We start from the raw sequence: 138995 nt of genomic DNA on the forward strand, positions 1-138995 counted from the left end.
CCGGAGTCCACCCAAACCCATGTCCATCAAGTCGGTAATGCCATCCAACCATCTCATCCTCTGTCGTCCCCTTCTCCTCCTGCCCATAATCTTTCCCAGCATCAGGGTCCTTTCAAATGAGTCAGCTCTTCGCATCAGGTGGCCAAAGTATCGGAGTTTCAGCTTCAACATCAGTCCTTCCAATGAACACCCAGGACTGATCTCCTTTAGGATGGATTGGTTGGATCTCCTTGCAGTCCAAGGGACTCAAAAGATTTAACAAGAAGGGCTTCCCTGGTGGCTTCGATGGTAAAGAATCTACCTGCAATGCGGGAGACGCAGGTTCCATCTCTGGGTCAGGAAGATCCCCTGGAGAAGGGAATAGCAACCCACTCCAGTGTTCATGCCTGGAGAATTCCATGGACAGAGGAGCCTAGCGAGCTATAGTCCAAGGGATCGCAAAAGTTGGACATCACTGAGCAACTAACACACACAAAAGGTTTAACAAACAAACAAACAAAACCTGCATTTTATAACATGAAGGGCGCTAGAAGGGCTATTCCGAACTTAAGCAGCAGCTGCACCCTGGAGGCACCTCTCCTGTGGTCAGAGCTCCCCCAGGAGACGTTCTGAACTCTCCAAACCCATCACATGTATCTGAGCATCAAGGTTTCAGCACGAGGCTGGGACCGTAATGCTCGGAGCACTGCACAGGTTACACACAAGTGAAACGAAACTGTAAATACTCAAACAACGTTCTTACCTGTTTTCTTTCCACAAGTGCATTTGTTAGCTGATGGCAAAGCCCAGCAACTAGACACAATAACAAAATATTGAAGATGTAAGTGAGTACAGGGCAGAACACATCCACGGAGAAGAAAAGGCGCTGCCCTTACAGGTGTCTGTCGCATAGCGGATGTGCTCCCCGTTGCAGGTGCTGATGAAGAGCTGAACCTGGGAGAACAGCGTCTCAAAGTCGGGAACGCTGGGCATGGAAAACTTCACAAACCTACAACACAGAGAAGAACCAACTGGTCCTGGTTGGGGCCTTGTGGCAGGAAATATGGAAGCCCATCCTGCCTCCAATGCTCTGTGAAGTTAAAGGAGTCATGACACTTTTAAAAATTAAGAACCAGAATCTATGAGATTCTGCTGGCCTGGTTCTTTGCATAATCAAGACATAGAACATAAACACAAATAAAGACTAAGAAAAATAAGCTTAAAGCACAACTTTTACCCAGAGCAAAAAGGCAAGAAATAAAAGACATCCAAAAGAGAGTAACTTTCAAAAAAAGAAAATTCTGTTAAATTAGGTCAAATATCAGGCCACTTAATACTCAAAGTAACTAAACTTAAACTTGTAGCCCCAAAATTTTTAAAATACTTTCCTTTTGCACTTTAATGTGTTCAGTACTGTTTACTCACTTAGAAACCCTGAGCAGAACAGATTGAAGGGGGACAGGGAGGAAGCTACGGGCTGGCTGGAGGCCATGGCAGTGGCTCACAGTCATGGTGCTGCCCCAGACCCAGGGGAGAAGGACTAGCTGTGGGGCAGGACCAGAGAAGTGGACTGGTCGGAAGAGGGACAACTAAGATGACCCATCCCAAGTCACCTGGCAGATGGTGCCACCAGGTGCCACCATAAACACTGAAAGGGAGTCGGAGAAAGGTTTCTGGGGAGAAATTATGTAAGCCACCACCACTTACATACCGCTTACAAGAAAACTTCAAATTCTTCTTTTTAAAAAAGAAAAAACGGAATGGTTTAAACTCATTTCAAGAAAAATGAAACAGGTGTTATCACCTAACAACAATTTCCCCATCTTTCAACTCGTACTTTCATTTATACAGTATCACAATGCCACCTGACATCAGCAATTACACTTCCCAATGATCAAAATCTGTCCAAACAATCTCATTTGGGCTTCACAATAGGTCAGTAAGGCACTGGGCCTTCCACTTTATAAACGAAAATACACAGCTCAGGGCCCCACACCTCGTAATCAGCAGAACACAGATACAAACCCAGGGAACCTGGTAACCAGGTCAGGGTTCTTCCCAGGTTTCCTCTAACTGACATACAACGTCAAACATCTTACAGCTTCAGAAAGCTTTCACATACATCATCTCACTTGACACACACATCAGCATAAACTGAAGTGGGTACAAATTGTGCTACTTGTTCTTTTAATGGGAAAGCACAGCCAGCAGAAATCTTTATCCGCCAGCCACAGCTGGCAGAAGTTTCCGCAGCGGAGGCCCTGTTCCGAGTGTGCGCCATCTAAAGCAGTGGCTACTGAGTCCTCAAGATGCTGCATGTACGACAGGGGAGCTAAACCCTGAATGTCACTTATTTGTAAAGATTTACACTCAGACACACGACAGCCACTGACCACCATCCTGCGAGCGAAGGCTAGACCTCGGGCTCTGACAGCACCTTCCTCCTGACGCACCCCTGTCTCAGGAGCGCCAGCTCAAGTGAAGCCAGACCCTCATTTCAGGTCAATTTGTTCTCAGTTCATCTACATTATTTCAACTTCCACAACAACCATAAAATCCCAATCTATGACACTAAAACATCAAGAGAAAAAAAAAAAATCAACCGTCAAGTACATAGAGTCACAAGAGTTCAAAAGGCCAACTGGAATAACGTCTGTTTAACTTGGTCTTAAACCAGCTTAAACTTGTCTGCAGGGTGCTCTGGATTACTTGGAACTTCACTCAGCTTGGCCTCCTGCCCCGTCCTGCCACTCTTTCCTCTTTTCAATTCAGAAAATGGGGAGAATCCCATGGATCACACGAATAAAAGTATTCAGATAAACACAAACTACAGTGCCACAACTGAGATCACCATTCATTTTTTAAAACATTTCAAAATTTGTATAAACATTAAGAATTTAAAAGAATAATAAAGCAGAACAAAAAATACAAGCAATGATTAGCTGCAATGAGGTAAAGGTAACTGCTACAACGTGACTTTAGTTGTGCCAAAGAGCTCACTGTCGTTTACAGGGCTTACTTCCTACACCAAACAAAGCCAGAGAGGGCAGTGCTGAGGCTGAGCGAGCACAAAGCCGTGAAGGAAGACGCCCTTACAAGACAGCGAGGACGCCCAAGGAGTGCTCCTGGACGTCCAGGGCCCCGAGCACGGTATCCAGATGGGATAAGTTCTTCGCCAGAAGCTCCCCACTCTTGTTGATCAGTTCACAAAGCTGAGTCATTTGCCCTGGAAAACAAGAATGACACTACCATTCAGAACAGCATTCACCAGACCAAAAGATGTCATACCTCAGACCTGCCAGTGCCTAAAGGTGATTTCTTCCAACTCCTTCATTTCAGATGAGGACCCAGAAGGGCCAGAAACACCAAATGATTTTGCCTTTGGTCTCAGTGCTAAGTCTCCCACTTTCCTCTGGCCACTGAAGGTTTCGCACTCCCACTTCCAGTGCCCCAACCCAGCAGAGTGCACATTACCATCAGCACCAACTCATCTCCTTTCTGTATCCAAAATGTCACCAGCTATGACTTCATCTCACTCCTCAGCCTCTCAGTCCACTCCTTCCTCTCCTCTCTGCCTTCATTCCCACGTCCGTCACTTTCAGTCTGCATGCCATCATCTTCTGAGCAGCAACCCCCTTCCTTCTCTACCCCAGCCCTCACTCCACACCAGCACCCGTCTGTGCTGGAGGCGTGAGGCACATCAGTCAGAGGCAGGGCAAGTGACCTGCCCCTCTCTGCTGGGCAGCCTGCTCCTACAGCAGCAGCCTGCACAAAACATGTGTGTGAAGCTTCCAGGCCAAGCGATCCTGTCTGATGCTCACCAGCACGGCCCCGGCTCTGTTTTGTAAGTAAGAAAATTGAACCTGGGAAATGAGTTGTTTGGTTAGTCACCAAGTGACTGAGACAGGTGCATGTGTGTTCAGCAGCTAAAGTCAGTCATGTCCAACTCTCTGCAGCCCGCCAGGCTCCTCTGTCCATGGGATTCTCCAGGCAAGAACACTGGAGTGGGTTGCCATTTTCTCCTCCATGGGATCTTCCTGACCCAGGGATCGAAGGGGATCTCCCGCATTGGCAGGCAGATTTCTTACCACTCAGCCACCTGGGAAGCCCAACTGAGACAGGACTTTAACCCAAACCTTCTAACCTCACGTCACCTCGGGAAACTAGAGTCTGTGGCACAAACAAATGAGGGAGTGCCTTCCTCACTCCCAGAGACTGCCAGCCTCACCCCTGACCCTAACTCCTACCAGTTAAGAGAAACGAGGCAGAACCGTTGCGCTGCGCAGCGCCGGGAACCGAAGCAACCTCGGGGCAGCCTGGCGGGCAGCACCTGGGTCCTTACACCGGGAGACGCGATTCCCGAGAGAAGGGTGTCTGGGCAAGGTCACGCGGCTCCTGCAACCTTAATGGTTCCTCCCGCTCACTCCTGACAAGCCCGCGCAGTCCGGACGTTTCTATTTCACAGATGAACCAACAGGGTGAGGAAAGGGGCCTCACAACAGCGGCCAATTACTTTAATTCTGGGCCCAGGGCACGACACTCAGGCGATGAGAGGAACCAACCAAAGGCATGAAAATTAGGGGCAAATTCACAGCGGCCACAACTCCGCCCCCCCAAGAGGGAGCCGGGAGCCAGGGCCCTCGGGGGTCGAGCGCGGCCAGCCGCGAGGGGCCCGGCCGCGCGGCCAGGTCGGGAAGGGCCTCCGGGAGGTGAGACGGACCGAGCTCCGACGGCGGGGGGCGGAGGCCGGGGCCTGGGCGAAGGGGTCGTCCATCTCGCGCGCTCCTCAGCCCCAGCCCAAGCTCCAAGACCCCCGCCGCAGCCCGGACGCAGGCTCGCGGCCCGCGCCCATCGCCTCACCTTGGGCGGAGAGCTGGCGGACGCTGTTGACGAACTGCTCCAGGGCGGACGCCATGTTCCCGGTGGCCGGGCGGCGGAGGCGGCGCGCGCGGGACGAGGGCCGGCGACCCACCGGAGGCCCGCAGGGCGGTGACGTCACTTCCGCCGCTCAAGCGCCGCGAGATCTACCTACCTGGACCCGGCTACTGTTTCCATGGAACCGGTTCTGCTGCTGCCCGCGCCGGAAAGCAGGTTTTTTTCCCTTCCGTCTTCATTCTGTGCACACGTGAAGTCGCTCCCTGGATTTAAAGGGGATGGTGGGCAAAGGAAGGAACTGAACGCCTAGCTGTTGTTCAGTCGCTTTGTCGTGTCCGACTCATTGCGACCCTATTGACTGTGTAGCCCGCCAGGCTCCTCTGTCCCTGGGATTTCCCAGGCAAGAATATTGGAGTGGGTAGCCATTTCCTTCTCCAGGGGATCTTCCCCACTCAGGGAACCCGCCTGTCTTAATCGCAATCTCTTCCCTGAGGCTCTTCCAGCCAGGTAGTAGTTGTCCAGACAGGAAGGCAACCTGCCTTCAAATCCCTTTTCTAGCACTTAGTAGCTCCACGACTTTCGGCAAGTTCCTTGTCCGCTGCCTTGTTTCCCCATATGTAAAATGCTCACGATAAACTACGTAAAACACTTATGGCTGGAGAGGGGTGATGTGAGATGGGGCTGCAAGATAAACAGGGGCCATGTCAAGTAAGCCGTGTTAAAGCTACTGGATTTTTCCTTGAGAAGATTGGGGAGCAATGGAGAGTTTCATGCAGGCGAGTGGCATGATCAGACTTGCACTTGGAAAAGACTGGCTTCACATGGATAACCTCAGAGAATCATTTAAGAAGCTATTACAGTAGTGAGTTGACATGAAATATAATAGTAATAATTGTATGTTGGTATAGCGGTAGAAATAAATGGATGTATTTGTATATATGAATGTATAGATGATGACATGTATGGATGAATGACTTTAACGCTTATACTGTAGGACAGAGATGTCCCTGTGTGCTGTATGGCCACATTTGGTCCTCAAACAGAGAACAGATATTTTGAATTATAGGATACATTTCCATGGATATACATGGATTTTAATAAAAGCCAGAAGTTTTGAGAGAAGTTAAGCACTACAAGAATTCAAAATAGCCACAGCTACTGTGTGCTGCAGTCCATGGGGTTGCAAAGGGTCGCACATGACTGAGCGACTGAACTGAACTGGACTAGTCATACTTCAATTTTTTTTTTTTTTTTTGCCTATTTACTGGGATCTGTTCTCAAAGTGTGCTCCCCAGCCAAGAGCAGCAGCAGCACCTGGGAACTTTTTTTTTTTAAAGATTTATTTGGCTGTGTCAGGTCTTTCTTATGTCATGTGGGATCTTTCCTTGTGGCCCACAGACTCTGGGGCTTCCCAGGTGGTGCTAGTGGTAAAGAACCTGCTTGCCAGTCCAGGAGACCTAAAAGACGCAGGTTCAATCCCTAGGTCAGGAAGATCTGCTGGAGGAGAGCCCAGCAACCCACTCCAGTATTCTTGCCTGGAGAATCCCATGGACAGAGGAACCTGGTGGGATACAGTCCATAGGGTGGCATAGGCCCAGACACAACTAAAGCGACTAAGCAGGCATGCATGCACAGACTCTCTGGTTGTGGCACATGGGCTCTGGAGCCCTGGACTCAGTAGTTTTGGTGCTTGGGCTTAGTTGCTCTGTGGCACATGGAATCTTAGTTCCCTGACCAGGGTTCCATCTCTTGTCTCCTGCATTGCATGGTGATTCTTAACCACTGTACTACCAGCTAAGTCCCACCCGGGAACTTTTTGGATTCCACTTTAGATTTACTACATCAGAAACTCTGAGGGTGGTGCCCTGCCGTCTGAGTTTAACAAGTCCTATAGGTAACCTTGATGCACACTGAAGTCTGAGAAGTCCTGGATGTGGCAAAGAGGAGCCAAAAATAAAATCAGTCATTTCAGTACTGCTAAGAGACATCCCACCCTTCTTTCTTCCTCTCAAGAGTGAAAATGACTGAAAGAGACATGGTTACAGGGATAACCTTGAATATATTTTCCCTTTTTCTTTAAAAGCTAGTCATGTATAAAACCCAGCAATTATATAAGACACACCTTATAACAAACAGCCACAGAAGTGAGTGGAGATGCCACATTCAATCATCTGTTTTCTCATTAAAAAAAAAATTATTATTTACTTTTGGTTGTGCTGGGTCTTTGTTGCTGCAGGAGGGCTTTCTCCACTTGCGGCGAAGTGGGGCCACCCTTTGTCTTGGTACTCAAGCTTCTCATTGCAGGGGCTTCTCTTGTTGCAGAACTTGGGCTCTAGAGCACAGGCGCAGTAGTTGGGGTCCATGGGCTTAACTGTTCGGCGGCCTGTGAGATCTTCCTGGACCAGGGGTGGAACCTGTGTCGCCTGCACTGGCAAGCAGATTCCTATCCACTGGACCACCAGGGAAGCTCTGTTTTTCATTCTTTGAAAACACACTTACTTGGTCTCTAATTTGTGTCCAACCCTGTGCCAGATGTAGGGACGGGGCTGCATATATTTGTGACCTAAACAGAAAGTTCTTGCTAACATGAAGTTCTGGTTGAAGAGTGAGACACTAAGCAAGCAAATAAAATACTTTCAGAGAGTTAGCACATGTTATGAAGTAAAATACAGTGATGGGGTAGAGGAAGGTTAGGAAATGCTTCCAAGTTCAGATGGGTGAGAAAGAGCTGGGGGACTTCCCTGGTGGTCTAGCAGGTAAGAATTTGCCTTGCAATGCAGGGGGCACTGGTTTGATCCCTGATTGGGGAACTAAGGTCCCACATGACCCGGCGCAACTAAAACTGAGCATGGCAACTACTAAGCCGGAAGCTCCGGAGCTGGTATGCCACAACGAAAGATCCCACAAGATGCAACTAGGATTCCAGGGTACCACAACTAAGACCCGAGGCAGTCATACAAGTACAATAAATAAAAAAGAGATCTTGGGCAGAGAGTTTCAGAGAGAGGAATAAATGTATGCCAAAGTCTTAAGACCCAGATAAGTTTGGTGTTTCTGGAATAGAGAAAATGCTAGTGTGACTGGAATGTTAATGAGAAGGATCCTGATGTGTCTGTTGAATAGTTCTTGGCTATCACAATAGTTGGAGAAGGTGATGGCACCCCCCTCCAGTACTCTTGCCTGGAAAATCCCATGGACGGAGGAGCCTGGTAGACTGCAGTCCATGGGGTCACAAAGAGTCAGACACGACTGAGCGACTTCCCTTTCACTTTTCACTTTCATGCATTGGAGAAGGAAATGGCAACCCACTCCAGTGTTCTTGCCTGGAGAATCCCAGGGACTGGGGAGCCTGGTGGGCTGCTGTCTATGGGGTCACACAGAATTCGACACGACTGAAGTGACTTAGCAGCAGCAGCAGCAGCAGCATAACAATAGTAACTGTCTCTTTTTCAACCAGAGTGACAATAAAAGATTTTAAATCCCTCCTCCCCAAACCCACTTATAACAGGGTACATGACAATATTCATTTATGGATTCATTTGAAAGTCGCCAGTTTTATTAAGGCTTTGTGATAGCTAAGCAGGGGGCGCATCACTCTATTCTGGTTCCCTCCCTTAAATTCTTCTGCCTGTGTCTTGGCTTATTTGCTTCCTGTCCATCTCCCCGTCTAAGATGTAAGTTCCAGGATGGCAGGACCTCGTCCATATGCTCCACTGAGAGGTGCTCTAGGGGCTCAGTAAATGTCTCTGAGACACAGGCCTGCTCCATCCTCGCTGTGGCAGTTGGAGGAGGGAGCCCAGGCTCAGAGTCCCAGGAGAAGGTGCCTGTGGAGATCCGGGGACTGCGGACGCCCCGGGGACAGCCCAGCGCCCCGGACTATGCTCCAGGCCACGCCCCTCAGGCCCGCCTCGGTCGGCGCGGGTCCCTTTAAGGGCGGCGAAACCGCAGCCTCGCTCTGGGGCCGGAGCTTGCGCGCTCTTGCCCCCCACGCCCCGCGCCCCGCGCCCGTACCCCGCGCGCCCCCGGCGCCGCGCGCGCTCTGTGCGCTCCCCGCACCCCACGCGCTCGGCACCCGGCCCCGAGCCCGCAGTGTCTTCTCCCGCCGTCATGGCCCCGGTGCCCGCTGCGAGCGCCCGCCTGGGGCGATGATCCGGCTGCGCTGCTGGTGCTCGCGGAGGCCCCGCGGCGCGGCGGGGCCGGCAGGGCGGCGCTGGGCGTCGGGTGGGCCTGCTGGCCGCGCCCTGCGGGTGCTGGTGGACATGGACGGCGTGCTGGCCGACTTCGAGGGCGGCTTCCTCAGGAAGTTCCGCGCGCGCTTCCCCGACCAGCCCTTCATCGCGCTGGAGGACCGGCGCGGCTTCTGGGTATCGGAGCAGTACGGCCGTCTGCAGCCCGGGCTGAGCGTGAGCATCCCCGCCCCAGGCGCGCGTGGCCCTGGGGCTCGCCTCCCGTAGCACCGAGTCCTGGGGGGCCACGCTGTTGGCTGTCATCGAGGGCTTCTCAAAATTCAGGAGTACATAAAGCGTAATATACCCAACTCCATCTTCAACTGACCTTAATTTTGGATGTACTTGGCCTCAAGTCACATTCCTGTTTTCTCCTCCTCGTGGATTTGATGAGCACCTTTAGCATCCATTCTTTTCGCCCTTTTACAGCAAAGCGTGGCTCCCAGTAGAATTAGGCCCAGAGAGATTGTGAGCCTTTCTGGACATCACAGCACACAGGGAGTCAGTGTCACGGTGGGTTTGGATCTACTCCTTGGCTTATCCACTGGCCCTGCTGGCCCCTCTGAGCACCTGGGCTCTGACAGGCCGCCTCCCGCAGTGCTCTACTCTCTGAGTCCATAGTGTATGGAGAGGGGATACCAGGCTCGCTCCCAGACAGATGGCTTGGCTTGTACGTTTAAACTGCTTGGTGAAAGGAGCCAGATTTTGGCCTGGACCAACCTAGAGGCCCAGTGTTTTCTCCTGTCCCTCAGCGGGCCTTCTGAGGTGGCTGCCAGGGGAGCTGATAGGATTTGAGAGCCTGTTCTGTAACCCAGCTAGCCTGCATCCCCTCCTCTACGAGGCAGGCTTGATTTTCTCCCTTGTGAAAGGGGCAGCCAGGATCCAACAGTCCGTCTGTGTCCCAAGGTCATCCGGTCCTGTCCTCTGTCCTCCCCCAACAAGTGCCAGCTCTGTGACTCACGAACGGCATCTTGACAGAATTCTGGTTTGTGGAGGGGCCAGTGTTCCAAAGGAAATCAAGTGCCCCTTCTGTTCACAAACACCAAGCCTGGGGTCCGGACTCCTCCCAGTCCTGATACCCAGTTAAAAACACCCTAGTAATTTTGCAGGCTCTGACGTCCTCTTGCACCCTGTGTGTGTTCATTCACAGAGGGTGCTCAGCAGCGCAGTCTCAGTACCTCTTTCCTCCCAGGACCGCGTTACCATGTGGAAGGGAAGCCCACCCTCAGCTCTCAGGCGAGTGGCTCTGCCAGTCCCTTGTACCCATGTGCAGACTCTGGCTCTGCGGGGATGATTTGCTGGTTTCCAAGGCCTGGGAGCAGAGCTCCAGGGGCACCAAGGAGGGCTATTGCAAGAGCTTGCTGTGCATTTCAGCTCCTGGGAACCTTGCAGGCAATGGGGCTTTGATAGAGGCACATGTGACTTATCTCCAGCACCGCTCACAGAAGGGCCTCCCTGGGTCTCCTGTGGCACAACTGGTCCAGTGTCTGCCTGAAGCACCCAGTCAGGCACCCAGCTTATGCATGGAAGCATCCATGGTTTACAAAACATGGGTCTGTCTGTATTTCCTTTGATCTTCACATACCGAGGGGTAAGCAGGGCAGAGGAAGGCATAGCTCATTGTAACTGACTTAGAATCTTACACTGTTGGACAATTGAACTGATCCCAGAGAGAAGAAATGCCTTGACCAGGGTTTCAGGGCAGGTTGGGGGTAGGGAGGGAAGCTGGGCGTTGGTCACAGGTGAAGTGGTTAGCCCAGGTCACACTGCCAGGGCCAGCACTTCTGACTCCTCCTCGAGCCTGCTTTCCACCAGTCACAGAGAGTGGCTTTGGAAACAGCCTGTGAAGCCCAGCTGCTTCATTTGTATCCTGGGGATGGCAGTTCTTACCCCTTGAGGGATGTGAGAGTCAGACATAGTGTATGTTAGCGGTAAGCACTGGTTTGCTTAAATCCTTTGAGTTAGCCTCCAACCTGTGTGACCTCCGTGTGCTCATTGTGGGGGAAGCACTTGTTCTGGGACGGGGCGCTTCTGACCTGAGGGGGATCTGTTTCTCGCTTCTCAGAGGCTGGGGTTTGTCGCTTTCCCCTTGGCCTGGCCCTGGAAGGAAGTGACATACTGCAGACTTGAATGTGGCCAGCAGCATAAAGTGGGCACTCCTCGCCAGATGGTTGGAAGCCACCATTTTGCTATGTGACATTAAGTTGGTCTTGTCCCTATTCTGAGCCTTGGTTTTCTCACATGTGAAATGAGGGTCTGCATTTGGGACTTTTAAACTTTAAAACAGCAGAATACTTTAAAAAAAAAAAACTGTTTATTGGCATCGTAACACATAGCACAGATAAGGAGCTGCTTTCGTGGTGTTGAGCAGCCATGCCCACCTTCTGCCCATGCCCCTATTCCATGGGGCTTGGAAGGGCCTGAGCTCCTCCAGCTACTGAACGTGAGTGAGGGCTTCAGCATCGAGGCAGGACCTGGCCCACCCTTGCAGCCTCCAAGGTGCTCTGGCCCTTAGAATCAGGCAAGGGCATGGTTCCTGAAGCCCAGCCTTCCTGCCCTCTGACTCCCACGGGGCCTCCAGCAAAGCCAGCTTCTGAACCCTGTAGCTGACTCCTGCTGGATCCTTGTGGAAGCTGGGCCCCTTCTGGAGAGGGGCTGGAGTACACGCCCACTCCACCAACCCGCCTTCAGGAAGACTACCCTCAGGTGTGGGGCTCAGGGTGCTGAGGACCCCAGGCGTCACCTGCTTTTTTTCCCTCCTCTTCTCAGGAGAAAGCCATCAGCATCTGGGAGTCTGAGAACTTCTTCTTTGACCTCGAACCTCTCCCTGGGGCTGTGGAAGCCGTGAAACAGATGGCCAACCTGGAGAGGTAAGTCTGCCCCGGCCCAGGGTCCACGCCCCGTCCTGCATGCCCTCTGCCTGTCTTCCTCCTGCTTGCCCTGCACCCTGCGTGGGCTGGCTTGGTAAATCCTCCAGGGCCTCTCTGCAGGCTAAGATGCTTCCATCTAGTAACTTGGGAGAATGTGGAATCTAGTTTGATGCGCTTTGCTGGGTGTCCTGGGTTCATTTATTCAACAAATCCCTGAGAACCAACTGTTAGACTCGTTCCCTGCCACCCTGGAGCTTATAGTCCAGCCAGGGAGCAGGCGGTGCACAGAACATCACTCAGGAAGTCTGTGATAACACAGGGCCACATGTGTGAAGGGGTGTAATGGGGACCTGGGAGAGATGGGGAGGAGGTGGCAGCAGGAGGAGGAGGAGACATCCGCCTAACCCTGTGAGCTGAAGCCCCCCTGCATCCGGAACCAGTGCCCACTGCAATCCAGTAACACAGTGCTCCTCCTCTGAGAGCTTAAAAAACAGTCGTCTTACTGAGATGTAATTCATGTAGCCCACATCCAGGTGGTTTTCAGTGGAGTCACAGAGGTGTTCACCCATCACCATCATCAGCTTCACAGCCTATCCGCTACCCATCCCCTGCAGAGAAACCCTGGACCATCCACAGTCGCTGCCCTCCCCCCACCGCCCATGGCAACCGCAATAGGCCTCCTGTCCCTGGATTTGCCTCTTCTGGACGTTTCATACACATTTCTTATGGTATCTGGCCTTCTGTGGCCGCTTCTTTCACTCAGCATGTTTCCAGGTTTATCTGTGTCCCAGGGTGAATCAGCATTTCATCTCCTTTCACTGCCAAGTGACTGTCAGTCTTGTGGCCCACCGTGTTCTGTCCATCTGCTCATTAACTAGTAGACCTTGGGGTGTTTCTTCTTTTTAAATAAGGAGACTAACACTGCTGTGAACATTCACCTACAGGTCTTTGTGGTTGCTTGTTTTTGTTTCTCTTAGGTGTGTACCCAGGAGTGGAACTGCCGGGTCATGGGCTGAATCCAAACTGTTTTCAGCTGCACGTTTTATGTTCCCAGTAGTAACATCGGAGGGATCCAGCTCCTCCTCCCAACCCTGGCTGTGAAGTGAAGTTGCTCAGTCGTGTCCGACTCTTTGTGACCCCATGGACTGTAGCCTACCAGGCTCCTCTGTCCATGGGATTTTCCAGGCAATAGTCCTGGAGTGGATTGCCATTTCCTTCTCCAGGGGATCTTCCTAACCCGGGGATCTTCCCAACCCAGGGATCGAACCCGGGTCTCCCACATTGTAGATAGACGCTTTACCATCTGAGCCACCAGGGAGAGCCTGGCTCTAGTCTTTTATTATTTTTTTAAATATGTATTTGTTTTTTATTTGGCTGCACCCGGTCTTAGTTGCAGCATGCAGGGATCTAGTTCCCTGACCAGGGATCAAACCTTAGGCCCCCTGCATTGGGAGGGTGGAGTCTTACCCACTGGACCACCAGGGAAGTCTCTTTTAAAAAAAAATATTTATTTTATTTAGCTGTGGTCTTCTTTATTCCAGCCGTCCTGGTGGGTGTGATGTGGTGTCTCATTGTGGTTTTAATCTGCATTTCTCTGAAGACAAATGCTATGCAGCTTCTTTTGGTGTGCCTATCAGCTGTCTCTCTTTTAGGATAAATGTTTATTCAGATCCTTGGCTAACTTTTTTTCCATTGGGTTATTTGTCATTTTTGTTATTGGTAATTCTTAAGAGCTCTTTATTTATTCTGGGTAACAAATCCCGTGTGAGATATATGACTTGCAAATACAGTTTCTTATTCTATGATTGTTGTTTTACTTTCTTGCTGGTGGCCTTTGGAACCCAAAGTTTTTATTTTGATGTAGTTAAATTTATCTGTTATATTCTTTTGCTGTTTGTGTTTTTGGTGCCATCTCTAAGGATCCTTTGCCTAGCCCAAGGTCACAAAGATTTGCTCCTGTGTTTTCTTCTAAGAGTGGTATAGGTTTAGCTCTTTTGTTCAGTTTGTTTGATTCATTTTGAGTTAATTTTTTTCATGTGGTGTGAGGTCCTACTTCCTTCTTTTTCGTGTGGGAAATCCAGTTGTCCCAGAGCCATTTGTTGAAAAGACCCTTCTTTTCCTCCATGGAATGGTCTTGGCTTCCTTGTCAAAAGTCAATTGCCCATAAATGTTAGGATTTCTTTCTAGGCTTGCATAACTTTTATTGGTCACAGTTTTGCTTGAATTTAGTAGTCACAATGACAAATCAAATATTTGGTGTGATTTGGCCTTGGTTCTGCCATGTAACCGGAGAAGGCAATGGCACCCCACTCCATTATTCTTGCCTGGAAAATCCATGGATGGAGGAGCCTGGTAGGCTGCAGTCCTTGGGGTCGCAAAGAGTGAGACATGACTGAGCAACTTCCCTTTCACTTTTCACTTTCATGCATTGGAGAAGGAAATGGCAACCCACTCCAGTGTTCTTGCCTGGAGAATCCCAGGGACGGGGGAGCCTGGTGGGCTGCTGTCTGTGGGGTCACACAGAGTCGGACACGACTGAAGGGATTTAGCAGCAGCAGTGCCATGTAACTGGCCTTCCCAGGTGGTGTTGGTGGTAAAGAACACACCTGCCAGTTCAGGAGGCATAAGAGGCATGGGTTCAACCCCTGGGTTGAGAAGATTCCCTGGAGGAGGGGACGGCATCCCACTCCAGTTATATTCCCTGGAGAATCCCAGGGACAGAGGAACCTGGCAGGCTAGAGTCCATAGGGTCACACAGAGTCGGACATGACTGAAGCAACTCAGCACGTATGCAGATACCATGTAACTGCCTTTGAACTTCATCAGCTTTCAAGGTTCTAACGTGATAAATAGACATCAGGCCCTCTGAGCAGTATATTCTATTCTAGTCTATGATTTGAACTTGATTTATACTGGAATGATGTGATACAACTTCTTCCACCTGTAGCAAAAGCCCAAGAGAGGCAGAGAACGTGTAAAAAGCTTTTGCACCAAAGCCTTTTTTTTTTTTTTTCCAGCTGTTTTGGGTCTTGGTTGTATCGTGCGGGATCTCTGGTCGCAGTACATGGACTCTCTAGTTGTGGTGTGCAGACTTAGTTGCTCTGCAGCATATGGGATCTTTGTTCCCCAATCAGGGATCAAACATGTGTCCCCTGCATTGCACGGCAGATTCTTAAGCACTGGACCCCCAGGGGAGTTCCATATAAAGCTTTTAAAAGCTCTGTTCTTGCCTGGACCACACTCACCAGCTGTAGTCTGGGGAGCTGGGTTGCATGATGGTTAAGGCTCAGTGTGAACCAGAGTGAGCCTACTTCTCCAGAATCAGACCCATAGCACATTTCTAAACTCTGTGACTCCATCTCTTCACCTGTAAAATGCACACAGTGTAAGCGTTAGCTGCCACTGTTACTTCTCGGCAGGATTTAATAGGTGAGCAGCAAGAAGAGTGTCCTTTGGCCAAAGCAGCATGGGGAATGTCCATGAGAGGTTTCTTTTCATGGTGGGGTGGGTTCCCAGAACTTGTTAGTTTGCAGACATGTTTGAGGAGTCTTTAGGGGGCGGCAGAGGAGGCATGTGGGTTTTGGAGCTTTTTCTCAGCTGCTCTGTTTTGCAGACATTCCAGCCTGCGACATACGTTGGCCCTTTACTTCCACTCTGGATCTTAGCTGGGTAGACAATTCTGATGGTCAGTCTGTCCCCAAAGATTGCACGGAGAGAGGGGTCGAGTCATAACCAAGTGGATAGCCTTGTGTCTAATGCTTTGTGTTGGAGGTTGCCCAGGAGGGGCTCGTTCAGTTACAGATGCTTCTCCAAGAAGGCAGCATCTGACCCCAGACCTGCAGGGTCAAAATGAATAGTGAAGTGCAGAGTGGGCAGGGGTACAGGCTCCAGGAGAGCAAGGGTTTTGCTGACTTGGTAACAAAGGAGACCAAGGTTTCAACGAGTGTGGAGCAGGAAGGATATGGTGCACGTGGTTGAAGAGAGAAGGGTGTCATCTCACTTAGGTTTTAAAACCACGGGCTCGGGCGCTGAGTTTGGCATTTCTCCAAAGAAGAGCTCCAGATGGCAACTAAGCATGTGAAGTTTGCCTCCGCGTTATTGTCCTTAGGGAAATGAGTCACAATCACAGTGGGAAGCCCACGGAACGACTATGACAAGAAAGACGAGTATAGACAAGGATGGAGGGAGCTTGAAGTCCTTGTCACCGATGGTGGGATCGAAACAGATGCAGCTGCTGCCTCAGCAGCCATGTCCCCTGGGCGTGGAGCCTGCTGTAACCCAGCAGTCGCACCGAGAGAAATCGAGGTGCGGATCCACCAGGCCCTGAGCACGGGTTTCCCCAACAGCTTGATGCCTGGGGGGAGCAGCTGCGCCCTCCATCCTGGCAGCATGTGCATCACCGCGACGTTACTGGGCGAGAAAGAGGCCTGAAGTTCCAGTGCCCTTGAAAACACGACCCCAAAGGACAAGACCACACGCTGTGGGGTTCCGTTAACATGAAATGTCCGGAACAGGCAACTCCACGGAGACACAGCAGGAGAGATCCAGGGCCGCAGTCTGACTGAGGCCTCTCAGGACCGCTTTGCAGAGAGAAGTAGCTGGGACCCAGTGTCCCACGGGTGCGGCCCCGAGGGGCAGGGGACCCGCTGGCACTGTTGGTGGGTGCTGGGTCTGGGGTTGTGGGAGGCACTGGTGCAGCACAAACCTCAGGGGTCCCTGAGGGCCCAGGAGGACCAGCCCTTGACCCAGAGTCTGGCTTGCAGGTTTCTTGGCTCTGCACCAAGCAGGGCCCTGATGTCCCTGATAACTGGTTCTGTCCTGTAAAGCCTCCCTGGCTGGATGCTGCTCACCTTCCCCAGTAGTTCCTATCACGTCTAGGTGGTGGCTCCTCACCTCTGCGTGTCTGGCTGCCTGTGGGCTGCCGTGTGGGCTCCACGCTGGTGTCCCACGTGGTGGCTGGGGCCATGGCAGGGGGTGGGGGCAGGTGCGGGCCCAGGCAGGGGGTTGTGGGCACACAGCCTCACCAGCCCGCTCTCTCCCCAGCACTGACGTCTTCATTTGCACGAGCCCCATCAAGATGTACAAGTACTGTCCCTTCGAGAAGGTGAGACACCTGCAGTGGGCCCTCTGCTCACCTTGCTTGCATCCTGGGGAAGGGCTAGGGGTCTGGGCCGGGGCCTCCTCCCAAACGTTAAAAAAAAGAAGGAAGGAAATTCTGGCAACTATAGATGTTTCTCTGACTTTTCTTGATTTTTCAAAATCTCTCTGATTAGCCATTACTTTAGCAATAAAAAAGTAAATACATTTGTCATTCAGGAAACAGTTACCAGGCCCCTGCTACAACACTGGGCTTAAAAATGCCTCTCTCTGCTCTTGGGAGCTGAGTACAGTGTGGCAGGAAAAGAGACAGGTGTCCCAGGATCTGTGGGCCAGCAGGGAGGAAGCCCAGAAGCCCAGGCTGGCTCCCTGGGGAAGGGAGAAACTGGGAGGACCAGTTGTGAGTGGTGGGACAGCTGAGCAAAGGCCAAGAGACCTGGGGGAGGTTCAGGGGAAGAAGCAGGAAGGGGAGGGAGAGGCTGAAAGGCAGGGCCTTTACAGAACCAGTGGTTTGGGCTTCAAGCAACAGGCACCCCAAGGCCTCTGAAGGGTTTTTAAACAAAGCCAGGCCTGGAGTGTCTCAGTCCTGGATGGTCCAGATGTCAGCTTGTCACAGACCCAGCTTGGCAAGGAGACAGCCTTACAAAGTGGTTTTGTGAACCTAACAGCACCCAGTTATTCTGGGATGTTCGTGTTACTTTGTGACCGTGGATGGGGCTTTAAGAGAAGTGGGTCGTTTGTGCGGGTTCCCCATCTGCTGGGGAAGGTCACTTGGAGCAGGGTGTTGGGGGAGCCCCCAGACACTCCTGTATCCCTGGCTCTGGCACCACACACCCACTCCTGCTGCAGGTCCAGTTCTCATGTGGCCTCCAGACCAAAGCTCAGGTAGGGCTGGAAGGCAGGCTGGTCAGGGCTTCTGGAAGGGATGATGCACCTAAGGGTTGCATCCGGTTTCCTTGAGCTGGAGCCTTGCAGGGTGCATGGGGGACCTGAGCTGGGTTGGGGTGTTTAGTCAGAGCTGCGGTACTGCCACTTCGTAGCTGTGGACCGGGATGGCCCTGTGGCCCCCTGCACGTGGGTAGTCTCCCTGGCAGTGCCCTGGCCTCATGGCCCCCTGCCTTGGCCCACTCTCGTTCCAGTATGCCTGGGTGGAGAAGCACTTTGGCCCTGACTTCCTGGAGCAGATGGTGCTGACCAGAGACAAGACCGTGGTCTCCGCTGACCTCCTCATAGACGACCGGGTGGACATCACAGGCAAGTGGCCTGAAGTAGGGAGGTGCATGGGGGCCCCAACCCGAGTGCCCATCCCCCAGCCCCACAGTCACCAGATCTATGTGAGGCGTCCTGTCCAGCCCTGAACCTTGAGCTGAGCCTCCTCCCTTGCAGGGAGACAAGCTTCTTCCCCACATGCACCCCCAGGGAGTCAGGGAGAGTGGTCCGACCCAGGGGTAATGCACTGGGGCAGCCTTGATTGAGTCACCATATACCTTGAAGCCTTGCCTTCCTGTCAAATGAGGGCCAGACTCTGGCTGCCAAACATTTCTTTTTAGCAACAGAATCCTTTCTTTTTTCCTGAAAAGTAATTTGGACTGAATCTAATATGTAAACCAGGAAAGCAAAACCTAATTTCTGTAGTTGAAGGTGGTTTGGAGCTGTATTTTTCCCTTTTGCTTATGGGTGTCCCTCTCCCCTCAAAATAAACAAACCTTGAATTTGCTTATCAAGGCAAGGATAAATGATTGGTTCACCAAACTGAAAAGCTAGGGTGGGAGGGCTTCAGTTCAGTTCACTTCAATCCAGTAGCTCAGTAGTGTCCAACTCTTTGTGACCCCATGGCTTCCCTGTCCATCACCAACTCCCAGAGCTTGCTCAAACTCATGTCCATCAAGTCAGTGATGCCATCCAACCACTTCATCCTCTATCGTCCCTGTCTCCTCCTGCCCTCAATCTTTCCCAGCATCGGGGTCTTTTCCAATGAGTCAGTTCTTCACATCAGGTGACCAACATATTGGAGTTTCACCTTCGGCATCAGTCCTTCCAATAAACACTCGGGACAGATTTCCTTTAGGATTGACTGGTTGGATCTCCTTGCAGTCCATGGGACTCTCAAGAGTCTTCTCCAACACCACAGTTCAAAAGCATCAATTCTTTGGTGCTCAACTTTCTTTATGGTTCAACTCTCACATCCATACATGACTCCTGGAAAAACCATAGCTTTGACTAGGCTGACCTTTGTTGGTAAAGTAATGTCTCTGCTTTTTAATATGCGTCTAGGTTTGTCATAGCTTTTCTTCAAGGGGCAAGCATCTTTTAATTTCATGGCCTCAGCCACCATCTGCAGTGATTTTGGAACCCAAGAAAATAGTCTGTCACTGTTTCCATTGTTTCCCCATCCATTTGCCATTAAGTGATGGGACTGGATGCCATAATCTTTGTTTTCTGAATGTTGAGTTTTAAGCCAGCTTTTTCACTCTCCTCTTTCACTTTTATCAAGAGACTCTTTAGTTCCTCTTTGATTTCTGCCATAAGGGTGCTATCATCTGCAAATTTGAGGTTATTGATATTTCTCCCAGCAATCTTGATTCCAACTTATGCTTCATCCAGCATGGCATTTCACATGAGGTACTCTGCATATAAGTTAAATAAGCAGGGTGACAGTATATAGCCTTGACATACTCCTTTCTCAATTTGGAAGCAGTCCGTTGTTCCATGTCCAGTTCTAACTGTTGGTTCTTGACCTGCATACAGATTTCTCAGGAGGCAGGTAAGACAACCTGGTATTCTCATCTCTTTAAGAATTTTCCATAGTTTGTTGTGATCCACACAGTCAAATGTTTTAGCATAGTCAATGAAGCAGAAGTAGATGTTTTTCTGGAATTTTCTTGCTTTTTCTGTGATCAAAGGGATGTTGGCAATTTGATCTCTGGTTCCTTGCCTTTTGTAAATCTAGCTTGAACATCTGGAAGTTGACAGTTCCATGTACTGTTGAAGCCTGGCTTGGAGAATTTTAAGCATTGTTTTGCTAACGTGTGAGATGAATGCAATTGTGTGGTAGTTTGAACATTCTTTGGGATTGGAATGAAAACAGACTTTTTCTAGTCCTGTGACCATTGCTGAGTTTTCCAAATTTGCTGGCATATTGAGTGAAGCACTTTCACAGCATCATCTTTTAGGATTTGAAATGGCTTAGCTGGAATTTCATCACCTCCACTAGCTTTGTAGTGATGCTTCCTAAGGCCCACTTGGCTTTGCATTCCAGGATGTCTGGCTCTAGGTGAGTGATCACACCATCGTGGTTATCTGGGTCATTAAGATGTTTTTTATATAGTTCTTCTGTGTATTCTTGCCACCTCTTGGTATCTTCTGCTTCTGTCCTTTATTGTGCCCATCTTTGCATGAAATGTTCCCTTGGTATCTCACATTTTTTTGAAGAGATCTCTAGTCTTTCCCATTCTATTGTTTTCCTCTATTTCTTGGCATTGATCACTTAGGAAGACTTTCTTATCTCTCCTTGCTATTCTTTGAAACTCTGCATTCAGATGGATATATCTTTCCTTTTCTCCTTTACCTTTTGCTTCTCTTCTTTTCTCAGCTATTTGTAAGGCCTCCTCAGACAAGCATTTTGCCTTTTTACATTTCTTCTTCTTGGGACGGCTTCAGGTGTGGCTGAATCTAGGAGCTCAGACAACATCCATCAGATTCGGTTTCTTTATCTCCTGGTTCTGCCTGCATGCTCTGGCAGATGCTCCCCTCCTGGTGGTCGTCAGCAGTTCCGGGGTTAAATCCTATTCTCTCGGACACCTCAGCGGGAAAATTTGAAACATTCCTTCCTTGATTACTTTTGGAACTGGCTGGGGAAACATCCTCATCTCTACCCCCATCAGCATCCAGAGAGTGGAATCCACACGAGGGACTTGAAGCTTGAGGGACTTGCGGGGCCCACGGTCAACAGCTGGTGACAAAGCTGGCCTGGGCATGGGGGCAAGATGGCTGGGCATGGGGGCAGGTCAGGCGGACATCTCGAGGGTCAGCCTCCAATGAGCACCTGTGATGGGGTGCAGAGCTGCAAAGGGGTCCTCATCCAGTGGGCTGGTGTGACCCTCCTGGGGCTCCTGCCACGGGGCCTGAGGTGCTATTCTCTCCCCTAGGGGCCGAGCCGAATCCCAGCTGGGAGCACGTCCTGTTCACAGCCTGTCACAACCGTCACACGCAGCTGCAGCCCCCCAGCCGCAGGCTGCACTCGTGGGCAGATGACTGGAGGGCGATTCTGGACAGCAAGCGGCCCCACTGAGCTGGGCTGAGTCCCAGCCCTGTACGTGCCTGGCCGGGCCCTCCACGGACCTCAGTGCAGGGCGGGCCCAGGGGCCTGGACAGGACACCAGGCGCCCAGGCTGACCTCAGGCCTCTGGTCTGGGAGGAGCTGGGGCATTGTTCGGTGGGGCAGTCCTCCCCTCCCTCAGGGAAGCCCCCTCCCTGCCGGCAGCTACCTGGTCTGAGGACGATGCAGGAGCAGATGGTCGAGCGGCCCCTCTGAACCTCAGCCCCTGCCGCCTGCCTGACACCCAGTGGAGTCTACCCCAGGGACCCGCCTGGATCCAGCAACACGGTGCGAGTTCCAGGTCATGCTGGCTCCGTGCAGGGGACCTCACAGCCCGGCCTCTGACCGGCTGAAGGGCTCGGCCCCCACTCCAACCGGGGGGTTTGCAAGCTTGGGTGTTCGCTGGAGGTGTGAACAATAAATGCTGTTCTTAGTCCCCACCCCAAGGTCCTCTGCGTCTGGTCCCTGGGTGTCCAGCTGGGAGCTAAGAGGTGAGAGGCGAGTGGGAGGCACAGCTTGGCAGGTTTGCCTCGCCATGGGCTGCATGGGGTCAGGGATGACAGGCCCTGATCTGGTGGAGGTAGCCATGCTGGCAGCTGTGATATCCCCGAGTGGAAAGCAGCCCCCTAAGCAGCCACCCCTGCCTGTGCTTTCTCCTCCACTTCTGCTGTCTTCCCCACAGCTCTCCTCCAGGAACCCCCTGCTTGCCCCTCGGGCTCCGGGCCTAAGTTGGCCAGGAGGAAGGATAGGAAAGCAGCAGGTGGGTCCTGACCAGGAGGGTACTGGGGCTCCATCACGTGATCTCAAAATGCCTCAGCTCCATGGAGAGTGGAGACTGACCCCTTGAAAACATTGTAGATATTCTGGGCTCAAGGTGTAGAGCCCCTGGGAGGAGCAGAAGCTCCAGGTTTGGGCAGAAAGACTCAGGGTGTTTCTCCACTTTCTGGGTCAGTTTCCCCAGTTGGGACCCACCCCAGTGTCACCGCATCCAGGACACTGATGTGCCCTTTATGTGGCCTCATAACGCCTCCCCCGGCTTGCAACACTTTACATGGGGTTGGGGGCGCGTAGGAGGCATATCAGAGGTCAACAGAGGATGAGATGGTTGGATGGCATCACTGACTCAATGGACATGAGTTTGGGCAAACTCTGGGAGATAGAGAGGGACAGGGAAGCCTGGCATGCTACAGTCCATGAGGTCATGAGGAATTGGACATGACTGAGTGACCGAACCACAGCAGATAGTCAAAAATGAACATGAACCCCCATGGCTGAGTTTTAGTGTGTTTATACCTTTGGTCTTGCCCACAACCAGCCCAGGAGTCCAGGGCTCAGAGAGTTTCCAGGTGAGCCCAGACCACCCAGCAAGCAGGGCTGGGGCGAGCTCAGCCCCCCAGAGGCCACAGAGGAGAGGCCGTGGGAGGGGCCGGGAAGTGGGAGCCAGGAGGGTAGGGCCTGGTTTGCCACCAACTTGCTGGGCCCTGGGCCAAACCACATGTCTCTGAGCCTCTTCCAGGGTTGGTCAGCCCACATGAGAAAGGGTTGCAGAAAACGGACATTTATTCCACAGTGTTGCTTCTCGGTGGAGGAAATGGACTTGCTTAGTGACGCGAGGTTGGGGGAGGTGCGGTGACAAGAGCCCTTGTGGCCAGATTCCTGGCATCCAGAACGGGGCTCGGAAGGCTCTGACAGGAACCCGGGCACTGGTCCTGACTTGGCCACCTGGTGGCAGCACTGCCTATTGAAATGGATGCAGGTGTGTGCATGCGCGCGTGTGTGCCTGTGGTGATGGGGTGCCTGTGATTACTGGGGGCACAGGCAACCTTGGGGAAGGACAAGAAGGAAGGACTCCTAAGCCCACTTCTGGGCTCCTGGAGCAGCAGCTCCCACCCGTCCCCCTGGCCACTGTGGACAAGCTTGGACCTTGGTGTCCACTGAGCTGAGGACAGTGTCCAGCCTGCCTGGCCAGCAGGAATCCTGTCTCAGCCACAAGCCTCAAACACCCATCATGCTTACGACCTCCGAGTGGCTGAGATATCACTCTGCTTCTGCATCAGGCATGTGTGCAGGTCCCGGGCACCTTGGCCTGTGCCTGAGCCCCCCCAGACGCCCTGCACCCCCAGATGCCCCACACACCCCCGACTCCCAGCACCCCCAGACGCCCCTCACCCCCCAGTGCCCTGTGCCCCCCCAGTTCCTGGGGTGTATCACTCCTGTGTCTCATGTCCATTTTCCATTTAGAGGGTTTTCTGCACACAGTCACCCCCTGACCCTGTGGGGAATCAGGTCGCTGTCTCCCCAGCACTGTGCCCGAGGGAACGAGGGGCCCCAGCAGCTACATTTGTAGGCTTTTGTCCAGAGCTGCCCTGTCCCAGGGGCTGAGCCTCAGAGGGGAGGGGGCAGGCCTGCCGGCTTACACAGCTGCTTGCCTCAAAAGACTGGGCCATGCTGGGACAAATGATAGAAATGCTGAAGGATAGAAATTTGTAGAAATGGGAACCAATCACCTCCCCAGCCAACACCTTGGCCTTGGCAATTTTGGTGAAATTAAAAAAAAAAAAAATCATTGATTTGATTGTGCATTGCTGGCTTGGACCCACAGGTTGGGGCCTAAAGAGGCTGGAAGTGATAAAGGTTCTTATTGTGAGAGACGTGGGGCCAAAGGGTCGCTGCTGGTGAGGCTGCCTCCCTACCCGACCCTCCTTCGCAAAGGATAGCTCGCAGGTGGTGTCCTCCGGTGCGGGAGCTGCAGTTCACACATATGGACACCGGATGGCGCCAGAGAACCAGCGCTGGCAGCTCTCACCTCTCAGGCCGGTGGGAGCCAGGCACTCAGATCCGACCTGCCTGGATCCAACGTCCTGGTTCTGAAAACTGTGGGCAAGGCCTAGGCCATGCACAGAGGGGACCCCGGCTGCTGATGGCTGAGTGGACGGTACCTGAAAGCAGAGGGCTTGGAGTGGTTTGGACCCAAGGGACAGACCAGAAGGTAGACTGAAGTCCAGGTGGGTCCAGCTGGGACACCTTAAGTGTCCCTCTCTGTTCTCCTGGAGGCCTCTGCGGTAGCAGCCTCACCTCCTGGCTCCCCTCATTTACAGGCTCCATACGAACCAGAGGTGCAAACAGGAGCCCTCAGATGTGTTTACAGGTGGACATATTCTTTCCAGGGTGAGGCACCCAGGGGTCTGGCCCAGGGACCAAGTGGGGGGCATGACTGCTCTGATTGGAGCTGAGGGTTCTTCCCTGCCCCCATGACCCAGGAGTCCTGGACCCTGGTGGCATCAGAGGCCCTGACCTCAGACTTAAACAAGGGCTGCCTGGCCTTGGCTCTGTCCTCAGACCTCCTCAGCACTGACTGCCTGAACTCAGACCCTGGAGGGTGAGAGTACCCGCTAAGCGAGTGGAAAGAGTTGGGAGCAGGGGGAGGGCTGGGCACAAACCAAGCTGTCCATCCTAACCACCAGGTTGAGTAGGATAATCATTTTAATGTTGTGAAATCGGAAGGTGAGAATGCAGAGCCCAAGCTCGGTCCAAATGCCAAAGGCTGTGCCCTTCCCACCACCCACAACTGCTGCTTGGGCCGGGATGGGAGAAAGGAGCCCCAGGTGCGGATGACTCGCACTGAAGTCATGACTCCACCCCCCGCCGGGGTCCCAGGCCCCAGCCTTGCAGGACAACTTTCCCCTCCAGGAGGTAAACCTGAGCCTGGGGGGAACACCTTAAATGTGGGCAGCAGTGGGGCCTGAGGGAAGGAGGGAGCCTGGGGGGAATTTGGGGCTCGAAGGGCCCAGCTCCTCACAGGACACCTGTTTAGGGCACTTCAGTGGGAGCCACCAGGTGAGCTGAGCCCTCTTCCTCCTCACCCCCAACCCCCCCACACATCTGGGCCAAGCAGAGAAGACAGGCATCTGTGTTTGGGGGGTTGAGTGTGGAGCCAGGCTGAAGGGATGGGCAGGGCCCCAGGGTGGTGGGGAGCCCCCAGCCCAGCACATTGGGCATTGTTTAGGGGTGACTCTGCTCTTGCACATGTGGGAGGGCTGTGTGGCTGGGGTGAACCTCAGGTACCAACAGTCGTCAGATACCTGAACAAGGGAACGATACCAAAGGAACGGGGTTAATATGATGAAAACAAGAACTTGGAGCAGGAATACTCAACAGCCTTAGGCAGAGAGCCTTAGCCTCACACTGTGCCCTCAAAAAGGCCAACTAGAGTGTTTGGAAAATTAAATCTGGTCATCAAAGAAACTTGATAAATGGGCTGGATGGGTTAGTGGACGCAGCTGAAGAGCAAGTAGATGCGTTGGATGATTAAGCCGAGGACTCGCAGCATGAAAGGACGAGGGACGAAGGTGTAGATGCAGAAGACAGAGTTCATTTTTTGGTCCAAAAGGAGACAAAGACGCAGGAGGGAACTTCCCAAAGCTGAGAATGTCCCGGAACTCAGATTGAAAGAGGCCACAAGGGCCAGGCAGGATGAGTCTGCCACTGGACAGGGGTTGATGTTTTATTAGAGCCTAAATATTTCCAAACAGAAAGCAGACAACTTGCAGGAGAATGTAACAAATACCAGAAACAAGAAAAAAAGGTAGTAATTATCTCCACGTCCTGAGGGAAAATAATTGCACACTCAGAGTTCTTTACCCAGCTGAATGTAACACTAAAAACACTTCCTGTTGACATGGGAGGTCTCAGATCATATGGCATCAAAAACAATTCCTTTTCGAGAATACTACTAATTGATATTCTCTGGCAAGAAGAAAAACTAATCCAGAAATGGAATATAAGAAACAATGATGAGTCAAGAATGATAAAAATTTGCTAAGTCTAAGAATGTGTTGGCTGCTTAAGGATTAGTAACAATTTGGTACTCAAAGTAAAGATGTTATAAAAAAAGGAGGTAGTTTATGGGACAGAGGAAAGCATGCCAAAGCTGTTGGCGAGGTGCAGATTCAGCATGAGTACAGTACTGGTACCGGAAGGTTAAGTATGTGAGTGAAAGTGTTAAGGGAAATCTCCATAAAATAGAGTGTATAACATAAACTATTAGAAGGAAACACTGAAATGGGAAAAATGAAATCAACAATACTAGGAGTGCGTAAAAAACAAAGCACAGGAAATAGAAAACAAAAGTGACACCAGGAATAAGATCAAATATTTCAGCAATTGCAATAAATGTGTATGTGTGTTGTGTACGCTCAGTTGTGTCTGACTCTATGCGACCCCATGGACTGGAGCCTGCCAGGCTCCTCTGTCCATGGAATTTTCCAGGCAAGAATACTGGAGTGGGGTGCTATTTGCTTCTCCGGGGGATCTTCCCAACCCAGGGGTCAAACCCACGTTTCATTATGTCTCCTGCATGCAGGTGGATTCTTTACCAATGGATTAAATATGCCTATTCAGGAAAAAACTCCAGAGATAAGAAACAAAATCCTGTCTTCAAGAAACACGTATAAATGATAACGACCCAGAACAGTTTCACAGCAGAAGGGAAAATACATTCTTTAAAAAGTCCTGACCAAAGGAAATAGATGAGTGCACATCAGAATCAGACAAAACAGAAACCAAAGGAAGAATACTTTAAAAGGGACGAAGTTGGACTCATTCATTCAAGGCTGCAAGAAGCAATCTGCCAGCAAAATAAAGGTTATGGAATGTCGTTCCCCTAACAGCATAGTTTCAACATGTTTAAAATAAAAACTCACAGAACTATAAAGAGAAATGGTCGGTTTCAGTTAGGGATAGGTTTTACTACTTTTCCCTCCAAAACTGACAGGTCAGAGAGGCACGACTGGGAATATACATACACAAGCAGTCCAAAGAGACATTGCATTGTTTTCAAATGTACGTGGATGGACTGATCATAAAGACAAAACGTTGGCAAAGGAAGGATGAAGCTGTGGACCCCTGTTATTATAAGGTCACATGACAAAAACCTCTGGCGAAAACCTCAGTAACCAAGCCTCAGAGCAACTGTTGCCATGAGCCTCCAGACCTAAACCGGCCAGTTCCCTGACCCCATATTAGGTAAAATACCCACTCTATTACCCACCCTATCACTTCAGTTCATTCAGTCGTGTCCAACTCTTTGCGACCCCATGGACTGCAGCACACCAGGCTTCCCTGTCCGTCACCAACTCCCGGAGCTTGCTCAAACTCATGTCCATAGAGTCAGTGATGTCATCCAACTGTCTCATCCTCTGCCTTCCCCTTCTCTTCCTGCCTTCAGTCTTTCCCAGCTTCAGGGACTTTTCCAATGAGTCAGTTCTTCACATCAGGTGGACAAAGTATTGGACCTTCAGCTTCAACTTCAGTCCTTCCAATGAATATTCAGGACTGATTTCCTTTAGGATTGACTGGTTGGATCTCCTTGCAGTCCAAGGGACCCACCCTATAGCCCTTTAATAATCACCTAATGCCACCCTTCCAGCAGGAATTTACTCTGTCTTGAGGCTATAAAAATTGGCTGCTAGCCTGCGGAAGGGTTTGGCTCTTCCTTAAGCCGGCCGGCTGTTCTAACAGTGCCTCCCACCTGGTCTTCCAGGTGGCTCAGTGGTAAAGAATCTGCCTGCTGATAGTAGACACAGGTTCGATCCCTGGGTCAGGAAGACCCCCTGGAGAAGCGAATGGCAATCCATGACAGTGTTCTTGCCTGGAGAATGCCTAATGGGCTACAGCGCATGGAGTTGCAGTGAGTCGGACACAACTGAGCGTACACACACACAACCCACGCTCTCATTCTGGAAATTCCTTTCTAGCCCAAGTGTGGACGGCAGCAGGAGCTAGTTATTCTGGAGACAATAAACCATCTCCTTAGTAAAGGGAGAGAAACCTGTGGCTGAGCTCAGCAGACCGGTCAGATCGCATCCTCTTGTGCAGAAACCATAGCCAGGGCAGTGGGACCAGTAAGAGGGGACAGAGGGAGGAGGGAGGCGGCATCAGGGTGGGGAGGGAGCAGGGCTTGCCTGTGAGTCCAGATTTGCCAACCTCTGCCAAGCAGCCCCCTGAGCTTTCCGTGAGCCACTCCCGACACCCACTTTTCGGATGGGAAGCCTGAGCTGCACACAGGTCTAGGGGATCACAGCAGGGCCAGGGTCAGGATCTGGACCCATCAGCGGCCCACACAGCCAGGAATTGCGAACCCCCAGGGGGAGAATAAACCATCGTGAAAGCTGCTCTGACGCTGCTCCGGTCCCTCTGGGGAGAGAGCTGGCCGTCTCAGCTGACCCTCTAAGAAGTTTGTGACCTAGAAAACTTTAAGAACCCCTGACTCACACATTGGGATGCTTCCCAGAACTGGAAACGAGGGACTCCAAGAGCCAGGCATGGGGGTGGATGGGGATGGGCAAAGACTCCCCTGGGGCCAAGAGGCCCTGGATTGACTTCCCGGGCCCTTCTGGCACACCCACAGTTCAGGACAGGACATTCAGAGCGAAAAGACGGACTCTCTGGAATCCTGTCTCTAGTCTAACACTGTCGTTTCACAAGTAAGTCCTGAGTTACCTGTGGTCCTTCCGCCGGTAGGCGGCTGCCCTCACCTAGGGGGTCCAGCCTCTTCTATGTGACTCCGGGTGGAAGATGGAGCTTGGTCCCCGCAAGGAGCCTCTAAGGCAACAGAGCGACCAGAAGCCGTCAGCCGGGGGCCAGATGATGTGGTTTGGGTTGTATTTCGTTTTTTCAGTTGTGTATGGGTTAATTGCTGAGTTGTGTCTGACTCTGCGACCCTATGGCCTGTAGCCCGCCAGGCTCCTCTCTCCATGGAAGAATAATGGAATGGGTTGCCAGGCCCTCCTCCAGGGGATCTACCCCAGCTAGGGATGGAAAGTGGGACTCCTTATGGCTCCTACATTGGAGTGGGTTCTTTACCACTAGTGCCACCAGGGAAGCCTGGATACCCAGGGCAGGAGGGCTGAAAGAAGAAGGCCTGGGTGGCTGCGAGTGTAGACAGGGTCGGGAGCGGGTGGGGCAGGAGACAGGAGAGCACAGACGGCCTCCACCTGCCCCAACCTCAGCTTGTTGCTGTCCTCGGACCGCTAGCCCAAGGTCCTGCTATGACAGTGACCCCCGCACCCAGCTCCCCTGGGTGACTGTACACGTCTCCTGGGTAAGTGGCCGCCTTCCTCAGCCTCATCAGTGCCCGGTGCTGGTCCGGGTTAGTGCCTGGGGAAATCTGCCAGGAGGATAAATAGGTGTTCAGGTCAAGCAACCAAGCTGTCAAGGATTAGGTAAGGCTGAAGGATCTGTGTTCCTGCTTTAACCCCGAACTCCTGGGAGGGGTAGAGCAGTCCCCCTAGGGGATGCCTTCCAGATGGCAAGGGGTGTACTTTCAGGAGCCAAACACCGACAATAAGAAAATAGGTCTTCCAGGCTCTCCTGAGAGGTGAAGCAACTTCTTGAAAACTTGGAAGGCTTCCTGGAGGAAGCAAGCTTACTCAGCTTGAAACCCAAAAACCAACTGTATTTCCTTTCCATCAGGGGCTCCCCTGCCCTGGCTCCCAGGCCACAGGAAGCAGAAACGGGCAGCCAGCCCAGCTTGGGGACACTGCTTAATTCATCAGGTTTCACTGCTTTCCTGAGCACTGTGCCCTCCAGCTGAATACTCAGGCTGACTCCCAGCTTAGCTGCGTCTGCGTCTGTGCAGCTCTATTTTTACAGCCTTGGGGATGGCTGACGAAAACATTTTAAAAGACACACACAAAAATTAAAAATGTAAAAGCCGGGTGCCAGCTGTTTTGTTCAGAAAGCAGGATAACACCTGCATTCTGTCTCACTGAACAGCACCCTATGCTTTGCCCCCAGCCCCACCCAAGGGCCCAGCCCACTTCACCCCTCACCCCTTTGTGTCCCCGCCAAGCCCCTTCCCACCTGTGCCTTGGTTTCTGCTTTATGAAAAAGAGATGTTTGGGTGAGTGGATTCCCATTCCTCTTGGGTGAATCAGGAACTATTTTCTGCAGGGGTGGAGGGAGGCAGGGTCGAGACCCGGGTTCCAGACCTGCAACCACTGATCCTGCTCCCTCGCCGTGGCCCAGACAGCCCATGCCTCCCTCCGCGGGGCCAACACCAGACACTCTGGGTGACTGGCACTTCTGAGTATCCTTTCCAGGTCAGGGGACTTTCCTACGGGGAAGACGGAAATGTGCTTCCCTGAGCCCCTGGCGGCCAGGCTCCTGCGCCTGATCTGAGTTCGGCTAGACACACAACCCACAGGACGTGCTGCGGGAGCAGTGGCCATGGCCACCAGGGTCCAGAGGGACCAGTGCTTATGTCCACTGTGAGCCTTCATGTCTTTTTTGTTTTGTTTCTTCATTTCCAAAATGAGGTTAACAGTGTTTATCCCTCTAGCTTCAGCATCCACCCCATCCACTGTTGTAGTCCTGGACATGGACCCTTCCCGGAACTCTGGCTTCTGTGGGAGGATCCGTCAGAGAGCAAGCGTGGGAGGAAGCAGCTGGGGGTCTCTTCCTGGCCCCCTCCTCTCCTCAAGCCGTGAGTCTCACCGAGGGGCAGCCCTGGGGGCTCTGAGAGGCAGTGTAATAGCGAATGTCCTTGGAGCCCAGGAGAGCACTGTGCATCCTGGCTGCAGAGGATGAAACCAGAGCCCTGCGACGATGCCCTTGGCGCGCCCTCGGCCTGCCTTGCTTTCACTCCTGCTGTTTTCCTCTGGCATCACACTGTCATCTTGTTTCTCAAGTGAGACTCTTCTTGTCCGCTTCTGCCAACAGAGTGGGTCTGCAACGCACAGGATGTCCTCAGCTGTCTCCCCAGCACACAGCCAGCGAGAGCACTGGATGAGTTCATGGTCCCTAATGGGCCCTAGCACTGCCAGGCTCCAGGAAGAGAGGCAGAGTGCCTACAGGCCTCCTTGTGCAGTCATTCAGGTCGCACACTGCAAGACTTGCCCGGCCGGTGGAACAGGGGGAGCTGAGATCAGCCTGAGTGTTCCTACCAAGCTGCACTTGGGAGAAAGAGGTGTCTTTTCACAGGGGCTGCATGAATGTGTCTCTACCCCAAAGCCTGGTTTTTATTTATTTAAGCAGAAGACTCCATCCTCCCGCCTGTGTTCCGCCTCCCAGCCCCGGGCACCTCCCTTTTCATTATGTCCTCTTTGCCTTCCAGGAAGCCAGCAGCTCCCCCATGGAGTGTTGTGGCCTGAGAGAGGCCTGCAGGGATCAGCGGGGATCTGAGCTCAGAGACGCTGACCTTCCAGAAAAAGGCGGGGTCAGGCCACTGGGAGCAAGTGGTCAGGCCTGGAGAAACCAGTCATGGACGGCTGCAAGAATAATGACCCTGGCCACAAAGTGGACTCAGAGTGGCCTGAGAGGCAATTAGCACAGACCCCTCCCCCACAGCCCATTAAACTTAGGGCGGCTTAAACCGAACCCCATCCTAAAGAACTCTATTTAGAGTCTACTTAATATAAATTGTTCTATAAAGAGGAAAAACTCCCAAGAATCCAGGCAAGAGAGCAGCTCCAGGTGGGAGCTGTTAACGAATGGGCTGGAGAGGCAGCCTGAGGGTCACTGAGCTGCTGGGCAGGTGGAGCCCAGAGGTGTCAGGCCCAGCTTAGCCCACTCTGGCTCGCTCTGTCCCAGGGCCCCCGCAGCCCCCAGTCTCTTTAATGTCTGGAACCCAGAGGGGCTACATGTTGGGGGAAGTGCCTCTCCACCTCTGCCCAGGGCCATCAGACCTGGGCAGGACTGGACCCTGCAGTGTGAGGCCCTGGTTGTGTCCCAGCACTAGGGGCATTGCACTCGGCTCTCCCCCTTCCCAAGGAGGAGAAAGTCCTGCAGACAGGGCTCCCTCTGGGCAGCACCCAAGTGTCTCCCTTCTGGCTGCATGCAGAAAGTCCAGCTGGGACTCCAGGCAGCTGGTGGGGAGTGGGGCCCCGTGTGGGAAACGGTGAAGGTCCCACCTCCATGTGTAGCTGGGCTGAGACCACTGGTGCCCAAGGCCTCGAGTGCTCAGCCTCCCCTTCCTGGGGCAGGTGGGGCCCGTCTCAGACCCCAGAGCAGCAGTTGTCAGGAGGGGCCCCTGGAGCAGCAGCCGCAGCGTCACCTGGGAAGATGTCAGGAATGCTCAGGCTTCCCTGATGGCTCAGCTGGTAAAGAATCCACCTGCAATGTGGGAGAGACCTGGGTTCGATCCCTGGGTTGGGAAGAGCCCCTGGAGAAGGGAAAGGCTACCCACTCCAGTATTCTGGCCTGGAGAATTCCATGGGCTGTATAGTCTATGGGGTCGCAAAGAGTCAGACTCGACGGAGTGACTGTCACTTTTCTTTTCAAGCTTAGCCGCAGACCCTGGAACCAGAAACTCTGGCGGTGGACCTAGCCCTCCAGGGGTTTCTGGTGAGCTCTCACATTTGAGGTTCCTGCCCTAGTGGGAGTAGAATTATTGCTGCTATCCATGCTTTTCAAACTTGAACCTGACCGGGACTCACCTGTGGAGCCACTGAAACGTAGCTGCTGATGCAGCCCAGGGAGGCCCAAGACTACATTTCCAGCGAGGCCCTGATGCCGCTGGCCACTGACCTGCACTGAGCAGTGAGGGTGCAGGCACGTTGATCAGGTGCTTGCTGTTCGCCAGGCTCTGTGCCAAGACCGTGACCAGATCGTCTCACTTCACCTCCTGGAAATGCTGAGAGACAGATATTATTATTAGCATTTCTGCTTTGTGACAGCTTTATAAATAAATAGTTCACAAACCATACAATTCACCCATTTAAAGTGTGCAGATCAACAGCTTTTGGTCCATTCATCGAGTTGCACAGCCATCAGCATGATCAATTTTAGAACATGTCCACCACCCTCAAAGGGAACCAGCTCCTCTTCACCACCCCTCTTCTGGCCCCTGTCTGGAAGCACACTTACCTGTTCTGGACACTCCACGTAGATGGGATTGCACACGTGTGGCCTGCGGTGACTGGCTTCTTCATGAGCATAGTCCAGTCTCATCCACTTTGCAGCATGGTGTGTGCTTCACTCCTTCTGTGGCTGAGTAATGTCCCATTGTTGCATGGACCATGTTTTATTTGCCCATCACCTGCTGATGGACACGTGTGTGGCTTCCATCTCTTGGATATTGTGACTAGCACTGCACTGAACACCCGTGAGCAAGTGCTTCCATTTTACAGATGAGGACACTGAGGCTGAGGGCCAGGCAACCTGGGTGAGGTCACTGCCCCATCCAGAGTGCCCTCCGCTTCCTGGCCACCCATCCCAGAGGCCAGCAGAGCTTGTTTCTGGAGGAGGAGCAGGGCCTTGAGGTCCTGGGTCTTAATCTTCACTCAGCTCCTCCCTGGGGAACCTTGGGCTCTCACTTAAGTCTGAGCCTTGGGAGACAGAAGATAAGTCTGTTAAGAGCTGTGTATCTGGGAAGGAAGCAGAGAAAGTGTTCTCGGTGTGGACGGTAGATGAGGTCTCAGCAAGTGTCTGCCAGACAGAGTGCCCAGATCAGGGGTCAGAGGGGCCAAGGGCACTGGCTGGGGCCCTTGTTGTCAGAGGATGTGGTGTGGGGAGTGGGGAGGGCAGGACGCTTCGGGCAGTGCACAACCCATACAGCTGTCCATGGTGGCCCTGGGGGTGGGCGGCTCTTGGGGACACAGACTAAGATCAGCTCTGGTGTGACTGTGGGGCTGGGGGCATTGTGGAAAGGCCCAGAGACTGGCAGTGGCTCCTCGCCGTAGTTACGGGTGCCAGGCAAAACCACAGTCAACATTCCTGCCTCTGAGGGTGGGGCCCACATGCTCAGCCCATAGGGCCACCGAGACTGGGGAGCCTCTGGTCTGTGCCCTGGGCTGGGACCTGACACGGTGGAGGAGACCAAAGTCAGGAGCAAGCCCCGTCCTTGATGCACCAACACGGAACACGTGGGCTTTTTTTAATTGGAGGATAATTGCTTTACAATGTTGTGTTGCTTTCTGCTGTGCTACAGCGTGAATCAGCCGTGAGGATATGTGTGTTCCCTCCCTCTTGAACCTCCCTCCCACCTCCTACCCCATCCCACCCCTCTAGGTTGTCACAGAGCACCAAGTTGAGCTCCCTGACACACCGGCTTGAGAGCCACTGACGACCAGGTCTAGCTGGTCTGCCCACCTTTGACGATATATCTGAAGCAGCTGGGGAAGTGGCCCAAGTTGCCAGAATAGGAACAGACCGTTAAACCGAGGTTCTAAAAATATGCCTGGAAAAATGGACTTCCTGTGTCCACACACAGCATCAGGTGTACAGGGCGACCTAGGGGTTGTCTGCAGCCCCCCACCTGCTCTGCCTGCCGCTGAGTGGCTGCTAAGAGTCTTCGTCAGCACACCCACCACTGCCTCCTCCCACTCTCTGTGCCCAGAGGGCAATGTGCCTGCTGCTGCCTCTCAGTTACCATCACACACTCCAGTGTAGGGGGAGGTGGGTGGGCAGAGGAGAAGGTCAGCCAGCACGCTGACTGTGGGGAGAAGCCACCTGCTCCACGGGCAGGGAAGTTAAAGGACCCCCAGAGCCAGGAGGGGTGAGGGCAGGTGCCATCCCCACTCACCCCCGCAGTCCAGGCTCTGCCCCTGCCCTGCCCCCTGCCTGCTCAGACGACCACCCTCCACCACCATGCTCCGGCTGCCTGTGGGTCAGACCAGCAGGAGAAAGGAGCATGGGGGCCCCTTGTAAGACAAGGGTCTGACGGCTCTTTCTGGGCTCCAGGGTCTGCCCCTCTCCTTGCCCTGCAACCTTGGGGTGGTGACAGCCTCCACTCTGCCAGCCCTGGGCGCTGGTTTCCTCCGACAGGGCTCAGACCACATCGTACCCCGCCCCACCAATTACCTGCTGCGCATGAGCTCCATCTCCTGCCGGACCCCGACCATGGTCCCAGATGAGTGTGGGGCTTTAAGGCCAGCTACCCGAGGAGAGTAGCCACCTCCGGGTGGCTGGGCTCTGTCAGGCCAGCCCACATCAGGCCCAGGGTCTTCCAGAGGGCATGACCCCAGATGAGACCACAACTCAGGTTGGGGCTGCAGAGTGTCTGGCATGGCCTGTGCCTGGGACTGACTCTCTTGATGACCTGGGCAGTGGGCACCATCCTCCTCATTTTATAGACAAAGGGGCTGAGGGTCCAGGAGGTGTGAACTGGCTCAGGCCTGAGCACCCAACGGGCTCAGAGCCCATCTCCCTCTCCTAGCCCTGAACACCCTGGCTGTCGCCCCAGATGTTGCCCCTGGGAGACCCAGGGTGACAGGGAGCCCCTAGCACACGTCCATGGATGGTGTGGGTTTTACAGCCTCAGTCTCCTGTCCAGAAAAGGGGCAGAGCCCCTCCTGGGGTTGTGGCGAAGCTGAAATGGGTCATGACAGACACGGATGTGGCAGCCTTCAAAGGACTCTTCCCATCCTCCCACCTGCTTCCTGCTCCTGCTTGTGTTAAGGACCCCCGAGGCTAAGGAGAAGAGCCTGGTAACCACTGTGTCCAAGTCACTCAGAGATGCTGGAAGGTGCAACACTGGAGGCCAGACGGCTGTGGCTGGGTCACCCCTCTACCTGTGTGACAGCTGAGGCAGCAGGACTGGGGTGTTTGTTATGTTCTGGACATTACTCCAGCATGGTGGAGGGTATAGATTAGGAACCAGGAGTCCTGGGTTCTGGAAAGACAAAACAAGGCAATGCAGGAGAAGGGCGGGGGGCCCCTGAAGACACTAGATGCCCGTCTGGCCCTCCCCCAACTGAGGTTCTCCCAGGAAGACGCTCCCGTGGCTCCCGGGAATCAGATGGGAGGCAGGGTGTCCCCTCTTGGGTCTTCAAGGGATGGCCCGCTTCCCAGTGACCTTGGACAATGCTGTCCCCTCTCTGGCCAGCTTCCTGCCCCTTCCAGGGGCGTGACTGGGTGGAGACTGGATGGTGTACACCCTCCCCTCTCGGGACTGCCTCTTCACACAGAATTTTCCAGGGAACCTCACAGGCAGGAGGGAAGTGGAGGGGCTGCTGGAGGCGCAGACAGGTGGAAGGAGCCACAGCTGAGGCAATGTCCCTAGCCCCTTCCGGACTGGGCTGGTGGGGAGCACCTGCCCGTCCCAGTGATGTAACTCTGGCCGTGTCAGGAGAGGTTTCACGTCCAGCTGGCTCAGAGCTCACCTCATCCCACGCTTGTCTGCTGATCTTTGGCGTCCATCCGCAGGGACGTGTTGTGCTGACATAGGGGGCTGGAGGAAGGATGATGGAGCTCAGGCGTTGTTGCCAAACGCATCTTGGGGAAGCCGAGAAGCAAGACATGCAGACCTGAGTCCACTCCCCACAGTGGAGGGCCATTACTGAGACCTGCCGGGCTTGGGTTCTGGTGGAAAATGCCCAAGTGCGGGACACACCCACCTGCCCTCCCCCACCCATCTCTGCAGGCGTGAAGGGAAGTAACCATGCTAAGGAAACTAGGATCCTCTGGGGACCGGAGGGCCTGTGTGCAGAGGGCACGGAGTTGAGTAATTCAGACACACTGTCAAGGAAGTGCAGGGACACTGACTCAGCTCCACCCCGACCCCCTGCCAGACTTTGTGCAAATCCACTTGCCAAGACTCAGTCTCCTCGTCTGTAAAATGGGCTCGTTCACCTGACTCACAGGGTCCAGCGAGGCTAAAGAGTTGTCTGTGCATCTCCAGGTGCACGTCTGCCACGTGAAGAGTGTACGCAGGTCTCCTGGGGGTCATTCCACTACCAGGGCTGAGCAAGCCTTGGGTTCCCCATCCGTGCCCTGGGAGGCAGGCTTCCTGACCCCAGCGTGAGCCCGTCAGAGTTTCTGGGACCAAGAATATGTGACTGAACCTGGCAAAGGGGACTTTGCAGGTGTGACCAAGGTGAGGACCTTGAGACAGGGTGAGTAGCCCGGCAATCCAGGTGGGCCCAGTGCTGTCACAAAGGCCCTGTAAGAGAGGCAGGAGGGTCAGGGTGGCCGGAGAGGTGAGGACAGAAGCAGAGGTCAGAGGGCTGTGAGGATGAAGGAGGGGCCAAGAGTCAAGGAATGCTGGGAAAAGGCAGGAAACAGATCCCCACCCTGCCCACCCAGGGCTGCGGCGGGCTCTGGCAAGAGCACAGATCTGCCCTCGTGTTGGGCTCTGATCTCCAGAACTGAGTGGAGACGCTTTTGCTGTCTTAAGCCAGTTAAGCACCAGGTTCACTGAGCCCCGTGTGTATTTGTTCTGCCCCATCTTGGTGGCCTTGGCTGCACATCTCCTCCGTCTTTTCCGACCTGGAAAGCCTCCTCAGTCTTTCCTTCTCTCCCATGAACTTTACTTTTCAAAGAGCGCTCGCCAGGTGTTTTGTGAAACGTTTCTCAACTTGGGCTTGTCTGATGCTTTCTAAACATTGGAGGGGGCTGTGTATTATCGGAAAAATGGCAAAAAACGTCAGGAGGCACACGGCACTTCATGCCATTGCTGGGGATCCCAACCTTGTCCACGAGTGACCCTGGTGTCCTCCAGGTCTCGCTATAATTATTGTTTTTTCCTCTGTAACTAATGAATGTTTGGGGAGAAATAACTTGCGACCATGCAGATCTTGCTTCTCTTAAACATTCTCCTGCTGATTGTAGCGTACATGGTGGCCCTCGCCTGCAGCAGCAAAGTCTGCTGTTCTTCTGTGACCTGCTGACTCCCTCATGCCTCCACGTTTCTTTTTCTTTATTTTATTTTCTTTATTTGTTTTCTTTATTTTGGGCTGTGCTGGGTCTTTCTTGCTGCATGGACTTTTCTCTAGTTGTGGCAAGAGGGGGCTACTCTCTATTTGTGTTGCTTGGGCTTCTCATTTCTGTGGCTGCTCTTGTTGCAGAGCACAGGCTCTAGGGCTCACAGGCTTTGGTAGTTGCAGGACATGGGCTCAGTAGTTGCAGAATGTGAGCTCAGTAGTTGTGGCTCCTGGGCTCAGAAGTTGTGGCGCACGGACTTACTTGCTCCATAGCATGTGGGATCTTCCTGGACCAGGGATTGAACCCATGGCTCCGGCGTTGGCAAGTGGATTCTTTACCACTGAGCCCCCAGGGAAGCCCCAAATCCAGTACTACTCTTCATCTTGATTTGTTCCTCAAATCTCAAAAAGCCAGTGTGGCTGAAGCCTCTGTGTTGATGTCTGTTTGCAAGAAGGTCGACCAATCAAGCCCCGGTCTGTCCGTCCACTCATTGGTCCATTCATTGGCTCACTCATTCAGCCATCCGTTCATTCGACAAAAATCACTGGGCCCCTGCCCTGTGCCAGCACTGCTGGAGGCCCAGCAGCAAAGGAAACAGGGGAGATTGGGGCCTGTTCTAATGAGGGCTGGGAGAGTGAGGGCTTGCATTTATTCCAGGCAGCTGCTGAGGGTCTAGGGTTGTTTTGTTTTGTTTTTGAAACCAAAGTAGGCTAAGTGAGTCTTCCACACAAAAACTCTCCATGGGGGCCATGGTTCAGGATAATTGAGGGCAATCTTTATTTAAAGCAAGATGACTCCTCATCTGTTTACATGACCCCATAACACATTTCTGTCTTCGTCCCTTTCAGCAGAAGCAGTATTGCTAGAACCCTGGCCTTCAGAGTCACCTCGCTGGGCAACTTTCAGGCTAGGGTCCTCGGATCCCCTGGGTTCTGGGGTGCCATAGGGGCAGAGGTCCAAGAGCCAGAGGCTCTCAGCCTCACTTCTGCACCAGAGCGACCCCTCTGCTACCCATTTTAAGAACTGGGCTTCCAGCCAGAGTTTTATTGGAAGAACTGTTTCTGGTGCTAAAAACCAGAGTCAGATGCACCTTGTCTTCCTTTCTGAGGAACGGAAGTGGCGTGGCTAAGAATCCAGACCCGGTGGATGCCAGCCCTGCACCTTGTGACTTCAGGGTCCTCTGTACCTCAGTTCCATCATCTGTAAAATGGGTGACAGGGGCAACTGCCACTTCAGTGGGGCTTTCGTGAGGATCGGATTGCAAATTTCATGACCGGCAGGAGCACACTCCTGATTTAAATTTCTAAGTTAAAAAAGGGACAAGGGACCAATCTTCTTAAAAACACTGAAATACTACAAAAGGACCCAAACATATCTAGAAAACTCCCAGCCTCATTTCCAAGAGGAACTACAGTTAACACAGTTTAGTGTATGTTCTTCCAGACTGTGTTCTATGCCCTTGCAAACGTACACAGTCAAGCTTAGAAATGCTTTGTACAAGTGTGGAATTTCACTGTACTTCCTGTCTTGCAATTTGCCACCCACAAGGAACGAGTTTCCTCGCCAGGAACTCTGCAGATTTCCCAGAGAAGGTGGCCTTTGAGCAAAGGTGACGCTCACAGAGTAGGGGTGCCACCTATCTGGGGGAATGACATTCCAGGAAGGGGAATAGTAAGTGCGAAGGCCCTGAGGCAGCAAGGCAGCGAGCCTGGCTTGTTCTAGAAAAGAGCCAAGGGGCCAATGTGAATTGCCACAAAGCCCTTAGAAAGGTGCGTCATCAGATGAGGAAACTGGCCCCAAGAAGGGACCCAGAGTGCCCCGAGGCTTGTGTGGCAGCTCGAATGTGACGGGCAGCTAGTTCCTCTTCCTCCTGCCCTGTCCAGTGAGAATCAGGGCCACATGGTTGCTGGGCTGCAGACATGCTGGAGCTTGAGGGCAGAGGTGTGGTCCAGGTTGCAGTTCCTGCCCCAGAGCCTCGGTCTCCTAGAAACTCTGGGCTCCCGCTCTTCCCATCGCTCAGCCTGACGTGGCTGAAGCACGACAAACATTTCTGAGGGCAAGCATGAAGCAAGCTCCTGCACTCCTGGGGCTGCGGGAAGCATGGGGGTCTCACAGTCCCTTATGCAGAGACCTGCACCCCCTCCCGTCTTGGTGGGGCCAGGAGTGCCCCGCGTGGGATGTGTACAAGCCTGTTAAACTAGTTGGGCTGCACGGGGGTTACCTGGGCAGAAGGGGTGGAGGCCTGAGGATGGGGTTGGGACTCGTCTCAGATCTGTTCTCGCAGAGTTGGACACGGACAGGGGGTGTCCTTTTGTCGCCAGCACCCCTATACAGACATTACCCCTCTCCCGGGGGCACCACCCTCTGACCTCTGACTCTGCAGGTCTGGATGTTCTGGTTCTCTCTCCATTCTCTTCCCCAGACCCAAGCAGTAGAGAGGCACAGTCTTCTTCCTACCCCAGTGGCTGCTGTGGGCGCTGTCCCCATGTGGGGCTGCTGTGAACACAGCTGCTGGGCCCTGGTGCCTGGTTGGGCACGTCCTCCAGAGCCTGAGTCCCACTTTGTTTCTGCGAGTGGTGGCACCAGGCCCAGGAAGGGTTCTCTCAGGTGCACAGTCAGGAAGCACAGGCCTCCCCATCCACATGGCCCCATGAGCTCGCCTCCCAGAGGCACTGGGGCATTGGGCTGGGCTGCAGACCCGGGCCCAGAGGTCTGACTTCCGCAGCTCTGCTCAGGAGGTGCGGGGCTCCTGCTCCCTCCCTCATCTCTCTGGAGGTCAGCTTTGGCCAGTTGCCCCCTCACCCGCATCTCCACCTCTCAGATTCCACGTGTCCAAAGTGAAACTCACTGCCTGCCTCCCAGGCCACGTCCTCCTCCGTTTTCCATCTCAGTGATCTTGAGGAGGGGCTGATGTCAATTGCCTCCCTAACATGTCAAAGATGCCCCATGGCCACCCCCACCCCCAGTCCTGAGGATGAGGTCTTACCTGAGACCTCCACCCGCAGTCAGAGGGCACCTTCCAAAACCCAAGTCTGTGTGCGCATGGTTCTCCTCTGCCTGAGATTCCGTGCTAAAAGCCTGGCTCACCTCAGCCTGTGAAACCAGACAGATGGCCACGTGCAGGTGGGACACAGGACCAGTGCCCTGTACCATCTCCGAAGTCGGCTAAAGAAAGAAGAGTGAACCTGGATGCAGCCACAGCCCAGGACCCCAGTTTATGGAGAGCACAAGGGACCCCAACACATGCACGGGCCTGGCAAAACTCTGGCCATGCCACCTGGCTGGCTGTTTGCTCCGTCTCCATCTGTGGGAGCTCCGTTAAGTGATGTACAGTCCAATGTGACTGATGTACAGTCTAATCACCTCAAGCAGTGCTTGGCACACAGTGATTGTGCCTGTGCTCAGTTGCTCAGTCATGCCCAACTCTTCGGGACCCCATAGACTGTAGCTCACCAGGCTCCTCTGTCCATGGGGATTCTCCAAGCAAGAGTACTGGAGTGGGTTGCCATGCCCTCCTCCAGGAGATATGACACAAAAACATAATCAGGAAAGAAGACTGATCCTGCTGACATTTAATTGGGCTCAGGGAGAAGCCTAGGTCCTCCTGCTGGCACGAGCAAGGCGCCAGGACTTCCTAACACCGAGGCGGCCCTGATGGGGTTTTGGTGGGAATGGACAAGACCTCATGGCAGCTGCCTGGCTCAGGGCTGCTGGTGCTTTGACTGGCCTCACCCACCAGGCCTGAGAGGAGACGAATTCTTAGCTTTCGGCTCAATGCGCTGCAGAAAGGGACTAGCCCGGCTTGCTCTGCCTCTGGAAGGGCCAGGACAATCTGCCCCCAGCGCCCACTGGTAGCCATGTATACTCTCTGGCTTTCATCTGTAGAGGCAAAATAAACAAGTTTGGGGAAAACAAACAGGAAAGCGCGGGGCAGGGCGAGTGATGACCCGTTGATTCACTGCTCGGCAGGAGGCCACTTTGAACCAAAACCCTCGCCCAGCACTTTCCTTGCCAGGCCCTGAAATCACAAACAACCCCTTGGCCAGAGTCCTACCAGGCTTCTGACGAGCACAGCCTGCTCTTCTGACACAGAAAACACGATTAGACATGCACAAGTGCCCGGGAAGTGCCCGGCCAGGTGCTGGACACTTGGCTTCCCAAGAATCCCAACCAGGCTTTCTCAGGATGAGGTTTGGGCGGTGAGGGTGATGGTGGCCAAGAGCAGGGAGAGGACACTGTGTTTTGGTGTCGAGCCCTTTGCCAGGGCCAGACCACGAAGCAGTGAGAGAGAAGAATGTGCAAGGATTTTTCAGGACCAAGGAACTGAGTGAAACACGACAGTGGTGGAGCTGAATCACTCCAGAAGCTGGTGACTTTGGGAAAGTGACTAACCCTGGGGCTTGGGTCTGGTCACCTGTAACGCTAGGCTAAAATAGAAACCGCCTCCCCTGACTTGGCGACTGAATGAGATACTGGAGGTTAAAGCATTTGGCCTGATGCCCGGCATGGAGTTCAGGACTCATTCAACCCTCGTTGTCATTAAAAGAAAATGCTTTATGTGTTTTAGACCATCTGAGGAGCCGTTTTTAAATGTTGGTTGGTAACGTCCGTGCAGAAGCTGGCTGTGAAAACAGGAAGCACAGACTCTGAGGGCAGCTGGGACTGGAGACCTATTCCGGGTGGGGCCAGCTAGCTGCAGAGCATTTGGCACAAACTGTAGTCTGTCCGTCCCTTCTCATTTCTGTTAGCTTCTTCCCTTGGGTGGTGGAGGAAGGGCTGTTTTAGAGGCTGCAGAGAGGAATGTGAAAATCCTTGGTCTTTATCAGACTGTAATAAAGACATGAAATCTGCTGCATTCGCTCATTTTTACTGCAAGCCCCATTATTTTCTAGTTGTGATGATGGAATATCACCTCACGTGAACTTAAGGAGATCCCCAGGTGGTGACAGTGGTAAAGAACCCGCCTGCCAGTGCAGGAGATGTAAGAGATGTGGGTTTGAACCCTGGGTTGGGAAGATCCGCTGGGGGAGGAACCAGTAACCCGCTCCAGAGTTTCTTGCCTGGGAAATGCCATGGACAGAGGAACCTGGTAGGCTAGAGTCCATAGGGTCACAGAGTCGGACACAACTCAAGTGACTTAGCACAAACAAGCAATCCTCTCAAAAAGGGACTTACTGCCCCACCTCATAGGAGAGAACAAGGATGGACCTCAACAGCTTCAGGCACAGCTAGATCCAGGTGCTCAAGTCTCCATGTGCTCTGGCTCGCCAAGCCTCCTGGTTACAGCTCAACTTTCATTTCCTAACGAGTCTCCCTCACCCTCCTATACCCCTGCCATCACTGGGGAGCCCACACCAGCCTCACAAAGAGCCCCAAGAGGGCACATCCCCCATCCTGTGGCAGCACCTATGTGTCCTTCTCTTCCTGAGGACACATAGGTTCTCACCCACTATGTTCTCACCTACTATGAGCACTGCCAGGAAACTCTAAAGTGCTCCATCTCCCTTCTCTCTCATCGCTGAGCCACAATCTTCAAAAGAAATGCCACACAATTTAGTACTTGCTCAGGGTACTAGCCAGGACCCTGCAAGACAGAAGCCTCAGCTCACACTGGTCTCGTGGCTGCTGGCTCCAGGCTCCACAGTGTCCACAGGACTCTCTTCATCTCTGGTTCTTTCCTGGAGCTTGGCTGTGAGCAGGGCAGCTCCTGGGCCTCGTGGGTGGTGGGCAGGGAGAGGAAACAGAGCTGTGAGGAGACTCATTTGAAAACAGTAATAGTCCACTTCCATCCCCACACTCGCATCTGTCTCTGCTTGCATACCTTCTCTGACGGGGAGCTCACCACTTCCAGGAGTGACTCCCTCTATAAACTTGGTCTCCTGTTGGTGTCTGTCCCCAACTGGGCCAGTCCGGCCTCATACCAGGATAATTAACCACCACGACCCATCCTCTCCCCCTTTCCCTCCTTCTGCCTGAAACTCACTGGAGGATGGGCTGGACACACAGGACCTTTACCCAGGGAGCCACAGAGCGCTGAGTTGATCTCAAAGGGACAGTTCTGCCATCTCATTTCCCTGCCCCAAATAGCTACTTCCTCGCTGGAGGAGGCAGGGTGCTGGGGAGCAGGAAAGGGCCGGGGTAAGCTATCCACAGATGCCTGGTTTCCAGGCCTTCCTGGAAGGTCGCTGTTGACATCAGCCAAGCAGTAGGCAGGTCCTTCCAGGGCCCAATGTAAACAGAGAGATGGGGAAGGTCAAGGCTGGGGCAGCGAACCTTGAATAAGCATCCCGTCCACGGAGCGTGACCTTCTCCCAGAGAAATTCGCCTTGTTTACAGATCATATCGATGCCCGGCCCTCCCATCTCACGTCAGATTGAGGGGAGAGACGGCCGCACACAGTGGGGGTAAAGTTAAAATGTGTCCAAGGTTGTTTTAATTGTTTCCCTCTCATGTTTGTGTGAGCAACTTCAAGCTCAAAAGCACACGGGGCACAGTTCTGAGATGTCTCGGCACCTGGTCAGTCCAGGGGGAACACGTCTGCACTGGCTATGGGCTTCCATTGGCTGAATGAGGGGAGGGTGGTGTCATCACGGCCCTGTTCAGCTCGCCCTTCTCCCGGCTCCTTCTTGGCCCAGGGGGTGGACGGAAGCAGGAGTCTCCTTCCAGGGACCCCTGCACCACCGGCCCTCATGCCGCCCGCCGGGAAGGACACGTACACTGGCCGCAGGCAAGGTGCTCACCTCACACAGCGGAGGAAGCACGTGGTTTTCTGGAGCCACGTCCAATCTCCAGCCTCTTCCCGTTCTCCTTGCTGTCCCTGTGTCTGTCACCTTGCTGCACCCAGGCTGGTGGGAGGGAGGGGCACCCTGTGGGCCCCACAGGTGGGCGAGGGGGCAGTGGGCAGGCTGGGTCTGGCTTGAGTAGAGGACTGTGGACTCGTCAGAGGGCAGGAAAGAGGGGACGAGTGGGAAGAGCACAGATTTTCCGGGGAAGTTGTGGGCTCCACTGGAATTCCTGACTGTGGCACCATAGCCTTGCTCCTGGGCCTGGGGTGGGGGCTTCTGGACCGGGTTCTTAGAGGGTGACAAAGGCTGCCAGCATGCACCATCCTGGATGAGGGCTAGGTGGGTGGTACGGTGGGGGGACCTGGTGTTTCTCATATTCACCAGAGGCTTGCTTCTCATTGTGGACCTTGAACCGGTAGAGACCTGGGATCTCCTTAGAAGTGCAGACAGGTCAGGCCCTACCCTAGGCCCACTAGTTGGAATCTGCATTTTACATAACTTTAGATGACCACTCCCCCAGCCCCGACTGTTGTATTTTATCCGTGGAGAAGGAGAAGCAGGGATTGAGGATCAGGGCCCCTGCTCAGCCGAGGCCCTTTGGAGCTGATGTTTTTACCCAAATCTGGAATCCAGAGCTGGGTCAAAGCATGCTTTTGGTTTCAGAACCCTGAACCAGTGCGGGCTCCACGTAGAAACACACTTTGAACAAACGCGGCAGCGGGTCCCCAAGGTGTGTCTCATCACCGAGCCTGGGATGGCGACTTTACTTGGAAACGAGGTTTTTGCAGACGACAAGGGATCTCAAGGTGTGAGCCCATGGATTCCCCAGGTGGCTCCTAACAACACTGGTGTGCACAGGTCAGAGACAGCAGAGGCACAGATGCACACACCAGGCCAAGGGCAGTGGCCACAGCTGCCAGGGGCTCTCAGAGGGCACGCTGCCCCGGAACCACCTTGATTTCAGACGGGGAACAAATCTGGGTCCTTGGAAGCCCCCAGTTTGTAGTCATTTGTTGTGGCAGCCACAGGAAGCTGTGGCCACGCACGCCTTCCCAGACAGGGAAGGAAAAACAGCCAAGAGTGACCCAAGAAGAAGCAGTAACCTGGCTGGTCCCCAGTTCCAGTGACCTCAGCTCTGTTCCTCCTCATTTCCTTATTTCCTTTTTAAAATTGTTTTTAATATTTATTTTTTATTTATTTATCCAGCTGTACCTGGTCTTAGTTGTGGCAGGTGGGATCTAGTTCCCTGACCAGGGATAGAATCCAGGCTCCCTGAACTGAGATCACAGAGTCCCAGCCACTGGACCACCAGGGCAGTCCCCTCCTTGTTTCTTTTTAACGCTCCTTGAAGCCAAAATACAGTCCAGACTGCAGGCACTGGTCCTGCGTGGTTGGCTGGTCACCAGACCGTCAGAACCAGCCGGGCGTTCAAAAGCACTGCGTGGTTTGTTCCTCTCCATCTTGTTTGGAGATTGTTTACAGCAATCATGATGCAGTGGACTGAGTCAGATTTTAACTGCTCACATGCCCCTCAAAAGCGGACTTTTTAAACAAGGCATTTGGCTGAGTCTGCTCAGCCTCGAGGACTGTATTTCAGTTGCTCTAAAGCTGGGGTGGCAGCCCTGAATTTGGACAGAAACTCTGCAGGCTCTGGGGCTGTTAGAGCATTTCAACACTTCCCTCTAAAAAGTTTCCAGGATCCAAATACAAAGATTCAGGGCAGTAGTTTTCAACCTCGACTCACCTTGGAGATACTTCGGAAGCTTAAAAAGTAACAGTGGCAGTGTTTGGGCCTCCCACCAGATCAGACTCTCTAGAGGAACCTGGGCAACCACCTGCCTTGTGGAGAAGAGCCATCTCAAGGGGCTCCATGGAAGTCTCCTGTGTTGACATCCTTTCCATGTGTATTTATTTTACGTACTTGTTTGGCTGCACCAGGTCTTAGTTGCGGCATTCAGGATCAAGTGCCCGACCAGGTGTTGAACCTGGGTGCCTGCACTGGGAGTGTAGAATCTTAGCCACTTGGATCATGAAAATTTCCCTCAGTATCCTCTTTGGAAATGCCTTTCTGCTTAAATAACAGCTAATCAACTCTCTGTTGCCCACAGTAACCACCTGGATCGATGTAGGGTATACATGGTAACCCCCATTTCACAGAGTAGGAACCCGAGGCTCAGAGAGGTGTGGCCCCTTGCTCAAGGTCATACCTCTTGGTAAAGTCTTTGGCAGTGAACAATCGCTCGCTTGATGATGCTGGAGCGGCTGGGGAGGGGAGGGGTTCGTGGTGTCAGCTGGTGCCCAGAACCCCATACACAAGAGGTGGGCTCTGCCGACCAGCGGAGAGGAGGCGATCTGACCTCAGAAGGACTCCTGAGCACGGGAGACTTTCCAAGCACAGGGTTGTGTGTCCAGAGTGCCTCTCTACCCTGCTCACTGTCGAGGAGCCCTGGGTCAGGGCCAGCCCCGCTTTGACCATTGCAGGCAGTAGGACGACACATGTTAGCACTATTCACGTGGGTGGTCCCCACCCCTAAGTTGAGTTTTGGTTTTTAGTTTTGGCTTTGGGGGCTTTTGGGGGGCTTTGGGGGCACGTTACATTCACATCTGTATTTGTATCAGGCAGAAGGGGGGCCTGGAAGGTGGTGCTCACTGCCAAGCAACCCGAGCCGCCCCATGACTCATCAGAGTGGAGGCCACTTCACCACAGGTGAGGAGTGGGCAGAGGTTGCCCTAGGGATGGTCCCCAAGCCTCCCATCGCAGCCCTCTGCACTTGGCGTCTAAATTAGGCTCACTCCTCCAGAAATCAGGGGTTGGGGCCCCAGAGGCCCAGGAGAGGCACAGAGGTGAGAGATCACAGGATGCTGCCCCTGGGGGTGCAATCTGGACCTCTCTTGTGTCCCTTCTGGGAGGCTGCGTGGCCTTGGTGCTTACGTGGGCTGTAGTTACAGTACAGTCTCTGCCCAGCAGCGGTGTCTGACGGTTTGTACAAATGAACATCTCTGCATTCCCACTGAATCAGAAGTTCTGCCCGTGGGGCTCAGTGCTCCATGCTTTAATGACCTCCAGGTAACTGCTGCACCTCAGGCCACTGGCTCAGGTGAAAGCCACTGGCTTGTGCAGCCCTCTGAAGTGGGCACTACAATGTATTCTGCTTTATTGCCGAGGTAAAGGAACCTCAGAAGGCTTGAGCCAGTTGCTCAAAATTACACAGTTATTAAGAGGGAATGAATTAGTAAAGGCAACTAAAGTAGTTCAGATTAAGTTCAGCTGTGAATAACAGAAATAAAACCCCAAAGACTCATAAATAGTTTATCAAACTAGTTTATTTTTTTCTTCATAGTCCAAACCACATGCTGGAGCTCCAGCCACAATCCAGGAAGCCAAAAGGAGGAAAGGGAGGAAGGTCATGCCCTTTGCCTTCGCGTATGACTTCAGCTTACATCCCATTGGCCGCAAATTAGTCAGTTGCTTCACCAGCAGAAAGAGAGGCCTTGGGAAATGAAGTCTGTGTTTCAAGTTACCACGCAGCACACAGGGAAGCCTGGGGTGCTACTGGTGTGGAAGAACATAGCTGCTGGGGGCAACCCAAGGGTGCAGCTGGAAATCAAAGCTGATAGTTTCACCATCTGATGCTATTTTGTTACATGATGCCTCTCTCCTCCCCTTTTGGAAATTATGCAAAGACCAAGACTTGAGCCTTGCTGTACCCCTCGCACCTAGAACAATGCATGGCTAGAAGCAGATTGGTCACTGAGTGTAGATTTTTTCAGGGGTCGCCATGCCGGGTCTTAGTTGTGGCATGTGAGATCTATTTCCCAGACTAGGGATCAAACCTGGGCCCCTTTCAATGGGAGAGTGGAGTCTTAGCCACTAGACTACCAGAGAAGTTCCCTGAATGTAAATTTTTATGAAGATTAAACTAAAGATCATGTATCTAGAAGATCTGTCTGCCTAGAGGCTTAGAATGTGGCTACCTGTTTAGCACTGAGTATCCTAGTTAAGCCCAGAGGCCCTGCCAAGTGTTATCTCAGACCAGAGTTCTGGCTGTGACCCTTCCCTCCATGCAAGGACTTGCAGCATCAGGGTTCCTGACCCAGATGTCAATACTGTAGATCAGGCCTGGAGAACCCTCCAGCCACAGCCCGGCACAGGGGATGAGAACTAGATAGGTGGAGACCTGTTCACGCCTGAAACTCTGGGAACAAAGGGTGTGACAGGGGTGTGTCCCTGTGGTGGGGGCGGTGTGTCACCTGTCCCCTTTCCCATTTGGGTTTCCTTTGCAGGTGCAGATTCCAGGGACCCCAGTGACCCTCCTTCAGCCCACAGGGTGCCCCCAGGTTCCCTGTGGGGTTGTTCCTTGTCCTGTGCTGCTAACTGGGTCAGAATGGGGAACCGAGGGCCGTCTGCATGGTCGCCTTCCCCATCCCACTCACGCAGCCTCAGAAACCCAGTTTCCCCTGAATCCCGACCCGGGGGCCAGACAGACAGGCCTCATTCAAACGCAAGCTGGGAGCAGAGGGCAGGCAGTGCTGCGCTGTTCCATTGTGACTGCCCCAATTACAGAAAAACACTAATTTCATGGGGGTTTTCAGAGCAAAGCAAATCTTTAGAAGGAACTGTCCTCATTTTTTCTCAACAGACAGGAAGCCTACAAGGGCTCATTTTATTTATTAGTCATGTAGATTCAGGTCAATCCCTGAATCTCCTTTGTCCAGCTGCCTCCTCCCATGGGTGCAGTGGGAGAGACAAAGGCGAGGTGTTTGTGGGGTGTCTGGGAGGTCCTCTATGAGCAGAAAGTGACCCAGCACCAAAGGGTCCCGGAGTGGCCTGCGCTCACTCCCCCGAGAGCCACTGTTGCACACCCAAGCCCGCTGGAGGCGGGGAGGGTGGGCTCCAGGAGCCAGAACCCCATCTTTGTTCTGTGTCCTCCCCGCATCTACTGCAGTGTTCGGCACTTAGTGCAGATAGTGATATGTTGGGGAGTTTGGGAGAAAGTGACTGCCTACCATGGTGACTCGTGAGTTCAGCATCACTGAAGTACCTGGAGCAGGTGTTGTGGAGGGACCCCTGGAGCCCCTAGAGGGCCAGGGACCTGCAGCAGGAGGTGCCAGAGCTCGGGAAGCTCACAGGCCAGCAGGAGGAGTGGCCAGTCTGCGGCAGCCTCACAGTGGCCCTGACCCGCAGGATCCAGCTGGAGTCACTGGTGTTAGAAACACAGTGGTGTGTCCAAGGGGTGAGTGTAGGTGGGCTGCCTGGAGGCACAGCTCCGCCCGGCTTTCCACCTCTGTCAGGTCCCCTCCTGGGCCTTTAGCGGGGGCCCCTCTCCTAGCAGGGCCTCCGCCTGGGCCTCAGGATGGACTGAGCCTGCCTCCCTGGCCAACTCTGAGCTCTCCTGGGTGCAGCTCAGGCGGTGGCTTGACCGCCAGGACTGTGCCTTCGTTTCAGGAGCCTTAAAACACTCCTGACATTTTCCCGGAGATTTTCTCTATCTCACTCTCAATAATGTAATTCTCATCACATCCCCGCATGAAACTGGCTCCCAGATGTTACCTAACTCAGGAAGCCTTGAGTATTTTTCTCAGGGAAGCTCTAAAGAGCAAATGGGAAAACCTGCCCAGCCAAAGCCAACAGGTGCCTATTAAATCTATTTACATTGAGACCCTTTTTCCCCCAATTCTCCTTTATTAGAAAAAAAATTTGGATTTAGAGAAGGAAGAAAATGTCTTGCAGGAGGGGTGCCAACTGCACTTTGTCTACAATGTTCTGCTCATTCCTGGCAGGCAGACTCCAGCTCAGTCTGAGAAGGGTCCAAACAGGAATTGGGATGCTTTGGGGAAACTCCCTCCAGAGACGTCCCTGGTGGTCCAGTGAGACTCTGTGCTTCCAGTGCAGGGGGTGTGGGTTCCATCCCTGGTCAGGGAACTAAGATTTCACATTAAGGTGTGGCAAAAATATATAAATAAAACTAATAAAATGAGCAAATGGCTTAAAACTATTAAAAAGACACACATCCAAAAACCTCTCTCCAAAAGCAGAAACCGACTCTCTCTCTCTCAGGGAACCACCCTGGGCCTGACCCCGTCAGCAGGATGATCCCTGAGGAACAGATGGAGAAGAAAAGGGCTTTTTAAATGACAGCAGCAACAACCTCCCCATGAGTGTCCTCGCAAGGCTGGACGTCAGAAGCCAGAGCACATTCCAACGTGGCCGGAAATGGAGAAAGAAGACTGAGGACTGGTAAGGGCCATCACGGGGTTGTGACCTGGCCTCTGGCCCTTGGCCCCATTCTCAGGCAAGTTAACAAAACCACCCTAGCTTTGCAGGGACCTCGCGAGAACCAAGGGTAGAGCGCAGATCAGGGCCATCACCCAAGGTTCCAGGAGACACCTTGCTGGTGAGGAAAGAGGATGCGGAAGTTCTGCCATGTGCCGGGAAACTGCGAAGGGCTTGGCCCTGAAGCAGATGGGGTGGGACCTTCTGGGAGTCAGCCTGCTAGTTCACCAGGTGTCCGGGGAGTTGGTGCTTTGTCCACAAAGATACAGACAAGGTCTGCTCTCTGGAGGGACACAGGGGCCCATGGGTCACTGTTCTGTACGTCTGTGGCCCAGAGTGTAGGTGGCCAGGCCCAACCAGGTTTAACACCTGCAAGGCCACAAGCCATCCCAGAAAGCAGGTCTGGCTGTCACTGTGTAGCCTGAGTGAGCCACGAAAGCTAACCTCGGGCTGGAAGAGGGGAGCCCAGGGCCCTGCTGACATGTGGTCCTGCTGCTGATACCTTGGGTTGATTCTATGGATAATAAAAGATTTCACAGAAGACCCCCAGGAACAGGCCTTAGAGACCGATTAGAAATAGGCCCCCAGGTGTTAATAGCAGTCACCATCCTTGCTATAAAGAGAGTGCCTGGACAATAAGCTTTTGATTGCCAATTCAGAGACATCCATCTCGAATAAACATACTGCCAGCTGTGTGACACAGTTACCAGCTACACAAGCAGATGAACAGCCAGGCCAAGCAGATGAACAGCCAGGCCACCTCACCCATCAAGTCTCCAGTCAGAAAGCCCTGGATGACCCAGATAACTGCCTGTTTGAGGGACCCCGTTTTTCCTTTCCGACACACCAACTCTTGTTCTTATGTTTTAAATTCATCAACAAAGAGTAAACCTACAAAATTTTAGGTACCCCACCCTCCACCCCAGTAAGGTAGAACCCCAGATCTGTGCCCCCTCTCTCTCTCCTATCTTGCTGGGTGGCCCTGGGTGTGCCATGTACCTTCCAGGACTTATTAGTAATAAAGCTTGTTTTTACAAAGTTCCCTGATGGTTATTGCTGAGGTGTGTCTTGTACTCATTATAAGAACCACTTGCCGGAGGAGTGGCGAGACTGGGAGCCCCCCGGGCCTTCAGGTAGGGAGGGAATGCAGCATCAGGGTCTTTTCCAATAAGTCGGCTCTCATATCAGGTGGCCAAACTATTGGGGCGTCAGCTTCAGCATCAATCCTTCAATGAATATTTAGGACTGATTTCCTTTACGATTGACTGGTTTGATCTCCTTGCAGTACAAAGGACACTCAAGAGTCTTCTCCAGCACCACAGTTTCAAAGCATCAATTCTTCAGCGCTCAGCTATCTTTATGGTCCAACTTTCACATCCATACATGAAAGTGAAAAGTGAAGTCGCTCAGTTGTGTCTGACTCTTTGCAACCCCATGGACTGTAGCCTACCAGGCTCCTCAGTCCATGGGATTTTCCAGGTATGAATACTGGAATAGGTTGCCATTTCTTTCTCCATACATGATTACTGGAAAAACCATAGCTTTGACTATACAGACTTTTGTTGGCTGAGTAATATCAACTGCTTTTTAATACAGCAATGTATACAATGTATCAGAGAAGGCAATGGCACCCCATTCCAGTACTCTTGCCTGAGCCTGGTGGGCTGCAGTCCATGAGGTCTCGAAGAGTCGGACACGACTGAGCGACTTCACTTTCACTTTTCACTTTCCTGCATTGGAGAAGGAAATGGCAACCCACTCCAGTGTTCTTGTCTGGAGGATCCCAGGGACGGGGAAGCCTGGTGGGCTACCGTCTATGGGGTCGCACAGAGTCAGACACGACTGATGTGACTTAGCAGCAGCAGCAGCAGCTTTTTAATATGCTGTCTGGGTTTGTCATAACTTTCCTTCCAAGGAGTTAGCCTCTCTTAATTTCATTGCTGCAGCCACCGTCTGCAGTAATTTTGGAGTCCAAGAAAATAGTCTGTCATGGTTTCTACTTTTTCCCCTTCTATTTGCCATGAAGTGATGGGACCAGATGCCATGACCTTAGTTCTTTTAATGCTGAGTTTCTAGTTTTTCCCCCCCACCCCCTAGGTGTTGTTTTTTTTTTTTTTTTTAATAGTAGCTATCCTAGTGGGTGTTTTGATTTGATTTCTCTAATACTTATTGATGTTGAGCATCTTTTCATGTGCTTGTTGGTCGTTTGTATATCATCGCTGTACAAATGTCTATTCAAGCCCTTTGCCCATTTTTAAATCAGGTTATTTTATTTTCTTTTGTTGTTGAGTTTATTGCTATGTCTCAGCACCTGGACACACGGGAACAGTTTGTCACTTCACACTGAACCATGTGCAAGTCAGCTCGCTGCTCACACGAACTCTGCCTGCCTGCTGGACCACATTCTCACATTGCAAAATTTAGTTTTATCTGGTAACTGACCTCTTGATGGCCTATTCGGGAATCCCAATGTCCTGTTCTCTAATTCCCAAATGAAAACAAAACAAAACAACTCTGTCCTTGAGCATAATTTCTAATCTTTTCTTTCTGATGTGGGTGTGTGTTTAGATGTAAACTCACCTGGTAGAGCTGAGTTACGTTTCTGTTTTGTAAAACAAACGAAGGTGTGACACGATGTCCTTCAAAGCCCTTCTAGGTCTCACTGAGCCCACAGAGGGAGGCTGTGGGTTGCTGCTTAAAAGCTGGGGCTTCACAGAGGTGCCCTTTGGGGTGAACAGAGCAGGTGTAGCTCTAGCCAGGCAGGGGACGGGGGCCTGTGTCCCTCTCCAGTGGTTTTGTCTCGTGGTTGTTGACACCTTGATGAACCATGTGTGGAGGGAAGAGCATTAAAGCAAGGACATGTCTACTCAGGACTCAGTTGAAACAGCCATCATCAGGCAGAAGCCACAGACCAGACCAGCACAGAGCACACTTGCTGGGTGCCTGCTCCCAGCTGTGAGCAGCATGGCTCTGCTGGAGAGCCATAGGTGGGTGTACAGACACATGTCACTTTTAAGAGCCAGTGCCTAGGCCCTTTGGCAAAAAGAGATGACAGGAAACTGATAAAAACCAATTTTCCTTTTAAAAATGTTTAAGAGACTGAAATTAGAATCCAAGATAACTTAAAAAAAAAACAACCCAGTAATCTCAGAAGAAGTGAAAATTACTTCATTTCAATAAAAATGGTCCCCCGAGCTTCCCTGCCATCACTATGATTCCCCAAACTCTGCAAGGCTTCTCAGGGAGCCCAGTTCCTCATAGAATCTTGGCTATTATTGCCCCTTTTAAGGAATTTGTGTTTTTTACTCCTTGGTTTAGTTTAGGGTTTTTTTTTTTTTTTTTTTGCATGTATCCTTTTATTGAAAACCAAGTTGTAGGTAAATATTAGCTTCTATGGTATGCCATTCATGGCAAATTGTTGAGGAAAAAAACAGATTACAAAACAACATGATGTCAAATTTGCTTTTAAAAAAAGTATATATTTAAAATGTAGGTGAAGACAGACAACAGAATGTTAAGCATGGATATCTAGGTGTTGGAAGACAGCATTTTTCTTCTTTTGTGTGCTTTTTTGCACTTCCCCAAAATTCTTTCATCGAATATCCTCTAAATCCTTCTAATCCTTAAAAGTCCTCTTTTTCCCACCTAATAAGCTTGGAAGTTTGCATGTGCTGCTGTGAAATGAGGCCATCAGAGACCCAAGGAGAGACCCCAACTACTTCCCCATCCCCCCACCACCACCCAGGAGCTTCGACCACATCTCATTCACCGAGAGCACACCTGGCAGTCTCTAGGGGGTGGCTGCTGCACAGGACCTGGGTGTGTGAAGGCTGGCCAGCCATGCCACACCTCCCCCATCTTCCCACCAAGGCCACCTGAAGAGAGCTTGTCATTCCCGTGTCCCTGCCCCCCGAGCTGGCGGGGCCCACGTTGTTCAGATCATTCACGGTGGCATCTGCCCCTGATAGGTGGGGATGGAGGGTCAGCAAGCATCACCTCTGGGGAAATCAATTATGGCCCAATGCCAGGCGGCCCTGTGCCCTGGGTCATGCTCTGTCCCCCCCCCACCCCCATACATAAGACAAATCACTTCCTGAGTCACACCCCGTGCTCTCAGCCTCCTCTCCTTGCTCTCGGCCAGGCTCCATCAGTGCTGACTAACCCCTCACCTCCTGCCCCCAGCACCGCATCACACGATGATGAGATTGTGAGCCTGGCTGCACATGACGCTGAAACCAGGGCTGAAATGCAAAGAGCAGGAAAGAAGACGCAGTGACGATTCTATTTGCTCTGATGTCCGCCTTGCTCTTCCTGAACCGCTGGCTAATTGGTGCTTCCCAGATGTGTAACCACAGACCAGGAGGAACAAACAGGAAATTGTCTTTTAACCTGTTCCCTGGGCCCGAGCCCCAGGCACTGTGCCTCACCCTGGACAGGGTGGTCTCTCACCACCCCCATGCCTGGGTGGGCAGGGGATGGGTACCACTAAGATGCCCATGTACTGGTGGTGGAATCACTCGCCTGAGGGCACAGAGCTGGTGGCACCTGGCACATGTGGGGTGGGAGCCTTTTCTCCAGGCCTGTCCCCAGGGCACACTGTCCCCTACAGCCTGAGGTCACATGGTGGAGGAGCTCCTGTCACTGCTTCAGGTTAACTCTGAACGGTGGCTATTTCTCCCCTGATTCTCACTGCACAAAAACCCAGCTGTCACCCAGGAAACCCACTGGCATCCACCAAGGTCCACCCGGAGGGCAGCGCTGGCCCCCGGAGCCCTCCATCCAAGCCTGGTTTTTCTGTAATTTGGCCGCTCAGGACTTTTCAAAAGTGGGCAGGGAGCTCCTGGAACCCCGAGTTAGGGGAAAAGTCTTCCACGCTGTCTCCTCTCCTTGCATCCACAGTGGCCACTGGTCAGCCTGTGACAAAAGCCGGCCCTCTGGTCAACTTTCACTGAGGCCACCAGAAAAATCACGACTCAGGTAAGCCAGAGATGCTCCCAGAGGTGTGACACCCACTCCCCATTTGCTCTGGGCCCCTAAGCACTCTCCTCACCACCAGCCCTGAGTTCTTCCAGCAACAATGAGCACTTCCTGCAGGTTTCTACCCAGTGAAGATGCTGTGGAGGGAGCACATGTAGACCGGAAGGGCCGTCGTCCCTGAATATCCCCTCCCGATTTTGATTTTGTCCTTGAGTCAGCGTCGCAGGCTCCTCCCAGTTCCCCCACCAACAGGCGACTCCTTCCACCTCCCCAGGCCCTGCTTCCTAGTCTACGAGATGAGGGTGCCACGGGGACAAGCCGGGACCCCCAGGCCTGTTCTCTGCGGCTGGGCCTGGGGTCTCCCTCCTCCCTGTCCGGCAGGTCTTGGTACAGACCAAGGGCCAGGACATGGTGTGTGGACCAGCAGGCAGGTGTTCTGATGACTCTTCAGATCACACCATGTGGCTGAGCCAAAGACTTGGCAGGACATGTTCAGCGCTCACAGGAACACCTTTCCAGAGATGTGGTGAGCAGAGACGGACAGAGGCTGCTGGTCCTTCTCGACACCACTTCCAGGGTTCAGTTTGGAGCCTGTCATCCTTACAGCCTGCTGCTGCTGCTGCTAAGTCACTTCAATCGTGTCTGACTCTGTGCGACCCCATAAATGGCAGCCCACGAGGCTCCTCTGTCCATGGGATTTTCCAGGCAAGAGTACTGGAGTGGGTTGCCATTGCCTTCTCCCCATACAGCCTGGGGACATTCTAAATGTCTGCTATTACAGGTACCTCCTCCCATCCCAAGAGTTCAGAAACCCAGCCACGGGACCAGGGCCACCTGACCAGCTCACAGGCAGCGTGCCTGGTCGTCTCCAGCAGCACTGCCAGCTACATAATAATTTTTAACTGTAGTTTTGCAACTGCAGTTAGTAATCAAAAGTCAAAAGTCTTACAGTAAATCCGATAAGAGAAACAAAGTAACTACCAGAAAAGAGAGGAATTCAAGCGAGGAAAAGGGTTAACAGGACCAGCTCAGGCTGAGCCCCTTGAGACAGAAAAGCTTGGCTCACATATTCTCTGAGAGAAAATGACTGAGTGAGGAGGTCAGCCAGCGTAAGGCATCAGGACGTAACGAACCATTTTAGACCAAACCACTTCCTGGAAAGGATTGCCTCTCATTTTTATTACATTCAAAGTGGATGGAGGTCTGGCAAAAAAAAAAAAGAAGGAATAAAGACTTAAGGTTTTATGGAGAAAATTCTGAGTCTGAAAGAAACTTAGTCGAATTTGTGTGCTGAAACGAGTGCTTCAGAGAAATGAAACACCAAGATAAGTGAGTGGAGAAACTGGTCATCACAGAGGAGCTTAGAATAAGAAGAGGGTGCTTGAAAGGAATAAAAAGAAGATGAAATAATATTTGGAGAGGAGAAAGGCCATCCTCAGCGTGAGTTGAGGTAAGGCCTGAGCAATGAGTCATGGCTGTGATTAGCTGATTCCAGGTATCTGTAGCACTGTGCTGGTCGGAACTGTGATCACTGCCTTTTTTTTTTTTTTACTTGCAAAAATCAAAGTATCATGTAGTTTTCCAACTTGCCTGAGGCTCCAGGTAATGAAAGAAAAGGATGAATCAGATGTAAGATAGAAGTTTGAAGAAAAAGCCTGATCATTCAATGACAAGATCAGTTTAACAATCCCCACGATGTTTGTCTGACAGAGGAGTGACTATTTTTGGATTTGACGTAGCAGAGATATATCACGAGCATATTTACAGCTATTTGTGGTGTAGGTCCACTGAGAGAATCAGAGAGCTCAGGGTTTTGATGTAGCCTGGTTCTCAAGTGTGTTCTTATAGTAACAGTTTGTTTCAGGAGTAACCATGAGGGGTTTTTGAGACATTTATTAGAACAGTAACTGCTGCTGCTGTTGCTGCTAAATCGCTTCAGTCATGTCCAACTCTGTGCAACCCCATAGTTGGCAGCCCACCAGGCTCTCCCGTCCCTGGGATTCTCCAGCCAAGAACACTGGAGTGGGTTGCCATTTCCTTCTCCAATGCATGAAAGTGAAAAGTGAAAGTGAAGTCGCTTCAGTCGTGTCCAACTCTGTGTGACCCCATGGACTGTAGCCCACCAGGCTCCTCCATCCATGGGATTTTCCAGGCAAGAGTACTGGAGTGGAGTGCCATTGCCTTCTCTGAGAACAGTAGCAGTAGTAGCTAAAGCTTCAGTGGTGGTTCCTACGTGTCAGGGACCATTTGGGGTCTTCTCCACAAGGTAACTCCTGTAATCCATTCAGGAGTAACCTCCTGGGTAACCTCCCATTAGGAGCCGTTATGATCCCATTTTTCAGATGAGGAATCTGAGGCATGGGAAGACTTGTCCAAGGTTACACAGCCAGAAAGAGCAGAGCCTGGGTTCCTCAGTACCCACTCCCACACTTGGCACTTGTTCACAGTTTTCCTTATAATCTATAAAAGAAATTTGACACCACACAGAAAGGTGCAGGGCCTGTTATACAACTTCACCGGCCCTGTGACCATGAGGTGCACCCTTCAGTTCTTTACAAACATTTTGACATGTATGTTTTGTATCTATGGATCATACACATTGTTATTTTTCATGTTGCAAACATATGTATAAGTAGCAATATACTCTATTTGCTTTGTATGACTTGCTAGTTTTTTTTCTCTCATGGTTAGGATTGAGATCTGTCCAGATAGATATGTGTCACCCAGGTCCGTGGACACTGGCCACACCTGGCTCCTGGGCATTTGAAACGTGGCTATATCAGCTGAGATGTGCTATGTATATAAAGTACAGAGTAGATTTCAAAGAGTGCTTAGTCTCTCAGTTATGTCCAACTCTTTGTGACTCCGTGAACTGCAGCCCACCAGGCTCCTCTGTCCATGGGATTTTTCAGGCAAGAATACTGGAGTGGGTGGCTATTTCCTTCTCCAGGGAGTCTTTCCAACCGAGGGATAAAATCTGTGTCTCCTGCATTGGCAGGTGGATTCTTTACCCTCTGAGCCATCGAGGAAGCCCAGATTTCAAATACCTCTTTGATAATTTTTACTGATCACATGTGGAAACGATAATATTTTGGATACACGAGTTAAGTGAAATACAGTACCAAAATCAATTTCACCTGTTTCTTTTGATTCTTTGTATGTGTCTACCAGAATACTAAAAACGACAGAAGTGTTTTGCCTTCTGCCTCTGTCGAGGGCCCTCATGCAGCTCACTCTTCTTAAATGCCCTAAGTCTGGGAGAAAATCTCAATAGTCAGAAGTGATTGTTACTGCTCCCGGGGACTTTTCTAAGTGATATATGTGGAATAACCCGTTCAATCTTCCTGGGAGGTTATACAGAGTCTGAAGCTATGAGCCTCAGATGGGCTGAGCAGGGCCTGGCCTGGCCACCAGCAGCCCACAGGGGACTTTGAAGCAGGGGGAGCTGCCCAAGGACTCAGCGAGCTTTGCTCTGGGCGTCAATGCCACACGGTTGTTTCTGTGGGGTTTCTGCTTTTCTTCTTCTTCTTCTTCTTTTTTTTTACTTTCAACAGAGAAGTTCTGAGCAGACAAACACTTGTGTTAATTTCAGCTTTAATGAAGCCAGCACAGGCAGTGTTTCCCTGACATCTGCCTGAAATGTTATGAGGTCAGCTCCACTCTTCACCACTAATTAACTATTTTTAGGGCAAACTGTCAAGGCACCTACTCCATTCCTGCTTCCTACGTTTTCAATTCATTTTCTTTACCCATATCTATTTATACCTGAAGTGATTTTTTTTTTTTAAAGAGATACCCTCATCATTCTACCAATGATAAAGTTGGGGCTGGTAATGAAGTTATAGAAACGCCAGGAGGGAAAGATGACGTGTGATTTCTACAGGGAGATTATTGATGAATGCGGAATTCTTTTCCAACTCTGAATAAAAACCTCATATTAACATTTTGAACCACAAAGTCACAGGGCTGGTGGGGACCTGAGGTCTCCTCTGTGTTGGTTGAGACCAGAGTCTTGCTTTCTGATAGCTGTGTGACCTGGATCAGATTCTTAACCACCTATAAAGCAGAGACGCTAACATCTACTTTCCAGAGTTTTTTTGTGGATTACATGAGATGATTGTGCTCTGTCCCTTGTACCTACTTTCAATCCACAGTAGTTGTAATTACTATTATTATCATTACACTGCCCTTATGTCCCCAGGCAATTCCAAGGGTGTACAGCCTCTTCAAGCCCGTCTGGTCCTGTCCCAGGAGGACCTTCTTTCTCCTTCTCCACCAGAACCCTGAACTTTCCCTCAGCGGGAGAGGCCCACAGTCAGCAGCCCCCCACCTCCCTGTGCTCACCTGTGGGGTGCAGTTTTTATAAGAAAGCTGTGCTAAGGCTATTACCAAAGTGCCCTCTGACACACCGTCCACTCTCCCCACTTCCTTCCACAGTCTCCTCCCCTGGGACTTGCCTCCACAGACTCCTCCAAGATGCCTCTGAAATACCAGCCCTGATGCTTCTTTGGCACCGGCCACCTTGCTCTTCAGTGTTGCTGCTTATCTTGCCACTGACTGTGAGGGGGGCACTTCCCAGCTAGGATGCCAGTGCCCATCACACAGCTCCCACATTGTGGCTCGGGAGGGCTTGTTTTGAGGAACATACCCACAAACCCACCAGGAGTCCCCTACTTTGACCTAAGAGCCCACTGCTGCTAAGTCGCTTCAGTCATGTCCGACTCTGTGCAGCCCCATAGACAGCAGCCCCTGGGATTCTCCAGGCAAGAACACTGGAGCAGGTTGCCATTTCCTTCTCCAGTGCATGAAAGTGAAAGTGAAAGTGAAGTCACTCAGTCGTGTCCGACTCTTAGCAACCCCATGGACTGCAGCCCACCAGGCTCCTCCGTCCATGGGATTTTCCAAGCTAGAGTACTGGAGTGGGGTGCCATTGCCTTCTCCGCCTAAGAGCCCAGGGCTCATGCAAAGGACACCTTCAAAGGTCAGCCATGTGTCTGAAGTTGGAAAGTGGTTTGGGCTCTGCCATGACCCTGAACTAAAGATTTTAGAGGTGAGCATACTGAGACCGGGGGCTTCAGGAGCTGGCCCACAGGTACGGAGAGTACCTGACATTAACTTCTCCCTCGGATACAGTATTTATTCCTGGCATGAATCCCCTTCGGCCATCTCTGCTCGGAGGAAGTTGAGACAGACCCCACCCTTCCCCCCACAGTTAGCACAGCGTGTGTCACCCAGAAGATGCATATTAACTGTTCGGTTTATTTCAGGGTCCATAGGGTAGGCGCAAGGCCTCGTCCCTGGAGGCTTCTGCGCGGGTGGGAGCCGTGGGTCCTTCCCCTCGGATCCTCCACGGGCCCAGGGCCTGACACCCGCAGGTGCGGGAGGTGCTGTCCACTCTTCCTGAGGCCTCATTTATCTTCCTCTACAGGTTGCTTTTGGGCTCTCTTTGTGACGTGAATGGGAATAATATGTTATTCCTGAAGTATACCTTCTATTTCTGACTATTGAAAAATTTAGCTGTCTCTGCGCACCACCAAATCCAGGCTACCCAGCACCAGCCGCCTGTTGCCTAGTAACGACCGCCAGGCCCGGCCCCGCCTCCGCGGCGCACGATGGTGACGTCACAACCAGCAACACTTCCGGCGCGCGAAGCCGCCTGCCCCTCTCGGCTGCTGGGGTCCCGGACAGGATGGCTTCTGTGGGGGTTGCTGCCGGTCGGCAGGCTGAGGACACGCTGCCGCCGCCCGCCGAGCCTCCGCTGCCGGAGATGAAGCCGTTGCCGCAGCCGCAGCCGCCGCCGTCTGCCTCTGCGCAGCAGCCGCAGCCCGCGCCGAAGCCTCCATCCCCTGCCGGCGTGAAGGCGGAGGAGAACTGCTCCTTCCTTCCCTTGGTTCACAGCATCATCAAATGGTAAGGGCGCGGGGGAATCAGCCCGCACGCCCCCCGCTGCCCATCACATGTCCGAAATCCAGGGGCGCCCCGCGGTACCAAGGGGGAGACACACCCGGAGGGGAGCGGCCACGCCGAGGCCACCGCGAGCAGTCCCAAGAGTTCAGCAGTCTATCCTGGGAGTTACCAGGCCCCGAGCTGGCAAGCAGCGTTCTTAAAACGAAGCCAGTGTAGACAGCAAGTGCACAGACGCTGTGGACAGACCACTCGGGTGCAGCCTGGTGAGCCTGTTTTCCCACAGATCCGACAGATACGGGTCATCTTCCATGTATGGCACACTGCTAAGTGCTGTGGCGTGTACACGTGGAGGGGCCAACTTTTCATCCCACCTTGCTCACCAGTTAGAAGGGGAAACTCATGAGCGGAATAGCCCATAATGCAAAGAGATTATAGGGGTGATGTTGGGAACTTTACAGGAGTAGGACGCTGACCTCCGGACAGCACTCAGGTGCCCTGTCCCGGCGACACAGGGGGTGATTGTCTTCTTTTGGCCAGTCTTCGGATCACCTGAGTTTTCAAACTTATCCTTAGAAGGAAAACACACACACACACACGCACACACACACACACACAGCCAAAATCTCCCCAATCCCCACATTTGCCCAGATTATTGTTAACTGTTATTTATGTCCACATGATAGCAAAGTTTAAATCCGTGGGCTTGAACTTTTTATTCAGCCATTAAAAAATAAAAGCAAAGTGGATTACAACAACATTTTACAGTAACATTCAAGTGAACATCAACATGCTCTTGGATGTTTTGCTGAAATGGAATTGATACTCACAATACGAAAGTATTGCTGATGGCCTAGCCAGTTTAGAGTTGAGGCAGATTAGATTCACTTGCCCTGGCATAACCTGACGCTTCCACGGCTTTTCAGACGACTGTGAAGACTCTGTTCTCACGGTAGTCACAGTAGACCTTGACTTCATCTGGCTTCACTTGGTGTGAACGTAGTGTTTATTGGGGAAGGCAAACTGTTCTGTTCCCAGGAGCCTGTGATCAGGTAGCACTTCTAGGCAGAGTGACCAAGCAAACACACACAGAAGCAGCCCTGGAGTCCCAGGCATCATCCAGGATCAAGCCAAATATGCTTATTCGGGTTTTAGAAAAAATATGGAAAAATGAAAACACACAGTGTACACATTCTCAGAGTCTATTTTTGACCCTGATAGAGCAGTTGGGTTGGGCTGGCCTTAAAGATGGAACTGTATCGTCTGTGAGAAAGAACATGGGCTTTGAAGTCAGATCTTCTTGAGTTCAGATCTGCATGTTGATACTTGCTTGTGTTGGAATCTTAGTTAAGTGCATAACCTTTCTAGGCCTTGATTTTCTTATCTCTAATATATGAGTACTAATTGTTCTTTGTTCAGTTGCTCAGTCATATCTGAGTCTTTGGAACCCCATGGACTGCAGCACACCAGATTTCCCCATCCTTCACTATCTCCCAGAGTCTACTCAATCTCATGTCCATTGAATAGGTGTTGCCATCCAAAAATGAACTGCAGATGATAGCTCTATAAGGTACCAGCTGAATGACGTTGGTCAGACAGCTTAAAGGCTTGTACTTTCCCAAGATTTGTTTTAGGAAAGAGTCAGCCAGAGTGTCTGGACTGGGGAACACTAGGCACATTGTGGGAGCTGGGGGAGGGGAGCCACACTGAGAATAGAAGCTTGAGAGCAAGTCCACAGACTGGACATTGAGACCCAGCCCCACCCTTCACCCATACCTCCCCTTTCCTGTCCCCAGCTTCTCAACTGGCACCCAAAGAAAATAGACTCTCTTGGGTGTCTGACCCCAGAGACACTGAACCGGGGAGTCGAGGAGTCATCCGAAGTTTTTGAGCTAGTGCTTGGGTTTTGTGAAGGTAGATGGGACAGAGGGCTTTAGGAGGAGGAGAGGACTGGGGTCCACAGGAAGCTGGGGAGTAGGAGGAGAAACAGGGGTGAACTGAGGGTGATGGCAGGCAGAGCCGCAGCACTGACTGAGGGGGTGGTGGGTGACCAGCACACACAGGTGCAGGTGTGCGATGGTCATCCCCATTCAGACTGCAGGTGATCAGGTACAAACATCCACATACCCGTAACAGCCATGTCATCTAGCTGTCCGAGGTGCATTTCAGGTGAGAAAAGCAAGAATCAGAACCACGTGTGTCGTATGGTTACATTTTTGTCAAAACAAATTGAAAAGTGATTCAGTTACACATATATGGATATTCTTTTTAAAAAAATATTCTTTTCCATTATGGTTTATCATAGGCTATTAAGTATAGTTCTCTGTGCTATATGGTAGAACCTTATTGTTTAGAAAATTTTTATTTTTTTTGTTTGTTTATACCCTGTCCTTTCAGACTTATGTGTTGTGAATCAGTTTTCTTAAAACTATAATTTAATTTCAAAATTGCCTTGGGACTTAAATTCATAACAATGTGTTAGCACATATGCCATCCAAGTGGAATGATTTCAGAAGTCCAGATGGTGTCTGTCAAGAGTTGTAGATCAGAGCTGAGACATGAAGGAAACAGAATATAAAACGCTTCCTTGAAGCTGGGGTGAGGTGCACCAGAGTTGGTGTGTGTGAATTGAGGACCTCAGAAGACAACAGGAAATGTCTTTATTTGTTCCCCAGAATAAACTATTGATTCTCCAGATCTTGCTTCCGAGTTCGAGTTATTGATAAATAGTGAGCAGGCCCCAGTGTATCTCATCTTTCAGGAATGAGCTCTAACTAGCAGATCACCAGGAAAGATGGCTATTCTGTCTGCGTAAGCAGAGAAATGATTAATAATAAACATGAATTAGCACCATCTGGGTTGAAATTGCCCAATAGGGATGAACGTTTATTGAAAGAAATAAATGATCCTTGACAGCTTTCCCCTCTTGTGCCTCAGTGGGTGACTTTTAAAACAGCCTGTGCATCGGCTTTTAGATTTTAGTCTCAACTGCCTGTTTTCAAAGGCTCATCCATCCATTTCCTAACTTCTAAAAAATATACAGGAGCAACTGATGGGCTGTTTCTGTGTTCTCAGGTGAAGGGTTTTGTTCTTGCTTCCTTCTAACTTTGCTGTGACAGGGAACATGGGTCTCTGGGCAGCTGACAATAGCTACAAGTGAAGATATCCCACCTTTAAAGTGAGCGGGACCAGAAGGCTCAGTTTACCCGAGTTGGTGGGAAAGGTGGGAGAGAGCGAGTATCTGCTGAAAGTTTTCCAGTAACTGTGACTAATGTAAAATTTATGAATAGCTCTGTGGAAATCAGACTGCATGTTAACAGGTTCAGGCATCAGAACATCAGCTAAAATTAGCTCTTGCTCATTGATCGTCTCCTGAATGGCCTGTAGTGTCTCACGTTAGAAGGAATGTGGTACTTGATTAGGTTTTACTTGCCACTTGTTGCCTGATGTTGGTGATGGTTTTTCATTCATTCAGCAGATATGTAGGAACTTACCTGTGTTCACTCTTTCGGCAAATGTAACTTTGGTGCCTGCAGGCTGGGCTGGGGAGGCAGCCCTGGAGGAAGACCCTGCTTCCCATGTGCACCTGCTGTGGGGAGGGGGGCAGGGGTGCCTGCCCATCCCCCCGTGCACTGATCAATGTGCAAGTGACAGGCATTCTAATGCGGGGTTGGGGCCAGTGAGGAGGGAGCTCTCAGGTTGCTGGTGCTAACGCCTGCCCTCTGCCCCCGCAGCATGGACAAGGACAGTCCTGACGTCCACCAGGACCTGAACACCCTGAAGACCAAGTTCCAGGAGATGCGCAAGGTGGTCAGCACCATGCCTGGCATCCACCTGAGCCCCGAGCAGCAGCAGCAGCAGCTGCAACGCCTCCGAGAGCAGGTCCGGACCAAGAACGAACTGCTGCAGAAGTACAAGAGCCTGTGCATGTTTGAGATACCCAAGGAGTGACGAGCCGACCCCAGGAGGAGTGCTGGGGCACCGGCGTCCTATCTCCCAGCCCTGTGGAATGGCTCTAGTACTGCCTGCTTAGCTGAACTTTACCCCTGACTACAGAGCCAGTGTCCGAGCTGGTTCCCTGGGCATCCTCGTGTGCTGTCCCCCTGTCCAGATGTGCAGTAACTGCCTGCTGAAGGAGGAAGCCTTCCTGAGGCTGGCAGTGGGGCCTCCTCCTGCCTCTGGGGAGGGACACAGCAGGAAGGGAGGCGGTTTCCCTGTGCTCCTCCCCACCCACCCCAGATGGTGGTTGTACCAGGAACCTGGTGTCCAGTGAGCAGTGTGTGTGGACAGTTAGGCCTGCACACGCATGGAGAAAGGCCTTGAGAGAAAGGCATGGTTTCAGAGACTATGGGGTAGCCTTTTGCCCTGGAATAGTTGTTTCTTTCTGTTTGAGGCATGGATGTTCATGGGTATCAGCCAGGAGCCTACCAGGCACCCCCCGCCTAGGTTCTCTGCCACCCATGTCCTTGTTACTTGTAGCTCTTGCTTCTTTGTCCCCTGTTACCTTCAGTCAGCTCGTTTAGCCATTTACTGCCCAAGAATGGCCAGACCACCTCAGACCACGTGGTCTCATCAGCCATGGTCTGATGAGATGAACAGACGCCCTCTTCAGCTTTCCCTGGTTCACCAATGACCTCCCCTCTGGCCTCATTGCGTGCACTCGGGGGTCACATGGAAAAGGACAGCTCTGGGCCATGATTCTGATGGCCCTTTGGGGTGGGGGAAGCTAGCCCTGCAGTCGTGTGGCCCAGGCCTGGTTCATAGATGTTTATAAACACCCTTGTTTTCTCCAGACAGACATTGCGTTTGTGTGATCAGCCTGAGGTGAAAGCCTCTGAAACATGTGGGGACAAGTGGCGAGTATCACTCAGATCTAGAGTGGGCTCATCCCTGTGCCAGCTGCATCAGGGCTGACGGGCACCCGCCAGTTGGCAGGAATGTAGGCTAAGGGTGTTCTGAGCAGGAGCTCTGTCTGAGTCTGCTGGCAGCCACCTGTCAGGTGTCTAGGGGAAGGATGAGGTTTCAGCAGCCTCATCCAGAGGAGCAGGCTCTGAATTTAAGTGGGTGTCACCTGAGGCCAGCTCTGCTGCGGGCCTGTTATAAACTGAATCAGTTATTTTTTTTGAAGTTTCAAGAATAGAGTACTGCGTGGGCCGATTTTAAGGCTCCAACCAAATAACCATGGAATGTGAAGCTCAGCAGCTGGGCCTTGCTGCGAGACTGCAGTGGACACAGGCTCCTCGTGGGTCTCCTCTGTGCTCCAGTGTTGTGACCTGTGATGCTTTGCAAGAGTGTGATTAAAAGAACTTGTGCTCTGCTGTCAGGACATCTTGGGTCTGTACTGAGACATTCACATTAGGACATCCCCTGATAGTTGAGAGGAAAACCTCCCCTTTACGAAGAGGAGACTGAGCAACCGGGAGCACCTCCACTCCGTGCCCCGCCCCCAGCCCCAGGACATGGCCACACCAGCTACACAAGCATGAGCATGGGGTGACCCTTCTGGGAGTGGCATCTGACTCCAGGGTACAGGTGGTCTGGAGGGTCGTCCTGCCTGTGATCAGCCCCTGGGCCATCATCCCTCCTTGTGGAGGGAGCAGAGTTACAGTCCTCCCCTGGGACACCTGGACTCCTCACTTGGATTCCTGGGCAGTGGGCACCATGCGGAGGCGTTGCCCACGGCCCTCAGAGCAGCCCCCAGCAGAAGTGTCTGCTCTCTGTGTTTCACAGGTGGAAAGTCGGGCTTGCCAGCTGTCCCTTGCCTGGGCTTGTGCAGTCTCATGTGGTGGAGGGAGCTGGGTCACCAGGCGGGAGTCGGTGCCCTCAGCTGCAGAGGGGGTGCTGGACCCCCCTGAGGAGGGAGGGAGGCCGGAGGAGCCAGGGCCACAAATGGTGACTAGGTCCAGGTGGCTTGGTGGCGGAGCCTGCAGCCGACTCAGGACAAGGGTCCTGCACAAAGGAGGGCTTGAGTGACCCCTTGAACCGTTGATAGTTCCAGGTTTGGTGATGTTTTGTTGCCCTGGGCCTGTGCTAAGCATAGGACATGCTGGTCAGTCCCGGAGGCCCTTGGGGGGGAGGGGGGGAGGGGGCAAGTAGGTGGTGCATGGCTAAACCCTGAAGCCCTTTATTTGTGTTCTGGCTTTCTCAAGAATGGCTCCTAAACAGAAGGGCTTCCAGCTGTTGGGAACTTTTCTGGGGCCTCTCTCCAGGGAGCTGTTTTCAGGCCAGGGTTAATCTCCAGCTCTGGGAAAAGTGAGTCCAATACAGAAGTAGAGACCTGCCCTCCCTCCTCCCGCATTTCTAAAGCCAGAGGAAGCATGGTTTTCCAGTTTAAATTATTTATTTTATAGTAAAAAACCAGTAACAATAACTTTAAAGACAACACGCAGTACAAACACCTAGGTAAGATCTTGTTCATGTCCAGGGTGACACCAGAACTCTATTATAAAGTGCAAGTTTTATGTTTTGCTTTGTGCAATTGCACACACATGTAAACAAGTCACTCCCTATGATCTGACCCCACCCTCGGTTTCAGGCCAGCTGTCATGGCAACCCCCAATCACACAAATAATGTCCCCGCTCCTCCTGCCAGCAGGACAAGCTTAACTTCCACCCCCACCCCCATTTTTAGGGCTTTGTGAGAAACGGAGTGGTGGGCGCCAATGGGCATCGGAAGTGGCGGGAGTCGGGCCTCAGCCAGTTCTCGTTCCTTCCCGAGCAGATAACGGTCCCTTCTCTGTTCGCTGAGTCTCCCCGGTGCACGGGCTGGGGCGCCGGGAAGGAAGACGCCCGAGGTTTGGGGCACGTGGCTTGAACACTCGAACTACAGGGCCTCCTGAGGCTCTGCGGCCGCGTGGGGCGGGGGCTCCTAGCTGATGACGCAGCGCTCCTTGTCCTTGGCCTGGCCGCCGCCGCAGGCCTTCTCGCGGATGTACATGAGGTCGCTGTGCACGCTCGGCCTGCGCGCCCAGGGCGCCAGGATGCCCAAGGCGTCGTCGCGGTCGCCGCCTGCTCGGCGCAGCCTCTTGCCCTGCAGCGCCTTCTGGTGCAGCGCCTCGCAGTGCTGCGCCGACACGCGGCGGTGCAGGTCCGGGCTCATCTCGCGCGGCAGGTTGGCCATGGTGAAGAGCGCGTGGAACATCTGATCCAGGCTGCTGTTCCTCTTGGCCGAGATCTCGAAGTAGGCGCAGCGCCGGGGGTCGGCGCCCACCAGCTGATGGATCTCGCGCGGCTCGACCTGGCGGTGGAAGTCGCGGTCCCCCTTGTTGCCACAGATGACCAGGGGCACGTCCACGTCCTCCTTGGTCTTGTTCTTTAGGCACGACTTGGTGTCGAGAATCTGCCGCTTGAGCCTCCGGACCTCCTCGAAGGAGTCGCGGTTGTCCAGGCTGAACACCAGGATGAACACGTCTCCTGCGGGGGACAGAGCGGAAGAGGGTGAGGGCGGCTACCAGGGGACAGCTGAGGCGGGCGGACTTCGGGGGCTCCGGCCGCCGTGAGGGGCACTGCGGTGCCCTCTCCAGCGCCCGTAGTGGCGGGCGGACCGCGCCTCCAGCCCGCGCAACCCGGGACAAGGGGTTCCCGTCACCGAGGCGGCGCGCTCCCTCCCCATGCCCGCTGCTGGCCGCCCGGGCTCACCGGTAAGGATGGAGAGGCGCCGCATGGCGGGGAACGGGTGGTTGCCGGACGTGTCGAGGATGTCCAGTTGGTAGATCTCGCCGCGGATGCAGTAGAACTTGCGGTGGAAGTCCTCGATGGTGGGCGTGTAGGCGTCCTCGAAGCGGCCCGTCAGGAAGCGCGACACGATGGCCGTCTTGCCCACCTTGGACGAGCCGAGGACCACCATGCGATAGCAGTTCTTGGCCGGGATCCTCAGCTCCGAGTCGCTCGGGCACATCTTCTTGATCATCGCAGACAGTTTCATTGAGCAGAGGGGCCGAGGGGCCGGGCGCGGGGCCGTGAGACGAGCGCAGGGCAGAGTTCGGCTCGGCCGGCTCGGGCTTGGGTTCAGCGGGGCTCTGGATTCCGGACAAAAGCTCTGGCTCTGCGCGTCCAGCACCGCCCTTATATGCAGCCCGCGTGGCCGCCCCGCCCCTCCCCGCCTTGCGCGTCACGGTGCGCACTCCCGCGGGCTCCACTGCACCCTCCGTCCACCTCCGCTGGCCGCTGCCCTCTCCCGCTGGCGGGACTTGGGAAGAGAAGCCCAGGGTCTGCCTCTGGCTTGCGGGCGCGCGGACCCTGTGCTTCTCCGCTGCTTCAGCGGCCGCAAGGGCGTCGGGGACCCACTTCTGGCTGTGCTTCCGACCCCTTGCAAGGACCCCGGCGCCCCCCGCCCCCGGCCCGCCCCCGGTTCCCCACCGCAGGACTCACACGCGCACGCTTTCTTTGGAACGCACTTTCCTCGGAGAATAACAACATTGGGCAGCATGACGGCAGGTGTGTGCCAGGTGCCAGGCACCGCGCCCGGGTCCCTGCGCACCTTCGGACCAGCTCTGAGAACGGGGCCGGCCCATCTCCCTGGCGTCCCGGGCGGCAGTGTCAGCGGGAGGTGGGCACGGCGCGCTCCCGCCGCCAGAGGGCAGCCGAGGCCCCGCCGGCGGAGCCGGGATCCCGGAGCTTGGCTCTCGGGGCTGGAATCCGCGAAGCCGGAGTTTCCGGACCCCGCGCCCCATGGCAGGCTTCAGCTCCTTTCTCCCAACCAGAGAGGCGCTGGTTCCTGGCGGGAGTTCCTGTTGGAGCCTGGAAGGACTAGAGGCTTGCCTTTCAGTAGTCAGGCCGATGTCCCCTCCCTCCCTTCCCCATAACATCTTGTGCCTTTGGAGTCCCATGGGCCAGCATTCCCATTTTCTAGTTGGAGGGAGATAGTCTGGAAGCCAGGATGACCCTGAATGCCGCGTGGGCACCACAGCAGTTGCTGGCCTTCTCTGGACTTGGTTTGGCTCTGATTGGTTGGGAACTTGCAAAGAGTGTAGGGCTGTGGTAATAACAACAATGGTAAATGACCCACAAGGCTGCAGAACAAACCAGGGGGCAGCAGGCTGATCAGTAACCAGGAGTAGGCTGCTGCTGAAAGGCCTAGGAAGAGGCTGCCGGAGCTGGCCAACTCCAGCCTGGAACTGGTGGAAAGGCCATTGCTCCCCATGGTGACAGGCGAGGCTGGGCTGAGCTGCTTCTGATTTGGGAGAAAGCCAGGGCTATCACCTAATGCCACCAACCCATCCACACAGGCCGGCCTCTGGGCAGTGACAGGGTACCAGTCCGCAGACAGGTTTGCACAGGGCCTCTGGACTCTCATGGGCTTCTCAGGCAGCCCTGTGTGACCGGATTCCAGCAGAATCTCCTGCCCTTTGCAGGGTAGCCAGGAAAATGTTGGCTTCCCATTTATCCCATCCCAGGTAGTCTTTGGGCTTCCCTAAATAGCTCAGTTGGTAAAGAATCTGCCTGCAATGCAGGACACCCCGGTTTGATTCCTGGGTTGGGAAGATCTGCTAGAGAAGGATTAGGCTACCCACTCCAGTATTCTGTTAGGCTACCCACTCCAGTATTCTGGCTGGGAGAATTCCATGGACTGTATAGTCCATGGGTTTGCAAAGAGTCAGACATGACTGAGTGACTTTCACTTTCAGGCCTTGAGGGGTGGAAACTATTACTAACTCGATTTTACAGACGGAGAAACTGAGGCAGGGGACTGACTTGCCCAGGGCCCACAGCTTCAGGGTCCAGCTCTCCCTAGGGAGGCCAGTGGGCCAGGACCCAGCCCAGAGTCAGAGCCTTCTTCCCCCCGACCCCCGGTCAGATGTCAGGACTGGGATGACCTCACTCCTCTGGCCCCTTCCAGCTGGTGACAGTGGCAGGTACTGAGCCCAGCCTGGGTTCTGAACCTCAATTCCCAGCACCTGGGCCTGACTCCACCCACAGATGCCAGGTTCCGGGACTTGTCCCTCAAGTCAACTAAGTTCATTAGGCCCTGAGCCCACCTGCCCTTCTTTCCCCAGAGTGTGCCCCCACCCTCCAGCCACTGTGTTAATTCTAGGTTGCCCAGGTTTATGATGATACCGATGGTCTTGCTTTCTGGGCATGGGCACCTGCCTGTATGATTTCTTTGCAATGCAGCAAATTTCTGGCTCAGAGTGGAATGGGAAACTTTTAAACCATTTGGTAAAATATTGGGGGTGGGCTGGAAGCAGATAGCTGGCCCCCAAGGCAGGAAGTGTCCACCATGGCCTGGTCTGCTGGTAAAGAGTGGTTTAGAAGGTTCCTGAAAGTTGTGTTGAGGCATGCTGAGTGCTGGCCTGCCGCCCGAGACCACCCCCAGCAGCTCTTTGCACAGAGGGTCCTGTGTCACCCCAGCTCACAGCCACGGCCTGACGAAGAGAACACAGCTAACTAGAGCTGCTTTCCCCTCTGACCTTGCCTCCGCAGCCGAGGTCACAGCTATCCAGCAGTTTCCTCCTCAGCTGTGGGCTTTTCCCATCATAGCAGACCCTCCTTGCCCCGGGCCTGACTCCCACAGCTGCATGACCCAGGAGTCGCGCAGTCCTGCCCTGACAGAGAGACAGCTCAGGCCATGGGGGCCAGGACATCAGAGGTGCCCACAGGGGTGAGCTTCCGGTCCTTGCAGGTATGCAAGCAGAGGCACTGGTAAGACCTGCCTCCATGCCTCCTTCAGCTCCTCGAACCCTGAGACCTCTGAATCCCAGACACCAGAGGGCAGCCTTGAGGAGCTCCATGGCAAGGCCAGCTGGCACTGCCCACAGCGCCCTGAGCATGGCTACAGGGGCCACTTCACAGGTGAGGATGCTGAGGCTAGGGGGCCAGGTGCGGTGCCCCATCTCCCATCCCAAAGGGAGTAAAGTATGTTCTGTGCCCTTGGTGGGCCAGGGGCTGTGCAGTGAGGCTGGGCCTGGACAAGGGCCCCACCCTGTGCCCACAGCTCTGCGGTCAGGCCTGACCACAGGCCCGGTGCCCCATGGCTGCTGCTCCTTGTGGCCACATGAGGTCCACAGGTCATTAGGAGAGCAATGTCAGAGTAACCAGAGATGCCAGGGAGGGGCTCAGTGCTTCCCTCCCAGGACGCTGAGGCTGGGCTGTCCCCTGGAAGGGTAGAGTGGGGCGAGGTGGGGAGCACAGGAGGCCCAAAGGCCTGGACAGTCCCCCGACTGTCCAGTGTGGATGACGGCACCCATCCCAGCTCATGGACCCTCTCCCTAGACCCCAGCCTGCCCCTCCCTGACCTGACAGATGGAGACCAAAGGGGGATGGGTCAGGTGCCTTTTATTAGTCAGGACAAGGCGGGCAGCAGGGCAGGGCGCTCTGGGGCCACAAGACGCCTGTCCAGAGCCCTCAAGCCGTGTTTCCAAGGCATTGGACAGTCCTCGCCAAGCACCGCTCTCCCCCTCGAGGGGCCTGTGCTCGGGGCAGGCCTGAGGTGGGAACTTTCCCAGAGTGGCCGTGGCCGTCAGCTCCTCTTGCAGGCCTCGGAGGCTTTCTGCTGATAGATTTCGGCGGTGAAGGGCCTGCAGGGGTGAGAGAGGCTCGGTCAGCTGGTGCTGAGCTTGACGCTGCCACCCATGCTCCCCACCCAGGGTGGACAGGGTTGGGGGTCCGTGTGTGACCAGAAAGAGCCAGCACTGCCAGCCTGGCTCCCAGGCCTGTCCTGTACCCAGTCAGCTGCCCATCTGCTGCTCTGACAGTGACCTGGCCATGGCCAGCTGCCAGGGTCACAGGGAGGCCCTGTAGGGAGAGGAAGGCCCAGTGTGGGTCCCACGGGCACACGGCGTCCCCAGCCCGCGACAGCGCCTACTCACTCCTCATACACGATGGCGACCATGTAGATGAGTGCCACCACCGCGGTCAGCAGCAGGCCGGTGGGGCTGGCGTGCCTGCGGGGAAACGCTGGGTCAGGGGCAGGCCCGGGGCCAGCCTTCTCTCAGACGGGGGTCCACCTTGCCACTGCCCGTCCAGGCCCGGGCCTCAGGCCTCCAGCTGCAGCTGGAAACTCAGGACAGAATGGAGGGAGAGCACAGGGAGAAACGAACGACTGGCCTCCCCGAATCACCTGAGCGGTCAGCGTGTTTTTTTCCGCACAGGAGGTCGTGGGGCCTCTGCCCACAAGAAGCCACGTTCTCAGGCTGTTTTCTAGAAATGGGGCCAGGGCACCCAAACCCAGGTGGAGTGTCCAGTGAGCCCCTTCACGGTACGCCCCCACATCCAGACAGTTGAGATGAGAGGAGCCCCTGGGGAGCCCAGGAGCTGGAGGGGAGCATGAGGCCCAGGCTGGGGGGCTCAAGGCAGCCATATGGGTACCCCCCCCACGGACCCTCTGCCTGCCCACCCCCACTCCCCAGAACCTCACACTGTTTCTCTGGGGGTTTCAGGGACAGTGAAGGCCAAGTGCCCCCTGTGACACCCCCACCTTCCATTCTGTGGACTCCATTCAAATCGACCTTGAGGGTGAGCTGGGCCACCTGGTCCTCGGCACTGCCACGTGGACATGCCAAGGGCACAGATGCTTTGGGGCTGAAACGAGATCTGCCCTCCTGAGGCCCTGCTCACGGCCCTGGTGCTGCTTCCTGGAGTGGGCAGAGCCTCCCCCCACCCCACCCCTATCCTGCCAGGGGACCTCAGGGCCAGGGCTCCGTGGCCACAGTGTCCCTAAGGTGGCCAGCCCCAGCCTGGGAAGCCGGTCCCTTGTCAGCCGGGCACCGACCCTGAACGGGAGCCAAATGCCCTCCTCTGTTGTGTGTGAACTTTCCCACCTTGAAAGCACTGTCACCGAACAACCGTGTGCAAGTGATCATCCCACACTGCAGATGAGGAAGCTGAGGCTCACAGGGACCCATGTGCCAGAGCCCAGAGCCTGGAGTGGGGTTGGGGGGGTCCCAGGGACCCAGCTGTGCACCTTGGGGAGGGGCGTCTCACTCAGGCTGACGAACTGGTGCCCCAGGAATCCCAGCGCCTTGGACTTTCTGGGGCTGCTTGAGCCAACGGGAAGCCCTGTCTGTGGGGCCCCAGGTCGGGGACAGATGGGCTGGGAAGGCCTGGGAGCAGCCCTGCTGGGTCAGCGTCTGGCAGCCCCGGGTAATGGAGCATGTCAAATGAGTTCTAAGAGGAAGGGCTCCCTCCCCTGTACAACTGAGGCCCCTCCTCATCACCACATGGCTGGTGCCCTCCTGAGGGGCCTGTGGGAGCCTGGGCCCCTAGGGTTCCTCATGTGTTCTTGAGAGCCTTGGCCTAACAGCCCTGTAGAGGGGGCAACCTCTCACTCCTGGAGACAGAGAAGACCCACTCTGTGATTTTGCCCTGGGAGGCCCCATCTAAGCACAGAGGAAGAACCTGTGTGTGTGTGTGCATATTGTGGGAGGTCAGGGAGGACTTCCTGGAGGAGGGGACACCTCAAGTTGGGTTTGGAAAGATTGACTGGGAGTGAAAGTTAGAGGAAAGGTGGGTGTGCTGGCAGGGAAGTTTGCAGAAGAACCTCTGTGGGGTTCGCCCTGCCAGTCTCAGGTAGGAGACACTATGGGGAGTGGGTAAGCCTGTGGGGGCAGCATGCCTCCCTGGATCCCACTTCCCCAGTCCAAGAGAGAGAGGCCAGGCTGAAGGCAGGTGGGTGGGGGGCTTCCTGGTCTGAAGTGGGCACAGGCGGGGGGTCCCAGCAGACCCACAAGTGCCCCTCCAGCTCCTTGTCACTCAAAGCCCAGAGCCTGGATCCCATGTACCCCCCAACCCCTGAAGGTGGGGCTGGTGGGGGAACGTCCACTCCAGACGGTCCACCATCGAAGTTTGTTCCTTTAGGTCCTGTCGTCCTTCTGGACTCTGGGGGCACCTGAGACCTTCCTGGAAAGTTGCTTTCTAGCATTCAGTAAAAGCAGAATTCTTTCTACAAAGAAAACCTTTCTATGGAAGAAATCCTAATCCAGAAAATGGACAGACAGGAGATGCCTTGGGGGGCATGTGTGCCAGGCTCCTGGACTGTGGGTTGCTGGCCGGAGGAGCCCTAGTGAGTGGGGCATGGATCCTGCAGGCTGGCTGCGGGCAGGGGGCCTCCCTGCCACTGGGTTGGCAGCCTATGGTCCCTAGGCCAAGGTCCCCCTGCCAATTATATCTGTAATTGTTTAAGAAAATCAAAAGAATATTTTGTGACTTGTGAAAATGACGTGAAATTCAAATTTCGCAACCACGGCCACTCCGTCACCTGCTGCCCAGGAGCCTCCTGCTCTTTTAAGAGGAAGTCTGCCGACCTTGTTCTAGGATGTTCTCTGCTACCACCAGTGAGGAACTCCCCAGGAAAGGAGCCCTGACCAGTGCCCTGGGCTGCATGGGGCACGAGGGCTGACTCACACGATGGCCCAGCCCAGGTAGATGGCTGTGCTGCCCCAGTACATGGGGTTGTCCAGGACGCTGAACGGGAACATGGTCACTCTGGCCTCCTTGAGGATCCCAAAGTAGTCGCCTGCAAACAGGGTGGGCAGGAAGGTCACAGCCTGGCTGCCCCATCCAGCGGGAGGTGCGCAGGCATTGGGGGTCCCCAGGGGCTGCATCCCCACCTGCTCTTGCCTCTGTGCCTTTGCTTGTTCTGTCCCCTCTGCTTGGGGATGTTCCCCGCCCTCTGGACACCTCTCCTCCTTTGCCATCTCCTCAGCTTGTGGCACTTCCTCTCGACCTTCCCTCACCTGCCCCCCAACTGTCTAAAGCATGCCTACCCCTACTCATTATCTCTGCTCCACCTCCCCCTCCTCCCTCGGCTGGGCCACCCCCACCTGGGCCACCAGCCTGAAGATCAGTTCTCCCCCTGCAGCCAGCCCAGAGCTTCTCCCAGGGGAGGGTGTGGCGGTCCGAGAGGCAGGGGACACAGACCCAGTGTCCAGCGCAGTCTAGCCCGGCCCTGGCATGGCCCACAGGGAGCAGCGCTGCTCACTAGGGGCCCCTGGTTTGTCCCTCGTGCTCCAGGCACAAGTGGGCCTGGAGGAGTAGCAGCTGCATCACCATCACCACTGTCTGGGGACAGAGGGCTCGCGGCCGGGGAGCCTTTCTTCCTGGTGGCACAGAAGTCTGCTTCAGGGTGGAGTGGCTCATGGTGGGGGGGTGGGGACTCAGCCACTCTGACCTACATTCCTGAGCCTGAGGGCCCCATGTTCCAGGGCATTTCTCCTGGGGGGCCCCAGGTGGCTTCCAGGCCCCTCCCCCTCCCTCCTCCAGACCCTGGCTGCCCTTTCCCCTGCCCCTGCTGTGGGGCTGCTAACCCCTGGTCTCCTGAGGTTGGCTACAGCACCACCCCTCCCTCCCCTGGCTCCCTCCCTCACCCCACCCCTGTGAGGCTCACACAATGATCTCCACCTGCTCCTTGGCCCCCAGAGGACCTCCCCTGTGGGACCTTCCTCTTGGGAGGATGCCCCAGTCCCCTGCATGGCCCTCAGGGACTCAAGGGACGTGATCCCTGACTGGCCTTCTGCTCTGGCCCCTCTGCCCCTCCGCACATTAGCCGCCCTGCTCCCGCCCCCCAGAGTCCCAGACTGGGAGTTGGTGTCTGTAGGATGTTCAGCCTTGCCAGCACTAGGCTCTCAGCCCCAAAGCTCCAGAGCCATTGGCAAGCAGAGGGGCCAGCACCCCCACCTGTCACCAGCCCAAGACCTGCACCAGCCCCAATCAGACCTGAACACAGCGACAGAAGCCCGTCCCGTCCTGGAGGCCATGCAGGTGGCTGGGGCTTGAGAGTCTGCCCCCCCATGCTGAGCAGGGCAGGCTGAGGCCTGGAGTTGGGGGGAGCAGGGCCCTGGCTCCCTGCACTCAGGGTCTTACCTAGGAAGGTCCCGGTGAAGCCCAGCGCTAGGAAACTGGAAAGGACGAACACGCCGCCCACTCCCAGGAGTGCCAGGCCCACATGGTAGGCTGCAGGGTTGTCCAAGCTCTGCATCCGGGGCTGGCTCAGCATGGCCTGTGTGAAGCTGCAGGCAGGGCGAGGAGGTCATCGCCACACAGAGGGGCCACCCACCCTGCCCCCAGGGCCCCAGAGTAGCCTGTCCAGGGGTCTCAGGCGAGTCCGGAGGGTGAGTCAAGTGGCCTGCTGAGGGGCCACCACAGAAGTGCCTGGAATATGGGGCTGGTGCCTGCTTCCAGAGAACCCAGAAATCCTGACTTGTGACAGTGGTTTTTAGAAACAGATTATGAATGACAACATTTTAGACTCTGCAGGACAGCAAGGTTTTCAGTCTGAGGGTGACTAGCGCTGCAGAGGGAAGGAGACTCTGGACTCATGCCTCCACCCAACTCTCCCTCCGTCATGAGCACGCCCACCCGCCCTCCGTCCTCCCTTCCTCCCTCTCTCTTTCCTTCTTTTGGCCACACCCCACAGCTTGTGGGATCTTAGTTCCCTGACCAGGATTGAACTTGCACCCTCGGCAGTGGACGCAGGAGTCCTAACCACTGGACAACCCTGCCAGGCTCTTTTTAGCAGAGCAAGTTCCATCTCCATTTGTCCACTCCATTAGCCGGATGTCATCAAACTCCTTCAGTTCAGTTCAGTTCAGTCGCTCAGTCGTATCTGACTCTTTGTGACCCCATGAATCGCAGCACACCAGGCCTCCCTGTCCATTATCAACTCCCAGAGTTCACTCAGACTCACGTCCATCGAGTCGGTGATGCCATCCAGCCATCTCATCCTCTGTCGTCCCCTTCTCCTCCTGCCCTCAATCCCTCCCAGCATCAGAGTCTTTTCCAATGAGTCAACTCTTCGCATGAGGTGGCCAAAGTACTGGAGTTTCAGCTTTAGCATCATTCCTTCCAAAGAAATCCCAGGGCTGATCACCTTCAGAATGGACTGGTTGGATCTCCTTGCTGCCCAAGGGACTCTCAAGAGTCTTCTCCAACACCACAGTTCAAAAGCATCAATTCTTTGGCACTCAGCTTTCTTCACAGTCCAACTCTCACATCCATACATGACCACTGGAAAAACCATAGCCTTGACTAGATGGACCTTTGTTGGCAAAGTAATGTCTCTGCTTTTGAATATGTTATCTAGGTTGGTCATAACTTTTCTTCCAAGGAGTAAGCGTCTTTTAATTGCATGGCTGCAGTCACCATCTGCAGTGATTTTGGAGCCCCCAAAAATAAAGTCTGACACTGTTTCCACTGTTTCCCCATCTATTTTCCATGAAGTGATGGGACAAGCTCTTTAGGTTGAGCTAAAGCCCGCCTCCCTATAACTCTCTCCTCAGACTACGGTCAGCTCTTGGAGAACAGAGGCTTCTCCCCTGAGCACCTCCCTGGCGCCAGTCCATGCCAGGCAGAAGGGGTCATAATCTGTGTTCATCAACCAGGAAAAGCAGCCCCCTTCCCCAAAGTGAAGAAAGGGGAACAGGGAGGCAGGAGAAGCATCTGTTTGAACAGCAAACAGGACACCACGGGCAGAGGCCTGCACGGTGACCTGTCAAACAGCACCACATGTGTCAGGGCACAGCTGGCCCCCGGTCACACTGCCCACGCCCCCTGCTCTCCACCCACCTCTCCTGCTGCTGGGCTCAGGGTCACCCTGCAGCTCCAGGCTGAGCTGCTGGGATTGGCTCAGAGCTGCACACCCCGTGTGGTGCCCGGTGGCCACGCCCATGCCCCACCCCTGCACCCTCCCTGACCTCTGATAAACCCGCAGATCTGAGAGCTGGCAGCTTGGGCCACAGCTCAGCCCCCTCCCACCTCTCCACCTCTCCTGTCTGTAGAGCAAGTGGGCTGGACACAGCCCTGTGAGCTGACTCCTAGGGAGAGGTCCTAAATGTCACAAAACTATACCTCAGGGTGGCTGAAATGGTCAATTTTAGTAACGTGTCTTTTACCACGCACACCCACACCCACACCCACACCCAGGCACAGGAAACCCACCTGCAGGAACCACATAAAGCAACAGGTGAAGGATGCTGGGGAGCGGCAGGGGGGCAGCACTCCCACAAGCCCTGCCCCTGAACCCCACCCAGACTTGTCAGCAGAGGGCAAACAGGAGGAAGACCATAGAGGGGAGAAGGGAAAACAGGCCTGCTTGCAGTGGAGGGGTCCTTTCTCTGCCCCCAAATTCCCTGGGTGGTTAGTTCGTCTGGGGCAAAAGCCGTAGCCAAAAGGTTGACAGTGACGCAGGGAGAGGGACACAAAGGCCTAGACACAGGGAGAGGGGGTGGGCCTGGGTCTCTCCCCTGCCAGGCCCTCTCAAGGGCCCAGGACGCAACACGTCCTGCCAGCGCCAGCCTTGTGGTAGGGTAGGATGGGAGGGATAGCAGCTTGTCTATAGACGTGCCTCCGCTGGCCTCTGCAAGCCAACGGGGGTTCCAGTCAGGGCCACATGGAGGATCCCGTCAGCCCTCCAGACAGACAGGCTCTCCATCACCTTGCCCTCTGCCGCTCTACTCCCCCCACGCCCACCTGGCCGCCCACCTTGGTGCAGCTCACCTGCAGGGTAGGATGGACCACCCAGCTCCACCCCATAGGAACAGTGGCAGGGCTGGGCCTGGGGTCTTGGGTCTTTTTCCCCTACATGGTAGACTCAGGAGGCCAAGAATACACAAGAACTAGAAACAGCACATTGTTGAAGGGAAACAGGCAGCAGGTCCTGTCTCCTGAGATGCGATGTTTCAGGAGCTTTAAATGCCCCCTCAGTGACAGCCAGGGAGAAGGGGCCATGGGGGACGCTCTGCGCTCAGTCATTCACTCATTCACTCGCTCACCCGTTCAAAAGGGCCAGAGTGCCTGCAAAGGCTCCTGCACTGGGCTGCCCACCAGGTGGGGCTCTTTGGGTCTACCCCCCCATACCCCTCCATAAGCTGAGTTTTCGGAGTAACTGGGGGAGGAAGGAGGTGTGCAGCAGCCAACCCCATTGTGGAGGAGTCCACCGAGCTGGCCTAGCTGCCCTGCCCCCCACCCAGGTCACTGCTCACTGTGTGGGGCCACCTCTCCAGGTGGAGCTCAAGTGGGGGTTTCCCTGAGCCAGCAGAGCCAGTGTGGGAGATGGGCTCAGAGCAGCCCCGGTCTAGTCCCCCCCTCCCCCCGCCCCACCCAGCCCCTTGCGTCGCTCCAGGCGCCTCCCACCTCTTCCCTGGTGGGGGTGGGGCGGGGCCTGGAGTGGGGTGGGGGTAGCGGGGGAGGGGAGGGGTCCTTACCAGTGGGAGCGCAGGACGTTCAAGAGCAGGATGGCCCCACCCAGGGTGTAACAGGCCAGGCGGGGGGACCCAAAGGCCTTGCTCAGCTTTCGGGTCTTGTGTTCCCATCTCGCAACCTACGTGCAGAGAGAACAGTTGAGACCCAAGGGGCCCTTGTCAGGGGGTGGAGTGGGGGTGTCACATGGTGGAGGGGTCATGCAGGGGCGGGGTACGGGGAGGGGTCTCGGCCCACCTCCACGGCGGGGGACGACCTGTGCAAACAGAACACAAAGTCCTTCTGGAAGTGGCTGAACACTGAAGCAGGAGGAGGCCAGGAGACCCGGGGGCAGCTGAGCCTCGGCCCTGAGCAGCTCGGCTCCCCCACCCAGGGTCCGGAACACATTCAGAATCACGCACGCCATGGACGTGGGGTCTGGGACCTCGGAGGGGAGGGAGTCTGGGAGGAGCCCAGCGCCACCCCCTCCCACTGGACATGCCTACTGTCCCAGACCCTTGACTCTACACTCCCAGAGCTTTCACTTTTTAGCCACAGAAACCTTTTATTTTTCCAAACTCGTCAGGCCCAGATTCTCACCCTTCAGCAGCTAATGGTGGAGCAAAGTGGGAGGGGGCTCCCCAGGGGCCCTCCTGCCTCTACTGTCCCCAGTCCCCTTGCCTGTCGCTCTGGCATGAAAACCAGCTGGCCAACTCACTCTCAGTCGGGAGGGCATCTGGAAGGTGTTTTCAGGACAGGAACCTGCACATGGTTCCTTCTGGGGGCCTGGGGGACCATCCCCCTCCAGAGTAGCTGGACCAAGGTGGTGTCCACTGAGGGGTGACGAGAGGTCCTCGTAGGGTAAAGTGTCCTCGGCCAGAGGAAGCGGCCTGTGTTCACACATGGACCCCAGGCTCAAGCTACAAGGATGGATAGGACTTCCACACTGTTCCAAGAACCCAGGGATGTCAAGATTCCAACAGTAAAAATCACACCAACATCAACTCAGCACCTGACAATTTTAAGTGTTTTCACCTGAGCTCACTTAACACTCAAAACCAGCCTGGGGTGGGTGGGGTGAGGTCCATTTATATGTGGGGAAGCCAGGGCTCCTCAGGAGTGACCAGAAGGGCCACCCAGCTGTAAGAGGAGAATCTGAGTGGCTCCTCAGCTCCTAGCCTAGTACCCTTTCTGTCTGAGGGGCTCAGCTATTCTTCAAAAATGCTATCTTTGGCACAAAACCTTGTTTCTGGTGTGGTATGTCAAGATGCAGATTTAAAGGCCATTAATTTTTTTCCTGTTGATGAGGTAATGCTTTCAAAATTAGCCATGGAGTCACGTCCTCACCCCTCCTGCAGACCAGTGGGAGGACTACAGACCCAGGCCGCCACTTGTCCCCCACACTCGGGGACCACCAGGTGTGGTGAGACCAAGCGTGTTCCTTGCTCTGCTTCTCAGAGCTGCCCCCCCACCGCCACTGAATGGGACTCTTGGACAGAGTGGGGTGCCTTATCACAAAGATGTAATCACCCAAAGCCAGACACCCTACTAGACAAGTGACTCACTCCTCCCCGAGTAGATGACATGGGGAAGAAAGTGAGGGGCTCAGGAGTCACGTCCACCAAGTGCAATGCCCACCAAGTGCAACGTGCAGACCTCATTTGGATCCTGATGCATACACACCAACTGGAACAAGACAGTTTTGACACAATCGAAAAAAACTGAACATGCACTGAGTATTGAGTGACATTTATTACTGCTGTCCTTTCTACTTCTAGCCAAGAAGGATGGCATTTACCCACTTGCCTGAAACACACACACACACACACAAAACAGACAAATATATAAGGGCTTTCCAAACACTGGACATGAAGGAGTGAAGGATACTGATTTTAAGCCTCACCCCTTTAATAAAAACATTAAATGCTTATGGCCAAACATCTCAATTAAAAGGCAGAGATTGTCAGACTGGATAAAAAAATGATCCAATTGCATGCTGGCTACACAAAATACACTTTACTTATAAAGATTCAAACCAGCTAACCACAACAGGCTGGCACAACAGTCACTCTACTGACACTGGTGGAAAGGAGGCTGAGTGGTTTTATAAATTTTAGACAAAGTAGATTTCAGAGCAAACATTATTACCAAGAGAGAGAAGATTGTTTCACAATTAACCAAGAAGATATAACATCCTAAACATTCCTGCACTTGATGCCAGAGCTTACAGTCCATGAAGTAAAACCGATAAATCTGCAAAACAGAAATAGTTACTTCAATACCCCTCTCTCAGTACTGATAAAACAGGTAAGGATAAAGATTTGAATACTGTCAACCAATTTGGTATACCGACGTTTACTCACTCAAAAACAACAAGTGCGCACAGGACGTTTACCAAGATAGACCACATTCCGGGAAGTAAAACAAGTCACAGTTAGAGTTCCACATCACACAACATGTGTTTTCTGACCACAATGGAGTTAATCGGAAATTAATAACAGAAAAAGCTCTCTGAAAAAATCCCCAAACATCTGGAAACCAAGTAACACGTTTCCCAAAAAACCAACTCCTGGGGAAAAGGAAACAAGAAGGATTTTGAATTGAGTGAAAATGAAAGCACAACATACCAACGTCTGTGGGATGCTGCGGCTGGGGAGGGTTTATGGCACTGAACACCCACAGGAGAGAGAAGGAAGGTCCCAGTCACTGGTCTCAGCTCCCACAAGAAACTAGAGAAAGGAGAGAAAATGAAACCCACGTAAGTAGGAGAAATTGTGGAGTGGAAATCGATGATAGAAAATAGAAAAACACTAGAGAAAAATCAATGAAACCAAGAGCTGGCTCTCTAAAACCTCTACTCAGACTGAGCAAGAAAAAAAAAAAAGACACATTCTCAACATCAAGACTAGAGTCTACAGACATTAAAAGGGCAAAAAACAATACATGAAAAACTTTACACCGGTGAATTTGACCAAAGCTTGTGCAGGAAATGAAGCAGAGGGTTCAACCAGCATAAACTACGTCCATCCACGTATTTTGACATAGAGTCAGAAATCTTCACAAAAGAAAGTTCCAGGTCCAGAGGGCTTCACTGGTGAATCCTACCAAACATTTAAGGAAGAAATAATCCCAATTATGTAAAAACTGTTCCCAAAAATTGAAAAGGAAGGAACACTCCCCAAATCACTTCATGAAGCCAGCATTACCAGATACCAAAACATCACAAAAAAACTAGAGAAAAAGACCCTTCCCGAACAAAACGCCAAAATTCTAGACAAAACATTAACGATCAGCCAATGGAATCAACAATATACTAAAAGGATAATACATCACACAGCCAAGTGAGGTTTATACCAGGAGTAAAAAGTTGGTTTAACATTTGAAAACCAATCAGTGTCATTCACCATATAAACAAACTACATAAGAAGAATACACTATGATCGCCTTAAGAGACACAAAAGAACATTTGACAAAAATCCAACATATCTTCCTGACAGAAAGTCAGTGCAGGAGGTGTGATAGGGAATACCCTTGTCCGAATGCAAGGCACCCGTGAAAACCCAGCGGCTGACATCACCCCAGATGCTCCCATAGACCAAGACCTCATGCCCACTGAAACACGACGACCCGCAATCATCTACACAAACTGATGAAATCGACAGACAGTGCAGGATGTGCACCCCGAAAACTGAAGCCTTGCTAAGAACTTGAGAAAAGACCTCAATAAACGAAGAGGAACTTCCCTGGTGGCCCAGTGGTTAAGATTTCTCCTTTCAACGCAAGGGATGTGGGTTTGATCCCCACTCAGGGAGCTAAGATCACACAAGCCTCGAGACAAAAAAAACAAAACATAAAACAGAAGCGATTCTGTAACAAATTCAATAAAGACTTTATAAATGGTCCACATCAAAAAAAATCTTAAAAAAAAATAGAGTGTCTGTGGGTCTGGAAGCTTAACATTAGTAAGAAGTCTATTCTCCTTGATTGGTCTATAGATTCAACTTGACCCCAATCAAAATCCTAACAGGCTTTTTGCTGCAGATTGACAGACTGGTTCTAAAATTCTCACAGAAATGCAAAGCACTCAGAATAGCCAAAACAAATGAAAAAGAAGAACAGAGGCGGGCCAACTCGGCAGATTTTGAGCCATGTTATAAAGCGACCGGGATCAGGACTGTGGTGTTGGTGCAAAGGCAGACACATGGACCATCGGAACAGAACAGTGAGTCCTGAAGTAGGACCATGTGGGTCGGGTTAACTGATGTGTGACCACATGTGAGGGCGATTAGTTCAGAGGACAGAGGGTAATGGTGATGGATGTCACACGCAGAACCCGTAACTCAGACCACGTACACAAATGAACACAAGCAGGTTAAAAGTCTGAATATGAAACCTGAAACTACAAAACTTCTAGAGGAAAACATACTAGAAAATCCGTAGACCCTGAGTTATGTAGCGACGTCTTAGACACACATGACTTGCAGAGGAGATGTGATGAACGAACCTGAGGGAGGGGCCGGGGCTGCTATCATGCTACCCCGGGGCAGTGAGCTGCCTTCCACCTCCCACTGCAGGGTCTGGGGTGGGGTGGTCTGGAGGCTCTCAACTGGCAAATTCCTCAGAGGACGGCTCGGCTGTGAGGCCCTACTGGCAGCCCACCCTGTCTGACCCACCCTCCCTGGACCCACGACGGGGCCAGTGCTGGAGACACCCCACCTATACCCACCTGGAGGCAGCAGGTAAGACCCCCAGCACCCCCACAAGAAAGCTAGTCACACCCTCAGTAGGCCATGTGGTGGCTGCATGGCCCAAGAGCCCCAGGCCCGGCAGGGCTGTGCATCCCAACGACATGGTCTTTGCTAAAGCAACCCAAAATCCTAACAGGCTTTTGGTGCAAGTTGACAGAGTGGTTCTAAAATTCTCTTTGCCCGTTTTTAAGTTTTACATAATCAATACACTAAACAGACAGGGAGACTTCTTACTGAGAGGGGTCCTCGGGGATTCACCTAAATGAGCAGGTTTTCCTCCTGCATTTACAGTGTTTGAATGACACAGCATTTTAGGATCTCTTTAAATTTTTAAATGAAACAAGGCCCACTGGTATGAAGCCACTGGGAAAACAGCCAAGGAGCAAGTGGCTCTTCAACTATTAACCAAACACAGCAAAACCCAAGCTTCCTTCTCCGATCAATATTTACATGGACTTCAGCCCCGGCAAGGAAATTTGGCCATGTTGGCGACAGCTGGGTGGCTGTGTGGGTATGTGGGTTCAATAAGCAGCTGGCTGGCCCTCCCTCGGCAGCGGCGGGCTGGGTGGGACACACCACCGACACCATCACTAACACCAACGTCAGTGTCAGCCCAGAGTGAGCAACTCCGGCCAGGAGGCTTCTTTCTTTTTTTTCTGAGATAAGAGTAGTTTATTTTAGAAGAGACTCTTTCAGGGCAGATTTAGAGGTAAAGTAAAATTCACTGAGGCAGAGGACACTTCCATTGCACTGGGAAATTCCCCTCAACCTACCCCTGCCCCTGCCCAGCAGCCTCTGCTCTGGTTTCTGCCCTGTCTAGCCTTCTCCAGCACCTGTCCACATGGAAGCCCGCCTTTGGCAGCCGCCCTCCCTCAGCCACCAGATCATCCAGGGTGCTGTGCGTGGACGGACCTCAGCTGGCTCCACAGCCCTGGCCGGGGCCCACATGGCTGCAGGGCTGGAGGGGAGCCAGGCTTCAGTGGCCCGGGGGCCTGTGTCCACCACCCACCCCCTGCTGTGCAACCCCAGGAGGGTGGGCAGGAGACCCTGGGGGGCGCTTCCCACAGTCCACAGCCCGAGGCTCAGAGCAGGTGGGGGCAGGACTCCTGCCAACAGACAGCGAGGAGCCGAGGCGTGGGGCACGGAGATCCCCTCCCGAGACTGGAGAGCAACACTGAAAGGAAAGGGGTGAGGGGTCCAGGGCAGAGGCGGCCAGTGGGGCCACAGGCAGGGTGCAGGAGGGTTCTGGGGAGGGGGCGGGGAAGGGGAGAGAAGGCCCCAGAGATCAACAGTATGTGTCCATGTTCCAGGGGAAACCTCAGTGTTCAGAGATAGGAGTGACAGAGCGGGGCTGTGCCCAGGTCTACAGAGAGGCCTGCTTGTGAGCCCCCTGCCCAGAGAGGATGGGCCTTGCCCAGCGCTGCCTAGGAGAAGGTGCTGTGGGGCTAGCGAAGCCCCCCAGGGACTATCAGAACATCAGTGCTGAGCCTGAGGGTGCAGCTAATCCTCTTATCCCCCGGGGCCAGCGCTGCACTGAGCAAAGTGCTTTGCCTAATTGTGTTTCTCACAGTTAATCCAGGAGAGAGGCAGGTCTCCATGGACCGAAGTGACACAGCCTGAGGAGGCCCGGCTCGCAGGGAGGCGGCCAGCTCAGGCCACCAAGGGCACTCACCCCGCCGGGGCCCTCATTCCGGCTCACTTCCAGGACGCACACGGCCAGGCGTCGGGCTGGGAGGGGCCTGTCTCTTGGCCACCACTGGCCTCCCTGAGTGAGCTGGCCAAGGCAGGGTCTCACACTTGGGACTGTCTTTCGAGGAAGGAAGGCAGGAGCATGGCCTGAACCTTTCAGCCAGGACGGCACCCCTTCTGGCACCGAGTGTGAGTGGGACGAGCCGGGCCTGGAACCCTCACTTCCCTGAGGTCATCGGGGGCACAGGTTGAGGCCTCCAGGCTGGCCTGGCGGTGCCATCTGTCTGGGATGCAGCCCCGTCTGGGGTTCCTGACACCAGGAGGGCTTGGGGACAGGGTGCTGCTCCTCCTGACTGCCTCCCCTCTGAGGCTGGCCTCCCGCTGTCTCTAAGTGGGTTCATCAAACCCAGCGTGGTCCCCAGAACAGCAGGGTGGCCGCCGAGTCAGAGTCTGAACTTCCACCAGATGCCTGGGGTTGTGGAGGAGCGTTGTGCTGTTCCAGGACAGGTGGGGGCCCAGAAGTCATTGACCACTGACTCAGCTCCTCCATAGCCAGCCCTGGGAACCTTGGGGCACACTCACCGCCCTGCTGACACTCGACTCCTCGGGTCCTAGCTGGTGTGTGAGCTCTCTCCACCCCATGGGATGACCCTTGAAGGTTGCTGTCTTAGAAGCAGTCATGGCATCACATACCCCTGGGGCCGGCTGGAGGCAGACAGCAAAACCAAGCTCCTGCTTTCCTTGACGCCTGAGCTTGACCACACACGGCACTCTCCAGGGGACCCTAGCAGCGGTCAGGCACTTGTATCAACAAGCTCACAGACAGAGTTCCCCCTTTGAGGGGTCCCAGGAATGCCTTTCCGGGAGAAGTCAGCACCTCTCACAGAACACAGCACCAGCTGTGAGCAGCACCAGCCAGGAACCATCTCAGTCCCTGCCACCGCCCGCCAGAAAAGCGCTTCAGTCTACACACACGGGAGCAGCGGCACAGAGAGGTTGAGTGGCCCACCCAAAGCCCTCCCTCAGCCCTTGAACCCAGAGCCTGTTTCTAACCACTAAGCCCCTGGGCCTCCTGGCTACCTCTTTCCCAGGCATCCCCCACCCCTGATTTGCTGGTTCTGAGCCCCACTTCCTGGGGGGCAGGGTGGCAGCCCATCAGCCCTCTCCCATCAGACCAGGAATTTGCCCATGTGAAACCAGGGAAGGGGGAGGGGTGGGGACGCATCCCACTGCTCTGCAGAAGCCTTCAGTGTTTCCATCATGGGAGCTCGAAATGCTGGTGGGAGTGAGGACAGGCACACTGGTGGTGGAGGTGACAACCCTGAGCTCCTTCCTGAGCCATCCTGGCCCCAGCCTTCAGCCTCACCAGGTATTTCTCAGTCATGAGGCCCACGGCACCCCAGCTTCCCGAGGGCTGCTGGTCGCCGGGCCCCCGAACAGCCCTACCCTGCAGAGCTGAACTGGTCCTGGGTACTTCAGGCAGGCTGGCCATAACCAAGACAGAGCCCAGCCACGTGGGTCAACCCCAGACACCTCAACCCATGCAAGAGGCCGCAGGCCCCATGTCCCTGACATCCATCTGCCCAGACACCACGGCTTCCTGCCCATTTCTGCCACCTGGAGGGGCTACCCCCGCCCTTTGCATGCTGTCGGCCACGAGGGAGGCTCTCCTCGGGCAGCCTCTCCACCTCGTCCTGCAACCTGGGTCCCGGTCTCGCTGTGTGCAGACGCCCCACCGCAGGGTCTGAACAGCCTCTCCTGTCCCCCGTCTCCGGGGTGAGCTGTGACTCAGCTACTCGTTCCAGAACACAGAACAAGCCCTGCTTTTGCTTCCAAACTTTGCTCACGATGTTCCCTCTCCTGATAATGAGGCCGTGCTGAGGCAGGAGACGTCCTCAGCTTTGGAGACGTGGGGACAGCAACTGTGCAAGGTGTCCTGGGACCTGGGTGACGCGGGCTGCTCTCTGTTCCGAGGATGTAAATTTTGCCAATTAAAAGCAATGTTCCTTCTGCCTCCCATCCTCCGGGGTCTCTACCCTGTCCCCTCCATCCCTGGGCCCACATTGCTCCTCCCCCCGGGACATCTTCTGAACCCCAGAGTCTTTCCAGAGGCAACACCCCCCCCCCCGCCCCAAGCAGCCTGGGAGCCACAAGGAGCCACTTCGGCCTCCCTGAGCCTCCTGGGCATCCTGTGTATGGACACAGGCTGAATCCCCAACCCGCTAAGAGCCCACATCCGTGGCCACCTCTGCATGTGCAGGAGCCCAGTTGGAGCCACGATGGGGACGGAGGGCAGTGATGGTGTCGGCAAGAGTGTGTCATTCAGCCCGGGCTTGGCAGGAGCCCACAGGGCTGGTGCCGCCCAGCAGCCTAGAACCCACCAACTCACTGAGCACTCATTCAAATGAGCTGGGGCCCTGGCAGGTACAGCGGGACTTTCTAAGCAGAAGCAGATGAGGCTGTGTGCATATGGCCAGGCTGGGGACGGTGGGCAAGACAGACTGTCATACACAGTCTCGCTGGCCACCAGCCTCTGGCCGGGGAGCAGCACAAAGATGTTGGGAACCAGGGGAGCCCAGGGAGGGGGACCCCACTGTTCACCCCCGGTGGGGTGGGAATCACCACCACCTTGGTCACCCCTGGGGTTCAGCTGTAACAGGGGAAGAGGGGCTGCCATCCCAGGGGAGGGCTGTAGCCTGCAGCTTATGACCCGGGGCCTCCACCAAGTCCCAGAGCTCCTGAAAACTGCCAGGCTCCGGTACTGACAGGTGCACCCGGGCTCTCACAGCTGCTATAGCACCAAGCTGGGGTCATGCCCTCTGCCACATGCCTAGCCCGGCCCTGGCCACATGTTCTTTCTTCTCCTTTTAAAGGACAGGAATAAGGTGGCTGGCGGCTGGGCTTCTGCACAAGTCTACATGATCTCAGGGCTGAGCCTGGTGACCCCCTGAGGCTGGGGAGCCCGCGGTTCCTCAAGGGCTGGAGCTGAGCACCCCTCCTGCTGCAGCTGCTGACAGAGGGGCCTGGCTTCCTTGGGGCAGAGACTCAGGACAGTTAATACAGCACCCAGGGGCACCAGAGGGAAGTGTTTCCAGAGCAGCCCAGGCCAGGGCAGGCTCCCAGCAGCTGCTGGGCACTGAGGCGACCAGGGCAGTGTGGTCTCTGCCCTCGGGGCCTCCAGTGTGGGCAGGCATGCCAAGGATGTGATCACCTTAGATGAGAACAGGTGCTGGGAGGAAGAATAATTTGGCATGGGGGGCAAGGCGAGGCCTCCCTGGCAGGTGACCCTCACTGGAGGCCTAAGGGCTGAGAAGGAGGTCAACACAGTGCAGAGAAAAGGGTCCTGCAGCAGGAGCAGGTAGCCTGCCATGCTCCGGGGCGCTGTCCTGCCCAGACCAGCGAGCCCCATCCAGCTGGCCGGGCCGCGTGCCGGCCTCAGTGCAGGGTAGACAGAGTGGGCCGGGGTTCTGCTCTACACCTTGGACATGGTATTTGGCAGGTAAGGTGTCTTTATCAGGAAGAGCCAGAGGTGCTAGGAGGGCCAGGCAGTCTCAGTAACAAGGGACATCACACAACCAGAGGAGACAGCAGAGCAGAGGAGCCAGAGACAGAGGGAAATTCCTACCCCAGACGCAGCAGGTCAGAAGGGCAAACACGGGGGCCAGAGGGGGAACCATGATGGCCAGGCCCATTGGCACCACCCCACCTCACTGGGACCGCAGCTAATCAGGCCCTGCCATCCACAGACCAGACTTGGGAGCTGCCTGTGTCCAGTGGGGAGCAAGTATGAGGCCTGGAGCTTCGACGGGAGGGGGACCCATGGTGGAAGATTCAAGAGGCATTGAGAAGGACAAGGAGTCATCATGCCCGTGGCCCCCGGAGGCCCAGAGGCCCCACGGTCAGTGGTCAAAGGTGTGGACACAGGCCTCGAAGACGGGCAGGAGGCCCATCAGGCAGTGGGCGCAGAGGTGGCACTGGCCGCACACGTGCCCAGTCTATGACGTGTCCAGAGTTCTCCCTGACCCGGTGCTGGGTCCAGCTCTGCAGTGACCGCAGCCTAGCCTTTTACTTTGGACTCAAGTAAGTTTCTGTTAAAGTGGCAGAGACAGAATGGGGGTCCCCATGTCCAGCTACTGCCCCCCTCCCCACGAAGCTGTCGCCCCCCAGACCCCCTGCCCACTTGTTACAACTGCAGCTAAGAAAATCCACCCCTTCCTTGGGCAGAAGCTGTGCTTTCCCACTGGGCCTGAGCGCTGCGAGGCAGCACATCCTGGTCACAGCCACGGACCGCCTGGGCTTGAGTCCTTCCAGAGGCTGTGGAGACGCAGCAGCGGCTTCCCCCGCCCATGCCACCCCCAGCAGAAAAGCACAGAGAGGCTTCATCCTGATGGAAACCCAATCCCCTTCACAGAGCTGTGTGACTGGGGACAGTATCTCCTCGCTGGGTACAGCCTGGGTCAAAATCCTGTGTTCTGGGCTAGCTAATCTTCCCCCTCCAGCAGGGCGGGAACATGCCTGGGACCTGGGCGGGGGTCAGTGATCACAGCTCTGTGTCCCTGAGGACACATAAGACAGAATACGGAACAGCGTGGTCCCGCCCACAGCATGCTATCTCCAGGAAGAGCCTGCGTGGCCTCCTGAGGGGCTCAGGGACTCCTGCGGCACCTGGGGGTCAAGGATCATGCGCAAGCCACCTGGCCAGTTGGCCTCCATTCAGCCTCAGGACACAGGGCCTGGGCCTCCAGGCCATCTTCTCCATCAGAGCCTTGCCGCCCCGGCACCTGGAGCTGCAAGGTCCCCGAAGTGTATCCTGGACGTAAGCAGATAAGCAGGACAAGCACACTTGCTCTAGAGCTGTTTATGGGCCGAGTCTGAGGCTGGGTGCTCATCCGCTGGTGGAGCCCAGTGAGCTGAGGATAGCACGTCCCCACAAGGGGCTAAGAGAGCGAAGAGGCCTCTGGAGGCGAAAGTCTCCATGGAGGGTCATGGGAACAGGGCCCAACGCTTAGGAAACCCCAACACAGGCCAGTTCCCACGACTGCTCTGAGGTCAGCATCCCCCGATTTTCTGAAGGAGACAATGAGGGGCCTACTGGGCCTGCCATGGGAGCAGGAGGCATCTCAATGCATCCAAGCCTTGATGCAGAGCACGGCCAGGGCTGGGGGCAGGGGACAGCCATGCTCACCATCCACCATCTGCAGACCATGGGCCGTGGGTCATGCATGTGCGTGGCCAACATTTAAACTTTCAACATACTGAATTCAGAGACACCAAAAAAAAGAGACCGTCCTCCCCTCCTTGGGGGAGGGGCAGACAGCAGGGACCCCAGGGGAGCTGGAGCTGAAAGATCCTACATCTTCAAGGCCAAAGAGACGGGGGTCATGTGCTTTCCCAGGGTGAACCCCCCCTGGGGAACGATGACTACTGCTTCCAGTGGACATGGCTGCACTTCACACGCAACTCTAAGGAGCCCCAGACAGCAGGTGAGAGGCAGGCCAGGAGGGAGATGCTGGCAGTAGACATGTCAGCAGGTGAGGGGTCAGAACCACTGGATGAGCCCAGGGCCCACCTCCCAGCCTGCTCACCCCCTCCCCTGTGCCTCGTCCTCTTGAGCCCTTGGGCTCCCAAGGAGAGCAGGGCCAGGCGACCTAAGTGCTTCCCTGACCAGTTTGGGCAAATATTGCCCGAAGCAGGTTCCTCCCAGAAGGTTCTGGCCAAACCTGCCTCGTCTACCCAGTGACTTGCCCTCCAGCAATGGAGGCCATGGCCCACCCGCTGGCCAGTCCCTCTCTGTGTCTCCATCGAGCTCCACTCAGGAGGGGCCCTGAGAGAGAAGCTCTGCTCCTGTTCACTCCCCTGCCACTGAGGCCACCAGTGGTGCCTCCTCCACCCTGGGGAACATGCTGGCTTCACAGCTAACAAGGAGTGAGGCCAGGCTGTCCTTGTTCCCTCTCTAATTCTCCTGCTGTTCTGACATGCACACTCAAGGTCTAAAATTAGGCCATTGGATCTCACACCTGACTTTCTGAGCTCCCGGGGAAGGGGCGGGTCAGCACTGATCCAGAAAGGTGTCAAATCTGCATCAGGAACAACATCTTCTGGACACGCTGCTCCGTCCGCCAGGTAGCTGGCTGCCTGCCTGTATGCCACAGCCCTCAGGGTCCCAGCCCCCCGATCACCATTTGCACAATTTCAAATATGAGGGCACCTGGCAGGCAGGGGGATAAAAAGGCTGTGAGGTCCCCGCCGCGTCCTTGGACCGAGTGCTGAGACACCCTGTAGGCCACGCTCAGACCTGGGCCAGAGAACCAGGGTCAGAGGTCCAACTAACCCCCAGATGGGAAGACCTGGCCAGTGCGCTCTCCCCGAAACCTGGCGCCAGGCTGCCGTCGGGGCTCAGCTGCCAGAGGGCTGAGCCCACGATGGAACACCCTCCCATTGCCATCGGGGTTCGTTCTGGAGGGACCCCGAGGTGCTCCCAGCAGGGCCCTGCCCCTGCCTGTCGCATCCACGGGGCCGCCTCAGGGAGGTCATGGTCCTGCCAGCCGAGAAACTTGGTGCTTCCGACCACACCTGCCCTCTTCCCGGGCCTGCTTCTCAGAAAGCAGCTCATGCAGGTGTTTGGCTGTCGGTACAAGGAGACAGCTTCAGGCGGTCAGGACCCTTCACCTCCGCTACCAGCCGACCTGGGAGACCTGGCCAGTCCCTTGGCAGCAGCCTCACAGTCAGGGCTGACCCTTTCACGCTTCCCGCCCTACCTCCAAGCCACCTGCTACGGGCTCCAGAGGCACTGATGTGGCATCCACGTGTGGCTGACAATAGAGTGGCCATCCCAGAACCTGCCCCGAGCTGAGCCGCAAGTGGAGCCCTGTCACTGCAGGACATCACCATTGCCCGGGCAGCCCAGCCACAAAGAGTGACCAGGAGAGGCCAACAGAGAGTGCCAGGTGGCCGGAGAGGAGGAGGGGTGGCAGCTGCCAGCCAGCTGCAAGTGAACTTCTAGTCCCAACCTCGAGTCCCTGACAACTGTGCCTGTTTTACAGATGAGAAAAACCAAAATTTGGCTCAGAGAAGCCAAAATTCCCACCCAGGTCCAGGTCAGGAGACCACAGCAGCAGGACAGACCACTGTGCTCAGAGGCCCATGCCCCTCCCTGGGCTGGCGAGATAGGCAGGGAGGACTTAGGGGGCAGAGGCACAGCTGCACTTGGCTTCTGGGGCCAAGCAGCCAAGGATGGGCCCAAGGTCACTGGAGCCGTCCTGCCCCTGGCACCCCTCCCAGGTGGCTGCCTCTCAAGGCCACCCCACAGAGAGCCCACACACTGTCAGAGCGGGGTGCACCCCAGCCCAGTAGGCGCACCCTAAGCTGCAGGGGGTGGGGCTACAAGGCTGGACCCCCGACAGGGACCAGGAGGGCTTCTCCTGCCAGCAGGGCCCCTGGTCCTGCCCCAGCTGGGCCAGCCAGCCTGCCACTCAGGGCTATGTCTGTGTCCGCACCGGGCAGGCCCTCCTGGAGGAGGGCTGGGGAAGAAGGGGGGCCAGGGGAGGAGGGGGCCTGGGGAGGAGGGGCCGGGGAGTGGAGGGTAACGCACAGGAGCAGGAGCCCCAGCTGTCAGGTTCGGCTCTGCTCTCACAGCTGTGTGACCTGGGCAGGCCAAGCAACCTCTCTGGTCCTTAGCTGCCACTTCTGAAAAAACCTGGGGTGGACCCACCCATCCCCCCCCAGGAGTCTGCACATCAAATCCCTTTGGGGAGGTGGTGACAACAATGTTTGGTCCCAGGATGGCCATCAGTGAGTACATCTGCCCCCAGCGCCCCCAGTCTCTGTCCCGCCCACCTCCCTGAAGAGCAGCCCCCTGACCCCCCACCCAAGGTTGCTGGGGACATTGAGAGCAATTGGCTGACCCCCGCCCACCACCTCGCCCAGGACCCGCAGGACAAAGCTGGACTCTACAGAGCCAAGAGCAGAGGGAATGGGCAGGAGTGCTCTGCCTGCACCCTCTCCTCCCATGCTCCCCAATGCTGAGCAGCACTTGTGCCTGACACCCCGAGAGAGGACAGGGGAAGCTGAGTTCAGGCAGATTCACCTCTGTCCCCACCGGGGACAAGGGTGGGTCTGCCTGAGGGAGGTGGGTCCCAGAGGCAGTGAGGACAGGCCCAGCCCCGGGGTGACCCCCCTCCCCCCAGCTCATCATCTCCCAAGGCAGCCCCCCTCCCTGCAAAGCTGGTCATGGGCACAGGGACTGTCCTCCAAGACTGGTTGGAACCTCAGACAACAAGCATGGGATTTGGACAAAGTTAGTCTAGGAAGCTTTGCAGCCCCAGTCCCACCCTCCCCTGACTCCCCGGACGCATCAGGTGGCCTGGTTCTCCATCCCGCTCTGCCCAGGACTCTGGGTCTGGCCCCTCCTCTCTCATGACCTCTGTCCCCCAGAGCCCACACTCCAAGGCCAATGCCTCTTTGGAGAAACTACAGGGATCTCAGGTCCAGAAACACTATGGGCCCAGGGGCCTTCCCTGAGGTGCCCTGGGCATCGAGTCCCAGGGTCTTCAGGCTGGGTCTTGACCGCTTCCCACCCTAGCACCCCTGAGGCTCAGGGAGCCAGGACAGGGCCAGGAGGCAGGATCAGAGGAAACATGGCAGGAACAGGCTCCCACGGCTGCTCCTCCTGGCCAAGTGTGGCCTGGGCTTCCAGACCCTTCACACCCATTCCCCTCCCCTGCTGCCTGGCAGCCACCCTGGAGGCGAGCTGGACAAAGGCCACCCCTTGCCCCAACACCCTCCAGACCTCAGATGATACAGCTGAGGCCCAGGCCAGAGCAAGTGGGCAGTAAATAGAGACAAACCCCACGCCTTGGACATTTTTCCTGAATCTCAGACGGCGTCAGAGGAGGACCAAGGAATAGTGCAAAGTCAACAACACAGCCAGGCTGGCACTGTAGGTCAGCGGGAGGACCTCATACTCGCCCCAAATGGAGAAACGACCTGGCTGGCCTCTGGCCCCCAGGCCACTCAGGGCTCACCCACAACAACTTACTGGTCCAGGCCCTGCCCTCAGCTCCCAGGAGCCCTCGGTCTAAGAGTGGGTGGAGTGAAACACAAACTCACAAGGATCAGGACCCACAGACATCTGCTGGGACCAGGGCTCAGGGAGGGCTGGTGGGAGAGGGGAGGCCCTTTTCGGAGGGAGCAGACCCTGCAAAGGCAGGGGGGTAGGAGGCACGCAAGGACACCCAGGGAGTATGTGTCATCAAACCGCCCCTCCATGCAGCAGGGACCCCAGAGATAACCCACCAGCCCCCAACACCTGTCCTACCAAATCAACACAAGCTCGGGTGCAAATGCCGCCCCACCGCCCACCACCACCTCCAGTGGTGAAGCACCCCAGGGGAGGTGCTTTGTCTATCCCCACGCCCCGGCAGGACTGAGAGGAAACTCAGGCTGCACCCCTGGACCATCAGGACCCTGGGGGAGGAGAAGCCCAATCAGGTGGGGTCTCACTGGGACTCCCTCCTCGCTCCCTTGCCCGCCACGCGGTCTGGGCACCTGGCGAGCTACCTGGTACCATACGTACCAGTTAGGGTTAGGGTTAGGGTTAGGGAATGCTTTAATGCTGCCCTGCTCAGACCCCTAGACTCTAAAGTTAGCCCAGCTGCTGCCCGCTGCCTCACACAGCTCTCCCTTCAGGGCTCGGGCCATGGGGCAGGCAGGGCTGCTTGTGCGTCCTAAGAAGCACACACACATACACATGGCGCAGCCAGGCCAGAGGAGCGAGTGTGGGGCCTGGTGACGCTGGGCTGACCGTCCCCACTGGGAGCCGAGGCCAGACACCCCGTAGCTCTGCAAAGATCCAGCTCGGCGTGGAGCCCAGTGCGTGCACAGCCGTGCCCTCGGAGTGAGACTCTGAGCCAGACGGGAGCAAGGGTGTCAGACAGCCTGTCCACACCCAGCCCAGCTCTCCGTGCTCACATGTGCACATGCGTGTACAGCCACGTGTGCACCTCTCACACACATCTCAGTGCTTCCTGAAACACAGCCAGGGTGCAGGCCAGTACTAAGGGTTCTTCCTCAGGACGGCCGGCTTGTCCACCTCCCCACCTACCCCTGCCTGGCTCCTCCGGAAGCTCAGTCCAGCCAAGGAGCCCCGACCCCACTGGCTGCCTGCCTCCAGGACAACTCCAGACACCAGCTTCTGTGTAACTGCTCACTGGTTTCAGGCTTTTGGCCCCTACATCTGGGGGAGAGCGTCCCTGCTGTTCTGGACTACCCAGCCTGTGGTCACGTGTCAGGGAAACCAGCAGGGCATATGGAAAAGGACACAAGTGCTTCCCCTCAAGGAGACCAGTCTGTCAGGATGGAGGGACAGCACGTTGATCAGGGCGCGTGTCCCTCCCCTCAAGGAGACCAGTGTGTCTGTCAGGAGGGATGGCATGTTGACCAGGGCGTGTCGCTCCCCTCAAGGAGACCACTCTGTCTGTCAGGAGGGACGACATGTTGACCAGGGCGTGTCCCTCCCCTCAAGAAGACCACTTGTTGGTCGGTCGGGATGACATGTTGACCAGAGCATGTCTCTCCCCTCAAGGAGACCACTTTGTCTGTCGGGAGGGACAGCATGTTGACCAGGGCGTGTCTCTCCCCTCAAGGAGACCACTCTGTCTGTCGGGAGGGATGGCATGTTGACCAGGGCGTGTCGCTCCCCTCAAGGAAACCACTCTGTCTGTCGGGAGGGATGACATGTTGACCAGGGCATGTCTCTCCCCTCAAGGAGACCACTCTGTCTGTAGGGAGGGATGACATGTTGACCAGGGCATGTCTCTCCCCTCAAGGAGACCACTCTGTCTGTCGGGAGGGACGACATGTTGACCAGGGCGTGTCTCTCCCCTCAAGGAGACCACTCTGTCTGTCGGGAGGGATGACATGTTGACCAGGGCGTGTCTCTCCCCTCAAGGAAACCAGTCTGTCAGGATGGGAGGGATGGCATGTTGACCAGGGCGTGTCTCTCCCCTCAAGGAGACCACTGTCTGTCGGGAGGGATGACATGTTGACCAGGGCGTGTCTCTCCCCTCAAGGAGACCACTCTGTCTGTCGGGAGGGATGACATGTTGACCAGGGCGTGGCTCTCCCCTCAAGGAGACCAGTCTGTCAGGACGGAGGGGCGGCATGTTGACCACACGTGTCACTGCCCTCAAGGAGACCACTCTGTTGGGAGGGACGGCACACTGACTGTGGCCTCTTTGTGATGAGCAGCCCCACCCCCACCCTGCTCCCACCAGATGAAGAGAAGACCTAACTCGTCAACCAAATGCAGATATGTCCTGTTCTGCCCCGGGGACCGGGCAGCCACTTGAGATGAAGAAAGCTTGGAACAGCGTGTGCCGATGCCCTGGAGGTGAGCATAGCGTCCACAGCTCTGCCAGCCGGCGCCTTGGGGGTGGCCTCTCCCCCACTCCCAAGATGCCGCTGCAGACAGCAGACCAGAGGCCCCCAAAGCTTCCCCTTATCCTGCCAGGGAGAGGCATCTCCCAGAAGGGCTGGCAGAGGGATGGCCCAGAGCCCACTGTCCTCCGTCCACCTCCCACCCAGCCCCTGCAAGGCCCATGCCCACAGATGACCTGGCGGGGGTCTGCCACCCAGTTCACTTGCTGTGGGTTCCTTCCTGCTCCCCAGTGCCCGTCAGCCCAGGAGCTGCAGACCACTCTGAGGGAAGCCGCATTTGGGAAAAGTGACCTTGGCTACAGAGCACATCTGGTGCTGGGGTGGGAGATTCACAAGACGATGGCTTTGTTGCGCATGTAGCAGGAGGGGAGCCAACCCTAGCCAAGACCTTCCAACTCACCCACCGGAACAGCATGGCCCCGCTGGGCATGCAGGGCAGCCCTGGGCTGTCTGCTAAAGCCGAGATGTGGCAGGACCCCAAGGGGAGGGGCGTCCTCCCCGGGTGCCGACCTTGGCAGGGAAGCAGGAGGATGCTCCCACGCTGACCAGAGACAGACGGGGAGGGAAGAGCTACCAGTCTGTCCGTCCATCCACCTGTCTGTCCGTGCAGCCCGCCCTAGGTGCACTTACCACATTCCAGAAAAGCGGATTGAAGACAATGGCAAGGACGGCAGCCACAAAGTGGGGTTCTGAGAGGTCCACGTAGCCAAGCAGCCGGGTCATAATGCAGAGGTCTGCCTGAAGGGACAGAGTGGCGTCAGTAGGAGACGGGCCTGCCCCACCTAGCCCCGCCTGGCCAACACCGGAGAGAAGGCAAGCCCAGAGCTCAGAAACAAAGTTACCCTCCGGGAACAGGCCAGCAGGCTCTGGTGCGTCCAAGTCCGGCAAAAGTTACTACAGTGTAATCTCATAAATCTGAAGATAAAAAGCAAAACCCAGCGAGCCGTGTTGTGCCTTTTGGAGGGCGGTGGGGCCATAGTGGAAGCCAGGGAGAAAATCGGCGACTCTGAAGGTGAGTATCCAGCCCCTGGTAGGGCAGCGACCCCACTAGGGTAACCAGGACCCTGCGGAAGTGTTTAGAGCCAACCTGAGGGGCCAACACCCATGTGAAGATGCTCAGCATCTGAGGACCAGATGAAAAGAGCAGCAGTGGCTTTTCCCACCTGCTGGACTGCGCTCCTGAATGTTGGTGGGGGGTCCCCAACCCCAGGCACCAGCCCCAGGAACATACACATGTGCGCATGGCTGCTCCTATTGGCATGCATGGAACATGTGTGCATCACAGGAGCTTGGGAAAACCAGATGCACCATTCCCAAAGCAACTAGAGAATTTAAACAGACCAAGTCTGTGCCAACTTGCCTTGATTTCAAATACACATCAAATGGACAAGGAAGCTGCAGCACCTCAGAGCCCTTGTGCATTTTCAGGAACTACCACCACACAGCTGAGCACCCCTCCTGTGCCTGGGCTGGGTCTCTCCCACCTTCTCCCCGTCCACCCTCTGGCCACTCACTCTTTGTGGCCCCCACCCACTCCATGCTGGTAGCCCTCCGCAGCTAGGACAACCAAAAACGGCTCCAGACACGGCCCAGACATCCCTGGGGACAGAACTGAGATCCGCCCCCCACCCGCCTCTGGGGACAAGGAAGAGACAGCCAGATGCTTCCAGCACTGAGTTCCTTCTTTAAAAAGTATGAGACACCACTGACACTCTGAGTGCTAAGTCACTCTATCGCTCTCTGTTTTTCCTTTTTAGAGATCCATGGTACCTCTCCACATGCAGTTCAGTTCAGTTCAGTCGCTCAGTCATGTCCGACTCTTTGTGACCCCATGGACTGCAGCACACCAGGCTTCCCTGTCCATCACCAACTCCTGGAGCCTACTCAAACTCATGTCCATCACGTCAGTGATGCCATCCAACAATCTCATCCTCTGTTGTCCCCTTCTCTTCCCGTCTTCAATCTTTCCCAGCATCAGGGTCTTTTTCAATGAGTTGGTTCTTCACATCAGGTGGCCAAAGTATTGGAGTTTCAGCTTCAGCATCAGTCCTTGCATTGAATATTCAGGACTGATTTCCTTTAGGATGGACTGGTTGGATCTCCTTGCAGTCCAAGGGATTCTCAAGAGTCTTCTCCAACACCCCAGTTCAAAAGCATCAATTCTCTGGTGTTCAGCTGTCTTTATAGTCGAACTCTCAGTCCGTACATGACCACTGGAAAAACCACAGCCTTGACTAGACAGACCTTTGTTGGCAAAGTAATGTCTGTGCTTTTTAATATGCTGTCTAGGTTGGTCATAGCTTTCCTTCCAGGGAGCAAGCGTCTTTTAATATCATGACTGCAGTCTCCATCTGCAGTGATTTTGGAACCCAAGAAAATAAAGTCTCTCACTGTTTCCATTGTTCCACCATCTATTTGCCATGAAGTGATGGGACCGGATACCACGATCTTAGTTTTTTGAGTGCTGAGTTTTAAGCCAAGTTTTTCCCTCTCCTCTTTCACTCTTATCAAGAGGCTCTTTAGTCCACATGTAATCCACAATAAAAATAAGCCTCAACTGGGAAGAAAGTCAGGACCATGGGGGTTCTGGTTTTTCCTATAATATCACCTGCAATGGCGTTTGCACTTCATTTCTCTCAGAGACACAGTTCATTCTTTTGGAAAATGTTTGTCTCAGGCCACCCAGCCCTGCAGACACTCCATAGGTGACCACTCCCAGCATGGCTCGGCCCGCCATGCTGCTGAGCATGGCTGTGAAAGATTCAGGAACGTCTCGGAGCTCAGATGCTGTCATGCCCCTCCCACGTGGCCTCCTCTGCCTGTCAGTTGGCAGGGACCAGGGAAAAGCCAGACTCAGTTGACCGCCCAAGACAGGAGAAAAGCTGAGCCAAGAATGGAAGCACAGGTGCAAGATACAGAGGATGGCCAAGCCCCCTCAGCAACCATGAGGAGCAAGGCTGGACACAGGGCCCTCCCTGGATGGGCCACAGCGGGGCACCCTGTATGCTGCCACCCTTTCGGCTAGCTCCCCCCTGCAACCAGGTGGCACCTGCCAAGGTGTGAAAGCCCCTCGGAAGGACAGGCTGCAGCCTGAGGGAGACCCCACCAGCCCCAAAGCCTTGAGGAGTGGCTGAGGAGTGGTTAAGCACGTCTGACTGTGAGGCTCCACCCACTGAAATGCTGTCTGTGTGTGTGGTGGGGTGGGAGGGCGGGATGGACCAGAGTCCTGCTTGGGTCCTGCTTAGCCGGCACCAGCCCCCTCCGTGAAAGCAGACGCTCACAGCCGGGGGGCCTCACTGGCCCCAGTGCTCCTCCTGCTCACCCTGCCTCACTGCCAGCTCCCTCCTCTCACAGCAAGTCTTCTCTGGTGGTGCCCCCATCATCCCCCTGCTCAAAACTCTGCCAAGTGTCCCAGTGCCCCCAGGAAGGGGCTGGCTCCCAAGCCTCACTTCCTGCCACACCAGCACCCATGCCTCCCCGCCAAGTCCAATATCTCTGATGGATTCCCCTCCACCAGTCTTACCTGCCATTCTTCCTGCCACCCCCACCCAAAAACAGCATGTTCTGAACCTTTTCAAATGCCTTCTGAAATACCCTCTGTCCCTCAAACTCTTTTCATCCCTCAAGACCCAGTGAGAGCATGTCTGGTACCCTCGCCCATGGCCCCCTCCTGTGTCTTCTGTGTGTACCCCATCTGTCCCTGTCCCTGTCATCTATCCCTGTTTGGTGATGGTTCCTCCGGATGAGGGGCCATTTCTTCCCCATCTCTGTATCATCGCCTGGCACAGAGTATTTGTTGGGTGAATGGTGGCCCTTGTTTCTTCATCAGTAAAACACACGGTGGTAAGGGAACATCTCAGCCGCCTGTGCTCCAGGGACTTCAACCCCCTCCCTCTGACTTCAGAGCGAGACAGGAAGCAGCCCAGGTAGCATGAGTGGTCCCTGCAGGGAGCAGCCCTGAGCCTGCAGACCTCTCTGCTTCTGAGGCCAGAGATGCACCAGCTGCCCAGAAGCTGTGCTTCCTAAGTATGTATTTTTCTGGCGACTCTTAAGCTGAGAAATCAAGCAATGTTCTCAAACTTTGACAGGGGGTGCGGGTGTAGTCCTCAGTTCCTTAGAAACCCAGGGGTGGAACCTACTCAGGGTGGGTCAGTCTCCCGTCCCCAGGGGGGCGGAGCTGGGGGGGCCAGCCATGTGCAATGAAGAGCCCAGGGACGTACTGGGAGTCTGAGCTCTGACCTGAGCCAGATTCGATCACATTCACTAACTCCGTGAACCATACTTCCCGCTAATGGCCCCCAGCCCCGGCCTGTCCTCTGAATCACCATGTCCGGCTTAGGGCCAGCACACAAAACGTGCTTCTCAACATGTTTAGGACAGCGACAACTCCCATGGGAGCTTCTGTGGCACTTCTGCAGAAAAGGGTGTCATTGTCAGCAGATGCCGTTTTAAGGAGTTCCTCTGAACCAGAAGAATCCGGAGCCTCCAGCTTGGCGACCGTGTCCATGGGGAGACCAACGCCCCCAACTGCCAGGGCCCGCAGGTGGCAGTGGACTTTTCCCACTCAGCAGAGGGGAGTCAAAAACCCTTCCCTGCAGCCGTGCCAGCAACCCTGGGAATCAATGTGTCCGCCCTGACACCCATCACATTTTATGGGGAAACTCACAGAGGTTGCCAGCGGGTCAGATCCTCCAGGCCCCGCCACTCACACAGCCTCAGCCCCTGTCACTTTTCACTATCAGCCAGCAGACACCTGTACAAGGATAGGAAACCCCACAGTCCCATAGAAGTCCTGTGTCCTCAGGCTGTGCCTCCTGCCCCACAAGTGACCCTGGGCTGGCAGGGCCAGAAGGAGAGAGGGCAAAGGGTCAAGCGTGAGGCCTGCCCACGTGGGGAGCAGGTGCAGATGGTGGCCAGGGGCTCGAGGTCACCCAGGCTCTGGCTAGTGAGCAGGAGGAAGCCAGTACGCGGTCCAGTGGCTGCCTGGAGGGCGCAGAGGGGTCTTTTGGGGTGATGGAGCCTGGGTGGTCAGGGGTACATGAGAACTCTCCATCTGGGCAGACATCACTACATGAATTACACCTCAGGAAAGAAAGTCAGCAGGGGAACTGGGAACTGGCCCTCTCTCCCCAAAGGGCCCAGGGAGAGATGTGGTCCTCCTGCCAGGTTTCAGGTATTTACATTCAGCAGACACGGAGCACCCCCAGGAGGCACCTCTCTGAGGGGACTCTGCCAGCTAAGCCCCTGCAGCAAGACCAACATGCATCTACTGATGTGTGAGTGCTCGCGCCTCACCTCAGGCAGTCACTCAGCAGCACCAGCCCTGTTGTCATGCCTGCTCGGAGACAAGCAAGCCAGGGGCTCGCAGAGGCCAGGTCAACCAGCCCTTCCAGATTCCAGATTCCAGATTCCAGGTTCAGGGACTGGGGCAAAGATAAATCCTGAACATTCCCTAGGGGGCCAGACAAGTGAGCAGAAGAAAGACATTGGCTGAGGCCACCGGAAGCCGACATCCAGGCAGGTCGCCCCCAACCCCCCGTTAGGACCATGGCCCCTACCCAGGTCCCAGGGCCCTCATCACCCGGGAAGCATCTGGTCACCTTGAAGGGGGATTTGCGTTGCCCAGAGAGGGGTGTGCAGAGCAGAGAATGATGAACAGGCCAGGCGGCAGAAGGGGCCCCTCCTGGCTTCAGGCTCTGAGGCTGGCAGGTCCCTTTCGGGCTGCTGTCATCTCCGTGACCCAAGGAGGCCCTCCCTCCAAAACCCCGTCAGACACGAGCAGACCAGGCGGGTCCCCAATGCTGCCCCCAGAACCCTGCACCCCGCCCCAGGCCACCTCAGCTATGGGAAGGGTCCCCCCACCTTACTAAAGCCGTGCAAGTCCTGGCCCTCTGCTCTTGGTAACTCTAATGATGCAGCCCCTGTGGTTCCAAGGTCACGGGCTGCAGGGTCCCGGTGCTGGAACGCAGAGAAGATGCTCCGCCTACCGCACCCCAGCAGCGCTGGACCATATCGCTTGCCATGCGAGGGGTACGCAGACGTGGCGGGTCAACAGCACCCGGGTCACATTGTGACATCCAAACAAACAGCAGGGGCCCAGGAGTCAAAGTCACATCGACCGCAGGTGGGACCCACGTACCGCTCAGCACAGAGGGCGGGGGACAGGCTGGGGACAGTGTGTCGGCCTCCAGCAGGACCCTCCATCTCAGGGCCTCCCAGCAACTCAGGAGACATTGACCAGGAAACCAGTGCTGTGAGCCCCACACTAGCACAGACACACAAAGGAGGGCCACAAAGTTCTGTACTAACGCAGCCATGGCCTCAATCGTGGCACCAGGCACAGAAGGTCTCCAGGCAGCAGACAATCCAGGCAGGGGGCTCACTCCCACCCTCCAGAAGGACCAGAGGGGGCCTCTGTGACCTCCTCCTCTGGGGGATAAGCGGGGGAAACAGGTGCAACCTGTCTTTTCTAATGGGTCAGTTCTTCACATCAGGTGGCCAAAGTATTGGATTTTCAGCTTCAGCATCAGTCCTTCTAACGAATATTCAGGACTGATTTCCTTTACGATTGACTGGTTTGATCTCCTTGCTGTCCAAGGGGCTCTCAAGAGTCTTCCTCAACACCACAGTTCAAAGGCATCAATACTTTAGCACTCAGCTTTCTTATGGTCCAACTCTCACATCCGTACATGACTACTGGAAAAACCATAGCATTGACTAGACAGACCTTTGTCAGCAAAGTGATAAATTCTACCAAACATTTAAGGAACAAAGAACCACAATTCCGCACAGTCTCTCCCAGAACACTTCCCAGCTCCCACTAAGAGGCCTGCATTCCTTTAATGCTATAACTGGACAAAGACACTACAAACCATACTCCTCATGAACACAGCCCTCCAAAACCCTGAACAAAATGATGGAAACTCAAAGCCTGCAATGAATACAAGGAGAACAGATCAGGACCAAGTTGGGGGTCACCCCAGGAATGCGGGGCTGGTGCGACAACCAACATCCACCCAGACAGACAGAAGAGGAAAAGCTATACGGCCATCTCAACAGAGGCAGGAGAAACCAACGCTCTGTACACTGACATGACTTGCCAAAGGTCTGGACTCTCACCCCAAAACACTGAAGACAAAAATTACATCCCTGAGAACTTCACAGAATAAGTTGTCCAAAGAAATGGCCTGATGTTTATTCTGACCAACGTGATAATGCCATGAGAATTTGAAAAACAACTCTTGTGTAGTAGGCAAACATCTCACCCGGGAAGGCAGCTCCGACATGCCCCTCACCCCCTGGGATTTGCCTCCCAAATGGTCACAGAGCAGTCACATACAGGGACTGTGCAGCCCAAGGGGCCCAGCCTGGACACAGCCTGAACCTTGCCTTTTGAAAACCACCCACCCTCAGTGTGGTCACCTGAACTTCACAGCTGACAGAGCTCTCATCTTACAGAGCAGGTAACTGAAGGGCCCCTTTGGACACCTACACCACCTGCGCTCACAAGGGACAAGGGCTGGGGAACCATCTGGAAAAGAGCATGAGCGGAGTCTCCGACTGCCCTGGCAGCCCAAGCTCCCCAAGAAGCTGGCACCATGAGGCACCACCAGAGCCCTTCTGTCCAGCTCCATCTCCCACCAGTCACCGGGCTTCACGCAGCTGCTGAGCCAAGGAGGAGCCGAGCCAAAATCAGGGTAGAGAGAGCCTTGGTCAATGAGGGTGCAGCAGGGACACTCCTCAGCCTGGGGGACAGCGGGGGGTGGGGGGCTACTTTCTAAGCTAAAAACAAAGTCCTGATTCCGAACCCACTGGAACAGGCCCATGAGCTACTGGTCAAGGGCACTGTGCCCACGTCAGCAGGCGTGTGGCTGCTGGGGTCGTGAGGTAGTGCATGACAGAATCACAGTTTTTTATGCATTGGGTCAAATATACTATTAAAAGTAACTTAATCTTAGTTGTTAAACTGTGGCTACTAGAGGAGTTTGGATTTTCACCATGACCGTGTTACCCCCACCCCCCACCCCCGCCTCGGCCATCGGACGGGGCTAGGTCAGCTCGCTGCCAGCCTGCAGCTCAGATGTGTTGGATGCAAAGAAACCATCCTGGGGACAATATCTCTCCAAACCAGAGATTCTGACAGAGGAGGGAGGAGGGCTGCCAAGCGGCACAAATAGACAACGTGGAATGTTGTTGGCAACAGGAAGCTTAACTGTACCAACAGGGGCAGCAGTGGAAAACGGAATGTTAGCCAGTGAGGGTCACCCTGACCCATCTCCCAAAAGCTCCCAGGTCAGTCCCACTGCACAGCCCCAGAGGGAAGGGGCTGCCTGCACACCCCCAGGAAGTCTCCCCCTCCCCCGCTGCCAGGCCTTGCTCAGACCTTAACCTTGCAGGGGCTCCACTGCCCAAAGCCCTGAAGGTCTCCCCACCTCTAGTCAACGGTGCCCATCCTTCCACCCGGAGTTCGCATCCGTGAAGCAGCCACCCCAGGCTGAGCAATCCTGAAGGTCCCCTCTGGCATTCCAAGATCCCTGCCCTTCTCATCTGAGATCTGCTAGGATAGAAAGCACGGCACGCCATGGACCTCATGGGTTTCGAGTCCTCTAACGCCATCAGGAATCCAATATTCAAAGGATGCCGTCAGATACATTCGTCCTCCCAGGGCAGCTGGTGACATTCACCTGGATCTGGGTGCCCATTACACTGGAGAGCTCGCGCTCTGAACTGCCCGTCATGCAGAGTGACCCAGCACTTCACGGAAAGTTCTCTGAAATAATAAGTCTTCCTCCCCTCCTCTGCTTTCCTCCCATCCCCTTGGGCTGTCCGGCACTTCCTGGGGACAGACGTGAGGCTTCTCTTTGTTCGGGAACAAATCCACCCCCTCACGGCCTTGGCTCTGCCAGCCCTCCACCTGACCCCCTGGCTTATCTCTCAGGGCTCAGATTGGAGGTCACCTCCTTAGGTAGGGGACGAGCTATCTCAGGATCGCAGTCCCCCTCCCCACCACCCAGTCTCTAAAACATTGTCCAATTTTATCTCTGGGAGAGAATTTTAGGTTTCCAGGCTCACTAGAGTGAAAAGTCAGTGAGAACCGACAAAGAATGTCACCTGCCATTCCAGTAAGAACAAAAGTTGCTCCATCAGGCCACTGGCCGCTGCTGCCAACCCAGGTGCGCCCTGAGGTGGTTTAGGATGGAGAAAAACAGGAGATTGGCCCCAGACAGGATGACATCTAAGGAATAATTTCAAGGAGCCCAGACTCTTGCATCTTCCCAGATCCAGAAATGCGCTAAAATCATGAAAGAGATGTCTGTTTCTTGTGTGTGTGTGTGTGTGTGTGATTACCAGTAATCTTTTGATGTTCCACGACATGTTTTGGGGTTTTGTTTTTCCAGTAAAAACTTCTATATATCCTGGTTCCTCCCTAACCTCTCTGGAACAGTCTCTCAGAGCTCCTGAGAGGCTCTTTCCCGGGCTCCAGTCCGCAGGAAGACGCTCAACAGAACATAACTCGCAACCCTGAGGTTGTGCGTTTTTCTTCGATGGACACCTGCTCTCGATCAAGACCAGCGGGACAAACGAATGGACCACAAAAGGTGGCCTCGAGCAGAGACCTATTCGGGCCTCCACCAGGAGTGGCAGACTCCGGAAACGTGTTTGTCTTGTCTCAGAGGCGGCTCCGAGGGAAGGGGCCGGGGGCCGGAGGGTCTCCAGCACCGGGTCCGCCCAGTCCATCCCGGCCCGGCCCGGCCCGTGAGGGGCTCGGCAGGCCGCGAACTCCCCGCTAGTACACCGGGGAGGAAGCCAGTCCTCCGGCCTCGGCTCAGGGAGCCGCCCTCCCGCAGCCTCGAGATCCTGGGGGTGCACAGGTGTACGCGCCCAGGCGCCGGGCCCTACATACCGCCCGGCGCCCCGCCCCCGTTGCCTGGTAACGGCGGTCCCGCCCCCCGGCGTAGGAAGAGGCCCCGCCCGCGACACCCCTCCCGCCCGGTACCTTCCTGAAGTCGAGGTTGCCGAGGCCTCCGCAGCAGTCCGGCGCAGCCACCGAGCTGCGCACCGGCCCCGCCCGGCCCGGACTCGTTGGCCGCGGGTTGCCTTGCAGGGATCGCGCTGGGGCTTCGAGGAAGCCCCCGACACCCAGAACCGGCCCCATCGGGCCCGAGAAGCGCCGCCGGCCGGGGTCCTTTCGCCGTGACCCTGCTTCCCCGGCCTTCTGGGAAATGTAGTCCCCGTCCCCGCGCAGCGCCGAGCTCCCGGGCTCGCGCTAGCCTCTCCGGGAGCCGAGAACTACAAGTCCCAGGGCCGTGCGCTGCGGCGCTGGCCGGTCCCGAGGCTGCTACGCAGCCGCGGGGACCTCGCTTGCCGGCCCCCGACCCCCAGTCCCCGGCTACCCACTCGGCCAGCCAACTGACCTGGCGTTCCTGTTCTTGGCCGTCGTCTGGCTGGAGGCCGCCAGCGGCGGGTCGTAGGTTTAAGTAGCGTGCTGCCTAGCACCTGAGGACCTGGACTTTGGCCGACTCAGCCCCTAGTCCTTCCCGGGGGGCCGACTGTGGCACGAGGGGGGAGTGTTGAGGGGTGGGAACGCCCCTCACCTCCCGCTTCCAGTCGGCGACCCTCCTCCAGTGGCCCTCGAGCACTCACCGGGGCTGCCCTCACTGTCCCCTGGGGTATGAGAGCCGAGCAGCAATAAATGGTTGCACGCTGGGATGGCAAAACGGGGAGGTGAGGGGGCATTGCCCTGGAATGCTCAGGGAAGGACCCGAGGGAGGCCTGAGAGCTGGAGAAGGTGCCAGACATGCAGATTTTGGGGGTAGGAAGGGGCTCACCTGTGCAGGTGCTAGGAGACAGGAGGGCTCCTTCAGAAATCCTGAGAAGGCTGGAATAGTGGTGGGGGGCACAGTGGGAGGGAACAGGCTTTGGAAAGAGGTGGGTTACAGGCTGGTTGGGTCCCTAGAGAGCCCGCTTTGTAGCTAGTTGCCACATACCTGGAAGCCTGGCAAGCCATCTGATTCCAGCCCACGCCTCTCTCCCTTGCTTCCCCTCCAGCCCGCACCTGCCAGCCCAGGGCATTTGTGAGCTGCCACCGTGTGCCCAATCATGTGCAACCTCCACAACACCCCTGGGATGGGGCAGAGGCAAGCCCACCATGATACAGGAAGGACGCTGGCATTGGTGCACACACCAGCTCTGTGGGTGTGGGCAGCTGTCAGTTCCTTAGAAGCACAAATGAGGTACCTGTTGGTAAAACCCACAGCCCAGGACCTAACTCCTGGAAAGTGCTTGAGAACCACTAGCCACCACTGGGCTGGGTGCACAGCAGGTGCTGAAGGGCTGGTTTGCCCGCTGACCACCTCGTGCAGGGTGTCTAGGCAGGGCCTGCTGGAACCAGAGCCGATTCTGGGGAGCTCACCAAGAGGGAGGGCCCCGGGCCCTCCCTACCCACCACAGTCCATTTCACCCAAACCTCAGCTTTCTCCCCACCTGGCCATTCCTTCCCCCCGCCCCCACCTTGTTCTTTTATTAAGCCAGGAAAATTAGTTTTTGTGTGCTTGGTTATGTGGGAACAAAGAAAATGTCAGAGATCACAGCACAGCTGATGCAACCAGCGGAATCCACTCCTCCACCCCTCCTAGAAAGGACGACACCAAAACTCAGAAACCGGACTCAGCTTCCAGTGTGGTCGGTGGATTGGAACTGTTCAGGTCAAGAACCTCCTGCTGAAGGGGTCTGGGGCCAGAAGTCCAGCCTGGCCCTTTGAAACGCCCCTGTCTGAGCTTGCAGGGAAGCCACCCAGGCTGACTTCTCTCAGGGGCTATGCCTCCTCCCGCATCCCTGGCAGAGAAGTCACTTCTGAGGCAGCATGCTTCTCTGTGGACAAAGTATTTGATCCAGATTCCGACCCAAAGTCCCTGTTTCTGGAGCTTTAACAAATAGCTCCTTTCTCCTCCAGCCCGCCCCCCACCCGACCCTGGGGTTATCTCTCTTTACCCCTAGATGGCTCTCCACATATCCGGAGCTGTTTATCATGAGCAGCTACCGTCACAGGCTCCAGGGCAAACGTCTCCAGATGACCTCTCTGGCCAGGAGTTTGACTTTTGCTGGGAGAGGATCAAAGCTAATGGCTATTTCTTCCAACTGTCCCCTCCCCCAGTGGCCCTGCATCTGAGCACCTGGCTCCTTTTATTACTAAAGCTAACATTTGCTTAACGGGTGGCCTTGGGTAAAGCCTAAACCGTTCCCTACTCTTGAGTCTCCTTTCTGTTCATGGAATCAGTCTGATTGAGAGCAAGAGGAAAAGGGGACGACAGAGGATGAAATGGTTGAATGGCATCACCAGCTTAATGGATGTTGTGCTTAACCGCTCAGTCGTGTCCGACTCTTTGTGACCCCATGGACTGCAGCCCACCAGGCTCCTCTGTCCATGGGGATTCTCCATGCAAGAATATTGGAGTGGGTTGCCATGTCCTCCTCCAGGGGACCTTCCCAACCCAGGGATTGAACTCAGGTCTCCCGCATGGCATGTGGATTCTTTACTGTCTGAGCCACCAGGGAAGCCCAATGGACTTTAGTTTGAGCAAACTCCAAGAGATAGTGGAGGACAGGGAAGCCTAGTGCACTGCAGTCCATGGGGTCGCAAAGAGTTGGACTTAGTTATTTATTCTGTATAGTGTCAGTCCCCCTCCCCCCACCCAGGAGAAGATGAGCTTCCAGAGGGCAGGGTTTTGTCTGTTCCTACACAACTCTCCCTCGCACCTGGCTCGTAGGCCAAATGACTGATCAACCTTCTCTTACTCTCAGAAGAAGAAATCTAACTGTAAAGACCGGAGCTAAGAAGTCTGAGCTCTTGCAAAGCTGCAGGCCCAGAGCCCAGTGCAGTTTTCTTTGAGCCGAAGAATAGGAAGGAGGGGAAGTGGGAGGGAGGGGAAGTGGACTCACGTGGGAAGTGCCATGATCACACAGCTGAGTGAGTGGTGGGCTTGGAACCTGCCAGCCTAGAGCAGGTGACAGAGGAAGCCCAGTCTGGGACCCCCTGCTGGGCTCAGACACTCAGTGCTCAAACCCATCTTGTTTCTGCCTTCTTCTTGGTTCCTTTTCACACATGCCGCTGCCCCCACCATGGGCCAGTTAAAGCTGTGTCTTCTCCAAGAAGCCTCACTGCTCCTGTAAGAATGAGGGCAGAGTGGGGATCCTCGCTCCGAGGTCCCGTGTGGCTCGGGCACAGCAACTCTGCAGCCCTTCTTGCTCCCTGTGCTCCATGCATACCCGTCCCCCTCTTCTTGGAGAGCAAGGGCATGTCCTGCACCTGCACACGCTCAGCACCAGTCAGCTCTCGTCAAAGACACAAGTGAATGACAAAGGTCAAAGCTGCATTTCAGTCCAGGGGAGTTATCCCTCAAAAATGGAGGCAAAGAAAAAGTGTTTTCAGACAAAAGGAACAGGATCCCAGCTGGGAGCCCGGGGATGCAGGAAGGAGTGAGGAGCACAAGAAAGTAAATCTGATATTAGATGTTTGTAACAATAATATCTTGTGGGGGTTAAAATATTTACCTTGGTAACGGAGCATAAAGGTCAGGGAAAGCCCCATAGGGTTTGGTCTCCACAGAGCCTCCTCCCATCAGCAGAAGAACATGCGATCTTATCAAGGTCACTCAGAGCATTTCCCCAAATCGACCAAGCACTGGAACATAAAGCAAATCTCAGCAGAACTGGAAGTACTGTGATCACACGGTTTATTCTCCCAAACAGTGGGATTAAGCCTAAAACAGGAAGATAGCTATCAGTTTCCCTGATAGCTCAGTGGGTAAAGAATCAGTCTTCAGTGCTGGAGACCTGGGTTTGATCCCTGGGTTGGGAAGATCCCCTAGAGAATGGAACAGCTGCCCACTGCAGTATTCTGGCCTGGAAAATTCGACGGAGTATACATATACAGTCCATGGGGTTGCAAAGGGTCAGACACAACTCAGTGACTTTCACATCCCAACTTTTGGAAACTAACCAAAACATTTTACTTAAACCCCAGTGATGCTTTCCAAGTGCTTCTACGTGGGCCAGCTGTCCAGGGACCAACAAGAACTTTACCTGGAGTGATTTGGGCAGGGGAGGGGGCAGCAAGGAGACTCTAGGAAAAGCAGCTTTTCCTGTTTAACTCCAGGTTCCAGGAGCGAGGAGAGGGGCTGGGGAAGAGCACTGGGTGCTCTGAGGGCTGCGGGACTCCAAGGGGCTGATCAGGTGTGGGAACCCACAGTCCTGGCCCAGAGCTCAGGACGACTGGGACACCCGCAGGTCTTCAGGCTGAAGACCCTGCCGCCCACCCAGAGGGCACATGCATAGGAAGGAGGCAGAGCAGAGGCTAGAAGCCCCTGGTCAGAGCCAAGGCTCGGCAGGGCCGCCTGTGCACAGGGTTGGCTCGAAGTGCGGGATCTGGCTTAGGGCCGTTTCCTTAGCAAGGGACCCCGGGAGTTAAGAGGACGCAGTCAGTCCAGCTGCGTCCACAGGCCTGTGCCTGGCTCACTCATCAGCATGGACTCCTAGTATTCCAAACACACTTCCATTAATTTAATAGTTGAATAATTATACCTTATTTAACTTGTTTTTTCCCCCATTATTTGTGATGCTGGCCATTTTCCCATGGGCTTTTCTTTTTGATCAGAATGGTGTTTAATTTGCAGTATTTACCAGCGCATCTCCTGGGCCTTCTTTCCAAAAACCCCATGAGCTTCAATCTCAGCAAATACTTGAACTTTTTAATTAAATGAATTGGGCCTTTGTAATTTTTAAGTGATTAAAGTTTGTTTTTACCTTGCAAATTTTCCAACCCACAAAAAAAATTTGCAAAAATTATGAAATAAACACCTCCATATCCTTCACCTGGATTGACCCCTTATCATTCCCCAGCATTTTTTTTTTTTTGGGCCGTGCTGCTTGGCATGTGAATCTCGACCAGGGGTCACACCTGTGCCCCCTGCAGCGGAAGCATGGCATCCTAACCTCTGGACCAGCAGGGAAGTCCCTTCATAAAGTTATTTTTATATGAACTATTTGAGCGTATGTAGCAGACTCTTCACCCCTAGACCCTTCCCTGAATATCTCCTAAGAAAAAAAACATTCTGCTAGGAAACCTCAATACAGTCGTGTCAGAATCAGGTTTACAGTTGATCCAGAGCACGGCTAACACCAAGGCCCTGTCAGCATTCCACCCACTGTCCTGCTATGTAGACCGGCCCTCGAGTGGGTTTTGTCTGGTGGTGTCGGGGCCAGAGTGCCTTCTCAGTGCTGTGTCCTCCAAGTCTGCGTCCAGCTGCCCTGCCCGTTGCTCGAGCTTGACCTCTAGGCACAGGCATCTCCTCCGGAGAGATGCGAGGGTTCAGAGCACTGCTGTCCAGAGGCCGGGAGCTGACCCGACAGCAGCACCCTCCTGCCCTGCGGGGACCAGGCACACGAGCTCTGCACTCACCTGCTGACTGATCCCAGGAGGATGCCCCGGCCTCCCCAGGCCCCCAGGTCCTCATGAGCTTGTCATGAGGGTCAAAGGCAGGAGCCCTTTATCTGGCTCCAGGCAGATGACTTCTGCTGACCGTGGGACGCTCAGGAAGAAGACAGGGTGAGCTGGGGCACTGGGGAGGCTCCTCCAGCGCTGATGACCCTGAGTGGATGGGCAGTGTCCCGGCACACAGAGGCCTACAGCTGGCACCATGGGGCACAGAGCCACAGGACTACACCCTGCTCATGGCCACTTCATGTTCCGTTCTGCTTTTTTAAACAGACTTTATTTTTCAGAGTCCTTTTAGGTTTGGAGAAGATTTGAGCAGAAGGTACAGACAGTTCCCATATACTTAAAAAATGGTTTTGTACTGATATAAAAGCAATAATTTCAACCATGTTAAAGTGTGAATGCAACTCTGAACTTCCAAACATGCTTTTGACCCCTGGTGAGGAAATAGGATCTCACAAGCCACATGGCACGGCCAAAAAATTTTTAAAATGAATAAAATAACACTGCTTCCAGATGCAAACTATTAACAGTATGTATAGAATGGATAAACAAGGTCCTACTATATAGCATAGGAACTATATTTGATATCCTGTGACAAACCATAGTGGAATATAAATATATATAAAAAAACAAAGTTTACAGTTAGGTGGCTCTAGCCCCTTCATCAGAGAAGGAGATGGCACCCTACTCCAGCACTCTTGCCTGGAAAATCCCATGGATGGAGGAATCTGGTGGGCTGCAGTCCATGGGGTTGCTGAGAGTCGGACACAACTGAGCGACTTCCCTTTCACTTTTCATTTTCATGCATTGGGGAAGGAAATGGCAACCCACTCCAGTGTTCTTGCCTGGAGAATCCCAGGGACGGCGGAGCCTGGTGGACTGCCGTCTATGGGGTCGCACAGAGTCGGACACGACTGAAGCAACTTAGCAGCAGCAGCAGCAGCACCTTCATGGTGTTGTGTGACCGTCATCACCTCTCTTTCCAGAACATCCCTGGCATCCTCAGGGAAGCCAGAAGCCATTGGCAGTCACTCCCGGTCCTGCTTCTATCCCTGCAACCTCTGATCTGTATTCTGTCTCCAGGGGTTTGCCTGACCTGGAAGTTACATACAAACAGCACCAGGCGACAGGTAGCCTTTTATGTCTGGCTTCTTCCACTGAGTGCGATGTTTGTGAGCTTCACGCCCATGGCGGCAGGTGTCTGTACTTCAGTCCTTTTCACAGCTGAATGACAGACATCCCACCGTGCGGCTGGACACACATTTCTGATCACCTGCTGACGGACGCCGGGGCTGCTTCTACCTTCTGGGGGCTGTGAGCATGGCTGCTGTGGACATTCATGCACAAGTGGTTTCTAACGGACACTTATTTCTCCTGGATATGCTCCAGCAAGGAAATTGCTGAGTCACGTGGCAACTCTGTATTTAGCTCTTTGAGGGACTTCCAGACCATTTTCTGCAGCAGCTGAACCACTTCACATTCCTAGCTGCAGCACTCAAGGGTTCCAGTTTTTCCGCATCTTCTATGCCAGCTCCCTGGTTTCGTGATGACTGCCATTCTCACAGGGGTGAGGTAGTGCCTCAGTGTGGTTTTGGTTTGCGTTTCCCTGATGTCTAAAGCTCTGAGCATCTCTTCCTGCCCTACTGGCCATCTGTACATCTCCTCTGCAGACACGTCTGTTCAGCTCCTTTGCCCATTTTTAACTGAGTTATTTGCCTTCCTATTATCGAGTTCCAAGGTAAGGGGTAATCACACATCGGAGTCTTTAAAATGGAAGGCAGGACATCTCAGCTTCCATCGCCGGACACGAGCCCCTGCTGTGCAGGCTGCCCTTATCCCCCATATCCAGGGAGGATAGAGCACAGCTTCCTCTGGGAGGTTCAGTTCAGTTCAGTTCAGTTGCTCAGTTGTGTCCATCTCTTTGCGACCCCATGGACTGCAGCACACCAGGCTTTCCTGTCCATCACCAACTCTTGGAGCTTGCTCAAACTCATGTCCATTGAGTCGGTGATGCTATCCAACCATCTCATCCTGTCGTTCCCTTCTCCTCCTGCCTGTAAACTTTCCCAGCATCGGAGTCTTTTCCAATGAGTCAGTTCTTCGCATCAGGTGGCCAAAGTATTGGAGTTTCAGCTCCAGCATCAGTCCTTCCCCTGGGAGGTTGCTTCCAGGAAAACCCAAGGTCTTCCACCCAATCCGGGGCTCTTGAAAGTGTTTCCCAGCCAAGAGCTGCCCTTCCTCTAAGCATCAGTGCGGCTGCCGCTTCCTATGAACACAGAAATAGCTACAGTGGCTTCTTAAAATAGAATTACATACGTGGTTTTTTTCTGCCAGTCACTACACATGACTGACTCGTGATTTTCCATTTCTCGTTAGATTTCTTTTCCAGACTCCTTCCACCTGCCGAGCTCCTCACCTGGGGTAGAGTGGTATCTTCCAGCACCTCGCCCCCAGCCCTCTCTACTCCCTGGTCCCCCACCCAGCAACCTCTGCTTCTCCCCACCCCCCAACACCACCACAAGGAATCAGTCCTCACCTCCTGAAACTGTTCCTCTGGGACTCAGCTCTCATCACCTCCCACCTGCACAATGGAGGTGGCTCCCTCCCCAGCCTCCTCCCCCATTTCCAAAGCATCCTCCACCGGACAGCAGGTGGCCCTTTTTCAGAGCCCTGCAGTGGCTCCCGACTGCTCAGACAGAAACCCAGGCCTCCCAGGGCGGCACAGGTGATCCGCCATGAGTGGCCTCCTTCATTCACTGGTTCATTCAGTTTTCTGAGCACCTACTGTATGCGAGGGCCTAGGACACAGTGGACAAATGGCCAGGGAGCTGAGCCCTTGGCCCTGCCTTTGAGATACCTCCAGTCCTTTGGAGACCCCATGACAATGCCGATCTCATTCAGTTACTGTGTTATCTATGACTTTCTGGGAAATGAACTGCCATCCTGATGTTCCTTCTCCTGTTGTAGGCGCAGGGAGAGTACCCTAGCCCTGACCACCCGCCTTGCACCCCTACCAGGGAAGGGGAGGCAGCTGCCTTCTCTCTCCAAAATTCCACCCTCTGCAAGTCCAGGCTTCTCCATCAGGGGACACTGGGCACCATCTGGAGACATCCGAGGTTGCCACAGCTGGGAGGTGCCATGGACACCGGTGAGGCTGGGATGCCACTCAGCCTCCTAGGACGTGGGGCCCAGGCCCAGAGCCAGGGGGTCAAGGAGATTTCCAACGCGGGCAGATGTCCGTCCAGGTGTGGGAGGGGCAAGGGCAGTCCTGGGTCCTGTGGGTGCTCACTGGGAGATGCAGGCGCATCCAGGGCACGGGGGCACAGGGGCGGGGGCATGTTATTGCCTCCCAGCAGAGGAGCGAAAGGAGGTGATGCCTTCTGTCTGGCCCATGCAGGCCCGCCCAGGGCAACCCTGCGTGGCTTCCTGCCCTCTGCTCCCATCCACGCAGGGAGCCCCTGAGGTGTAAACCAGACCCAGACCTGGACCCAGACATTCACTGTATCTGCACAGGCCTCGTGTGTGCAGGGCCAGGTCCCTGGGCTTTTTTCAGCTGAAGGTTTAGGGCCCCGCTTTGACCCTGAGAACCCCACCCCCCATCACACTCTTGTGCAGCTCTTCCAACCCTGGCACATGAGCACAAAGGTAGAGTTAAAACTGACTTCCAAAAGAAAAGGGATTTCCTGCCCCCTGAGACCTGGGAACAGTTCAGATCAGTTACACAACTTGTTGCCTCTTTTGGTGGTCCATGACACCCTGAGGGGTGAGTCTGGATGGGTCTGAATTACCCCACCTCACCAAAGTCCAGCAGAGGCCTTAGCCCAGGGCCATCCCAGGAGCTGTTTGTGGACCTCTGAGCATGGATAGGCCTCACAGCTGCCCACCTGGCCTTCATGTCTGTATCGGTTAGGAGGAACACATTTAACTGCAAAGCACCAAGTTACAACCAACAGAAGCAAACAAATGGATAGGAAGTTCTTTTATCCCGATTAACACAACTAGAAACAGGCAGTTGCTAGCATAGGAATCTTGACTCCACTATCCCTAATACAATTGACTTCTCAGCCTTATGCTTTGACCTCACAGTCACAAGATGGCTGCCATAACTCTAGTCATCACACCTGGGTTCCAGGCAAGCCAAAGGTAAAGGAAAGGTCAAGGGCTGCAGTAGCTGCACCTCTTTTCATCAGGTAAGCAAATGCTTTCCCAGAAGTGTCTCCAGCATACTGTCACGTTAGGACTGATGGGCCAGAACTGGGTCACAGGACCAGCATGAAAAACTGGGAAATTTGATGACAAAATGATCATGATTGGCTTAGAGCACTGTCTCAAAAACTAGTCAAAAGGAATAGGTGTTAGGAATGAGACCAATGGTGTCCACCTCAATTTCCAGTCCTATGGCTGGGGCTGCTACTGAAAAGTCTGCTTCTCCCTCACGCTTGCTCCTCCCAGGCCTGAGGTTCTCTGGGGATAAGTCAGGGGAGAGTCCATGGCTCCTTTGCCTACCCTCTTCTGTCCACCTGCAGCTCCGTCCTGTGCATCTTCCCAGGAAGCCTTCAGTGTATCCTCGACACCTGTCCAGGAGGCCTCTCCCAGCAGAGATCATCCAGTCACTCGGCGACGCTGCACTGCGTCCCCAGGAGAAGGAAGGATGGTCTGTGAGTCACTGCCCAGCAAAGGCTGGGTCAGTGGATTCTGCAGAATAAACACAGCATTCCCAGTTACTCCATCTGAGCAGCTGTCATATCTCCCCACAAATAACTGCAGGGCTCACATGTAGAATCCAGAATTCTAAAGAAACAGACCTAAAAATAGCCAGAGGTGGGAGGACATGCTCCCGGGCAGACAACATTTAGACAAATATGAGGAGCAGAGAGAGGGTTTGGGAACGAGGCCAGGGTAACGACAGCAGCTGGGGGCAGGGCACCTACTGTGTGCCAAGTGCTGACCTAGGCTTATCCAGGTACCAGGGCCTCACTGGGCTCTTCAGCCAGCTCAGGAAGCTCTGTCGTCTCCCTGATCCACAGACCGGACCGCATGGCTGTCGAGGTGAAGATGTGAGCTCTGTGGTCCCTCGCTTGTCGTTCCCTCGCTTGTCGTTCCCTGACTGTACATGAGCCCCGTGCCTCAGTATCTTCATCTATAAAATGGGATGATAGCACTACCTACCTCCTAGGCTCACTGGGAAAACTATGTATTAGTATCAACACAGGTAAAGTGCTCAGAACAGGGCTGGCAGGAAGTGAGCCCTTGAGCTGTGTGACCGGAACAAATCCCCCTAAGCCTCAGTTTCCGCATCGATTCAGTGATGGTAGGATCTCCCTTCTCGTGTGATTGTTGAGATAGTGGTCCAGGTGACATGTGAGCACAACACCCAGTGGCTGGTTTATGAGCCTGACCAGTTCCTTCCCACCCATCGCTGTGTTGTTATCACCCACTCCACAGCTGACCCCTCCAAACCACCCTGATGACAAGCTCCAGCTCTGGGCTGACCTCACAGAAACAAAAGAAGTGTTTAAACACACCTCTATGCTGGGAGGAGGTGGACACGCACAGTGCTCACCGGCAGGTGGGCCGTCCACTCTCAGGTCCTTTCTGTGGGATGTGTATTGACTAGAAGGTAAGCATATCTGCTCACTCACATCTGGGGGTGGCCCAGGTGAGGGTCTGGGGGCCAGGTTTGCAGGAGGCAGAGGGGCAGCCCTGGTTATATCACAGGCAGGAGGACTGGGCTGTACTATGAGGTGCCGAGAGGATCACGCCCTAGGGTCCTTGCACTACCACCATCGGCCCCCTTGGCCGTGACTAGAGACTGCCCGGGCAGGTGAGCCATTGGGCCGTGTCCACCTCTGTCCCCAGATCAACACCAGGTGCTTGTCCTGCAGCTGCTGCAGCGCCCCCCCCCCACCGCCACCCATTCCTTGCCCCTCACTGGGCCACATTGCAATTGCCCTGGCCCACATGGGGCTCAGGCTGGGTGTCCTTGGAGGCAGACTCCAAGATGAGGGCTCCAGAGCAGTGACTTCTGTGGGAGGTGGCCGCCGCCCCGAGAAGCGCTGGGAGCAAGCTGAGGCTGGCGGGGTATGCTGGCCAGGTGCTCAGCATCAGATCCTGAGCCCCAGGCAGCGCCAAAACTCAGCGTCCAGGCGGGCGAGCCCAGTTCCCGACTCTGCAGCCTCCTGGCGGCTCACCCTGGGCTGGTTGCCAAGCCTCCTCCGCTAGAAGGTGAGCTCGGCCTGGGAGAGCAGACATAAGGGCTGCAGGTGGAACCTGGGCGTCAACAGCGCTTTGGAAACTGATGGAGGGAGTCATCGCCAGGGGAGCAGCGCCACCTGGTGGACAGTGGGAGCATGACCGGCACTGGCCGCCGGGTGGCGGTGGCGGGTTGGGGGACGGTCCCCAGTGCCCTCGCCTCGCCCTGGTCACCAACACTGTCTGGTTGGTTCCTCTTTACTTTCTTCCTGACGAGGCTTCCTGGGGTTCCGCCCCTCGCGGACACCACCCAAGGTCCCAGTCTGGGTAGGCCCTTCAAGCTCAGGGTGCCTCTGACTAGTGGGCCGCGTGCAGCCCTCTCCCTACCTCAGTGCTGACGACCAGCAGGCGTGTCACTGACGAGATACAGAGGCAGCCACGTGCCTTCTTTCCCTGGCCAGCCCAGTGATGCCTGGGGTCCTGCCCACTTTCACTCCCAGAGGCCCGGTGTGGGGAATCAGTCACTGGCAGGTCAGCAAACCTGTGAATAGCCAGCAGGTGGATACAGCATCTCTGGGACTGCTGGGCTGTGTCGTGGTCCTTAACCCTCAATCTGGACTTGGTTCTGTTCCCTTTCAGGAATCCCCAGGCCCGGGAAGCCAGGATGCTGGAGGAAGTCTTCAGTGTCCTCTCATCCTGTCATGCAGGCAGGTGGCCCCTGCTCCCTGGGGTCACTGACTGTGACCGGGAATGATGGTGACCATCACCTTCCACGTGTCTGTGTCCCTTCTTCCCCTTCTGAGGACCCCAGTCATTGGATTCACGCCTAAATCCACGGTGATCTTACCTTGAGATCCTTACCTGATTACAGCTGCAAAGACCCTGTTTCCACAGGAGGTCACATCTGGGGGACCAGGGGAACATGAATTTGGGGGAGTGGGCACTGCTGAACCTCCACAGCCAGGATCATCTCCCAACCCCCCACCTCTCCCCAGTTTGCCTCCCTCTCCAGAGCCAACCCTCAGCCTGCCCTTCCTCTTGGCTCCCTCTTACTTTTGCCCCCTGCCCACTCAGGCTTTTCTTTCCTCCCACCAGTCACCCCCAGCCTCATTCTCTGCCTCTTCTGTTGGCAGCGGTACCCTCCTCCCCACCCCGACAGTGGACCAGAGTCAAGGGAACCTCGGCACCGTTCCCACCTCCTTCTCCGCCTCCCTGGACAGAGGCGGAAGCTGAGACCCTGCTCCTGATCCCGTGCAGCTAGGTTCCAGATTAGAAATTGGCCCGACCATACAGTGTGCTGACCCACGAGACCAGGAAGGAGAGTGAGCAAGGGGCTCCTTCCCGCCTTAGGGTGGGGCGTTTGCTGCTGCCGCTGCTGCCGCCCAGCCTCCAGGGTCCAGGCTTGCAAGTGTGGGGGCGCTGCTGTAGTGGCAAGAGGGTCCCTGGTTCCCCACTGTTCAGGTCATAGCAGAGCTGGACAGTCCATTCTGTAGCCTGACTCTGTGAGCCAGGTGACAATTTGACAATTCAGTTCTAATTGCTGTGTTAGTTAGGACAGGTGAGGCTGTGCTGCGATAGCAGGCAGCCCCGAGATCTCAGTGACTTTTAAGCCTTAAAAGAACAAAGATTGAGCAATGACTTTTTTTTTTTTGCTGCACTGGGAGGCATGTAGGATCTTCGTTTCCTGACCAGGGATCGAACCCTCACCTCTTGCAGTGAAAGCATGGAATCTTAACCACTGGACTGCTTGGGAAGTCCTGAGCAATGACTTTTTAAATACATCACCAAGTCATGGTCAATCAGAGAAAGAATTGATGAGTTGGGCCTCACTGAAATTTAAAACCTCTGCTCTGTGAAAGGCACTGTCAAGAGGATGAGACAGGCAGAAAGGAGGAAAAGGACATGACTTCTTGCTCAGGCTGCACATCTGACCCGAGGGGCTGGGAGACACCCCTCATCAGAGTCATCCTGGGGCCCAGGCTGATAGGGCTCTGCCCTGGTGAGGGCAGGCAGCTCTGGGCAGAGGGAGAAGGGAACTGCAATCCTGGTCTTGAAGCTGCTTCCTGAAGGCGGTGTCCCCACTTCTGTTCACGTTTCATTGACCAGAGCCAGTCTCCTGCCACCCTGACATCAAAGCAAGTGGGGCATCCACGCCACCTTGCCTGGTGCAGGGAGTGAGCCAGGGCCCCTGTGACGGCCACACGCCACAGTCTGCAGGTCCACACGGAACACTGCCTCATGCACACTCGTGCACTCACATACACACACAACTCCTCGGCACACCCAACTTGTTTGATCGGTTGATCAGCTGATCCTCAGGTGTTGAGAGCAAGGACCCTCAGTTTGAGGAGGGAATTATTTCCTAAGCAGTTGATCGAACATTTACTGAGAAATGGCTCTGCTTGCGGAGCCAGATTGAGGCCCCGGCAGCCAAGCTTGTGCCTCTGGACCTCCTCCTGGCTCTAGCAAATGGTAGGAAGTGGTCAGCGTCAGCCTTTGGGACCAGATCCATACAGTGTAATGACATGCAGTTAAATTCACCGGTTTTTGGTGTATGCGTCTATGTTGTGTGCTGTGCTTAGTTGCTCAGCTGTGTCTGACTCTGCAGCCCCATGGACTATAGCCCGCCAGGCTCCTCTGACCATGGGGATTCTCCAGCCAAGAATGCTGGAGTGAGTTGCCATGCCCTCCTCTGGGGGATCTTCCCAACCCAGGGATGGAACCTGGGTCTCCTGCGTTACAGACTGGCCTTCCCCCACGCCCAGGCCCTGTCTCGTTCTCTGTCCCTGCCATCTCCATGCACCCAGAACATCACATGAATAGAATCACACAGTCTCCAGCCTCGAGATCTGGCTCCTTCCGCCCGGCCTAGTGCGTTCCAGGCTCACGGTCAGCTCTGTCTGCGCCGCAGTTCATTCCTTTTTATTGCTGAATAATATTCCATTGTATGGATGCGTCACGTTTGGCGCGTCCATTCACCAGTTGACGAACATTTGGGTTGTTTTCAGTTTGGGGCAATTATGAGTAAAACTGCCACGAGCATATGTGCGGACATATGTTTTCATTTCTCTCGGGTAAACACCTAGGAGTGGAAAGGCTGGATCGTATGGGGAGTGTATATTTAACTGTATAAGGAGCTGCCAGACTGTTCTCCAGAGTGACTGCACATTTCACGTTCCCGCAGCCACGTGTGAGCGCCCCCGCCATCCGAGCCCTGGATCCTCACCGGAACTTGGTGTTACCCGTTTTCCCTCGTGGCCGTGTTGGCAGCTGTTGATACCACTGAACCTCTTCTTTGGGAAGCCATCTACCTGGACCTTTGCTCGTCTCGGCTGGGTTATTCATCTTCTCACCGAGTTGGGAGGGTTCTGACTTCATCTAGGAGAGCAGAGCGTGCAGAGGGGTCTGAGCAGAGTCACTCTGGGCAGGAGGGGAGGAGAACTGTCTGCCACTAACACCTTTTGTCACTCACCTCTTGCCCACCCCCCTTTGCCGTTCATCTGCCACACCAGTCCCCAGGCTCACTGGGCCATTCCAACGTGAAGAGCTGTCCAGGCTTCTTTAGCCTGGACTAAATCCCTTCTCCCTGCCTGGCATCCAAGCCCTGGCCTGCCCAGTCCTGTGGACAGCCCTGGCCGCTCTCCCCGCTCCCAGCACCACCTGTGACCTGACAGCCCCTCAGGCTGGAGCCCGTGATGCCCCAGTACAGCAGCCCCGCCTCAGGGCCTTTGCACTTGCTGTTCCCTCTGCTTGCCTGTCCCTCCTTCCTCAGGCCACTGCTGGCAGCCCTGCCCCCACCGCCCCCACCACACTGGGCACTCATTAGCTGACTTGGTCTGTCCACCTCTCCTTGGACTGAAGATGCCCAGGAGAGGACCTGAGATCGCTGAGTCCCCAGGGCCTGATGCAGAGTCAGCCCTCAATACACACATGCTGAATGAATATGTGAAATAGCGGGTGAGACTGCCTTTCACAACGTGCTATGTCCACAGAGGAAACTGTGGCTCAGAAGGGGAGGGGTGACCACAACGGCCGCGATCGGACACCTGGGCTGCCGCTTGTCCACACCACCTCCGGCCAGGGACCCAGAAACACACAACGCACGCCTGCTGCCCACATGTCATGACGGGTACACACTCACAGCCTCACGCAGACATTCTGTTCACACACTCATACACATGTGCACACAAACCACGCATGCCTGCCTCCCAAGCACAGGCCCGGGTGACTGACAGCCCAAGACTGCATGGGCTTCCATCACCATGACAACGGATAGCGCCAGCTTGGGTGTGAACAGCGGCCAGGAAGGACTTGAGCAGTGCATGTCAGGGCTGTGGCAATGGTCCCAGGCTCTCCACAGACCTCTGGTGCCAGCCCTTCCTGGGGACAAGATGGCCTCTCAGACGTGTGGAACTTGCACTTGTTCATCCACTTCTGGGGCAAGACGCCCACTCCCCAAGATCTGTGCCAGGCGCAGCGTGGACCCAGCACTTCACACATGTGCTCTCCCTGACTCCTCACGGTCCTCCGGATGAGCACTGCCAGGGAGCCCATGCCACAGGTGATGAGCTGAGGCTCAGAGATGGAAAGTCTCTTGCTCAGGGTCACACAGCAGCTAGTCAGCAGGGCTGAAAACTGGACCACTGCCCTGGGCCTCATCTCAGCCAGCACGGATTCTCCAGCAGCAAGCAGCCTGGCCACCCTTTGCAAGGTAGTGAGATCCCCATTATGAGTGGCGTTCAAACAGAAGTTGTCAGAGTTGCTATGGAAAAGGATTAGGCACTGGAGGAAAGGGGTTGGATGAGATGGCCTCGCATTAGTCTTTGAGTTGCGACATGACAAAAAAAAATTATTTGGTGAGCATAATTGGAAAGAAACCAACTTCAGGAATAGCTAGATCCAGCTCCATCACCTGGAAGGGAAACTGAGCCAATGAGAAGTGAGGTGCTGAGCCTGAGGCAAGGCTGGAGCCTCAGGGCCACTCAGTCAGCCAGAGTCGGGCCAGTCAGAGTTGGGTGTCCAACTCCCACAGGGGCAGGATCACTGTCCCAAAGCCCACATCCTTCCAGGGGTGACCATGGCCATTCTGCCAGGCCACCCTGGGGATACTTCGGATGGAGCCTTGGGGAGCTGAAGGTCCCAGTGGCTTGGAGCTGTGTCTGGTCTCAACTTTCCCATCTGTAGAATGGGCAGGTCACTCCATTCATGAGTGTGGTTCTTGTGTTGTGCTGGACAACAGTAGCGTAAACCTGAGCTGTGGCTGTTGTGACTGGAACCACAGAAAACATTTTTTATTTCCTTTAATTAATGGCTGCTGACATCGCTCTGAGCAGCAGCTTCCAGGGCTCCAGACTTCAGTCAGGTTCTCCTCCTAGTTCCGTCTGCACTTTATCCACCCCTCCCCCACTCCCCCAGGCAGGCTGCTGGGCATTTCCTTCCCCAGGCTGTTTTGCTGGTGTCTCTGCCAGCCAGGAAGAGGTGGCCACCTGTGCTGGCCTGCGGCCCTGCCAGGCAAGGTGGCCACACTCAGAGTGGCCTCGACACCTTCTCCTCCCTGGAGGGGACACCTGCTGAGATCCAGTTTCCTGCCAGGCAGCTAGAGGAGGCCTCAGCACAAGACTGAAGTCGGTTTAAGGACAGGAAGGAAGCAGGCTGTTTCTGGCACACCTGGGTTTCCCTCCAGGTCTGCGTCAGGTGTACACACCTGCTCTGCACGGGAGTGCTACATACCTGTGCCCCACACCCCAGCATGTGCACACACACGCACACACGTGAACGGGCTCGGCCCTGCACTGGGGGCTTCTCCCTCCTCCAGAGCCCCCAGCAAGCATCGGGGTGTCGAGGTCCTGTGGCCTCTGCTCCGAGGCCAGGGGGTAGCCAGCCGCCTCCTCCAGGATGACCTCGGTGGAGCACAAGAAGCTGCGGATACAGGCGGACAGTCCCAGAGACGGCACAGGTTCACAGCTCCACGGTCCATCACGCGCTGAGGCCCTGGCCTCACCCCTCCCACCACAGCTGGGGAAGGGAGTCAGGCCACCAAGGTGTGGGGGCTCCGTCGGGCGGGACAGGGGACCAGGGCCCAGCAGGTGGCTCCCCGCCCAGCCTGCCCTGCTGGCTTAGTCACCTCCCCGCCCAAGCGTCCAGGCTGTGCCTCCGCCCTGTATGCTCCCAGCAGCCGGGCCTCCAGTCTCCACCGGAAGAGCTTATCACCAATGACTTTCCAGACAGAAATCGATAGAAAACGTTTTATCTCCTTCCCAGGGGCAGGCCGGCCTGAGAGCAGAGCCGGCTCCCGTTACTATGGCGACCCTCCTGGCCCCCCCATCCCCTCACTTCCCACTCCCTTCCTCCCTCCCCGCCCCCTCTTCCACTTCCTCCCCTGGCGCCCCCAGTCCCCTGTCCCCTTCCCACGGAGCTGGCCCTGCTGCCTGGTGGCTGCACACTGCCTGGTGGCTGCAGCATTGCCATTCTGTGGGCCTGAGAGGGAGTGGCCCTTGCGCCCTCAGGTCCAGCCACCCTGGACCTTGGGGCCCTCTGCTTCCACGCCAAAGTGCAGCTCTTGAGGCCAGCTTGGCCCCATCCCCGTACCAGGCACTGGCCTCCGTGTCTGTGACAATTCTCTGATCACTAAGCTCAGTTTCCCCTCTGCATGATCACACAGGGGACAGTGTGTCCCTACAGGGTAATGTGGGCACCCCGGAGCCTGGACATGTAAGGCAGGGAGCACAGGCTTGGTCAAGAAACACCAATCACAGCAGACAGGCCTCAATCTGCAAGCCCATAAAATGGGTACACGAGAGATCATAGTTGTGAGATCTAAGTGGGAGACGGGGGAAACCGTCCGGCCCTCCGCCCGACATGCTCTAAACAATGTATCCTCTGGAAGGATCGTCGTCCAGCACCTGCTGACCACCAGGTGTGGGGCGGGAGGAGGTGGGAGGGACAGGTGCGCTCTGCCCTCTGCGAAGGCTATCTGGTCACCGCCTCTGTGTGGGTCGCCCTGGAGAGTGATGTTCCACCAGGTCCATGTAACGGGTGCCCCCGCTCCACCCACAGGGCCGCGTGGGTTTTCTTCCTACCTGCAGGCCGGGGGCTTTCTTCCTCCTTCCTCCTAGACTGCCCAGCCCCGTGTGGTCAGCCAGGTCGAAAACCTTCAGGACGGAAGGCGATACACACAGACCAGAGACTGGAGCCAGACTGGGGGTGAGGGGGTGTCTCAGCTCCGTGCACAGGGGTGCTCCTGTGGCCGCTGGATAATGGCCCCAAAGATAACCACTCTCCAGCCCCGAACCTATGTGTGTGACGGCAGAGGGCAGAAGGGGCCCTGCAGGTGTGACCAAGGGAAGGTCTTCAGATGCGGGAGGGTCTTCAGATGCGGGAGGGTCCTGCCTTAGCTGGGTGGGCCTTGAATGTCGTCACAAGTGTCCTTTCAGAAAGAAGCTGGGGAGGACCGACACAGACAGGAGGAGGGATGATGACGGAGGCAGGGAGGTGGGGTGCGGGCATGAGCCAAGGGAGGCAGGCGGTCCCAGAACCTGATGGGAGACACGGCCGTCCCCTGGAGCTGCAGAAGCTGGCATCCTGATGTCAGCCTGGTGGTGCTGAGCTGGATTGCTGACCTCCAGGACCGCAGGAGCCAATCTATGCAGTCCTAGGGCGGCAGGTCAGTGGTCACGGGTCACGCCAGCCATGGGAGAGGCACAAACCCACCCGGTGCCCCTGAATTTATGTGAACCGACACACTCTTCCACCCTCCCTGTACTCCTGGGAGGCTTACATGAGCTGGTAGCTGCAAAGAGCTTAAAAAAGCAAGAAGTATTGTTTTTAAAAGGATTGTGCAAAAAATGGTCTGCCCAGCCTTAAGGAGGAGTGCAGTCCTGCTCTCAAGTAACTCACCACCTGGAGTCAGAGAGACTCGAAAAGGGTACTGATCACCGGGAAGGTCACAGGACAACTGAGGGGACTGGCGGGGGTCTGGAAGGCTTCCTGGAGGAGTCCACTCTTGATCTGAGCCTGGAAGGGTGTGGAGGGAGCAGCCAGACAGGACAAAGAGGGAAGGGTGTCTCTGGCAGAGGTAACAGCAGGGGGTACGCTCGGAAAATAGGGAGACAAGGCCATGGAGGGACCTGTAAGGCATCCAGGAGGGACGAGCAGGGAAGGATGTGGACGGGTCAGCCCTGGGGTGTGGGGGGACTTGCAAACCAGGGATGGACACAGCGGAAGGAACAAGGCCATGGCAAGGAGGGTGGACAGGGTGTTGAAACAGGACATAAGTTACAGAGGCTGTGAGCCCAGGGTGAGCAGAGGGTGGAACTGACAGGATTTCACGACCACCTGGACGAGGCGGGTGAGCAGGGAGGGGTCGGGGGAGCTTGGGGCGACTTGCCTGGATGACCATCATTACCTTTAATGCCAGAGCCAAGCCCGCACCACTCACACACCTGGGGATGTGCCAAGGGGTGGGGGAGCTCATCTCAGTCTCGGCCCTGACACTGTGATTGTCCACACCGTGCAGTGGGGTGGGGAGATGGAGCCCAGACACAGAGCAGGTGTGCAAGGGGGCCAGGGCCTGGGGGGTGGAATGGCTTTTATGTTAACTAGATTAAAAAAAGGGTTTGAGGACTGCTTTTGTAATAGTTTTTTATTACCAGAAAGAAAGGAGGAAGGGAGGGAGGAAGAAAGAAAGAAGGACTCCCTGGTGGTCCAGTGGTTAAGAGTCTGCCTTCCGGTGCAGAGAAATGGGTTCGATCCCTGGTCGGGGAACGAAGATCCCACATGCCACAGGGCAACTAAGCCTGAGCACTGCAGCTACTGAGCCTGTGCACTCTAGAGCCCAGGCTCTGCAATGAGAGACGCCCACACACCACAACTAGAGAAGACTGCATGCCTCAATGAAGACCCAGTGCAGCCAAAATTAAATAAATAAATAAAACCATCTTTAAAAAAAGAAGAAAGGGAGGGAGGGAGGGAGGGAGAGAAGGGGGAAGAAGGAAGGAAGAAAGGAAAACTACATGTTCTATTAGCAGCTAAGCACGAAAACCCTGATGCTGGGAAAGACTGAAGGGAAATGGAGACCAGGGCAGCGGAGGACAAGATGGTCGGATGGCATCACCAACTCAATGGACATGAATCTGAGCAAACTGGGAGATGATGAAGGGCAGGGAGGCCTGGTGTGCTGCAGTCATGGGATCGCAAAGAAGTGGATAAGATTTAGCGATGAACAATAACAACAAGCACTTTTATTTTCACCACTGTTAATAAACAAAAAATCTGCAGAGCCTGAAAGTAGGACAATTCTCACTCTCTGTTTAGGAAAGACCTGTGGCCATCACCCTTAGGCCGGTGCACGTGCAATGAGAGTTTCCAGCTGGAGGCGGCTCCGTGACCAGGAGCTCAGCTGCATTGGTCAGGTTTTATTTCTTGAGCTGACAGTGGTGGATGCTGCGGTGATCACCGAACACTTCTTGGACCTTCTTGACGATCCTAAACATTTTTACAGTTTAGCACGGGAGTCACTGATGCTCCCCAGCTGTCCACTAAAGTGAGTCTGAGGTCCCAGGCCGTACTCATCCAATGACAGGACCATGGTCCTTGCAGCCAACCTAATTCCCTTTCACCACATGCTTCTTGTCTGCACAGCCCTGAGGAGGGGGTCTCCCTCCCTACTGAGCCAGTGCACAGCCCTCTTTGAACACTTCTCACTATGGGAAGGTCCTGCTTCGTGAAGAGTTCTTCCACCCACTGGAAATCAGTGTGCATGTGAGTACAGATGGCCAGGGAAGCCCTTCAGGTCTTTGAGGACGTCAGGCCCCTGCCTTCCTCACCCCAATTTTTCTTTCTCCAGGAAAAACAGCCTCTGTTCTCTCAGAGACAAGTGACAGAAGAGACACTTAGGCTGTTTATGCAGACAAGCAAACTATATTGGCTTCAGGTGTATCACAAGCTTCAAGCATAGCTGGATCCAGGTGCCCAGCTGGCGTTTCTGTGTGTTTCGACGCTGCTCTCCTACATGTTGGCTTTATCCTCAGGCCCACAGCCATCCAGCTTCACATCCCCTGGAGGTTCTAGCGAGGCTTGATGCTCCCTGCAAAACTGCCAGCAGGCTTGGGTCATGTGGCCATCCCTGAACCTGCCACTGTGGCCAGGGAAACAGAGCACTCTGATTGGTTAAGCCCGCATCACAGGAGCATCAGTGCATCCCAGAGGCAATGTCAGCCCCGACTGAACCACGTGGGCAGAAAGTGGGAAGGAATGCTCCCCCTCGAGAAATCAAGGTGTTATTACCACCAAGAGACAAGGTGTGTGAGTTAAGACCAAGGTTCTATCACAGAGATCCACAGTGGCTGAGCCAAGGTGGAACTTTATCTTCCCTGACGTTCCTTAGATACGATCAATCCTGGGCTGATGCAACTCATTCTGACAGTGGGCCCCAGCAGCTGAGTATTATCCACATTGGATGTAAAAGCTGTGAAAACACGACCACATTTGCTGCTGCTGTCCTGGCCACTTACAAACTCAGTTCCCACTCAAACATCCGCCCTACTCAGCAGGTCTCCTCGCCTCTGCCCTCAGGATCTTTTCTGTCCAAGTCACAGATACAAGTTGATGACAAAGGAAGTCTTCACATCTTGCTGAAGCTGTAGAATGTTCTGAACTTGCTGGGAGATGATGCTGGAGAACTCAGGGATCCCACAGACAGTCACTGACAAGCTGAGGCTCTTTCTGGCTCCACCAGCAATGTCTGAAGAATGAGAACACCCAGCATGAAGGACAACACGGTACTCCAGAGTGAGTTGAATGTCACAGAACTCAGAGGCACGGGGTGCACGGGGTGCTTTGAGTAGTTAGTGCTCAAAGGGCCAAGGAAAGACCACTGGGCATTTCTGTGGGAAAACCATTCCTACTCCAATGAACTCTTCTGCATTCTGAGAATTAGTACATTAATCTAAGAATTAGCAAATTAACCTAAATTTTGTTTGCTGGAAGATAAAATGTAGGTATTTTCATAGCTTCAACTTCATTTTTTTCAGAATAAAATCCCAACTGAACAGTTTTCTTCTGTTACTAAGAAATGCTCATTCCCAGTGGCAGGGGATTTGTGGTCAAAGTGGTTTTTTTCTTGGGCTCATGAGGCCCCCAGCACGGGTCCAGACTCTGGGTATCGTGAGGGTGGGGCCCACATTGGGTCATTCCTGGAGAGAAGTCTGGAATGGGCGTGGCTCCATGCCTGTGCATTAAGTGGGGGAGTGAATGGGCGTGTGATGGGGCCCAGGGAGTCCTGGGCACTGGCAGAGCCGCCCAGCCCTGCATAGCCGAGCAGGGCTATCACCTCCTCCTCACCTCTCTGCTGGAGGTGGGAGGCCCAAGGGTCTCTCCTGCCCTGCTCGCCATCAAAGCCCCCAGGCAGAGGGGTGCCTCCCCCTCTCCTGCCTTCCTCGTGGGGGTGGTGGAGCCTCATGGGCCTGACTCACTGGGTGGGGAGGAGCCCCAGAGCGAAGTCTCCCAAGGCCACGCCCCTTGAAGAAACGAGGGGCGCAGCGAGGCTGTGCCGTGGGTGTGGGGCAGCGCTGGGCCAGTCCCGGCTGCCTTCCACCTTGCTCCTCTGTGACTGAGGGTTTCCTGCCCTCTCCAAGCCTCTGTTTTCTCCTCTACAAAACGGAGGTGAGCCTCGACTTCGCAGACCCCAGTGCGCAGGGCCTGGCACATAGACGCCGGCTCCGTCCTCACAGAGGGCGGCCCACGGCACGCCCCGCACTGGTGGAGACGATGCCGGTGTAGGCACGCCGCAGCCCTGGAGCGTGTCCTCCCCAGGGAGGTGGCTGGCAGGGCACTGAGCTCAGGCGGGGCCCTCGGACACACCTGCAGCCGCTCCGCTCTGCATGCCCCGTGCCAGGTGCTGCCCCTCCCTGTGCTTGGTCTCCTGAACCATGGATGACCCGACTGGCCGAGGTGGAAGTGGAGAAGGCCACTGACAGGCCAGTCCCTCGGGGTCTGGGCTTCTGTCTGGAGGTGGATCCCCCTTCCCTGTCTCCCAGCCCTTGGGGACCTCTCTCCCCCCGAGACAAGTCACTGTCTGCTTCTGACCAAAGAGAAAACCCAGGGGAAATTGGAGGCCAAGGCAGAACTGAAGAACTGAGTCTTAAGACCTCTGGGGAGAGGGGATGGTTTCTCAAATTCAGTGCCTTGGGGGGCAGTTCGTGATTTAAATGTGGGTGTGGGTGGTGGTTAGACTCCTTAAAGTTATTTTAATTCCAAATCTTTAGACACTGCTCTACCTTCCAATTAAAACAAACTGGCAGCCTGGATCCCACCTTGGAGCTGCAAGTTCAACACCTTAGTACTAACCCTGTCTTTACTGTGTGTTTGTGTTGGGTCCACACCTGTCTTACCTCCTACCTGCATCCCATGAAGGATGATGAGTAGCTTCTCAGCAGAAATCTCCCTGGGGGCTGGCTCTGCTGACTGACCTCTAATGGTGGCCCCAGCAGTCTGAGCCCTCCCCTGCTCAGAAGCCTCCCCTCTCTAAATTAGGCTACCCAGCCTTCTGAAGAGACCTAAGGAACACTTTCCAGATTTCAGCTGAGCGGTCACATCCTCCAGGAAGCCTTCCCTGACTTCCTCAATTAAGCCTTCCCTGAATTCCTGTTTATGACACTTCGTAACTGGGCTCCAGAGCACATGTTTCACAGGTGGCTTTTATATGGCAACCCAGAACCTAACCTAGTGTCTGACCCACAGTGGGCACTCAATTAACATCCATGGGAGAGGTGAACAAACTCACCTGCTATTGACCTTGGATGAGGGATTTACCTCTCTGAGCAATTCTTTGACCTGTAAAATGAGTTGTCATGAGGAAGCATTGAGAGGATGCATGGAGTGTGAGGCTGACCACCGGCTCACAAAGATATCCGGGTCCCAATACCTGGAACCTGTGTGGCAAAAAGGGTGTGTGGGTGGAGGTTCCTTATGCGTGTATGCTAAGCCGCTTCACTCGTGTCTGACTCTTTGCAACCCCAGGGACTATAGGCTCCCAGGCTCCTCTGTCCATGGGATTCTCCAGGCAAGAATACTGGAGTGGCTTGCCATGCCCTCCTCCAGGGGATCTTCCTGACCCAGGGATTGAACCCACATCTTCTGTGTCTCCTGCATTGCAGGCAGATTCTTTACCCATTGAGCCACCAGGGAAGCCCTGGAGGGTCCTTGTAGACATGATTAAATTAAGGATGTGTTAAATCCAGGATGAGAGAGTCTCCTGGATTTTCCAGATGGCCCACTGGAATCACAGGTTCGAGTAAGAGGAGACAAGAAGGTCAGGAGAGGAAGTAGGAGGCGTGGCAACAGGAGCAATGACTTCCTGTGTATTCTGGCTCCGGGAGGGCAGGCGCCGAGGGGGCAGGACAAGCAGGTGGCCTCCAGAAGCCAGAAGAGGCAAGGGAGAATAGCACTGAAACATGCATATATCATATGTGAAATATATCGCCAGTCCAGTTTCGATGCGTAAGACAGGGTGCTCGGGCTGGTGCACTGGGATGACCCTGAGGGATGAGATGGGGAGGGAGATGGGAGGGGGGTTCAGGATGGGGAACACATGTACACCCATGGCTGATTCATGTCAATGTATGGCAAAAAACCACTACAATATTGTAAAGTAATTAGCCTCCAATTAAAATAAATAAATTAATTTAAACAAAAAAGAGGCAAGGGATGTTCCTCCTGGAACCTCCAGGGTGCATCCCTTCTGACACCTTGCTTTCAGCCCATTGATGCTGATTCTGGACATCTGCCCTCCAGAGCTGTAAAGAATAAACCAGGGTTGTCTTAAGCCACTACATGTGTGGGTCATTTGTCACAGCAGCCCAAGGAAACAGCCACAGAAGGCACCTGGCGCATGACGGGTGCTCTCAGAATGGCAGCGATTAGTGCCTGGACTGCGCCATCCCCTCCTCCCCCTGGGACACCCCTCTTCTCACCTTCCTCCGAGCTCCCTACTGCCCTGGGTTCTCCCTGGGCAGGTGAGGGCAGGGAGGGCAGGGGCTAGGAGCCCCTGGATGTACGGAAGCCCCGTCCCCACACCTCCTCCCCTCCCCAGCTTGTGACAGAAAGCACTTCTAACAGAATTCACAGCCTCCAGGCTCCAGGCTTGATGCTCCACACACCTACCTCCTTTAGTCCTCAGGAACCCCAGGAAGTAGGCGCTACTATTGCCTCCATTTTACAGATGAGGACACTGACACTTAGCAAGTTAACTTGTTTTTTTCCAAACCCTCCCAGCTGGGCGCAGAGCCACCAGACTTAGAAATCGGGTCTGCCTCCCCCAGAACCTGTGCTGAAAACTGCAGTGTCCATCGTCTGATCCTGATTCTGTCCGGCTCCCACCCTCGCCCTGGGCAGTGGGTGGCTGAGCTGGTGGGAAGGGCTCTGGGTGCAGGTCTTGCCTGTAACTTAGCTTGAGACCCTGTGCCTCAGCTTCCTGTAAACAAAAGGAGTGGGTCTGCCCGCCAGGGGGTTGCCAGGATCAAATGACAGGACACGCAGACAGGGGGACAGTCTACAGCATAAGGGCACCCTCCCCACCATGGGTTCTTACCTACAGGTGAGGGGGCTGAGTCCCCTGGGAGCCTGAGGCTTTGATGGCCCTCCTTCACCCACAGGACCAACAGACCCCAGAGGCTGGATGGGGGCTGGAGACTTTCTGCCTGACCTGGGTGAGTGGAGGCTTGGGGTGGGGACTGCCAGGGGGTCTGTAGGGTCACAATAGGTTCACTCACCCATTCATTCAACATCCCTCTGCCCTGGCTCTGCCAATGGCACTAGGATTGCATCCGAATTCCCCACTAGGCTCAGGTAGCCCTGAAGACCCTGGTCCTCCCCAAGGCTCTGACTTCTGGTGCCCACCGCCTGTCCGCCTCCCCACCCCCGCCCTGTCCCGCCTGCCTCGGGGCCTTTGCACTTGCTCCTGAGGCTCCACATGGCGGGCTCCTTCCGCTCACAGCCAGCTAAGCAACCCCTGCCTCTCACTTCGCCGAGTAGCCCTCACTGCTCCCGGGAGCGGCCTTTCTCACGCGTGCTCTGTCTCTGCCCACCAGGCCGCCAGCACCAGGACAGCAGGAACCACTTGTCTCTGCTCTCTCTGAGCCCTCCGAGGTGCCAGTGAGTGAAGAGAGCTCTGCGCGGCGGCGTCCTAGCTTAGAGGTCGGAACGTTTCCCAGACGGGGAAGAGGAGGTCACAGGGAGAGCCGTGGTGAGTGAAGGCGGGGGCCTGGACCCGGGACCCGGCTGGAGCACGGAGCACCCGAGCGCCGGTGCCAGTCCACGTCCTTCGTCCGAGGTTCCGGCCCCGGCCCCGGCCCCCGCGTCCTTGAGGGCCCCTGGGGTCCCCCCGTCCAAACCCCCGCCCCGGGCCCGCAGCGGGCGCGGGCCGCCAGGGGGCGCTGTCGGGGCGCACGGCCCACCTGGCGCCCGGGCGGCGAGCGAGCGCGGCCAGGCGGCCGGGAACTTTTCTCCTCTCGCTCTCGCCGTCTTCTCCCCCCGCGCACCGCCCGCCGCCCGCTCTTCCTGCGCGGAGGGGACCGCATTTCCCCGCGGCCCTGCGACGCCAGAGGTGCGCGGCCAGGGCCTGGTCCCTGCGCCCCGGGCGCCGCCCCCGCCCGCGGCTGCGCTCGGAAGGCGAGGCGCGGAGCGAGGCGCGGCCGGGCGAGAGCGCGCCGAGCAGGCCGCCTAGTCCGCCGCCCGAGCGCCGGCGCGAGGAGGGGGCGCCGCGGCCCACCCTCCTTCCTGCCTGGCCGCGGGCCGGCCGGGCCGCCGCGCCCCGACCCCTATGGCCGCCTGGACCTCCGGGCCGCGAAGTCGCAGCGCCAGATCCCGGGCCCCCGAGTGAGCGCGCGCCGAGGTGAGCACCGAGGGCCGGGGCGGGGGCGCGGGGGCCGCGGGGAAGTCGCTTTGTGTGCGGGGGGCGCGAGGTCACCGGATGGCAGTCTGAGGAGCTGCGGCGGGGTGGGGGCGCCCCGCGCCGCGGGACAAGGGCCGGGGCTGGTGCGAGGCGGGGGCGCGAGGACCGAGGGTCGCGCGTGCGAGCGCTGTGCGCGTGCTTGTCCCCGGGGGTACCCCGAGCGCGGGGTAGGGACCGGGGCATTCTCGCCGCGCCGGGACCGGAGGCTAGCTTTGTGAGGGCGTCCGGGTGGGGGGCGGGGAGCCGACTTCTCCGGGGGACTCTGGGCCTATCGGGGCCCTGGCGTGGGAGCCGGGGCAGCGAGGGCCGTGATGGGGAGGGGCGGCGTGTGAGGCCCTCGGGGGAGCCCCCATCCGTGCCCCCACGCGGGCAGGGGCGCCCGGGCCTGTGCGCAGGCCGCGCGACCGGGCAGGAAGCAGCCCGGGAGGCCGGGGAGCTCCGTCTCGGCCAGGCCCGGGGCGCAGGGGCCTTTCGGGGTGACGTCACGGTGGGGGCTCCGGCCACGCGAGTCCCCTGACGGACGGCGGCGCACCACCGGCCAGGTCCTTGGGCCGGCGCCTGGGAGACAGGAGACCCGGAGGAGGACGCGAGGGCCGGGCGCAAGGCGGCGTCGCCAAGCGCGGCGGGGGCGAGGGGGTGGCAGGACGCGGGGGTGACTTTGGAGCCTTGGTTGCTGGGGGCCGCCCAGGAGGGGCGGAGGGGAAGCGAAACACCAAGCAGGCCCGAGGCCGTGGCGGCCCCAGCTTCCTGGGGCGCCCGTTTTCCCAGTGAGCGATTTCCCCTCCTGGGCTCTGGGTCGTCCTCAAATCCACGCCCGGGGCCGGAGCGCGGCCCGAGTCGTGCCCTGATCCGGGGAGCCCCCGACGGGGGCGGCGCTGGGGCTCTGGCCCTGAATGAAGACTCTATCCGGAGTAACAATGCGCTTCTGGGGGGCTGGGGGAGGGGAGGCAGCACGCCTGAATGGCGACCCGGGCCTGGGCTTCCCAGGGTTTCCGCAGGCTCTGATCCGGGACCCACGCGGGACCCGCACGGTTCCCTCCACCCGCTCTCCCCCCCTGCCATTTGTCTTCCAACGCAGTGGCGTGTGGAGGATTCAAGGGCATTACATCTGGTTGCAATCCAGTTTCATGCCGCTGCTGGGCTGTTAAGACCTCGAGCTGACGTCAAAGCAGGGGAATTACTTCTTTTTATTTTATCTTTTTTTAGTTGTCTGCTGCCCTGGGAAGGGAGGCGGGGTGAGTTAGGCGAGCTCTGATGTGGAGGCGCCAGCGCCCTGGGAGCCTCGGGCTGGGGGCTCTGCTTCTCTGCCCGCACCAGATACTCCATGCAGACCGACTCTGCCTGGGGTCAGGCCCACCCTGGGTGGGAGCAGCCCTCGCTGCAGACTCAGTGGAGGCCCCTCCCGACTGACCACACGGCTGCATTTCCAGAGGCTTCCCAGGGACGTGGCCTCACATCTGGAAACTGGAAAGGAATCTTTTAGTTTCCCACCCCGCCCCCCCACAGGAGCATCCAGGAGCGAGTCTTTAGGAGCAGTGGCCTTTTGGGTGACCCAGAGGGAGTGGACACAGACATTGTGGTTTCAGGGAGCCCCTCACAGTCAGAAGCCTTGGTTCCAGGATTGTGTCTGCGGGTGATCCAGAGTGGGCTGAGTGTGACCTTTCCAACAGCCAGGTGCCCCGACAGCTTCCTAAACACAGGGAGGTCACCCATTCTGTGACTTTGGACCAGGAGGCCTGTGCAGCAGGGCCCGGGCTGATTCCTCAGGGTCTTGAGTCTGGACTATGGGTTACAAGCCCTCACCTGTGACCTGCAGTAAGAAACACATTTCAGGTCCCAGCTTTATTCATGCCCACTATGTGTAACTGAAACGAAAGTTGAGTGAAATAGCTCTTTCCTCTGTTGTTAGTGCCCTGGTCTGATATTTTCTGTTCTAGTCTATTTAATTTTTTTTTAAATAGCATTCTGTGACCCTTGAATTGATGTCACGATCTGCTAATGGGTCATTCCCAGAGTTTGAAAAAACAGGCCTAGAAAATGAGTCTGCTTTCTAGTCATTCAACAAACATGAATTGAGGCCCTGACAGTGTCTCTCTTTTTGAATTACTCAGGTGACACATGGATTTGTTCTCATTGTGAAAAATGCAAATAACCCAGAGGTATATAGGGTAGAAGTGCCCCCAGTAACCCCAGTTAACACTTTGAATGTGGTTTGCTGTTCACTTGTGCATACACGTCTCACACACACAGACACAGAGCTTCCTCTTACCCCGATCTGGACCACGCCTGGTGCTCCTCTTCTCAGCTCCTCTTTCCCTTCCTGGGGTCATGCAGGGGTCATGGGGGGGTGCTCCAGGGCAAGGTGTTGGGTGATTCCTGGCTTTACCACGTATTGAATGGGTTATCTCTGTACCTCAGTGTCCTCATCT

General features: G+C 55.0%; 6 protein-coding genes across 17 annotated transcripts in view; 3 read left to right on the forward strand and 3 right to left on the reverse strand.

Moving 5' to 3' along the window:
* The window catches only part of COPS3 (COP9 signalosome subunit 3), an 18064-nt gene extending 13064 nt beyond the window's left edge, over positions 1-5000 (reverse strand). The window contains exons 1-4 of one of the 2 annotated variants that reach the window (XM_040245785.1): positions 4840-5000; positions 3076-3205; positions 876-988; positions 743-792 (exon numbers count right to left, since the gene is read on the reverse strand). In XM_040245785.1, the coding sequence (XP_040101719.1) occupies positions 743-792; positions 876-988; positions 3076-3205; positions 4840-4894 (348 nt within the window). In that variant the 5' untranslated portion in view covers positions 4895-5000. The remainder of the gene's footprint in view (positions 1-742; positions 793-875; positions 989-3075; positions 3206-4839) is intronic. The other variant, XM_040245786.1, reaches the window with a different exon arrangement.
* A 3916-nt stretch (positions 5001-8916) lies between these two features.
* Positions 8917-21805, forward strand: NT5M (5',3'-nucleotidase, mitochondrial). Its single transcript, XM_040245787.1, has 5 exons — positions 8917-9257; positions 11850-11950; positions 16994-17054; positions 18187-18301; positions 21196-21805. The coding sequence occupies exons 1-5, from the start codon at positions 9000-9002 to the stop codon at positions 21336-21338; spliced, it is 678 nt and encodes a 225-aa protein (XP_040101721.1). The 5' UTR covers positions 8917-8999; the 3' UTR covers positions 21339-21805.
* A 31537-nt stretch (positions 21806-53342) lies between these two features.
* MED9 (mediator complex subunit 9) lies at positions 53343-67272 on the forward strand. 2 transcript variants are annotated; one of them, XM_040245789.1, is made up of 3 exons: positions 53343-57492; positions 61471-61952; positions 65681-67272. In XM_040245789.1, exons 2-3 carry the CDS (start codon positions 61732-61734, stop codon positions 65895-65897), a joined length of 438 nt encoding a protein of 145 aa, XP_040101723.1. In that variant the 5' UTR covers positions 53343-57492; positions 61471-61731; the 3' UTR covers positions 65898-67272. The 2 variants fall into 2 exon arrangements, with proteins under 2 accessions (XP_040101723.1, XP_040101724.1); XM_040245790.1 differs by having other exon boundaries at positions 61560-61952.
* A 995-nt stretch (positions 67273-68267) lies between these two features.
* Positions 68268-69990, reverse strand: RASD1 (ras related dexamethasone induced 1). The gene is made up of 2 exons (XM_040245788.1): positions 69585-69990; positions 68268-69359 (listed from the first exon to the last, which is right to left on the reverse strand). Exons 1-2 carry the CDS (start codon positions 69868-69870, stop codon positions 68815-68817), a joined length of 831 nt encoding a protein of 276 aa, XP_040101722.1. The 5' UTR covers positions 69871-69990; the 3' UTR covers positions 68268-68814.
* Positions 69991-73203: 3213 nt separating this feature from the next.
* Positions 73204-109893, reverse strand: PEMT (phosphatidylethanolamine N-methyltransferase). Of its 10 annotated transcripts, XM_040245794.1 has the most exons (8): positions 104225-104385; positions 103596-103682; positions 99560-99667; positions 81083-81198; positions 77745-77890; positions 76287-76398; positions 73754-73828; positions 73204-73462 (listed from the first exon to the last, which is right to left on the reverse strand). In XM_040245794.1, the coding sequence occupies exons 3-8, from the start codon at positions 99650-99652 to the stop codon at positions 73405-73407; spliced, it is 600 nt and encodes a 199-aa protein (XP_040101728.1). In that variant the 5' UTR covers positions 99653-99667; positions 103596-103682; positions 104225-104385; the 3' UTR covers positions 73204-73404. The 10 variants fall into 10 exon arrangements, with proteins under 10 accessions (XP_040101728.1, XP_040101731.1, XP_040101734.1 ...); XM_040245797.1 differs by lacking the exons at positions 103596-103682; positions 104225-104385 and adding an exon at positions 109759-109893; XM_040245800.1 differs by lacking the exons at positions 103596-103682; positions 104225-104385 and adding an exon at positions 109345-109429.
* A 26241-nt stretch (positions 109894-136134) lies between these two features.
* Positions 136135-138995, forward strand: part of RAI1 (retinoic acid induced 1) — a 103766-nt gene continuing 100905 nt past the window's right edge. The window contains exon 1 of the mRNA XM_040245802.1: positions 136135-136506. The gene's annotated coding sequence lies outside the window, so the exon portion shown is untranslated. The remainder of the gene's footprint in view (positions 136507-138995) is intronic.

Source organism: Oryx dammah, unplaced genomic scaffold, assembly GCF_014754425.2.
Source record: "Oryx dammah isolate SB20612 unplaced genomic scaffold, SCBI_Odam_1.1 HiC_scaffold_8, whole genome shotgun sequence".
NCBI classification, from domain to species: Eukaryota; Metazoa; Chordata; class Mammalia; order Artiodactyla; family Bovidae; genus Oryx; species Oryx dammah.

What these genes read in the sequence shown, in the direction of transcription:
- PEMT (XM_040245791.1), bottom strand. Translation starts at nt 109,085, where the DNA reads ATGGGGCCGGTTCTGGGTGTCGGGGGCTTCCTCGAAGCCCCAGCGCGA. An exon ending in CTTCACCGGGACCTTCCTAG is followed by an intron (nt 76,399 to 77,744) that starts GTAAGACCCTGA and finishes CCCTGTTTGCAG; the next exon opens with GCGACTACTTTGGGATCCTC. An exon ending in TACCTGGGCTGGGCCATCGT is followed by an intron (nt 73,829 to 76,286) that starts GTGAGTCAGCCC and finishes GTTTCCCCGCAG; the next exon opens with GCACGCCAGCCCCACCGGCC.
- NT5M (XM_040245787.1), top strand. Translation starts at nt 9,000, where the DNA reads ATGATCCGGCTGCGCTGCTGGTGCTCGCGGAGGCCCCGCGGCGCGGCG. An exon ending in CAGATGGCCAACCTGGAGAG is followed by an intron (nt 11,951 to 16,993) that starts GTAAGTCTGCCC and finishes CTCTCTCCCCAG; the next exon opens with CACTGACGTCTTCATTTGCA. An exon ending in CGACCGGGTGGACATCACAG is followed by an intron (nt 18,302 to 21,195) that starts GCAAGTGGCCTG and finishes TCTCTCCCCTAG; the next exon opens with GGGCCGAGCCGAATCCCAGC.
- RASD1 (XM_040245788.1), bottom strand. Translation starts at nt 69,870, where the DNA reads ATGAAACTGTCTGCGATGATCAAGAAGATGTGCCCGAGCGACTCGGAG. An exon ending in GCGCCTCTCCATCCTTACCG is followed by an intron (nt 69,360 to 69,584) that starts GTGAGCCCGGGC and finishes TGTCCCCCGCAG; the next exon opens with GAGACGTGTTCATCCTGGTG.
- MED9 (XM_040245789.1), top strand. Translation starts at nt 61,732, where the DNA reads ATGGCTTCTGTGGGGGTTGCTGCCGGTCGGCAGGCTGAGGACACGCTG. An exon ending in GTTCACAGCATCATCAAATG is followed by an intron (nt 61,953 to 65,680) that starts GTAAGGGCGCGG and finishes CTGCCCCCGCAG; the next exon opens with CATGGACAAGGACAGTCCTG.